Raw genomic sequence first — 143,547 nt, forward strand, 5'->3', positions numbered from 1 at the left:
ATTATTATTAATGAAAGTTTCCTTTGTCAATATGTTCTTTTATTGTATAAAGGCATTGTACTTCCCATTAGTTATCTTTATAAGTGATTAAATAGAACCTTAGTCATGCCTGGGTCCTCGGACCAGGTGCTTTGGGGAAATTAACACTCTATAACATCTTTATAAGTGTTTAAACAGAACTTTAGTCATGCCTGGGTCCTTGGACCAGATGTTTTGGAAAAATTAACACTCTATAACATCTTTATAAGTGTTTAAACAGAACCTTAGTCATGCTTGGGTCCTCGGACCGGATGTTTTGGGAAAATTAACACTCTATGACATCTTTATAAGTGTTTAAATAGAACCTTAATCATGCCTGGGTCCTCGGGCCAAATGCTTTGGGGAAATTAACTCTCTATGACATCTTTATAAGTATTTAAACAGGACCTTAGTCATGCTTGGATCCTTGGACCAGATACTTTGGGAAAATTAACACTCTATGACATCTTTATAAGAATCTTAGTCATGCCTGGGTTCTCAGACCAGATGCTTTGGAGAAATTAACACTCTATGACATCTTTATAAGTATTTAAATAGAACCTTAGCCATACTTGGGTCCTCGAACCAGATACTTTGGGGAAATTAACACTCTATGACATATTTCTAAGTATTTAAACAGAACCTTAGTCATGTCTGGGTCCTCGAACCAGATGCTTTGGGGAAATTAACACTCTATGACATCTTTATAAGTGTTTAAATAGAATCTTAGTCATGCCTGGGTTCTCGGATTAGATGTTTTGGGAAAATTAACACTTTATGACATCTTTATAAGTGTTTAAACAGAACCTTAGTCATGCCTAGGTCCTCGAACCAGATGCTTTGAGGAAATTAACACTTTATGACATCTTTATAAGTGTTTAAACAGAGTCTTAGTCATGCCTGGGTCTTTGAACTAGATGCTTTGGGGAAATTAACACTTTATGACATCTTTATAAGTGTTTAAACAGAACCTTAGTCATGCCTGAGTCCTCGGACTAGATGCTTTGGGGAAATTAACACTCTGTGACATCTTTCTAAGCGATTAAATAGAACCTTAGACATCTCTTCGGACCACATACTTTGGGGAAGTTAACACTCTGTGACATCTAAGTGTCAAATCTTAAAGAATCAAAACCCCACTTTTCTTTTCGAATGAAAGGGGAAAACCGGAGTTTTAAGGGGCTATTGTAGGGTCAAGGACCCAGCCCACATATTGGGCTTTGGGCTTTAGCCGAGAGCATGGTGATTTGAAGACAAATAAATGGAGGTGGCAGAGTCAAGCTTAGAATCTAATAAGTGAAATACGAATGAGAGGGTAGTCTAAGGAAGAATGTCTCATCGGATAGACTAAGCACAACTCAAATATGTTTCCTAAAAAGTCAAGGTGACCTTAGAGGAAGCTCCAGTGATAGGGACGTGCCTCATGAACGTACAAGTAGGATGAGATTTAGGAAATATCTAAAGGAAAGCTGCTGCCATCGCATTTAATGCCTTGTAACTAACTTTCTGGCTACGTTTATGTGGAGAAGACCCCTGAATAGTGTTGTCTTGCCTACAACAACTAACAGAAGGCCAAACGGGGTGTCAAATAATCAACAGATGTAGGATCGAGATCATCTTGAAGGACCTATATAATGTAAGATGTCCTCCATTGATAGTTGGGGGGGGGGGGGGGGAATAGAGAAAAGGCATTGTAGCAATTTAAATTGCACTTGTACTCTTTTTAATTGATTTATATGAAAACTTACCTCCTTGGATGGTGAATTCATTTAGCTCTATGTTCTTTGTTCTTGCTTAATCATCTTCTACATCTATACTAGCCGTTGTCAAATTCATTAGAGTCTAGTTCTTTAATCCACTCTCTACAAATTCATTAATTTGGGCTTTTTGGGCATAAGTCCATTCATCCTGGACTGAGTCTCGAATCTGGTCTGTACAATACATTAATAAACTAAAAAGTTAAACCAAGCATAATATTAAAAGGGCAAAACTTAAATACAGTACCTTAGGTTTTCTATTTAAAATTTTGACATATATCCAATTTAACAATCCAAACAAACGGCGTTAAAACTATTTTTTTTTCCTTCTTCCTTTTTTTTCCTGTACTGCAACTACAAGGGAACCACGACTTTCAAATATCCAATTGCCTCTAATTGATGAAGCTAAAATGAAGATAATAAAGGGAATTTCGAATTCCAATCCAAAACTCAAAAGCTAAAATGTAGAAGCAAAGCTAAAATGAAGCTAAAATGCAAAACCAAACAGGAAAGATCAAAAAATCAAAAAATAAAAGGTAGATCTACTGGATTTCAAACCAAAAAAGGGACCCTTCTTCCTCATTCTCTTAGTAACCAAACAGGAAAGATCAAAAAAATAAAGCCAAATCTACTGGGTTTCAAACCAAAAAACGGACCTTTTTCAGCTATACCTGAAAGTTCCACACTCTTAACATCAACAAAGCCATTATCACAACCTCTTTCATTATTTTGGAGAGAGAGAGAGAGAGAGAGAGAGAGAATCGTAGATCAAAAAAGAAGAAAGGAAATAGATACACACACCGAGAGAGAAAGAAAGAATCATAGATCAGAAAAGAAGAAAGGAAACAGATTCGAGAGAGAAAGAAGAATCATTGATCAGAAAAGAAGAAAGGAAACATACACACACCGAGAGTGAAAGAGAGGGAGATATGAGATATTCTTTTTATGGGTTTTGGGTTTCGAAGAGAAGGGTCATGGGTGGTTTGGAAGAGAAAGGATTTGGGTTTGGAAGAGAAGTTGTTTGTAGTATAGGAAAAAGAAGGAAGAAGGAAAAAAAAAATAGTTTTAATGCCGTTTGCTTGAGGTGTTAAATTGGACAGATGTCAAAATTTTAAGTAAGGAACTTAAAGTACTGTACCTAAGTTTTGCCCATATTAAAAATATATTGAAATTAAATTAAATAACTACTATCAATTTTCCATGATACACTTCTCTCAAAACAAAAAAAAAAAAAAAAAAAAACTCATGACACACATAAAAAAAGAATTTATTTGAAGTTATTTTTTTTTAACTCTCAAAAAGCTCATTACATTTTCATTTATAAAATTATATGTATTATTTAATATTTAAACAAATTACTTTACAAATATCACATAAAGGGTCGAAGAAAGATAGTTCTAGCTTCCAAATTTGGTTTGAACCCAAACTTTATTAATATATATATATATAATAAAAATTTGGAAAAAGTTAAAGACGTCTTAAAAATATTTGTTTAAAAATTACTTTTAGAAACTAAAAAAAAAAAAAAAAAAAAACAGTTGATGTGTTTCACAGTTTTTTATATTTCCATAAAAATTATGTTAAATTAAAAAAAAAAAAGATTCATTAACAAAAAGTCTTAATGCACTTACTATAATATAAATAAATATATATATTTTTAATGGTAGAGAAGATCATGTCTGGGGTAGGTCAATCTTCACTTACCAGACCTAATATTAAAATCTCAGTCTCACTCTCACCACCTCTAGCGCGTCGCCTAAAACATTGGTGATTGGTTTCCATATTTTCAGGGTAAGTAAAAAAAAAAAAAACTTATATTTAGATTAGATTTCCTACCAAGTACCAACACATTTAAAAAAAAACAAAAAAACAAAAAACCCTGAGATTCGGATCTCTACCAACCAAACCCAAGGTGACACCATATATAAATACCACACCGCATACATCTCTCCCACCACTTCACTTCATATAATACTTCTATAATCACCAACTTCATACATTCATATAATCCGCCGCCACCGTAAAATGGCCACGTCAGCATCGCAAACTCTCCGAACAGCTCCATTTCTCAAAACGCCGTCGTTGTCGCTGTCTTCCAGCCAGTCACTCAGCTCGGCTTTCTCCGTAGCTCTCCGTCCGAGCCGGCGATTCTCGAAGCCCTTGGTGGTGATCGTTAAGGCTTCTGGCTCTTTGGACGCGAAGCCGACGGTTTTGGTGGCGGAGAAGCTCGGCGAGGCTGGGCTGAAGCTTCTCAAAGAGTTTGCTAACGTGGATTGCTCTTACAATCTCAGTCCCGAAGAGCTCTGCACCAAGATCTCGCTCTGCGATGCGATTATCGTTCGGAGCGGAACGAAGGTTAGCCGCGAGGTGTTTGAATCGTCCGCTGGGAGGCTCAAGGTGGTTGGAAGAGCCGGCGTCGGGATTGACAATGTGGATCTGGCGGCGGCCACCGAGCACGGTTGCTTGGTAGTCAACGCGCCCACGGCTAACACCGTCGCCGCCGCCGAGCACGGTATTGCTCTCTTGGCTGCCATGGCTAGGAACGTTGCTCAAGCCGATGCTTCTGTGAAAGCTGGTCAGTGAATAATAATAATGTTTAAGATTGTTTTTCTTTGTGGCATTTCGTCGAATAGTTATTTTGATAGAGTATGGATCCGTGTTTGGTTTAAGTGCTTTTTTGCTTTGAAATGCAGGAAAAAAAGTACTTTTTGAAAATAGTTTCTTATGCAGATCTGCTTTCTTTCCTTTTATTTTAGATTCTGGAATTATTTTTTTATAGGTTTGATTTTATTGATGGTACCAAAAAGTTCAAAGATTTTAGGCGAATTTTCTCTCTCTTAATTGATATGCTTTTAAAAATGTTGATTTTGCATGCTGGTTATCACTCTCTTATTGTTTCTTACATGCATACTCTTTGGATTAAAGATTTCATCTTTGCTGGATTTATTTTTTTTGGTTGAAAATTTTAAATTAAAGGGTTTTTATATATATATATATAAAAGGAATAACCTTTCTTAAGAAAACCGGTTCCGGGTATATACAGGGTATTTACCCCTGACGGGCTAAGCTGTTTATGCACATGCCCATGGGGGAGAATTCCTTATACTTTGTTTTTTGTTCTTGGAAATTATTTTCTTGTTTGGGGTTTAGAGAAATTTCCATCCTATGCTTAGTTCCACATGTGGCTAATGTATCTTGATTCTCTACTCTTGAGCCACCTAGTGGGCAACTTTTAATTTAGTGTTACTTGTGGATGAAATTCCACCCATTTATGAAGAATCTGATTTAAAAAAAAAGTGTGTGATTGTTTCCTAGTTGGTCTCTGGCGTTTTTCTGTATAAGCTATATTTCTATATTAATTTGTCATATCATAGTTTAGTAATTGTGAATATTCTGAAGCTATTAGCTTCAAATAGTAGTGAAGACACATCGAGACTTATTTAACACAATTTGGTTAATCCAGGAAAATGGCAGAGGAATAAATATGTAGGTGTTTCCCTTGTGGGGAAAACACTTGCAGTGATGGGGTTCGGAAAGGTTGGATCAGAAGTTGCCAGGCGTGCCAAGGGGCTTGGAATGCATGTGATTTCACACGATCCATACGCCCCGGCAGATCGTGCCCGTGCAATAGGTGTGGAGCTTGTGAGTTTCGATCAAGCTATAACAACTGCAGATTTCATCTCTCTACACATGCCTCTTACACCTACTACATCAAAGATCCTCAATGACGATACTTTTGCAAAGATGAAGAAAGGAGTTCGAATTGTCAATGTTGCTCGTGGAGGAGTAATCGATGAAGATGCACTAGTGAGGGCACTAGATGCTGGAATTGTTGCTCAGGTTCTTATATTCTCATACTTGATTCACATATATCTTACGGTTGAAGAAAGTCAATGACATGGTCTCTTTGTTTTAGGCTGCACTTGATGTTTTCACAAAGGAGCCACCGCCAGCAGACAATAAGTTGGTTCTGCACGAGAATGTTACTGCAACTCCTCATCTTGGTGCCAGTACAATGGAAGCTCAGGTGTGTCTAATGAACAGGATTTACAGTTTTACTAGCGCTATTTTTTCTCTTACCAAGTAAACTGATAATATTTGGGTTTGATGCTCAGGAAGGGGTGGCCATTGAAATAGCTGAAGCTGTTGTGGGAGCCCTTAGAGGGGAGCTTGCTGCTACTGCAGTCAATGCACCAATGGTTCCTGCAGAGGTATCATTGTATCTTTATTTACTTATCAAAAAAAAAAAAAAAAAATTATTGTATCTTTATTTTGCTTACAGGTCCTCTGGTATTTTATATCAATTGTATTTTAGACTTTTAGTATATAATGTGGTCCCACCATCATTTACCTATTAGTTTATGTAGCACAATCTAAATTCCTTTCTGCTTTTTGTGATAAGTAGTAAATAGCTTTATTAAAGATAGAAGAATCACTGATACAAGTGGAGAAACAAAAGAGTTTTTTGGGGAAAAATAAGAATGCAAAAAATGGATTCTCTCCCCACCAAATAAAGCTTGGACTTTTCAGCTCATTTAATAGTAATTATGATTTTGAAGTAGTTTCTCTCAGCCTATGTTTCCGGTTCAGGGTTAAATGCTGGAAACTGTTCATTTAACTGTCTTCCTTATCTCAAAATATGGTTAGGAATTGATCGCTTTATTTTTTTTTTTCATTAGATTGGAAATTCATGGTAACTAGATTGACAGGCTAATACAGGCAGTATCAGGAACATACCCATTGTGGTGCATGTAAATTATATGCCTAACTTCTAAATTTATTGTTAATGGTAACTACAAGAATAAAAAACTAGCCATATGCCTTGTCTGCCAAATAATGGCTGATGGCTATTAATTATGCATTGTGTTTGTACTATTAAGAAAGCGGCATCTCGGTTGTTTTCTTTCAACTTTGAAGTGAATTTTAGCTATAAGGAGCACAAAAACCTCATGTTTTGTCATTCCTTTTCTATGTTCAGGTGTTATCGGAGCTGAAGCCATATGTTGTACTTGCTGAGAAGCTGGGGAGACTTGCTGTGCAATTAGTAGCAGGAGGAAGTGGTGTGAAAACCGTTAAAGTGACATATGCTTCTGCTAGAGCTCCTGATGATCTTGACACCAGGCTCCTTCGTGCCATGATCACCAAGGGTATCATTGAGCCCATATCTAGTGTGTTTGTGAATTTGGTTAATGCTGATTTTACTGCCAAGCAGAGAGGTCTGAGGATATCAGAGGAGAGAATTGTTCTAGATGGTTCACCGGAGAGCCCACTTGATTTCGTCCAAGTCCAGATTGCAAATGTGGAATCCAAATTCGCCTCCGCAATATCAGATTCTGGGGAGATTAAGGTCGAGGGACGGGTGAAGGATGGGATTCCCCATCTGACAAGGGTAGGATCTTTCGAAGTTGATGTCAGCTTGGAAGGTAATATTTTACTCTGCAGACAGGTCGATCAGCCAGGTATGATTGGAACAGTTGGGAGCATTTTGGGTGAGGAGAATGTGAATGTCAGCTTTATGAGCGTGGGAAGGATTGCCCCTAGAAAGCATGCTGTAATGGCAATTGGTGTTGATGACCAACCAAGCAAGCAAGCTTTGAAGAAGATTGGTGAAGTTTCAGCCATTGAAGAGTTTGTTTTTCTCAAGTTGTAGTGTGGATCACAATTACTACATCTTTCTTTTTCCTTTTTGGATGCGTGGTATTAGTCATAACCACATCCTAGTTCGATTTTGATAGTTTCTTTGAGTGTTGTAGCTTGATGGAAAGGAAGAACAATAAATTAGCTTTGCGATGAAAGGTTTGTACTGCATTGAGTTGCCAAGTTGCCAAATTCAATTTTCTGTTTTAATCTGCCTAGTTGTAAACGTATTGCTTAATGGATGCATGTTTGGTTCTGTCTTGGTGTAGTGTTGCAGTCGTTTTCCAGGAAAATTTTACTTTTGTTTTCGCATGGAGAGATTTTAAGTATTCAACCATGATGGCTGATTGATGAGTGTTTTCTTGGAATTTCCCTACTGATAATACTGATTTCTTTAGGAGTTGTAAAGAATGCAAGGAGGGCTCCCTGAAATGCAAGCTGTCTTAACTATATTTAATTTTCTTTACTGCTTCAAAACTACATCTTAAAAGTAAGTCGAGTTAAACTTCTTGCAAATACATCACTATAGTATATTCAGAGATGTGTACTTTGCAATTGTTTATTGTTATAAAGGAGTGGAAACTACCACCGAGCCTTGTAGTCTGGTGGTATCCGGTACCATGTGTATCTTTGAGCTCGGGTTCTATCCCTCATAATTACCTAGCCAAAAAAAAAAAAAAAAAAAAGAGTGGAAACTGAAACATTGATATTACCCCAATCATTCTAACCTTGAAAGTAAGACTTGTTGGATATAAAGCATATTATTTACATTTCTCACAGAATTCATCATATTGTAAATCTGATTGACATGACGTCAAAATGATCTCAACCTATCTTTTCCACTGGTCTTCCTTTGACTTTCTATATCTCAAAAAACCATGTCCACATTCCGAACAAGAAGGTTGTCACAATCTTCACTACACTCGTGCGAATTGGCACAATTTTTTACTGCCTTGTTTGAAGCCAGGGAAAAAACCAAGCAAAAGTTCTCTATAATTTATGAACCTGAGCTACAGTTGTAGGTAGGGAGATGGGGAGGTTATGTATCGCTAGATAGGCGGCAATACCAGCAGCATAACCAGCAAAAGCAAAACCACTCACCTGCACAAAGAAGAATGACCTCTTTTACTAAAAAGAAAAAGAAAAGTTTAGTCAATAAAATGTCATTACACAGCAGTCCATACCTTCCGTAAGTACCAAAAGAAGTCCACCTTTTCCATTCCCATGAATGCTACTCCAGCTGCTGAGCCAATAACTAACATGGATCCACCGGTGCCAGCACAATATGCAATCAACTGCCAAAACTCAGAATCCTGGGGGAAGGAGGTGAGGTCATACATCCCCATCGTTGCTGCAACCAGTGGAACATTATCTATAATTGCTGATACGACTCCTATTGCACCGGCAATCACTTCACTACTAGGAATGTGAGCGTCAAGGTAATTCGCCAATTCCCGAAGAATCCCCGCAGCCTCAAGGCTGGGGGAAGAAAAAAAAAGTTTGTTATAATGCAAAAATAATAACTTAGCACGTGTATATGTATCCAAGTATGTTTTTTAGGAAATCAGATTAATATATCATAAACATCTTGATGATAATTCTTCCAGAGACACATAAATACAGCTACTATATCTAAAAATATATTATGTAGCATAAGAGTACATGAAACACAGAAGTTCAAAATGTGTTCCGTATTCACCTGCTAACGGACAAAAGTATTCCAAGGAAGAAAAGAACTCCTTGAGTGTCAATCCGTGATAAAGCTTGTGGTACTTTTAACTTCTGCCTTTCAGATTCACCATAGTGGATAGCATCAGTTAGAATCCAAAGAACTCCAAGTCCAAGCAGGATACCCATAAAAGGAGGCAAACCGGTTAGGGCCTTGAACACTGGAACAAAAATCAAAGCTCCAATACCTACAAAAAAAACAAGCTGTCCTCGGGGAGCCATCTGTTCAGATGCCATAACACTGGAAGAATCCTGTCCCTTTCCATTAACTTCACTGGACGGAAGAAGAGAAACTCATATCACATCATCCATAATCCAAAAACTTAAACCTAACCTTTCTAAACTAAAATTCACTGGCTTCGCTTTGACATTACAAGAAGCAAGACTGTTTAAACCTAGATCCTAAGATCACTGAATGGTCTACAAGATCGGATCGTAAAATTGGATTGGGGAATTGTAAAATTTGACACACTATGTTTAATAACTATAAAAAATTATCATCTCATATTAACAAATTTTAGAGTAGAATAGTTTGGAATGTAGCTCAAAAGGTAAAACTTTTTGTTTACAAGTTATAGATAATTTGTTAAGGTTCAAATCCTTGCATCCTTGCAATTAAAATTCGATACAAAGTATATAGAGTAATATGTAAGCATATTCTTATTAACAATATCAATATTTTAGATAAGCACATAAATCACAGCTCACAAGATGATAGAAGTTTTCTATTAAATTGAAAAATACATAAGATCTTAATTAAAAAATAGATTTTTTACAATTTAAATCTAAGATTCTACCATGGTTTGGGACTAAGGCATGGTTATTATTCCACCAGATTCTACAAACATGGTGTTTTTTAAAGTGTTTTGGATTGTCTGATGGAGTTGGGATTATAAAATCATATGGTTTTACAATTTAAATCTAGATTTTAACAACCATAGCAAGAAGAGTACCTAGTCAGGGACATAAGAGCCAGTGGGACAGCTAGAGAAACAGCTGAAGGTACAAATAAGCCCTGTAACAAAAGAAAATGCTATAATGGGAACTCTTTATTTAATTTCAGCACTGTGCTTCTGTAATTAAACATTCCCAGTCACTGCATTTGAACAAGTATATCTCAAGTGATTTAAGGACTTGGCATTGAAAGAGCCCCAGCTGGGGAGTGCTAAACTTTAACCAAATGCTTTATAAGCTTTTCTTATCACTAACTAAAAACAGGTTTCCTTCCCCATATATATATATATATATAAAGGTGTTTAAAATTTCATAATTGCAGTGTAGATTTTATGAGTGAAGTGATTGACACTCAACTTTGCTGTAGTTTAAAATCGTAATCAATAAAATTAACTTTATTAAAAAAGTGAATTCCATAAATTTACAGGAGAAATTTCAACTCCGAGAGTTACAAAAGCTTAACATTCCTGAAGTTTAAAGTTTGAACAAAAATGTGTTTTTCACCACCACAGTTAACTCACATTATACAGCATTTACACCCCCAGTTTTTTTCAACATAGATTCATTTGGAGCGTTTCATGATAGGATCCTGTTTAGCTCTCTTTCTCAGACACTTATGCAGCAGATAAAGAGAGAGCAAGTATGAATTGATTACATTAAACACCAAAATCTTGCAAGCTTCACCTTTTACATGATGTATATTTAGCTACTTGGAACACGCAAGCACACATGCGCATCCAACCACACACATATCCAGTCTGTGAACCAAACTCCTAGTACTGCAGTCAGATCATAAAATTCAAAAGTTTTATATTCTATCACGTTTTAGTGACATTAGGGGAACACAGTCAGCTAATGCAGATGTTTTGGTTGGATCTCATTGGATTAAACATGCAACAGCAGCATGAAATGTATTGTATAAAGACAGTATAATGAATACCTTGGTGAGAATAAATCACATGCATCATGCATAAGTCCCATATATGGACAATGTAACACATAAATGCATGCATATTCTGTACATGTGATGATTTAGTTAGAATGATGTTAAAAGACCTTCATTGTCTGCAAAGTTGATATCTGACCATGTATCCACAGCATAGTAGTGGTAACATCACCTATGGGAGTCCATGCACCACCTGCATTTGCTGCTATCACAACAACAGCTCCCAGAAGCCTGTCAATTAAATCTGAATCAGAAAATGGAGACTTATCAATAAAATCAATAATTGAAAAAGAAAAATTTGATTAGCAAGGACTTGATCTAAATTTTTCGAGAAGAGATAACATAGCAAGCACACAGCCAGTTTCAATGTAGCAGAGATCTCCTTAAAGCCATTAAGGTCAAGCTATTTGGACATGGCAGCAGATAAAAGTGTCTGAGAAACACAATTATCCTGTTATGATATCGTTATCTGCACTTCAACAGCATCCCCTTAAACATTTTTAGTTAAGATAAGGTTCATGACTATGAAGGCATTAAATTCTCTAAATTTTTGCACATTTTATTGTCCTTGATTCTGGAAAGAAATAAAAAGATGATATACATTTCATAAGTATTTACTTTCAAAGAGCCTTCTACCAGTCATGTCTTCTAAGATTGTGGCTCAGATAAGGAAAGTACACGGTTGGAATATGCAGTGACAAATAGAAAACCTATCTATCATATTAGAGAACCCCTAGTAGATAAAGATCGAGAATAGGATCTTTAATTCTTTATCTTCCTTGCTGATGTGACAGCAAACTCCACATTCTTCATGATAACCATCTTGTACTTTGGTAAGTATTAAGAGTGTTGGAGCATATCAATATATAAATCATACCCATGCCCATCATTTTAAGCTTTTAGATTAACTATTTGGTTACTATGGTATCAAAGCTAAATTTCCTGGTTGAAGCCTCCTTGCTTTCTGATAATATAAGTAAGATACACAAACAAAACAACCCCCCTAGGAAATGTGCTGAGTTAAGAGATCCACCATTAACATATATTCCTGAAATGCATTCTCAAGAAAATAATTACAAAAAAGCTACATTTGAGAACCAGAGCTCTAAGTTAAACACCCTAATTTCATATAGTTTTTGAGGATGGTACAGGAGAACTGAAACTTGTAATACTGCAGTGAATATTTTTGTTTGAATGAACTGTTGAAATTCAATACATGACAAGAGACTAATCAAATGCAAAAACTCATGAAGATTTAAATCACATGAGATAAAATAGAGTAATAGTCAGCTCATACTTGCGAAATTCTGATGGAGGTACTAGTTTCCTCAATAAAGAAACCATGACAATGGTAGACGTCAGGTTATCAAGGACTGAACTAAGGAAAAAAGTCACCAAACCAATCTGCAATTTTCATGACTGTGTCAAACTTCATTAACTGATAAGGAAATAAAGTGTAGAAGGAAAAGGCTGATACAGGAAGATTTAGAATCAAATAGACCACTAAGGTCCCTGCAGAGAAATGCATTGGTGGAATAAGACAAGTTATAGCTAATTTCTATAAAAATTAAAATTAGAAAATTCAATATTTAGGAATTTCTTACTGAAAGAGGGACTAAGCATCATAATTACCATAGAAAATTAGCTAATAGTTTCTCTGTATCATTTAACTTAAAGAGAAGAATAGCAATTCCATTTTTTGATGAATCAGCAGGGGAAACAGTTCAGCATCAAGGAACGATGCTGACAAACAATGTTCACTAAGGGACATGGATAACCTACCCCTATATACCAACTAATCCAAGTTATTCGATTGATGTACAATAGATACTGAAGTTTGGACTACAGTGAACAGACAACTTGGTTTGCCCAAGGTTTTTATCAATCTATCCTTTCTTTTTGTAATTTTCCAAGGCTTTTGTTGACCACCAAACCAAATACCAATACCGTGAGTGATCAAAACCTTGGACCATAGGGAAAAAATGTAGTTTAGATGTCAAGATTAAATTTGATATATTAAAACTTCAACATTAGTTAATATGGTTATGTCAGCAAAAATAGAGCACTCACCACCCAGAGGAGAGTCCGCGGCTTTCGGGTGGTTATATTGTCGGTAACCAGCTTAAAACCTTGATGAGCATCAATTATCTCCACAATGGTCATTGCACCAAACAAGAAAAATACTATTTCACTGACTTCTGCAGATGCATTCGTTAGCTCTGAAACAGCTATATCAGTTGAAGGAGCCTACACAAGTCAAACACCCAAACAAAGTAATTAAGATAAAAAAAAAACACCCCACATTGCAACCAATACGTTTTTAACAGATATAGCCACATCACTGTAGTAAGAGGCATCAAGACCTTGAAGTTTGTATAAAAGGATAAAGAAAGTAGATTGCACTAAAAACATTAGCAGTAACATTAAATACATACAATAAGTTTATTTCAGATGACAACTTACGAGAAAAAGCTATTATTTCACAATACCAAACATATAAAAAGTTTAAAAGAATCATCAGACATAAATATCCTCATCTGTCTTGCTCATGGGGGCTGTTGTTTTGGGGGGGGGGGGGGGGGAATTTTTTTCCATATAGATGATTCTATCTAGAGATAAACAATAATACTAAAAATTGTTCCTTATACATATCTATGAATAAAGCATAGACAAGATGGTCCCAATACACACAAAGTAACTACGAAAGAAGAAGAAATAGAACTGGTATAGGGCCTAGCCAATGCATCCAGCTAGCAAGGTTGGTCTGAATGAAAACTATTTATGAATTAGATTTCCCAAACTAGCATCAATGTATAGATATTCTTAAATGATTTGAATTTGACTGGTAAGAGTAGAAATAATACTTGACTTTAAGGAAGCCTTACCCTAATCTCTATTACATTAAAAAAAATAAATAAATAAAAAAGAAGAAGAAGAAGAAGCCCAAAATGCCTTCAGGATTATCGGAGTGTAAACTAGATCAAAAAAAGGAAAAAAACAAAACACTTTGAACTCACAAAGGAGCAACACTTTGAATGTACTGTTTTAGGGAGAGGGGGGGGGGGGGGGGGAATTCAATTCAGCACCTGTCATATCTAAAGCTAAAAATTAACAGAAGCAACTTTGATATCTTAATCTCAACACCGAACGAAGTAACAAACTCATCAATTAAACCGATGTTAATGGTGGTCCTAGTGAAATTGATGTTGCACTAATCACAATTTGTCACCTCCACATGCAGTGAAATTTGTAATATTGTTATGTCTATAGCAATGTTGAATTTGCATTACTATGCCGAGGAATTCGGCATTAGAAAAGGATATATCAACTGAAAACAGCCCATAAATGCCTACTTGGATATATGAAGCCTTCCTTGCCACTAAAACTTATATCATAGAAGGAATCATCAACGGGTCATGGCTAGATAATATGTCATTAATTTCAAGTAGTGAGAAAGAATCTTACCCCAATGCTACGCACTGCCCATAAGCTCACGGCCATCAGTAATCCTACTCCACTTTTATTGAAAGCTAAAGATTCTTCAAAAATGATGCCTGCATATCCTATTCCAAATAGCAATGCCATCGCAACATCCTATATCACAAGACACGATAAAAACAACCAAGGTTATAACTCAAGATCAATTAGTTCACTTATTCCTGAAAGGCAGGTATTTATCACAGGAAACCCACAAAACAAAAGATAGCTCAAAAAAACAAAATGGACCTGATTTGCAGCAACCCATGATTGGTTAATTGCCACTGCCCCTGTTGCAGCTGCTGCAATTACTGCAAGAGCTTTCAGCAAATCAGTCTTGGGCTGGTAAGTGGCTTCAAAATCACTTGAACTTATTTCATCTAGTGAACATAAAGGATCACATGATCCAGATTTTTGCGTCAGCTCCTGATAACATGCTAAAGGGTCAATTTTGAAGTATTGGCAAAAAATATATAAGCTCTATATTAATGATAACAATATTGAAACACATGAAGTTGAAATCTTCACATTATAATTTGAAGATTTTTTCTTTTCTTAGATTTTCATGATTCGCAACAGCAACTCATGTGCTATCTTGGAAAGCAGCACATCTAACTTAAGCAAAACGAAACCCCATTGCCATGAAGACATGACATTAAATTGCCAAAATAACAAATGCATATACTAGTACTACTACTACCAAATATGCAATTTAAATCCCACCATCCAGGGTTTTAACCAAATATTAGTTTAATTAAAAGGGGAAAACTTAGGTACAATTCTTTTAAGTGTTGTACCTTAAGTCATCCATTAAAGTCAAACAGCGCAAACAGTGTTATCTTCTCTACAATTAAATTCAAACATGTGACTTATTAGACTATGCAGCCATGTGGTTAAATTTAATTGAAGAACCTAAGTACCACACCAAAGTAACTGTAACTATGTATATAGGCAAAATCCTAAAAAAACTACAAAACAAAAATAAAATTTTCATCACTTTCCCGAAGCCCATTAATTCAATGCACCAAACTTCACCAAAATAACTCACTCAAACTCATAATCTAGGAAAACCACCAAATGGGTACTCTAAAAAAGTGAAAATTTTGTAGTAAGAATGAACAAGAATAACCTCTAGCTGGTTCTCAGAGTTAGAGTTTGGTCGAGGCTGAGACGAAGAAGAAGAAGAAGACGTAGAGCCTCTGGCCTTATCTTCAGCTCTAGCAAGAACCCCATTGCCAAGCAATCTTGGACCTCTGGTTCTACACAGAGATGAGCCAAAGCAATGATGGGAAGGAACTGAGTTTTGGGTTTGAGGAAGTGAATAGTTCTTGAAATGGCAGGTTGAAGATAAGTGGGTCCCAATTGAGATTGAGAGGGAAGCCATTGGAGCAAAGCTGAGTTTTCAAGGAGAGCTGTTAAGGATTGAAGAAGAAGAGGGGGGGTTTTGGGTCAGTGACTCAGTAGTACTGTTGTTCTTGTCTTGTTATTCCAAGTTGCATGGAATGGGATTCGGTGGAAGGAGTGGAAATGGGAGTGGAAGCAGTGATTTTTTATTGGTCTTGGGTTTGTGGGTCAACTTAGATATGGTCATGGCCTCATGGCCTCATGGGACATGGGATTTGCTATTTTGCTTTGGTTATGTCTCTGGGTGACTGAGAAACTCTTTGCAGAAGGGAACGGTCACTGATTGGGAGTAAGGCTATATCATCCACCCCTAATCAATTTTATAACTAAGCTTTACTCATTGTTCATAATTATAACAGTAAGTAAACAATTTAGTAACTAAAATAATTTAATAATAATTTACACAATTAATTAATGTTTTAATTTGATAATGAAGAACAATCATCAAAAGCAGACATCATAAATTGAAATTATCTTTCAACAAATTGGAAACTATTTCTCAACAAAACATAAACCGTAATGATTCTCATGAAATAATTCTCAAAAACTTACAAACATGTATCGATATTAGAGAGTTATTACACTTGGATAGATGAAAAAACTGAAGCTATTACAAATGAAAAGAGTTACAACTCACAATTGAATGATTTCGGAACATTGTATAGTTTAGTTACAAAAGGATTTTTTTCATATGGAGAATTGGATGCTAGGAAACATCACGTCTTGTATTCTGGGAAAGACTCCTTTAAATAAGCTTAGAAAGAAGCCTCTTGAGTCTTTGAAGAATGAAGTGTCTTCTTCCATTTAGTTATTTTATGATATGAATTATGATGGCACATATTTCGTATTAACTAGTAATATTCCCATGTGATGCACAGCTTGATAAAGATGTTCAAAAATTATAAAATAATTAAAACTAAATTATTAAATAAATAGTGATAATAAATTATAAAATAAGTAAATAATTTTAATAAAAAGTTACTTTTAAGTTTTGATTGTTTAGAGTTTAGATGTTATCTGTGTTTATCTATTTTTATAAACATAGATGATAAGACTTTATTTAAATTAAATTTTATACAATCTTATCATTTAGTCACTAGCTTTGTAGCTTAATATTCTAATAAAATATTAATTTAAAAAGATGCAATGTGAGGAAGAAAAAACAAAAAACAAAAGCGTGGGTTGTATGAGATTTAAGTTTAAATTTTTTTTATTTTTATTTTTATAATAGACATTTAGTTTGAATTGAATTCAAATTTGTTTTAAATCAATATATATATATATATATATATATATAAGTAGAGACCTCATACCGGAGAGCATGAGGTTATGCCATGTGGCACACTCTATGAAAAAAATTGAAATACTCTTAAGCAACATAAATAAATAATTTTAATAAAAAGTTACTTTTAAGTTCTGATTGTTTAGAGTTTAGATGTTATCTGTGTTTATCTATTTTTATAAACATAGATGATAAGACTTTATTTAAATTAAATTTTATACAATCTTATCATTTAGTCACTAGCTTTGTAGCTTAATATTCTAATAAAATATTAATTTAATAAGATGCAACGTGAGGAAGAAAAAACAAAAAACAAAAGCGTGGGTTGTGTGAGATTTAAGTTTAATTTTTTTTTATAATAGACTTTTAGTTTGAATTGAATTCAAATTTGTTTTAAATCAATATATATATATATATATATATATATAAAAGTAGAGACCTCATACCGGAGAGCATGAGGTTATGCCATGTGGCGCACTCTATGAAGAAAATTGAAATACTCTTAAGCAACATAAGAGATAAGAACAAATTAATTATTGACCTTTTGTTTTATTTGGTTTAATGTTTTAAGACTTTTCTAGTTAAAAAATAAATATTTTTTGTACATTTGGTTCAATATTTCAAAACTTTTCATTTCTCACACATAAACACAAAACTCTTTACATTTTAATTCACCATTTTCACCTCTTACACTTCTACCCTTTTATATATACCTACCCATGACCCTTTATGTCATCCCATGTCAAATACACATAGTCAAAAAATGATGTCATTTACCTTCAACCTTTTAGCGACACCTACCTAACTCTAACATTGTTGTTTTATTTAATCCTACTCCGTCTGAGTTTGTTACAACCAAGGAAGGAGGGTTTACATTTTATATTGAGTGACAATGACGATTACGATTTTGATGTCAAGGTCAGACGTTGTAAATTTGTCGGTTTTATAAATGATGTGATTAACTGTGGGTGTTTGGGATATGTATTTTGTTTTAGAATTAAGGAGAAAGAGAAAGATACATTCTATATCAACTTTTATTCTATAATTTTCTCCAATTTTTTTTCTTACTACTTCAATTGAATAATTATAATGGATATGTGTATGCAATTTATAATTGTTTTCTTTTTATTATGAACTCATTACTAATAAAGTTCTATAACAATTATGCTATAATACATATACAATATTCTCCAAAATCATCTTACATAAAACATTACAATATTATTCATGCATTGCATGGGTAACTTACCAGTTATTGTTAAATCTTACCCCTTAGTCAAAACATAGGTTTTTTGTTTTTAAAAAGAAAACGTAGGTTATTGTGTGAAATTTCAGTTTAGAAATTTTTATAATAACTTTTAATTTGAATAGAATTTGAATTCATTGAAATTTAAAGGATAAAGTTTTACATAAATTAAACAATGGACAAAAAGTTTGGCTACAAAATTAGTTATAATTTAGGTTATAATTTTACTCAATATCTTTTTATTAAAGGTGAATTTTGACAAATCCACTATTGGATTACATTTTCTTCTTATATCCTCCATACTTGTAAAATTTCAAAATATCAAAGATCAATAGCTAGTCATCAATTAAATATTTAAATTGCAAGTTTTTGTAGTATAAAATTATGCATACAAAATAAGTTTATAGATTATATAGTAAATAACCTTTGATTGATACAAAATTTGACATACATATTAAAAGCATAAAAAACACACAATTCAACGGTTAGATTTTCCAAATACGTAGCAATATTAAAGTTGTAGCCTTAGGCTACAACCAATTTTGTAGTCAAACTTTTCCTTAAACAATTATTAAATATTATTCCTTAATTAGTGAGAGTAGTCACTTAATGCAACCACACTTCTAAGCCCAACTTGACATTGTAGATTTGTGGATTTTGTAAATGATGTGATTAACTGTGGGTATTTGAGATATGTATTTTGTTTTAGAATTAAGGAAAAAGAGAAAGACACATTCTATATCAACTTTTATTCTAAAATTTTCTCCAAATTTTTTTTTCTCATTACTTCAATTGAATAATTATAATGGATATGTGTATGCAATTTATAATTGTTACTTTTTATGATGAACTCATTACTAATAAAGTTCTATAACAATTATGCTATAATACATATACAACATTCTCCAAAATCATTTTACATAAAACATTAAAATATTATTCGTGCTATGCATGGGTAACTTACTAGTTATTGTTAAATCTTACCCCTTAGTCAAAACATAGGTTTTTTGTTTTTAAAAAGAAAACGTGGGTTGTGGTGGAATTTTTTATAATAACTTTTAATTTGAATAGAATTTAAATTCATTGAAATTTAAAGGAAAACATTTTACATAAATTAAACAATAGATAAAAAGTTTGGCTACAAAATTGGTTATAGCCTAGGTTATAACTTTACTCAGTATCTTTTTATTAAAGGTGAATTTTGACAAATCTACTATTGGATTATATTTTCTTCTTATATCCTCCATACTTGTAAAATTTTTAAAAAATCAAAAATCAATAGCTATCTCATCAATTAAATATTTAAATTACAAGTTTTTGTAGTATAAAATTATGGATACAAAATAAGTTTATAGATCATATAGTAAATAACTTTTGATTGACACAAAATTTGACATGCGTGTTAAGACCATAAAGAACACACCATCCAACGGTTAAATTTTCAAAATACGTAGTAATATTAAAGTTGTAGCGTTAGACTATAACCAATTTTGTAGCCAAACTTTTCCTTAAAAAATTATTAAATATTATTCCTTAATTAGTGAGAGTAGTCACTTGGTGCAACCACAACTTCTAAGTTCAACTTTTATTATATATGATATAATATAATATGATAGTAAATGATAAGTTTTACCTAAATTAAATAGTTGTTATATATTATCCCTTAATTGAGGAAATATATCATAACAAAAAATATATAATTAATTTACTAATTAGTGAGAGTAGCCATTTAGTGCAACAATGACTTTTATGCTGAATTTGTTGAATTTAAATAATAAAGTTTAAATGGAATAGAGGACAAACAAACTGGAACGGAGGGAGTAAATAATAAAGTTTTACCTAAATTAAACAGTTATTACATATTATCCCTTAATTGAGAAAATATATTATAACAAAAAAATATATAATTAATTTACTAATTAGTGAGAGTAGTTATTTAGCGCAACTATGACTTCTATGCTGAATTTGTTGAAATTTAAATAATAAAATTTTAACTAAATTAAAGAATTTTTAAATATTATACTTTAATTGAAGAAATATATCATAACAAAAAACATATAATTAATTTACTAATTAGTGAGAGTAGTTACTTGGTGTAACCTCAGTATAAAATACTTGCTTAGAGGCTTCATTGAAAGCTTCTCCTTCTTCCTTTTTTTTATTTTTTATTTTTTTTTATTTTTTATTTTTTTAATTTATATATATATATATATATATTTATATAAATTTTTTCCTTTTGATATTCATAGATAGATAAATAGTGGGGGGAGAGAGAGGAGGATGTGGAATTTTAATCATAGGCGATAGTTGGTAGGGCACCACCAATATGAGTGAAGTATCACTTGAGCCCACATCTAAACCCAAATTTAAATTGTGTTAAGTGTGCGTTTGTGATTTGTTCCATAAGTTTTGCTTTTTGTCTTTTGTCTCAATTTATTTACAAATAATATAATTTTTATTTTTTTTAACACATTTAACATGAAAGTTACCAAAAATTATATCTTTTGATAAACACTATAAATTACAGAAAATAAACAATTCCTAGATGGACATTAAGCTAACCAAAAATGATATCTTATGACAATCAATTATAAGCTAACTTTTTGCCTAAATTATCCAATGTTTGTAATTCCCACACTATTTTTTATTTTAAAGTTTATTTGAAATAATATAATTGGAGGGTCCTCTCTTCATCCATCATGCCAAGTAAGGGTGAGTTTGGTTCAGCTTTTTGAAAAAGTGCATAATGAAAAAGTGGAGTTTTGTAAAAGTGCATAATGAAAAAGTGGAGTTTCAAAAAGCTGAGTGTTTGGTAAAAGCTGTTAAAAAGTGCATAATGAAAAAGCTGAGTGTTTGGCTAGCACTTATAAAAGTAGTTTTTTGAGGAGTAAATGACCAAAAAGGACAATGTATATATAAGGGAATTTATTTCATACTTTTTTTTTTTTTTTTTTTTTTTTTTTTTTTTATGTGAGTTTGTTTCATACTTAAATCAATTACTTCATCATACTTAAATCAATTTTTCTCTTTCTAAAAAAATTATTTTTTCTTACCAATATTAGCTAATAATAACCTACCACTTAAGATTTATTGTGAAAGTATTGTAAAAATATTGTAATAAAAATTGATAGTAATTTTAATTTTAACATACTATTAAAATTATTTTTTTCTCTTTCTAAAAAAATTATTTTTTTCTCACTAATATTAGCTAATAATAGCCTACCTTAAAATTTATTGTAAAAATATTGTGAAAATATTATGATATAATTTCTTTTTTCTCCCTTTTTTTTTCTCTCCACACACTTGGCTCAACTTCCTTTTTTTTTTTTTTTTTTTTTTTTCTCCTCTTTTTTTCTCATCCACCCACGTAACCACACTCTTTTCACACTCTTTTCTTTTCCTTTTTCCTTCTTTTCTCTATCAGTCCAGAACATTCTTTCCCATCTCTCTTTCTTTTCTTTTTTTTCTTTTGCCTCTTAGCAGTTCGGTCCAGAGCTGCTCTGCTTCTTCTTCTTTTTTTCATTTTTTTTTCCTCTTAGCAGTTCGATCCAGGACACAGCTCTGCTTCTTCTTCTTCTTTTTTTTTTTTTTTTTTTTCCTCTTAGCAGTTCGGTCCAGAACACAGCTCTGCTTCTTCTTCTTTTTTTTTTTTTTTTTTTTTTCCTCTTAGCAGTTCGGTCTAGAACACAGCTTTGCTTCTTCTTCTTTTTTTTTTTTTTTTTTTTTTTTCCTCTTAGCACTTCAAATCGGAACACATTGGAACCATTGCCAGAACTCATCCTTTATTCTTTTTTTTTTCACACTCCAGAGAAGAAGATGATGATGATGATGATGATGAAGATGAAGATGAAGATGATTGAAACATAAGGATTTTGGGATTTTGGGTTTTTTTTTTCTATGGATTTTGGGTTGATTTTGAGTTGGGTTTGGGATGGGTTTTCCGGATTTGAGTTGATTTTCAGTTGTTTTTGTGTTGATTTTGAGTTATTTTTGGTTTGGTTTTGTTCATTCTGTGTTCGGAATATCAAAGGTTGGGTTTGTTCATTTTGAGTTATTATTGTTGATTGCGAAGAGATGGAGGCGTAGGGAGAGCAGAGATCAGAGATGAGGGGCGTCAAACGTGTGGGTATTTCGGTCTTTTAATGGTTTGCAACGGTAATATAACAAAATGCGCATAGCGCGTTTTGATTTATGGACCACTGAAGGTCCATTTTCTATGTGCGTTTTGTCTTCAGTTTTTCTAAAAGTTCAAAACGCAACTTTTATAAAAAAGTTGCGTTTTGAACTTACCAAACGCAGAAACAGACCTGGCTTTTTTGAAAACGCCCGTTTTGGGCTGAAAAAGTGGAACCAAACGGGCACTAATTCATTACTGTAAATTTCAACTTTTAAAAATAAGCTAATTTTTAGCTTTTTTGACTCACATTATACAAATAAACTACTAAAAATATGCAATTTTCAAATGGACACGAATTTATTTTGTTTTAAAAAAATAAGTTGAATCAATTAAAAAAACCAAGGTAGGAAAAAAAGCATGTTTACTATAACAATCAAACCTTATATCATTAATGAGTCATGCTAATGGGTACTCTTAGGGTACTGATTAACAATCCATTTTAGAAAAGTATTGACATCACTTTTATGGAAAATGGAAAAAGCTGTTAAAATATTAATTGTTTTTTTTTATTAATAAAAACTTTCTTTAAATGGATTATTAACCATTACCCTAAGGACATCCGTTAGCATTTCCCACCATTAATTTATTAGGACAAAGTTTACTAGTTTAGTTACAAAATTGGTTGGAGCCTAAGACTACAATCTTACTCTATATTTTTTTATTGGATTTGAATTTTGATAAATCTATGATTGGATTATGTGTTATTCTTATATTCTTCATGCTTGCAAAATTTCTAGAAATTAAAGATCAATAGCTATATTATCAATAAATTGTTTAAATTGCAAGTTTTTGTAGTTTAAAATTATGTATAAAATATAAACTTATAGATCATATAATAAATAATATTTGATAGATACAAAATTTGACATGTATATTAAGAGTGTAAAGAATATGCATTTCAAAAATTAAAATTTCAAAATATGTAGTAATATTTATTTTATTGAGTAAGGTTGTAACCTTAGACTACAATAAATTTTGTAACTAAACTTTGTCCAATTTATTATAGTTCAAAAAGCCACATAGTATATGTAGGGTTTCGATTTACAATCCAAGCCCAAAACGTATGGGGTATTGGCCCAATGAGCCCAATACAATAAATTTGTAGAGAGTGGGTCAAAGAACTAGGCCTTAATGAATTGAACAACGGCTAATACTGAATTAAATGGCAATCAGACACTAAATAAGAGATTCTGATCTTAATGGACTTTAAGTTTGAGGAGGTCACACTTGTATATATTGATTACAATTGAATACAAAAATAATTTAGATTGCTACAGTCTTCTTTCTTTGCTTTTTTTCTCCTCCTCTTTCTTAGTGAGGGTCTCTCACATTATATAGCTCCTTCTGGAACATCTTGATTCTACACTTGTTAATCATCTGAGCTTCCACTTGAGTACCTATCCCATCAGACACTCTCTCTGACTTTCTGTGAATTGTGGTAGCCAAGGTAACACTGTTCAGAAGTCTTCTCCACATAAATGCGGCCAGAAAAGTAGTTGTCATACATTTAATGCGGTGACAACAGCTTTCTCCTAGATATTTTTGGGTTTCCTGCCTTCTCGTTTGTTCATGAAGTATGTTCCTATCATCGTAGCTTCTTGGAGGGTCATTCTACTTGCTGGAATACATATTTAAGTTGCACACGCCACATCTAATTCCTCCTCGGATTACCTTTCATTCGTTCCTAACTCATGAGACTTTAAATTGGGACCTTAAATGACTATTTGCCCCTTCTCGGACTATTCAGCGTCCTCGGACAAAAGCCTAAGGCCCAACATATTATCTTGGGCCTTTATCCCTACATTAGCCCTTCAAAATTCCGGTTTTTCCTTCTCATCTGAGGAGAAAAAGTGAGGTTTTGATTTCTAAAAGATGAAATAAACTGATTCCTTGATTCACACGTGTAGGAATACGGTTTTACGTGCCTTATAATTGTTACTGACACTTTGTAGTCCACGAGGTGTCATTAATTGCTCCAGGCGGCGCCATGTTCCCCGCATTCGACGGTGAGGTACCAATCCAACGATTGATATCTTTCCTAGAATTTTGAACGGGAGTATTCCCACTCATTCCCTCCCTCTATTTAAAGCATCAAGGGAAATCACTTTCTCCTTATTTCATAAGTCTTCAAATTCTCCAAAGATTCCAAGCACTCAAACTCACAGAGCTTTCTAAGTTACTAGATTTCCTATACCTTTTCTTCGAGAAATCCTTGAAAATTTTTCTAAAAGTTTTCAGAGATTTAAGCAAATCTTAGTTCTTGTAAGTTTCTATCTTTTTGAATTTTTCTTTCTCTCCTCGGCCTGTCTTCTCGACTTACCATTTCTTAGTTATCCTTTTAACTTGTCCGGATGGGTAGATTCAAGCATTTAGTAAACTCTCCTACCAAAATAGAGGCCTTTAAGAAAAGATACCCCATCCTACAGGAGGTTGCTCAGCGATACCGTTCTCCAGAACAAATAGTGTCGCACAGAGAAATGGGGGAAGTCATCATCCCTATGATAGCTTTCATAGAAGGGGGGATGACTCTCCTCATGGGTAGGATAACGCGGGATTATCTCCTTAACCATAGGATATGCCCCCATCAATGTGCACCCAACCTCTTTAGGATCCTGGGTAGTGTTGATGCTCTCAACAAGCATATAAATTTAGGGCTCACCTGGCACGATGTGGTCCACATGTACGAGTGTCACTCCCTCAAGAACACGAGATATTATCTAAAGCCCCGATCGGACATTGTTAGATTAGTATAATGTCTACCTAAATCTAATAAGGGTATGAAAGACGACTATCTGATAGCTTCGGGAGCGTGGCATGATGGCCTTCCTTGTCTCATCCGAGAGGGAGAGCTGGGTAGGATACCTTAGAGTTAGGTTATATAGCAAGAAATCTAGATTCTTTGACCCCAACCATGTTGTTACTTCTCTTTCATCTTGCTTTCTTTTGATGATGAATTTTAGCTTTCTAACCATATTTTGTCTCTTGGTTACCTTTGCAGATAAGACGCACGTAGCGCCTAGGCTTAGCTTTACCAACATTGCCGCTCTTAATTATTTGTTGAGATTCGAAATTTTCATAAGTGAAAACAAGCAGCTTCGACTTAATTTTGGACTTCCAGCCGATCTTGGAGATATATAAAGATGTTGGCAACGCTATAAGAGCAGTGATGAGAATGCAAATTGTCATATTTTTCTCCCTTAATGTTTAGTCTTTTATATTTATTTGGTGCCTAAATGTACTCATTATTCTTATATTTTGATTTAGGAAGCAAATGGAGGTGTTAAGTGCAAAACGTAGCTAATTGGATGATTCTAGACAGCTTTGACATCACTTCGTAATCTAGGCATAACTCTCTAATCCAAGTTCCGATTGAGATGATTCAAGGTGCTATGGAACGCCAAGAAAAAGATCTACAAATTTCATATTTTGAGTTTTGAGAGATACGAGTTGCATCAAGGTCAAAATCGGGCTTGAAGTTGCTGCACCTGCACTGCTGACGTTCTGGAATGTTCCTTTGCCTGCAATTCTAATACGCAGATCTGATGGGGTTTATTTTCAGAAGCTTCCAGATTTGGTGCACGAAATTTCCAGTTGAAAAACACCACTTTCCTAGTTATATTAGGACTTTGTTTTATTTTTAATATTTTTCCTTAATTAGTTAGATTTGGATATTATTATTGAGAATATTTTTAGGAGATTTTGTAGGCTTGGGAAATGGGAAATTAACGTGTAAAAGGGGGAGGAGAAATCAGAATTGGACACACACACACACCTCTCTCTCCCCTCTTCTCTGATTTTTTCCTTTGAGTTTTCATCATGGCCCTACTTGGCTAAACTTTTATACTTGGTCGAAGGAAACTGAAGCCTCGGAATCAATAAAACTGTGTGATCTAATTTGTTTTTATTGTTCAATTTATGCTTTGAATATCGAATTTTCTTCTGTGCCTATTTTCATGATTGTCTCGTTTAATTACTAGGAGGCCTACTAGTTTTTATTGTTCGTTGCAATCTATTGCTAGGTTAGATATCAAGTCCATAATTGTTTGATCTCTCTAACTTGTGAAGCAACCAAGATTTAATGATTTGCTATGTTAGAATTATTAGATCTTAGGAAGAATGCTCGACTAAATTAAATGCAACCGCTTGTGTTTGTGTTATTTAGTTTCATCGATCTCTCTAATTCTTAAGACTGCTACTAGATCAAACCTTTGGCCCTTGTCTTGGGTTGTTTAGTAGTTAGGGTTTATTAGATCGCTTGTTTTCTAATTAACTACGACTAAGGAGAGATAGGAAAATTGTTCCGATGGTGAATATTCAAAGTGTGAATTGATATCTACTTGCATCGATGATCAGTTGTGAAATTCTGATGGTGGATGTTGACTTAGACCAAGGTTTGTTATTTTGTTTAATTTCGATACTTTAATTTGAATTGTTCCTTAGTTGTTTTTTTTTTCTTAAAATTGTTTTCATTATAGTCCACCCCCCCTCCTTGTTCACGTAGCATAAAACTGGGCTAGATACTCTCCGTGAGAACGATCCTTACTCGCACTACTACATTTATTTTTAGGAGTATAGGTTTTATTTTTGGTTGTCTGCGACAGCACACCAAGCGGATGATCCAAGGTTGGCTCGAATTGACATTTTACGGCCAAAATTTTTAGCACGAGACGATCTTCCACCAGTTGCACTTACAGATTCTTCCTGAAGCAGCAGCAGTACTCGAGGAAGAGATTTCCTCATCTCGTCTATCACTAGAGGAGGAGATAGATAAATTCCATTTTGTGGAAGAAGAGAATCCAATGGCTCCTTTAGTCACCATCTCGGACGCCGAGGGTGAAGCAGACAGGCATTCTAGTGTTCATACCCCAATTTTAGTGATTGCCCGCCTAGACAGCTCCTTCAAAGAAGAGGAAGATAGTATGGCATTGAACAAGGGCAACAAGAGTTTAAGAGAACTCATGGCTTCTAGGGGCAAAGGGTCAACTTCAAAAGAAGCCACCAAGTCCCAAGTTCCCTCCAATCTTCCCCCTCCTCCTCCTTAGATCCCCACTGACCTTGAATTGAAGCTAAATCTTGACTTGAAGAAGAAGAGGCCACTCGAGGCGCTTGAGGAAGGCGAGGTGGGTCCTTGAAAGGGGACGAAACAATAGAAGGTGGTCCCAGATGCTTAGGACAAGAGATCCCGATCCGTGGACAGTCAGGAAGAACAAAATAAGGCTGACGTGCGCATGACACAACACACATAAAGTCCTCGGTTGGAAGTGGATGGGACTCCCATCCCTTGGAACGCCTCAGTTCGAGAATTTCAAAGGGGTCGAACGAGGTATATAGCTGAAGCCCTGGAGCAGCCTTTACTCCTTCTCAAGGATATGGAAGCTTACAGGTGCTTTACGCAAAATGACCTTTTCTTGTCCCTGAAGAGAGACCTTGCTATGGTAAATAGTTCATCTACTTATGAACTTAGATGTTAAATCATGCTTTCATTTTTAACTCATTATTTTTCTATGGTCTTTGGGCAGATTACTCAACAAGTTTTCGTGGCCGAGGAGTAGTATCATGATGCTCGTAAACAGGCCGATGTTGAGGCCTTCAATCGTGCTGATGTTGAGAAATCATTAGGGGTTGTTAAGCAGGAGCAAATTGAGCTGACCGAGAAGCTTAAAGTGGCAGACCAAGCTCGTTTGAGTGCTGAGGCCAGTTTGAAAACCATTGAAAGGTAGGCTGAGGATCAGCGCCAAAAACTGCACTTGACCGAGATTAATCTAGTCACACAAAGGTAGTTGGTCATAGATCTTAAGGTTGAGTTGCAGAAGGCCAAGGAAGAAGCTCAACTGGCAAGGGAAGTAGCCGAGGCTGAAAAGAAGGCTTCATATCTGCTTGGTGTGGAGGAGATGTAGATAAGGCTCACTGAGGATTACCGTAACGTGACATGAGATAGGGCCTTTAGCGTTGCAGGAGTCCCTGTAGACTTTGTTTGGAGGCAGCCCGGGAATATATACTACCATCCGGATATCCATGAAGTCCTCGTTGCTATCTCTTCTCCTCCTGCCCCTGCTCTAGAATCTTCCGAGCAGCCTTTGGCTATCCCAGATGCCTTCCCTCTTCTTGAAGTTTCGAAGGGATCCAGCCAGGTTGGTGACCAAGGCCAGGGGGCTGAAGGGGAGAAAGACAAAGGCAAGGGCAAAGGGAAAAAGCCCTCCGCCGAGGCCAAGGATGCTGCCAAGGATAGGGAAGTTGCAGCCAAGACGAAGGAAGCAGAGGCCAAGACCTAGGAAGTTGACCCCAAGGCCAAGGATGCTCTTACTTCCCAGCCGAGCCAGAAGGAAAATCCTCCTGCCCCTAATGCCAAAGTTTAGCACTTAGGATTCTCTTTCTAATTCCTTTTGTAGTAGGTTTTTATTTTTATTTTTTTATTTTATATATATATATATATATAAATGACACTATGTTGATGTATACAATGTACTTTCTTTGTCATTCAATGAGAATGTTCTTCATTTCATCTCTTGTTCTTTTGCTTTATGTACTTTGAAGTTTATTATTTTTATACATAGTATTGAACTGTCGTTACTGTGCCTTCAATAAGACCCAACAATAATACGCTGCTTAATAGTCTAAGTAATTTGATTAAGTGCCAGGAGCAAAGTTGTGTATTAAGTGTTTGTATTGTGAATTGAATCTTATGTAATGAAGGTTGATATTGATAAACTTATGTCATGTGAGGGAAAATAAAAGAGGCAGAAAACCTGCATCTTGCTCATCACGTATGTAAATAAATATAAGTTTAAATTTGCTTAAAGATTTCAACTCGAGGATGTAAACATAGCCTTGGATCTGTTTTGACCTTTGGTGAAAAATAAAGGGGTGTTACAAAATGTTGATTTCCCAGAGTGTGTGGTCCGAGGGACTTGACACAACTTAGGTTCTATTTATACGCTAGTATAGATACCTTTGAGTGTTAATTTCACCTAAACATGTGGTCCGAGAGACCTGACATATTTTAGGATCTGTTTAAACACTTATGTAGATGCCTTTGAGTATTGATTTCCCTTTAGCCTGTGGTCTGAGGAGTCATGTAGGACTTAGGTTCTGTTTAATACTTGAACAGATGTTAAAAGTAATTAATTTCCTCTAAGCCTGTGGTCCGAGGAGTCATGCAGGACTTAGGTTCTGTTTAATACTTGAACAGATGTCAAAAGAAATTAATTTCCCCTAAGCCTGTGGTTCAAGGAGTTATGCAGGACTTAGGTTCTGTTTAATACTTGAATAGATGTCAAAAGAAATTAATTTTCCCTAAGCCTGTGGTCCGAGGAGCCATGCAGGACTTAGGCTCTGTTTGATACTTGAACAGATTGGATAACATGAAGCACGATGCCTTTACACAACAAAAGAATTTATTGATAAAGGAAATTTTCATTAATAATAATACATTTTCAGATTTTTCAAATTCCAAGGGCGCAGTATTACATGTTCATCTAAGTCTTCAAGGAAAAATGCCCCCACATCAGCCACAGAGGTGATACGATATGGTCCTTCCCAATTGGGTCCTAACTTTCTCCATGCTAGGTTTTTCGCAATGCCTATAACTTTTCTCAATACCAAGTCACTAGGGACTAGTGGCCTCACCTTTACCTTGGCATCATAACCTTGCTTGAGTTTGTGTTGGTAGTATGCCAATTGGACCATTGCACTTTCCCTTCTTTCTTCAATAAGATCTAAGCTTTTTTCTAGCAATTCATTGTTATTGCTCGGACTGAATGAGCTGGTCTTTAGTGTTGGGAAGCCCGTTTCTATAGGAATAATAGCCTCGACTCCATAAGTCATTGAAAAGGGGATCTCCCCTGTTGATCTGTGAGATGTGGTTCGATACATCTATAGGACATGTGGTAGTTTTTCTACCCATCTTCCCTTCGTATCATCTAACCTTTTCTTGAGTCTGTTTACTATGACTTTGTTAACAACCTCGACTTGTCCATTCCCCTAGGAATAGGCTAGGGTAGAATATCTATTTGTAATTCCCAATTCACAGCAATATCTCCTGAAAGACTTACTGTCAAATTGAAGACCATTGTTCGAGATAAGGGAATGAGGGACTCCGAACCAAGTAACAATGTTTTTCCAGAAAAACTTCTTAGCGTCCACATCTCTGATATTTGCTAAAGGTTCAGCTTCAACCCATTTAGTGAAATAGTCAGTGCAGACCAGCAGATACTTCTTATTCCCTGCTACTTTGGGGAAAGGGTCAATTATATCTAAGCCCCATTGTGCAAATAGCCAGGGACTGGACAGGGGGTTAAGAGCTTCTCTCAGCTGGTGTATGTTTGGTGCAAATCTCTGACATTGATCACACTTCTTCACATACTCTTGTGCTTCTTTCTGCATATTTGGCCACTAGTAGCCCTTAGTGATGGCCCTGTAAGACAAATACCTACCTCCTATATGGCTTCCACAAATCCCTTCATACAGCTCCTCAATGAGTAGTTCTATCGCTTCAGGGTGAACACAGAGTAGATATAGCCTAGAGAAAGAGCGCTTGTACAATTTTTGGTCCTCGGACAGCCAGAAACGAGGTGCCTTTCTCCTTATCTTATCAGCTTCTGATATGTCTTCCGACAAGATGTCCTCTCTCAGATATAGTACTATAGGATCCATCCAACTAGGCCCTACTTTGACTTGGTGAACATGAACTACTTGTCTTTGTACCTCCGTGGGTTTGTACAAGTCTTTTGTAAGGATAACCCGAGGTAGGCTCTGCACCAAGGAGGTCACAAGCGTGGCTAGGGAATCGGCGTGTATTTCCACTCCTGGGGACATGCAATAGGGTGAAGGATTCAAATCCTGATTGCAAATGCCTAACCTGACTTAAATATCTTTGCATTCTCTCATCTCTTGCTTCTAGTTTGCCCTTCACTTGGCCGATGACCAGCCTCAAGTCCGATAACATTTTTACTGCCTTTCCTCCCATTTTTTGAACCATGGACATTCCCTCTAGCAAGGCTTCGTATTCAACTTCATTGTTTGTGGCCGAGAAGTCCAATCTTAATGACTTCTCAATGGTGAGCTTCTCGGGTGAGATTGGAACTAACCCCACTCCAGAGCCCTTTTGATTTGCCGCACCATTGACATATACCTTCCAGAATAAATGTTCTTGTAGGGAGATTATGCCAACCGATTTTCTGTCCATGTTCTGTGTTGTTGATATTTCTTCTAATGGGGGTTTAGTGAACTTGGCCACGAGGCCTGCCAGTACCTGACCCTTGATAGAGGTACGAGGCATGTATTTGATGTCAAAAGCCCTTAGAACTGTGCCCCACTTTGCAATTCTCCCTATATAATCAGCACTTCGAAGTATGACCTTGAGTGGAAGTTGAGTTAGGACGATAACTGTATGTGCTTGGAAGTAATGGGGAAACTTTTGTATACTATGCACTACTGCCAGGATGGCCTTCTCCAGCGGTAGATAGCGAATCTCGGCCTCATGTAGTGATTTGCTCACATAGTAGACTGGTCGTTGTACTCCATTGTCAACTCGTATTAACACCAAACTTACAGCATGAGGGGCCACCACGAGATAAGAAAACAAGACCTCATCCATCCCAGGACTGGACATGATAGGTGGCCGAGATAGGCATTGTTTAAGTTGCTGAAATGCCAAAGCACACTCCTTAGTCCACTCAAATCCCTTCCATTTATTCATCAATAGAGAGAAAGGTCTGCATCTATCTGCAGATCGAGAAATAAACCGGTTTAGAGCAGCAATCATTCTGGTTAACTTTTGAACTTCTTTGGGATTCCGAGGTGGTTGCAAATTGTTTATCGTCTTAACCTGGTCGGGATTAACCTCAATTCCTCGGTGGGTCACCATATAGCCTAGGAATTTTCCTGATCCCACGCCAAAAGAACATTTGGAGGCGTTAAGGTGCAGCTTGTGTTTTCTCAGTATTTCAAAAATATTTCTGAGGTCTTCCACATGCTCGGACACCATCTTGCTCTTCACCACCATGTCATCTATATAGATTTCAATATTCTTGCCCAATTGAGGTTCAAACATCTTAGTCATCATCCTTTGATAGATAGATCCCGCATTTTTCAAGCCGAAGGGCATTACCTTATAGTGGTAGTTTCTTGTGGGAGTAACAAAAGCTGTCTTCTCTTGATCATCTGGAGCTAGTGGTAGTTGATGGTATCCTTGAAAGGCATCTAAAAAGCTCATCTGAGGATGGCCTACGGTAGCATCTACTAGCTGGTTTATCCGAGACATGGGAAAGGGATCTTTTGGGCAAGCCCTGTTTAAATCCGTGAAATTCACACATACTTGCCATTTTCCATTCTTTTTCTTTACCACCACAGTATTAGCTAGCCACTCAGGATAAAAAACTTATTTGATAGCCCCTACTTGCTTAAGCTTCGTCACCTCATCTTTGACAGCATTAAAATGATCTCTAGATGAGCGCCGAAGAGGTTGTTTTTTGGGGGTAACAGATGGATTTACATTCAAATGGTGGCAAATGAAATTTGGGTCCACCCACGCGAATACATCCACGTTTTTTCTCAAGAATTCGATTAGCTCTTCTCTTTCTTGGGGAGGTAGCTGGTAGCCGACCTGAAAGAATTTCTCCGGATCATCGCCAACAGCAACCTTTTCTAGATCTTCACACTTTGCTTCCTCGGTTGATCCATTTTTGGGCAATACCAGAGTTCTTGATTGCTATAAGTTCCTTTCAGTAGAGGACGAGGACTCTGCATTAGGCTTATGCAAGGTGGTAGCCACCATGCACTGCCTAGCCATGGATTGATTCCCTACAATCTCTTTGACTTGGCCGTTAGATGGATACTTCACCTTCTGGTGCAGGGTAGAAGATACAACTTCTAATGCATGAAGCCAAGGTTTAGCCACAATAGTTGTATAAGGTGAATAAGCATCTACCACAATGAAGTTCACTTCCACCACATCCGAACCGGTCTGTATGGGTAGTCTAATCTGACCTCTGGGAGTAACTGTCTTCCCCTCGAAACTTACCAGTGGGGAATCGTACGCTGTTAGGTCCTCGGGTTTCAAATTCAGCCTCTTGTATAGGTCGGGGTACATTATCTCAACAGCACTTCCCTGATCTACTAACACTTTTTTCACATTATACCCCCCTATCCTGAGTGTGACCACTAAAGTATCGTCATGGGGTTGGATAATTCCGATCTTATCGTCGGTCGAGAAGCCCAGAACCAGTGGAGACTCTATTTTGGCTCTTTTTGGCTTTGAATTGCTGTCTTCGATTGATAGCCGAGCCACAGACATCACTCTGAAGGGACAAGAACCTGTCCTACCAGGGGCAGCGAATATGACATTGATCGTTTCCAAAGGAGGTCTTGACGAAGTATCTCTCCGGGGATCCACACCTGTCTACCCCACTTGGCCACTAGAATGGTGCAGCAGCTGCTTCAACTTCCCTTCTCGAACCAACTGGTCCAAATGATTCCACAAGTTCCTGCAATCTTCCGGGACCCTGATTGTCTAGCAAAATCTCTCTGAGGTCGGTTGTTATTGAATCGGTCTGACCTGAAATCCTCAATTTCTTGAGGGATAACCTTAACCTTTCTTTTACCCAGTTGCTGGTCTTTCTCGACCCTTTTATACTTGTCAATTAGGTCCATGAGTTGGCGTAGGCTGGTGACAGATTTTCCCATTAGGGACTTCCTTAAACCATGCTCATTTGGGAGGCCGCTCTTGAAGGTACTGATGGCGACGTCTTCAAAGTTACCATCTATCTCATTGTACATCTTCCAATACCTATTTGAGTATGTTTTTAGGGTCTCCTCTTCTCGCATGGACAAAGACAATAGGGAGTGTAAGGGCCGAGGGACCTTGGTACATGTGATAAAACTGGAGCCAAATGCCCGAGTGAGCTCCTTAAAGGAATTTATAGAATCAGTCCTCAAGCTGTCGAACCATCTCATCGCCACAGGTCCCAAACTGGATGGGAACACCTTGCACATCAAGGTTTCGTCCTTAGAATAGACAACCATTCTATGATTGAAATGACTCACATGCTCCACTGGGTCTGTTCATCTATTGTAGATGGTGAATGTTGGTTGATGGAAACACCGAGGAAGAGCTGCCTTTTCGATCCTATGCGTGAAGGGCAACTTGGAAATTTGGTTCAAGGCTTTGTGCATCGCATCATTTCCCAATCCTCTGTGAGTTGGGCTTTTGCATCTGCATTCGCTATGGTGCTCCTCTTCATATGAGAAGGATTCGCTAGGAGGAGTCCTTGATCTACGTTGATAACCGCTATCCTTCTCATCGTCGGAAGAGGAATCAGATGGGGTGGGAGTTCGTTGTCGTTGTGCATGGCGTAGTTTCTTCTTTAGCTGGTTGATTTCCCTTTGCATGGCTTAATTGATCTACGTCGATAACTGCTATCCTTTTCATCGTCGGAAGAGGAATTAGATGGGGTGGGAGTTCGTTTTCGTTGTGCATGGCGTAGTTTCTTCTTTAACTGGTTGATTTCCCTTTGCATGGCTTAATTGTGTATGCGTAGTGTGCATGTTGCCCTCTTGATTTCTCTTGGTGAAAGGATTTTCACGTTGAGATGCTATGGATTATGTCTAGTGTGGGCCTGAATCTACCATAGTTGACCGTTGTTTTCACTATCACACAAGTTCTTCCCACAGACGGCACCAATTGTAGGGTCTCGATTTACAGTCCAAGCCCAAAACGTATGGGTATTGGCCCAATGAACCCAATACAATAAATTTGTAGAGAGTGAGTTGAAAAACTAGGCCTTAATGAATTGAACAACGGCTAATATTGAATTAAATGGCAATCAGACACTAAATAAGAGATTTTGATCTTAATGGACTTTCAGTCTGAAGAGGTCACACTTGTATATATTGATCACAATTGAATACAAAGACAATTTAGATTGCCACAGTCTTCTTTCTCTGCTTTTTTTCTCCTCCCCTTTCTTAGCGAGGGTTTCTCACATTATACAGCTCATTCTGGAATATCTTGATTCTACATTTGTTAATCATCTGAGTCTCCACTTGAGTACCTGTCCCATCAGACACCCTTTCTGGCTTTCTGTGAATTGTGGTAGCCAAGATAACACTGTTCAGAGGTCTTCTCCACATAAATGCGGCAAGAAAAGTAGCTGCCATTTAATGCGGTGGCAGCAGCTTTCCCCTAGATATTTTTGGGCTTCCTGCCTTCTTGTATGTTCATGAAGTATGTTCCTGTCATCGCTGTTTCTTGGAGGGTCATTCTACTTGCTGGAATACATATTTAAGCTACACACGCCACATCTGAGGAGTAATTCCTTCTTGGATTACCTTTCATTTGTTCCTAACTCATGAGACTTTAAATTGGGACCCTAAATGACTATTTGCCCCTCCTCGAACCATTCAACATCCTCGGACAGAATGCCAAGGCCCAACATATTATCTTGGGTCTTTATCTCTACAATATAAATAAAAGGACAAAATTTAGTTATAAATTGGTTGTAGCTCAAAATTACAACCTTAATTAATATTTTTTTATTGGAGGTAAATTTTGACAAATCTATCATTGGATTATATTTTCTTTTATATCCTCTATGCTTGCAAAATTTCTTGAAAATTAAAAATTAATAGTTATATCATCAATAAATTATTTGAATTACAAGTTTTTTTAAAATTATCATAAAATATAAAATTGTTTAAATTACAAGTTTTGATAGTTTAAAATTATATATAAAATATAAGTTTATAAATCATATAGTAAATAATATTTAATTAATATAAAATTTGACATATATATCAAGAGTGTAAAAAATACACTATTTAAGTAATATTGTTAACATAATACCTCCCTTATTTAATCGAGTAAAGTTGTTGCTTACTTCTTTTTTCATAAATAAAACAATTTTGGTAAACGAGTACACGTGGGCAGATCCCTAACTCCCAAAAATATAAGGTCATCTTCAACATCAACTGTCCCATACCAAAATTCCAGTTATCTACAGACTTTCCAGTACACTCCACACTACACAGCTCCTCTCAGTCTCCATGGCCTTGGCTCAAATTTCCTCGTCTCTCTCCCTTTCGGTCCGCGGTACCCTCTCTCTCTCTCTGTGTCCGTGTCAATGAGTTTTACTTTCATTAACCTCTTACTTTGTTTTTTCATTATAATAATGAAGATGATGACTATGTTGCAGATGTATATGCTTTTAGCTCACCCAAAACCTCTTCTGCAACTCCTCGCCTTCCACTTTCCAAGCTTTCACCATGTGGGTCCGTTTTCGCCACTGGTTCTCCGCTCTGTAAGCATTCTAATTATATTTTCTATGCTTCTTGTTTCTTTCTTGTAGAAACTGCTACACAAATATGCAATTTAAAATGGGGCTGAAAGTGTTTTTTTTTTTTTTTTTTTTTTAAGTAGAATGAATGCTACGATTTCCCATTATTCACGAAGTTGTATGCTACCAAGGCTGTGCTGTGTCTGTGTGTGCGAGTTGTTTTTGTTGGTACAATCTAGGAATCATGGACATTTCATTTGGGATGCCATACCCGTGTCATACTGGTGTCGTTCCCACCTTGTCATGTTATAAATTTTCAGAAATTGCTCATGTTGCTGTGTCATACTCTTATCCGTGTCCGTGGTTCCTAGAGTACAATTAGTTATTTGAAAAGAAGATTTTTTATTGCAATTTTTGTTACTACGAATTATGTAGTGAGCAGGTAACTGATTCCGATGTCTATATTTACCATCTTGAAAAGAAGTTGTAGTTAATGTTGGTGGTCTAGTAAACCATGGGAAGAAAGAATTGTTATAAAAGCATAATCAATAGTTCTCCTTGGATTAGGAGAAGTAATAGGCAACTGGGCTTTATTATAAAAAGCAGAATTTCTTAAATGGTTTGAAGAAGGGTGCCGTCTAGGAAAAAAAAAAATGAAAGAGAAGAGAAGAGTGCTGCAAGCCGGAGAGGAAAAGAAAAAAAGTTGCAGTATGCGTGTGTGTGTGTGAGAGAGAGAGCAAAGAAAAGCAACGTGTTTTTTCTTTAGTCGTTGCGACACATGAAGAAGAAAAATTTGGGGCTTTCTCTATGGCGAGGTTTTGAAATGTGGGGTTTTAGTGCTATGAAGAATTGTTTTATCCAGGGTGAGTGAAGGTCTTAAGGTTCTTATCATATCCTAGAAGAGCCTCTTGCTCTGACACATATGTAATAAGAAACTCCTGATTTTTTGAAGTAATTATAAATCATGTTGGTGCCCAATGTACCTCATTATTAACAAGTCTTGCTTAGCATATCTCCCAGCTTATTATTAGCTATACACCTAAATGCTTGGATGGCCAAACACACCTTCGCTTTGGGATTTTGTTTTTGCCTTGGTCTATTTTTCCTTTTCTCTATCTTTTGCCTGAGGTGGTTCATTCTTGTATACTTATTGTATGCTTGGGTTATGTCCCCTTTCCTTCATTTTCTTTTTCCCTTTTCAGTTAAATTTACTTATAAAAGGTGTCCAGATATCTGTCTCTCTCTTTTTTTTTTTTTTTTTTCTTTTTCTTTTTCTTTTATCATCTTAGCTAGATTGTGGTACTGATTTGTGGCTGTGATGGTACAGAGCATGTGCTCAATGATCAAAATCAAATTCTTTAGTGATTACCCTTATTGCTTTCACAACCATTTTAAAATAACCGTGTTAATGATGGTCTATTTATAGTTCTCACCTACCTATTTAGTATAACATGACTATAGGCATAACCTGTTTATTTAAACAATTTGTCTAAGTCATTTTCTTTCTTAAAGATTTCACTATTGTTAGAAAATTTCTTATAATTTTGGTGATCATCTCACATTTGAACATATAAATGCAACTGTTTTGCCAGTATCCTATCTAAGGTACTTGGGGTGTGATAATGTGTTGCCAATTTCGTTGCTTACTCAGGATATCAATTGCCATGTTTGCTGGCAAAAAATGCTGTGATTCAGATGTGAGCTCATAAGCTTTTAGTCTTGAATGCTTACCTGACATGCCATATACAGATGTTCTTTTTTCTTTTCTTTTCTTCTTCTTTTTATTTTTTAATTTAAAATCATTTTTTCATTGCTCTGAAGTTCAAACTACATATCTATCATCAAAATTCTTGTCTGGTCAATGTTCCCATTTTTCTTTTCTTTTTCTCTGCCTCAAATGGTCTGGCTTTTCTTTTCCTTATTTCTCTCTTATTTCTATTGGTCACTAAGAGAACATACTAAAAGAAAAGAGAATTTGAATTATTTGTAAAATGTAGTTTTAAATTTTCCTCAATATTCTTGGCAACCTAAGGATCATTTAATTGGTGAGAGCTGATGCTTGCTTTCATTTTTAGTGATACGGAGAACTTGTTACCAAAAGCAGCCTGCAGGCAAAGCAATGTCACTTTCCATAAGATGTGAACAAGGCACCCAGGACAACAGTTTGGATGTATGGCTAGGCCGATTTGCAATGATTGGCTTTGCAGTGGCTATTACTGTTGAGATAACAACCGGCAAGGGACTTTTGGAGGTATGTCACATGCTATGGGTTTTTAGATCCAAGCAAAAGCTATCTTTTAGTTTCAAGCATAGTTTTTTGTTTCAGCACTGGTTGCTGGATACAACTTGCAGTTTTTTGCAAACCACAAATAACAAAAAAAAAAAAAAAAGGCATTATATTCATCAGGAAATTAAAACAAGTAAAATGTTCTATGACTATCTTTAATGATATCTGTGTATTATACGTTAAATAAGGTTACTCTATTTGTGTCGCTTATTTCATAAACTCATACAATTTAATGTTGCTTTAAAGTGTCAATAACTAATGTGAGATACTAATGATGATCTTTAGCTCTATTGGAAGCATCATTTGTAAATTACTTGTTCAAATTTAAAGCTAGAGAAAATTATCTTGGTTTAATCAATTGAGTGAGGCCTCCTTAATCAAACAAACCTACCCCCCGGCCCTCTTCCCCTCCCATTCTATATTTATAAACACTCACAAACACCTCATCCCTCAAAAAGGAAGATATGTATGACATCACTGAAGGAAATCATCTCATTAATGAGGATTGCCTTGGACATTAGATGATGTCTGAGCCAACTGTCCTATAGTACAGTTTTCTACAGTCTTGGGAACATTCAAGCCAGGGGCTTTGGTGTGGAGATCCTGGAGAATCTTGGCTATTGATGTGTTTTAATACCTGTTGAAACATAAGATACCTTTTGGGTGATTAGTAGTTTATTGTTTCCTGTCGAGCTTTTGATGCCTGTTTCTAATGTTGGAAAGCCAAAAGTTGATGCGCACCAGGGTAATGCCACACACACACATACACATGTATATTCTTGCCAAAAAGGGAATGGTATTTCTAATCCATCATAAGGTTAAAAAATGCAAGCAATTATAAATTCCCTTGCCATTTTTGGTTTCCTCTTAGCTTGGAAGTTGGGGCATGTCAAATCATTTTCGTGGAAGTCAAGTTTATTGGTTTCAATAGTTTTTTCTTGTTGACATGGAAACCCTCTACTCTTCTCTCTCTGCACACACACACAAACAAAAGCGCATACAACCAAATATTGCAAGAGCAACATTGCACTCACGAACAATTATTAAAAAATGTTTGGTCATTTTAATTTTTGCAGAATTTTGGGCTCACAAGTCCCCTGCCTACAGTAGCCTTGGCAGTTACAGCATTGGTGGGCGTTTTAACAGCAATTTTTATCTTCCAGTCTGCTTCAAAAGATTGATCACATTTTAGGTCACTTCATGTTTGTAAAGTTTGTAATTCTGAAAAATCTACTAGATTTCTTTTTGTCCATTTGTTTGTAATTTTGTATCAATGCCAACATTAGCATCAAGATACCAAGAGCCTTGTAACTCAATTCCATTACCTGATTCTCCCATAAAGGAAAACATTGGTTCAAATCCCCCTCCCCCACTAGTTGTAACCAAAAAACATTGACATTAAGATTTGAGAATGTACCAGATATGGAAACTTCAATATATGTAAAGGCTTTTCTCTGTGGTGTTACTTTCACTTATTCTTCAGTGCTACACTGGAGCTTTTCCTTATCCTAATGCTATTTGTAAAAAATATTCTCAAAAAATAGTGCAGTTGTGATTTTTTTTTTTCCAAATGTAATACTGTTGATGTTATAAAAGCCTAGTTTGCGTTTATTATTTTCTTAAGGTTTGAGTGACAACTATAAATATACTATGTTAGGTTTGAAAGGAGGGATGCATTTTTCCTTGGCCATAGGATTGAAGGGTGTTGAGTCTGTTGACACTTGAAAGTTGACATATAGTTTGCATTTAGGAAATGGAAGTGAAAGTGCATCAGCTATTAGTATCTTGGAGTGGGATGGAAATGGAATTGTGTTTGTGGGCTATGGAGCAAAAGGGTATCCCCATATCACTGAAAAGCAGTTGTCGAGGCGACTTGAGCATTTTAAGGCGAGAGATTGTCCCTACATGTCATCTCTGAAAGAAGCTGCAAGGAAAACACTACAAAAATAATTTATCGAGCTGAACTTTATGTTTTAAGAGTGACCTGTGTCTCTTTAACAGCTTTCCAAATTAATAGTTTTCTTGCTTTTCACAAGTTGATTTTTGACAATTTTTATATGTCGGTGGTAATTTAGGCAATTCTAGGTTGTGACAGTCGAGGGGATGGACATCTCCGTTAGAAACACCAATTAAATTACAAAGCTCTTGATGCCTTCATAATTATATATATATTTTGAAATATATTGTTACGGAATCTATATGCTTGGCAGAACATAGCCATTTTAATCCTGACTCATTTAAATTTTGAGATGTACATGATATCAAATTGACCAAATGTGATTTATCTACTTTATCAACATCTTATTGGAAAGTATATTTCATATAAACATAATATTCAAACGTTTGCCTTAACCGAAAGCATTACAATGATACTTGAATTTAGTATATTTCAACAAAATAAAATAAAATATGGCACTATCTTAAGAAATATTTTTCCAAATAGTAGTATTATTTTAAGGACAATAAATGCATAAGAGTTTATTTAGCTCAATGATGATACTGGGAATATTTGCTTCAACGCTTTTGGACAGGCTTGCATGAAAAAAAAAAGAAGCTTATGATAAGCAGTGTGAAGAAAAAGATTGTATTATTAAGAGTTATGATTATTTGAAATAGATTGGATTCCAGGAAAGAACAATAACCTGGACCATCTGGAATCAATTAACTCTTATTGGGGCATCATTCTAAGTGCTTATTGAGAAGGACCTATTGTTTCAGCTTTGTTAGGCACAAAGACGTGTGTGTAGACTTTATAAAAAGTCCAATACACATTACACACTACTGTTTAACTTCAAAGCGACCAAAAGAATTTTGGCTATCTAGTACAACAACATTTTTTGTGAGGGTTCCCATATGATGGCAAGTACTAATGAAGTTGAACACTACAATTTAAGTATATAATTTGTGCCTCTCATCTAAAATCGAATTTATTCTTCTTTTACTTTCCACCCAACAATGTCCCATTTGGTGCTTGCTTTAAATACAAGAGATATCCTTTTTCCTATGTTTCTCCTTAAGTTTGTCTCTTACATAAGTTCTCATATTGATGAAACAATCCATTTTCTTTCTCTTCTAATATTTCTCTGTTGCTGAGGTTTTGTTTGAAAATTTTAATCCTAGTTGATCTGTTTTTGTTGGTAAAGTGGCATGGGTGCTATCATATGTAGACTAGCGAAGAGGTTTCTTACAAAATGTGAGATGAGGATTCTGATGGTGGGTCTTGATGCCTCTGGGAAGACCACCATCTTGTACAAGCTCAAACTGGGAGAGATTGTTACATCCATACCCACAATTGGTAACTACTACATTAGAAACTCTTACAATTTAAATAAGATTGGAACTACCTCCTTTTCTGTTGCTTAAGCACGAGATATTTCAAAGTTTAGGTAGAATTTATTTCATTTTATAGTTTTTTCATTGTATATATGTGATGGTTTTATAGATTGAGCTAGAAACTTTTTCAGATCTTTTATCTGTGATAATTCCTTGTTGTTTGATTTACTGGTTCATACATAATGATCTATTGCCTTCATTTTTAATGGAACAGGTTTTAATGTGGAGACTGTAGAGTACAAGAATATTAGCTTCACTGTCTGGGATGTAGGAGGACAAGATAAGGTACCAGCTTGATATCATTCTATGGCATAACTCTTTTGTTAGCGATTTGCACATAAATTTCTGCCTCCTCTCTTCTGGCCTCAAAAATGAAAAATGGATTTCTGCATGATGAGAAAGTGAAAATAACAAATATTTATCCATAATAAAATCAAGTGGTTGCAGTAACTCAACTGAGTTATGTAAGGGTTAAGTTTGATTATGAAGAAAGATGAATTAGTTAATCTAGCTCATCTTTCAACAAAGATCAAAGTATCCCAATCCATTAACCTAATCATAAGTACCTTATAATTTTCCAAGGTTATTTCTCTCAAATATTTCATACATTGATGAGACACATTTCATAGAATTAATCTCATGTACCTTCCATTGTCTCTAATACTGCTATATAATTAGTAATTGCCATTTCAATTTTGAACCATGGAAATTTTTGTTTTTGTTTTTGTTTTTGCTTACAACAAGGATTCAAACTCTGGCTCTACCGGTTATAATATAGTGAAAGACATTTTATTTTCTTTAAAGTAGAAAAGAAAGGTTGAAGGGTACCCCATTTGTAATTAATAAAAGAATTCATCTTTATTCTTGAAAAATATTAAAATAATAACGGTTTTGTCATTATGTTCTATGAAATTTAATAATGCTGCATATGCTTTGAATTTCATTATTAAACAGATTCGACCTTTATGGAGACATTACTTTCAAAATACTCAAGGACTAATCTTTGTCGTGGACAGCAATGATAGAGAAAGAGTTGCAGAAGCCAGGAATGAGCTACATCGTATTATTGTTGAGGTTAGTGAGGACAACGTGTTAGAACTTAGGAACTTGGAATTAGATTTTACCTTCTTAGCTTAGAATTTCATTGTTAAACAGATTCCAAATCAATGTTTCAGTATTGAAAATCTCCATTATGATTATATCTTGAATTTCTTTTAGTGCAATTAAACCTATGCTTAGAGAATTCTTCATCCCAATATAGAAAAACAAAAAAAATCTGTGCTTATAGAAGTATTGCATTGATGAGTAACTATAATCATATAAATAAAGATTCACTTTTTATCATTTTTTTTTGTGCGCAGTCTGAACTACGCAATGCCGTGCTTCTTGTCTTTGCCAATAAGCAAGACCTTCCAAATTCTATGAATGCTTCTGAGGTTGCTGATAAACTTGGCCTATACTCACTCAATCAGCGTCCCTGGTAAGCATTTGCTTTCCCTATACCCCATCAAAAAGAAAAAGAATGTCTTATCAGTCATGTTCTTCCCGTTTATTTGTTTGGCTGATTTATCAGTCATGTTTTCATTCAATGATCTGTACTATTTTATTTGTTTCTTCCCTTTAGCTCTCCTTTCTATAGTGTACATTTTCACTCTACAAGGCACCCCCTTTAGTTGACAGAAATACAAACAGAAGAAGAAACCACTCTTGATATAGTTTTCTCTTGAAAAAAAATTATCTAAATATAAATTAAGTAATGTTTTTTTATCACTTTTTTGCATAACTGCTAACATGGTCTATTGTGATTTATGCATATGATCTAAATTAAGTCTTATTATCTCAAATCAGTGTGCATTTGGTTTAGCCTTCTAAGCTTATTTGCTTATGTACAGTTTTTTAAAATCCCACTTTTCCTATGTATAAAGGTACTTTTTATCCACGTTCAAGATATAAGCAAATCAACTAATAAGACAATCCAAACACACAAATGGGATTGCCCAAAATACATGTAGTCTGAATCGTGGTATTGGTTGATTGACTTAATTCATTGTGCAGGTACGTCCAGAGTGCTTCTGCCACCTCTGGCCAAGGACTATATGAAGGTCTTGATTGGTTATCGAACAACATTTCTAACAAAACTACATGATGTGATCTCTTCCCCAATGTGATAAGTACTAAAGAGAGGAGTTTTTGTGAAAACCCAATCTAATTGGAGCATTAGTGGAGAATTCTCCTACGCCGGCCGGCAAACATGTATTTCAAATTTAAATTCTGATATCTCAAGCAGCAGTGGTACTTGGTAGTGAAACAACTCTTATATGCAAATATTATATGATAAATTATAACCACTGGTTGGATCATTATCCAATTGAGAATGTTTATTACAATCCTTTTTTTTTTTTTTTGCCTGATCGAGATAGTTGCTGTAATCAGTTGGGAATTGATCTATCTTAAGGAGTATTTATTAAGATCAGCTGCATGCACATTATTCCAATGTTAAAGTTATGAATGAACTGCTAGTATTGGTGTACAAGAAGATAACATCCATTCCAAACCATTTTCCGGCTTAGGAGGCGTTTAGCTTTAGCTGGTTGTTTCACACTTGAAAAGCAGATGGTTGCGCTCATAAAAAGAACATGCGCATGCAGATTCTTTTTCTTGAAAGGACTGACAAAATATCACAAGTATATCATTGATTATTAATCCAAATACCAATATATAGAATAACAGATGGGAAGAGAACTGAACTTCAAGACATGTATGAAATGAACCTTTCTTCACCTAAAAGGTTACATGGTAAAAGAACTAAATATGTGTGCTTAAAACCGTAATTCTGAACTCCAAGCAAGTCAGCTTCATTTTAGCTTGTAGGACTCAAATATAGATTGAGTTAAGTGAATATACAGCTTTATACTTCATCCTTCCAAAAAATGAATAATCACGGAAATCTATAATTGAAAGAAAATCCTTTTTTAGATCAAGTTCTAGAAAATAGAAAAGAAACAAATCCACATGGACTTGTTAACCAGGTGAACATATTTCGTATTCAAGACGTAAGCATAGGAATGTTTCAGGATCAGATACGAACAAATATGGATTATAGAAGCAGATTGATAAAGCTAATTATCAAAGGGAGAAAAAATTACATTGATCGGACTAAGAGCATCTCTCGGAAATTGAAACAAAATAAACCCAGATAGGGTTGTTAACCAGGTGAACATATTTCGTATTCAAAATGTAAGTATTGGAATGATTCAGGATCAGATCTGAACAAATATGGCTTATAGAAGTAGATTGACAAAAGTTTATTTCACATAACCATAGATTGAGGTCCATCTGAAGCCTTAGATTTCTTAGCTTTTTTCTTCCTCCCTCCATTTTTATTCTTCTTTTTCTTTGGTTTCTCATCTATAACAGGTTGTGTGCTCTGCAGGTGTTGATGAATGGCAGCCAAAGGATCCAACTGGAAAGCAGGATGATTAAGAACTATACTCAGCTGTTTTCCTTCCTTCAAGCTGATGAAAATGAACCCGATATTACATTGAGACAGATATCACAAGGAAAGAGCTTGCAACAGGAAGTAAATCATGGAATTCATATGCTCACATTAACTTTTTCATAGATTTACAATTTGGCTTCAACTCATCTCTAGGAGGAGTTGGTTGCCGTGGGGTCTTCAAATCAGGAAGGAAATCTGAGAGGGTCGAGAGATCATATACTTTCAATTTCTTCTGTCGGCTTCTAAGTTTCTTCTTCTGGCAGAACATAAATAGATATTTAACATAATAAAGATTATGAATATTACTCAAAAATAAGTTTTACAAGTGTTATCAAACATTTGCCACAACATATTAGTTCAAAAGGTTTAAACGGAACAAAAGAAAGGCATCACCTTAGATTCAGATATCAAATAAAGGTATACATTTTTTTTCTTCATATATTGGTAAATAGAGGTATACAGTTTTAATACACATTTGTAACAAACGATCTGGTACTTGTGGAACACAATAGAGTCCTAACATCATCATTAAAACAATTGGTCCGTATTGAATAATAGTTCTTTTTAAGGCTTAAACATTCCTTGTTTTGGAGATTAGAATTTAGAACCATGTCCCCATGCAAAGTCCTTAGGATGGACAACAAACTCAAGAAGAATGGAATGAGAAAATACTGAGGTTTACAAGGCTTTGGTAAGATTTATGGACTCCAATGGGTCCTTTTTAATTAAAAAAGAATCATGAGAATTTGGGCGAATTAACAATTTATCATATCTGAAATCCCCCAGTCATAATTTTGCTGCAATACAGTTTTCACTCCAAAAATCTTTGATCCAGGCTCATATTAACTTATCTTTTTGACATTTAAGAGATGAAGGTTCAAGATTCTGTTCAATTGTCCACCTTTCACATTTCTCACTTAATTCTAGCTAGGTTAAAAAGGGAAGGATTGACTGCTCTATGGAAGACCCTACATGAGCCTGACCATAGTAGCACCTATCTACAGAGGAACCAATGCTTTAAGGGCCTAAACAATAAAGGGGCCGTAGACACACCCTCATAAAGGTCAAAGCCTGACCTCAACTCATGGGGTTCAAGTAGCATCATCCAGTGGTTATCCTGCTTGAACCTACATCACTCCCTCAAACTCAAAATGTTGATCCCAATCGAACCACATTCTGTAAACCTTTGTCACTAACCCAAATTAAGTAGTGAATAAAATACTCAATTTTGTATCTTGCATCCTAGAGGTTGATTGAAGGTACTCACCTTTACATGTAAGTTGAACAATCTGGCTCTATCTATACATGGCATCATGTGTCATTTTTCAATGCTACTCCCTTAACTTGCCATACCATTATAGAACAGAGTTGCACGACACTAGCAGCCACAAAATGTATTTGTGGATCCTGCATACCACTTGATTAAAATTTGTCTACATCCTTGCAGTTTGGAAAAGGTTGCATTTTGCTAAATATTGTAAAATTTATTTTACAAGTACCACAAATTTATGCCAATTCATTTTCTAAATCACTTAAAAAAGTATGGAAACTCCAACACTCTTTTAACTTTTATGTACAAAATTCCCTTTTGGAGGTAATGTCTCAACTCTAAAAGATTAACCCAAAATCAATGCTATATTTTCTTGCAAGTGCAAGATTTACTTAAATTAAATCTATCTTGAAATAGATAGGCAAACAACATGTGTAAAGGAGCTGAAATTCAGTCCATCAAAAGGAAGACAAACTTTACAACTTGGCAATGCAAGTCCTGACTGGAACTTTCTTGCTGGTGACCAAAAAAAAAAAAATGATATAATCTTAACAACATACTAACCAATGCAATAACCAAACTGCCAATAAGCAAGTAAACACAGTTCAAACTACCCACCAACAGCACCAAAAATTAACTCTGGCAAGTGTATAACAATAAACAACGCGAATGTTAATTTAACAATCTCACCTTGCCAATAGCCTTCTGGGCACTCAGGGCAGCAACAGTATCTTTAACCTCTGCATATTATTAAAGCACGAATGAAAATCAATAATGATGATTTCTTTTTATCCTTAATAAAAAAAAAAAAAAAAAAAAAAAAAAACTATTTACAATCAATCCTTATGGGACCAAAAATTATCAAACTATAGAGGATAAAAAAGATTCCACATGACCAAAAGATGTAACAAATGAACACTAAACAGGAACTAACAATGTGGGAAAACATCAAATGTTCTAGAAATACTATTACTCCATGCTGGTGATGCATATCTAAAAGAGCATTAAAACCCCATAAATTTCCAAATACTGAAATGGGTATTCAGAATTTGCATAAATAATCTAAATGCGTCTGAATCTTTTGTAGGAGCAACTGTAAAAATTGTCATACTTGGACCAATTCATTAAAAACAAAAAAAGAAAGAAACTTACTTGTATAAAACTGGCGTTTCTTCTCGAATTTAAGGTCTGCTTTAGACGTCGATTCCTGTCTGCATAATTATTCATAAGTAGAAAATCAAATATTATATATATATTTTTTGGTTCTGATGATGAACCAGGCATGAATTGAATAAAAAAAAAAAGTTTGCCAATATGATAATGATAGTCTTGCCGTGAGCGTGACTTGCCCATCACTAAAGGTTTGGAGCTTCCAGCGAATCAAAAGTTGAAACCCGCAGATTAGAGGTTTTGGGCTTGGCTGATGAAACTGAGTGAGTAGGAGAGGAAAGAGAGGCGGAGCAAAGAAAACAGAGGATTTGGGTTTTATAGCTACTAGCAGTAGACCCGTGCGGTGCGTGGGAATATATAAAAACATGTTAAGGGTTGTAATATATAAAAAATAACAAATACTTTTAAGTATGGTATATTTAATTTTTTTTTTTTACTACAATATAGACACTATCTTAACCCATATCATAGATGTGGGAAAAATCTTGATTGAATTACTCCTAACAAAAAGATAATAAACTTGCTCTCTTTTTTTTTTTTTTTTTGCTAGGTAATTTGTTATTGCGGGGGATCGAACCCCCGAGTTAGCGGACACAAGGTATTGGGTACCACTCAAGCAACTAGGCCTGGTGGTGCTCTCTCAAACAAACAGAAAGTTGCTCGTATATGTGGACCAAATTGCCAGAATTTTTTTTTTCATATTATAGTAATTCTACATATATATGTCATATGCATAATGGTTTACTTGTATCATTCTGGGGAAGAGAAAACAAAGTTGTAGCAACATACAGAAAAGAAAAAAGAAAAAAGAAAAAAAAAAAACCTTTACATTTTTGTTTCTCGGTCTATTCATCAATAGTTTAAAATATTTGGTTTATTTGTTACATTATTTTCTAGGTTTTAAAGGGTTTTAAGTTAATGCCAGCTTCAGCTCGTCAATAAATCTTATAACCAAAAATTTATTCACAAGTCTTGCTTGATAATAAATCTTATGTCATTCTTCAATCAAAGTTAGAATTTGTTACTGTTCACTTTGGAAGGGATATGGATGGAGCAAGAGTGTACCAGTGCTCGAAGATTGGATATAGACCAACCTCGGTTTTTTATTTATTTATTTATTTTTATTTCCCTCTGTTTTTGCTATTTATAATTGATCACGTGGTTCTAAAGCATTTGGATTTATTTTTTGTATAAGATTTCCCCATTTTTTCATCTTGAAGGCTTGAATGGATTGTTCTTCACGTAGAGTTTAAATTTTGAGAAACTTGTTTGGGTTCTATATTCTTTCATACTGTGGGGATGTAATTCAGTAAAATTTCATATTGAAAAATAGACACTCTACATCCAAAATGGCCAGAACGTGTTCGTTCTCCTTGAACAAATCCAAGATGAAGAAAAAAAATAATATGATACTTCTTGTTGAACTTAGTCAAGGTAGCTAGGATAGGGATAAGTTTGTTTTCTTTATAACAGAATCCTTGACCTGCAAAATTTTAAGCAAATTTTGGAAGCCTAGATATCACTGCACCTTTTTAATCTTCACACTCTGATATTTGTAATTTATTAATGGTTATATCATTTCATCATTAAACAATATCTTCAAATTTATAATCGACAGGCAGCACTTGGCCATTCTTTGGAAGTCAAAACTGTTAAGAGTATGCTCCAGCAAAAATTTATAATCAACAGAGTTTATAGCATAATTTTAACAATTATGGCAGAAATATCAGCTACAGATCAAAACGTCAATCAAGAATATATATGTACATCTCAAAGTGGGTAGGATCAAAACATCAGCATATCTCTAATTTTAACAATGATTATATGGATTAAACAAACATAGTGAGGATAAAATATATATACACAAACACACTCACACTGAATCATTAAAATCACTATTATTTCCATGGACGTAATGCACTCGGCCATTAAACTCAAACCCAAAGGATGTTTAATGGGCCTTATGGACTTATGGTTATCTATAGGAATTGGTAACCATCACTGTGGAAAAAAAAAATCCAGAGTCTTCCAAACTTAAGAGAAAAAGGAAAAGAAAGGCATGATTGTATTTCTTTATCTCTATTTTAAAAACCTCATTGACAAATACCCAAGCTGGCAAGCTACATGATTGCATGTGAATCAATTAAGGGGCTTGGAATGCATGTGATTGCACACGATCCATATGCCCCGGCAGATCGTGCTCGTGCAATAGGTGTGGAGCTTGTGAGTTTCGATCGTGCTCTACACATGCCTCTTACACCTACTACATCAAAAATTCTCAATGATGATACTTTTGCAAAGATGAAGAAAGGAGTTCGAATTGTCAGTGTTGCTCGTGGAGGAGTAATTGATGAAGATGCACTAGATGCTGGAATTGTTGCTCAGGTTCTTACATTCTCATACTTGATTCACATATATCTTACGGTTGAAGAAAGTCAATGACATGGTCTCTTTGTTTTAGGGGCTGCACTTGATGTTTTCACAAAGGAGCCACCAGCAGCAGACAATAAGTTGATGTCATTCCATTTCTATGTTCAGGTGTTATCGGAGCTGAAGCCATATGTTGTACTTGCTGAGAAGCTGGGGAGACTTGCTGTGCAATTAGTAGCAGGAGGAAGTGGTGTGAAAACTGTTAAAGTGACGTATGCTTCTGCTAGAGCTCCTGATGATCTTGACACCAGGCTTCTTCGTGCCATGATCACCAAGGGTATCATTGAGCCCATTTCCAGTGTGTTTGTGAATTTGGTTAATGCTGATTTTACTGCTAAGCTGAGAGGTCTGAGGATATCGGAGGAGAGAATTGTTCTAGATGGTTCACCTGAGAGCCCATTTGATTTGCCTCTGCAATATCAGAGTCTGGGGAGATTAAGGTCGAGGGACGGGTGAAGGATGGGATTCCCCATCTGACAAGGATAGGATCTTTTGAAGTTGATGTCAGATTGGAAGGTAGTATTATACTCTGCAGACAGGTCGATCAGCCAGGTACGATTGGAACAACTGGGAGCATTTTGGGTGAGGAGAATGTGAATGTCAGCTTTATGAGTGTGGGAAGGATTGCCCCCAGAAAGCAAGCTGTAACGGCAATTGGTGTGGATGACCAACCAAGCAAGGAAGCTTTGAAGAAGATTGGTGAAGTTTCGGCCATTGAAGAGTTTGTTTTTCTCAAGTTGTAGTGTGGATCACAATTACAACATCTTTCTTTTTCCTTTTTGGATGGTTGGTATTAGTCATAACCGCATCCTAGTGCCAATTTTGATAGTTTCTATGAGTGTTGTTGTATCTTGATGGAAAGGAAGAATAATAAATTAGCTTTGCGATGAAAAGTTTGTACTGCATTGAGTTGCCATGTTCCCAAATTCAATTTTCTATTTTAATCTGCCCAGTTGTAATTGTATTACTTAATGTTTGGTTCTGTCTTGGTGTAGTGCTGCAGTCGTTTTCCATGAAAAATTTACATTTGTTGCAGTCATTTTCCAGGAAAATTTTACATTTGTTTTCGCATTGAGAGATTTAAGTATTCAACCATGATGACTGATTGATGAGTTTTTTCTTTTTAATAGGCGAGGCCCAACATGTGAGATTTTAAATAAGAGGTAGAGTAGAAGAAATAAGGATCAAACTCAGGATCTCATGCTCTGATATTATGTTAAATTACCGATTGTTTCAAAAGTTTAAGCTATTGGAATATGATAAATTTAATCATTTGAAATGCAAGCTATCTAACTATATTTAATTTTCTCTACTTCTTCAAAAATACATCTTAAAAGAAAGTCAAGTTAAACTCCTTGCAAATACATCACTATATTCAAAGATGTGTACTTCGCAATTGTCTATTGTTATAAAGGAGTGGAAACTGAAACATTGATATTACCCCAATCATTCTAACCTTGAAAGTAAGACTCGTTGGATATAAAGCATATTATTACATTTCGCACTGAATTCATCATATTGTGAATCTGACTGACCTGTGGTCAAAATAATCTCAACCTATCTTTTCCTCTGGTCTTCCTTTGACTTTCTATATCTCAAAAAACCATGTCCACATTCCGAACAACCAGGTGCTCTCAATCTTCACTAGACTAATGTGAATTGCAACATTTCTTCACTGCCTTGTTTGAAGCCTGGGAAACATCCAAGAAAAAGCTCTCTATAGTTTATGAACCAGAAAGGAAAGGAACCTGAGCTACAGTTGTAGATAGGGAGATGGGGAGATTATGTATCGCTAGATAGGCAGCAATACCAGCAACATAACCTGCAAAAGCAAAACCACTCACCTGCACAAAGAAGAATGACTTCTTTTACTAAAAAGAAAAATAAAAGTTTAGTCAATAAAAATGTCACTACACAGCAGTCCATACCTTCCGTAAGTACCAAAAGAAGTCCACCTTTTCCATTCCCATGAATGCTACTCCAGCTGCCGAGCCAATAACTAACATGGATCCACCAGTGCTAGCACAATATGCAATCAACTGCCAAAACTGAGAATCCTGGGGGAAGGAGGTGAGGTCATACATCCCCATCGTTGCTGCAACCAGTGGAACATTATCTATAATTGCTGATACGACTCCTATTACACAGGCAATCATTTCATTACTAGGAATGTGAGCGTCAAGGAAATTCGCCAATTCCCGAAGAATCCCTGCAGCCTCAAGGCTAGGGGAAGAAAAAAAAAACAAGTTTGTTATAATGCAGAAGTAATAACTTAGCATATCTCACGTGTATATGTATCCAAGTATGTTTTTTAGGAAATCAGATTAATATATCATAAATATCTTGATTATAATTCTTCCAGAGACACATAAATACAGCTACCATATCTAAAAATATATTATGTAGCATAAGAGTACATGAAACACAGAAGTTCAAAATGTGTTCTGTATTCACCTGCTAACGGACAAAAGTATTCCAAGGAAGAAAAGAACTGCTTGAGTGTCAATCCGTGATAAAGCTTGTGGCACTTTTAACTTCTGTTTTTCAGATTCACCATAGTGGATAGCATCAGTTAGAATCCAAAGAACGCCAAGTCCAAGCAGGATACCCATAAAAGGAGGCAAACCGGTTAGGGCCTTGAACACTGGAACAAAAATCAAAGCTCCAATACCTACAAAAAAAACAAGCAGTCCTTGGGGAGCCATCTGTTCGGATGCCATAACATTGGAAGAGTCCTGTCCCTTTCCATTAACTTCACTGGACGGAAGAAGAGAAACTCATATCGCATCATCCTTAAACCAAAAACTTAAACCTAGCCTTTCTAAACTAAAATTCACTGGCTTTGCTTTGACAATACAAGAAGCAAGACTGTTTAAACCTAGATCCTAAGATCACTGAATGGTCTACAAGATTGGATTGGGGAATTGTAAGATTTGACACACTATGTTTAATAACTATAAAAAATTATCGTCTTATATTAACAAATTCAAGAAGTAGAATAGTTTGGAATGTAGCTCAAAAGGTAAAACTTTTTGTTTACAAGTTATAGATAATTTGTTAAGGTTCAAATCCTTGCATCCTTGCAATTAAAATTTGATACAATGTATATAGAGTAATATGTAAGCATATTCTTATTAACAATATCAATATTTTAGATAAGCACATAAATCACAGTTCACAAGATGATGTTTTCTATTAAATTGAAAAATACATAAGATCTTAATTAAAATATAGATTTTTTACAATTTAAATCTAGATTCCACCATGGTTTGGGACTAAGGCATGGTTATTATTCCACCAGATACTACAACATGGTGTTTTTTAAAGCGTTTCGGATTGTTTGATGGAGTTGGGATTATAAAATCATAAGGTTTTACAATTTAAATCTAGATTTTAACAACCATAGCAAGAAGAGTACCTAGTCAGGGACATAAGAGCCAGTGGGACAGCTAGAGAAACAGCTGAAGGTACAAATAAGTCCTGTAACAAAAGAAAATGCTATAATGGGAACTCTTTATTTAATTTCAGCACTGTGCTTCTGTAATTAAACATTCCCAGTCACTGCAATTGAACAAGTATATCTCAAGTGATTTAAGGATCTGGCATTGAAAGAGCCACAGCCGGGGAGTGCCAAATTTTAACCAAATGCTTTATAAGCTTTTCTTATCACTAATTATAAACAGGTTTCCTTCCCCATATATATACAAAGGTGTTTAAAATTTCATCATTGCAGAGTAGATTTTATGAGTGAAGTGATTGACACGTTTTATATTCTATTCCGTTTTAGTGACATTAGGGGAAGACAGTCAGCTAATGCAGATGTTTTGGTTGGATCTCATTGGATTAAATATGCAACAGCATCATGAAATGTATTGTATCAAGACAGTATAATGAAAAAGACCTTCATTGTCTGCAAAGTTGATATCTGACCGTGTATCCACAGCATAGTAGTGGTAACATCACCTATGGGAGTCCATGCACCACCTGCATTTGCTGCTATCACAACAACAGCTCCCAGAAGCCTGTCAATTAAATCTGAATCAGAAAATGGAGATTTTTCAATAAAATCAATAATTGAAAAAGAAAAATATGATTAGCAAAGACTTGATCTAAAGTTTTCGAGAAGAGATAAGATAGCAAGCACACAGCCAGTTTCAATGTAGCAGAGATCTCCTTAAAGCTATTATAGTCAAGCTATTTGGACATGGCAGCAGATAAGAGTGTCTGAGAAACCCAATTATCCTGTTATGATATCGTTATCTGCACTTCAACAGCATCCCCTTTAACATTTTTAGTTAAGATAAGGTTCATGACTATGAAGGCATTAAATTCTCTGAAGTTTTGCACATTTTATTGTGCTTGATTCTGGAAAGAAATAAAAAGATGATATACATTTCATAAGTATTTACTTTCAAAAAGCCTTCTACCAGTCATGTCTTCTAAGATTGTGGCTCAGATAAGGTAAGTACATGGTCGGAATATGCAGTGACAAATAGAAAACCTATCTATCATATTAGAGAACCCCTAGTAGACAAAGATCGAGAATAGGATCTTTAATTCTTTGTCTTCGTTGCTGATGTGACAGCTAACTCCACAATCTTCATGATAACCATCTTGTACTTTAGTAAGTATTAAGAGTGTTGGAGCATAACCATATATAAATCATGCCCATGCCCATCATTTTATGCTTTTAGAGTAACTATTTGGTTAATATGGTATCAAAGCTAAATTTCCTGGTTTAAGCCTCCACGCTTTCTGATACTATAAGTAAAATACACAAACAAAACAGCCCCCCCCCCTTGGAAATGCACTGAATTAAGAGATCCACCATTAACATATATTCCTGAAATGCATTCTCAAGAAAATAATTATGAAAAAGCTACATTTGAGAACCAGAGCTCTAAGTTAAATACCCTCATTTCATATAGTTTTGAGGATTGTACAGCAGAACTCAAACTTGTAATACTGTAGTTAATATTTTTATTTGAATGAACTGTTGAAATTCAATACATGATAAGAGACTAATGAAATGCAAAACTCATGAAGATTTAAATCACATGAGATAAAATAGAGTAATAGTCAGCTCGTACTTGCGAAATTCTGATGGAGGTACTAGTTTCCTCAATAAAGAAACCATGGCAATGGTACACGTCAGGTTATCAAGGACCGAACTAAGGAAAAAAGTCACCAAACCAATCTGCAATTTTCATGACTGTGTCAAACTTCATTAACTGATAAGGAAATAAAGTGTAGAAGGAAAAGGCTGATACAGGAAGATTTAGAATCAAATAGACCACTAAGGTCCCTGCAGAGAAATGCATTGGTGGAATAAGACAAGTTATAGCTAATTTCTATAAAAATTAAAATTAGAAAATTCAATATTTTGGAATTTCTTACTGAAAGAGGGACTAAGCATCATAATTATGATAGAAAATTAGCTAATAATTTCTGTGTATCATTTAACTTAAAGAGAAGAATAGCAATTCCATTTTTTGATGAATCAGCAGGGGAAACACTTCAGCATCAAGGAATGATGCTGACAAGCAATGTTCGCTAAGGGACGTGGATGATGCTGACAAGCAATGTTCGCTAAGGGACGTGGATAACCTACCCCTATATACCAACTAATCCAAGTTATTCGATTGATGTACAATAGAAACTGAAGTTTGGACTAAAGTGAACAGACAGCTTGGTTTGCCCAAGGTTTTTATCAATCTATCCTTTCTTTTTGTAATTTTCCAAGGCTTTTGTTGACCACCAAACCAAATACCAATACTATGAGTGATCAAAACCTTGGACCATAGGGAAAAAAATGTAGTTTAGATGTCAAGATTAAATTTGATATATTAAAACTTCAACATTAGTTAAGATGGTTATGTCAGCAAAAATAGAGCACTCACTGCCCAGAGGAGTGTCCGCGGCTTTCGGGTGGTTATATTGTTGGTAACCAGATTAAAACCTTGATGAGCATCAATTATCTCCACAATGGTCATTGCACCAAGCAAGAAAAATACTATTTCACCGACTTCTGCAGATGCATTCGTTAGCTCTGAAACAGCTATATCAGTTGAAGGAGCCTACACAAGTCAAACACCCACACAAAGTAATTAAGATTAGAAAAAAAAAAAAAAACCCCCACATTGCAACCAATACGTTTTTAACAGATATAGCCACATCATTGTAGTAAGAGGCATCAAGACCTTGAAGTTTGTATAAAAGGATAAAGAAAGTAGATTGCACTAAAAACATACAATAAGTTTATTTCAGATGAAACTTACGAGAAAAAACTATTATTTCACAATACCAAACATATAAAAAGTTTATAAGAATCGTCAGACATAAATATCCTCATCTCTCTTGCTCATGGGGGGCTGTTGTTTTTTTGGGGGGGTGGGGATTCCATTTTTCCATATAATTATTCTATCTAGAGATAAACAATAATACTAAAAATTGTTTTTTATACATGTCTATGAATGGAACATAGACGAGATGGTCCCGATACACACAAAGTAACTAAGAAAGAAGAAGAAATAGAACTGGTATAGGGCCTAGCCAATGCATCCAGCTAGCAAGGTTGGTCTGAATGAAAAATACTTATGAATTAGATTTCCCAAAGTAGCATCAATGTATAGATATTCTTAAATGATTTGAATTTGACTGGTAAGGGTAGAAATAATACTTGACTTTAAGGAAGCGTTACCCTAATCTCTATTACATTTAAAAATAAATAAATAAATAAAAGGTCCAAAATGCCTTCAGGGTCATCTGAGTGTAAACTAGATTAAAAAAAGAAAAAAACCACTATAAACTCACAAAAGAGCAACACTTTGAATTTACTGTTTTAGGGAAGGGGGGGGGGGGGGGGGAATTCAATTCAGCACCTGTCATATCTAAAGCTAAAAATTAACAGAAGTGTTCAAAAGTTTGATCTCATTTCATATCATAAGTAATCATATATTATCAACATCTGGCAGAAGAATTAGTCAGTCCCATAAGCAACTTTGATGTCTTAATCTCAACGCCAAACAAAGTAACAAACTCATCAATTAAACCGATGTTAATGGTGGTCCCAGTGAAAGTAATGTTGCACTAATTACAATCTGTCACCTTCACAAGTAGTGAAATTTGTAATATTGTTATGTCTATAGCATTGTTGAATTTACATTACTATGCCGAGGAACTCAACATTAGAAAAGGATATATCAACAGAAAACAGCCCATAAATGCCTACTTGGATATATGAAGCCTTCCTTGCCAGCAAAACTCATATCATAGAAGGAATCATCAACGGGTCTTGGCTAGATAATATGTCATTAATTTCAAGTAGTGAGAAAGAATCTTACCCCAATGCTGCGCACTGCCCATAAGCTCACGGCCATCAGTAATCCTACTCCACTTTTATTGAAAGCTAAAGATTCTTCAAAAATGATGCCTGCATATCCTATTCCAAATATCAATGCCATCGCAACATCCTATATCACAAGGCACGATCAAAACAACCAACGTTATAATAGTTTCTCAAAAAAAAAAAAAAAAAACAATTTAGTAACTAAAGTAATTTAATAATAATTTAGCACAAGAAATTTAGTGTTGAATTTCCACCTCCACCAAAAGTCAATTAATGTTTTAATTTGTTAATGAAAAATAATCATCAAAAGCAAACAACATAAATTGAAACTATCTTTCAATAAATTAGAAACGGCTTGTTTGGTACATGTGTTTAAACACATGTTTTCAGTTTTTAAACAATAATACACATATTTCCACACACATTTTCACCCATACGTATTTTTAAAAAAACTGAAAATTATTGTTTAAACATAAATACCAAATGTGTCTCAACAAATCGTAAATTGTGATGATTCTCATGAAATAATTCTCAAAAACTTACAAACATGTATCGATATTAGAGAGTTATTACACTTGGATAGATGAAAAAAAGTGGCATATGGAGCTATTACAAATGAAAAGAGTTACTACTTACAATTGAAAAAATTCGGAACATTGGATAGTTTAGTTACAAAAGGATTTTTTTCATATAGAGAATTTTTTTTTTTTTTTTTGATGGGTTCATATAGAGAATTGGATGCTAGGAAACACCACATCTTGTATTATGGGAAAGACTCCTTTAAATAAGCTTAGAAAGAAGCCTCTTGAGTCTTGAAGGATGAAGTTTCTTCTTTGCGTTTGGATCACGTTTCAGCCCAATTATTGAATGCTTGATCAAAAAGATGAATGTGGAAAGACAACGATGAGAGGAAATGGAAAAAGAGAATGTGGGGGGTTAAAGAGTGAAAAAGGAAGCTATAATTCGTATATAAGTCATATATATACGAATTATACGAAATTTCTGGCTTGATTGTTTCTTTGTTTAAGTCATGTATTTTATCTTTGGCCTTTTGCTCCATATCTTGTATTTTGTTTTATCTTTGTACGTTATTACGTGCGTTTCACATTTTATTGTTGAGTCAATTGAAAACACTCTACCCCACTCTACATGTCTGCCACGCAAAAGACAATAGAAGTTTTCGTTTAACCCCACATCGTTATTTGGACTTATATGTGTGAAAAATTGTAACAAGAAAAATATCCAAGTGCGACGGCACAACCGTTGTATAATTATGATTACTTTTTGGCATGCACTTGATATGGATATTTTTACATTTACAATATCCTGATTCCTAAATCATCCACCTACCTGTAAAAATCTTAAAAAATCACCTATTACTCATTTGGACTAAGAAATTTAGAGAGAATAATTTAAATTTCAATCTTTAATTTAAATTTACTTGAATAGAGATATAAAATGACATGTCTTTTCTATTGATGAAATTTATGAAATGATATTAATAAACTAAAAATAAGGTGTCATTTCAAATCTACTGTAATATCTCAATATTTTTGTTTGAGCAAACTCCCTAAGGCCCACAAATTTATACTAGTAATTATTTTTCAAGTCCCTTAATTTTAAATTCTCAAATCCTAACTCAACCCAAAATTTATTTAAACCGACAATTTTTTGCCACCTCTGGCCAAGGACTATATGAAGGTCTTGATTGGTTATCCAACAACATTTCTAACAAAACTACATGATATGATCTCTTCCCTAATGCCTCTTACAACAACTAAGACGTGGAAAATTATACCAATTAAGTTTGACCTGGGTTTAATCACTAGAACCAAATGTGATAAGTACTAAAAATATAAGAGTTTTTGTGAAAACCCAACCTAATTGGAGCATTAGTGGAGAATTCTCCTAAGCAGGCCGGCAAACATGTATTTCAAATTTAAATTCTGATATCTCAAGCAGCAGTGGTACTTTGTAGTGAAACAACTCTTATATGCAAATATTATATGATAAATTATAACCACTGGTTGGATCATTATCCAATTGAGAATGTTTAGTACAATCTTTTTTTTTGCCTGATCGAGATAGTTGCTGTAATCAGTTGGGAATTGATCTATCTTAAGGAGTATTTATTAAGATCAGCTGCATGCACATTATTCCAATGTTAAAGTTATGAATGAACTGCTAGTATTGGTGTACAAGAAGATAACATCCATTGCAAAACATTTTCCAGCTTAGGAGGCGTTTAGCTTTACCTGGTTAATTCACACTTGAAAAGCAGATGGTTGCGCTCATAAAAAGAACATGCGCATGCAGATTCCTTTTCTTGAAAGGACTGACAAAATATCACAAGTATATCATTGATTATTAATCCAAATACCAATATATAGAATAACAGATGGGAAGAGAACTGAACTTAAAGACATGTATAAAATGAACCTTTCTTCAACTAGAAGATTACATGGTAAAAGAACTAAATATGCCTGCTTAAATAACCGTAATTATGCACTCCAGGCAAGTCAGCTTCATTTATAGCTTGTAGGACTCAAATATAGATTGAGTTAAGTGAATATACAGCTTTATACTTCATCCTTCCAAAAAATAAATAATCACGGAAATCTATAATTGAAAGAAAATCCTTTTTGAGACCAAGTTCTAGAAAATCCACATAGACTTGTTAACCAGGTGAACATATTTCGAATTCAAAATGTAAGCATAGGAATGTTTCAGGATCAGATACGAACATATATGGATTATAGAAGCAGATTGATAAAGCTAATTATCAAAGGGGGAAAAAATTACATTGATCGGACTATATTTCGTATTCAAAATGTAAGTATTGGAATGATTCAGGATCGGATCTGAACAAATATGGCTTATAGAAGTAGATTGACAAAAGTTTATTTCACATAACCATAGATTGAGGTCCATCTGAAGCCTTAGATTTCTTAGCTTTTTTCTTCCTCCCTCCATTTTTATTCTTCTTTTTCTTCGGTTTCTCATCTATAACAGTTTGTGTGCTCTGCAGGTGTTGATGAATGGCAGCCAAAGGATCCAACTGGAAAGCAGGATGATTAAGAACTGTACTCAGCTGTTTTCCTTCCTTCAAGCTGATGAAAATGAACCCGATATTACATTAAGACAGATATCACAATGAAAAAGCTTGCAACAGGAAGTAAATCATGGAACTCATATGCTCACTTTAACTTTTTCATAGATTTACAATTTGGCTTCAACTCATCTGTAGGAGGAGTTGGTTGCCGCGGGGTCTTCAAATCAGGAAGGAAATCTGAGTGTCGAGAGATCATATACTTTCAATTTCTTCTGTTGGCTTCTAAGTTTCTTCTTCTGGCAGAACATAAATAGATATTTAACATAATAAAGATTATGAATATTACTCAAAAATAAGTTTTATAAGTGTTATCAAACATTTGCCACAACATATTAGTTCAAAAGGTTTAAACGAAACAAAAGAAAGGCATCACCTTAGATTCAGATATCAAATAAAGGTATACAATTTTTTTCTTCATATATTGGTAAATAGAGGTATACAATTTTAATACACAATTGTAACAAACAATCTGGTACTTGTGGAATACAATAGAGTCCTAACATCATCCTTACTGAGGTTTACAAGGCTTTGGTAAGATTTATGGACTCCAATGGGTCCTTTTTAATTAAAAAAGAATCATGAGAATTTGGGCAAATTAGCAATTTATCATATCTGAAATCCCCAGGTCATAATTTTGCTGCAATACAGTTTTCACTCCAAAAATTTTTGATCCAGGTTCATATTAACTTATCTTTTTGACATTTAAGAGATGAAGGTTCAAGATTCTGTTCAATTGTCCACCTTTCACATTTCTCACTTAATTTTAACTAGGTTAAAAAGGGAAGGATTGACTGCTCTATGGAAGACCCTACATAAGCCTGATCCTATAGCACCTATCTACAGAGGAACCAATGCTTTAAGGGCCTAAACAATAAAGGGGCCGTAGACACACCCTCATAAAGGTCAAAGCCTGACCTCAACTCATGGGGTTCAAGTAGCATCATCCAGTGGGTATCCTGCTTGAACATACATCACTCCCTCAAACCCAAAACGTTGATCCCAACCGAACCACATTCTGTAAACCTTTGTCACTAACCCAAATTAAGTAGTGAATAAACTACTCAATTTTGTATCTTGCATCCTAGAGGTTGATTGAAGGTACTCACCTTTACATGTAAGTTGAACAATCTGGCTCTATCTATACATGGCATCATGTGTCATTTTTCAATGCTACTCCCTTAACTTGCCATACCATTATAGAACAGAGTTGCACCACACTAACAGCCACAAAATGTATTTGTGGATCCTGCATACCACTTGATTAAAATTTGTCTACATCCTTGCGGTTTTGGAAAAGGTTGCATTTTGCTAAATATTGTATAATTTATTTTACAAGTACTAAAAATTTATGCCAATTCATTTTCTAAATCACTTAAAAAAAGTATGGAAACTCCGACACTCTTTTAACTTTTATGTACAAAATTCCCTTTTGGAGGTAATGTCTCAACTCTAAAAGATTGACCAAAAATCAATGCTATATGTTCTTGCAAGTGCAAGATTTACTTAAATTAAATCTATCTTGAAATAGATAGGCAAACAACATGTGTAAAGGAGCTGAAATTCAGTCCATCAAAAGGAAGACAAACTTTACAACTTGGCAATGCAAGTCCTGACTGGAACTTTCTTGCTGGTGACAAAAAAAAAAAAATGATATAAATCTTAACAACATACTAACCAATGCAATAACCAAACTGCCTATAAGCAAGTAAACACAGTTCAAACTCCACCAACAGCACCAAAAATTAACTCTGGCAAGTGTATAACAATAAACAACGCGAATGTTAATTTAACAATCTCACCTTGCCAATAGCCTTCTGGGCACTCAGGGCAGCCACAGTATCCTTAACCTCTGCATATTATTAAAGCACGAATGAAAATCTATAATGATGATTTCTTTTTATCCTTCATAAAATAAAATAAAATAAAAAACTATTTACAATCAATCCTTATGGGACCAAAAATTATCAAACTATAGAGGATAAAAAAGATTCCACATGACCAAAAGATGTAACAAATGAACACTAAACAGGAACTAAAAATGTGGGAAAACATCAAATGTTCTAGAAATACTGTTACTCCATGCTGGTGATGCATATCTAAAAGAGCATTAAAACCCCATAAATTTCCAAATACTGAAATGGGTATACAGACTTTGCATAAATAATCTAAATGCGTCTGATTCTTTTGTAGAAGCAACTGTAAAAATTGTCATACTTGGACCAATTCATAAAATAAAATAAAAAAATTAAAAAACATAGAAACTTACTTGTATAAAACTGGCGTTTCTTCTTGAATTTAAGGTCTGCTTTAGATGTTGATTCCGGTTTGCATAATTAGTCATAAGTAGAAAATCATTTTTTTTTTCCTAATGATGAACCAGGCATGAATTGAATTTAAAAAAAAAAAAGTTTGCCAATATGATAATTGATGATGCCGAAAAATCAACAGTAAATCACATGGTTTTCATGTGCTCGAAATAGCACCTGCACAATAAAAAGAGAAGACCTTATAGAGAGCACCGGTGTGGTGCCGGCCAAGTGCCCTCCGAAGGTCAAATTAGAACTTCTCACAACTCTAGAGCGCCAGAGCGGTGTAAATTATGCGTACCTTGGTTAGTGAGGGTATTTGAGCTTTTATAGTAGAAAAATGTTGACATCTCTTTCCTTGGCTTAGAAGTCTTTTCCTTATAGGAATCCTCATGAACGTATTTTTAGCAATCCTTTCCTTGTAGGAGTCTTTTTGATCAACATTAGGCGTGGGGCACAAGAAATTTCCTTACATGTATGCGTGGAGACCAAATTAGGGTTATATCAGAATCGTCAGCCTAGTTCCTCCCTTCATCATGGTAGTGTTAGCTTTCAATTCCCATCCTAAGTTAATCCCGTCAGCTTTGTAGACTTACTATTTGTCATGTGTTGATAGACGCAAGGCTGACGGGTTGGTTTGGGGTGTCACTCTACGCCTTGCCATGGGTAAGTCTCAATATTACAAAATTATCCTTATTAGCGGCTCCCTACTCCATAACCTCGTCAACCAAAGTTGACGGGTTGTGGAGTTCAGTTTTTTGTGACTTCCATTTACTTAATTTCATTTATTCAGAAACAAGTAGAAAGAGGCATTTATGGGCGTTTCCTCGAGCATCCTGCATTAATTGCTTGAACATGTGTCGCATTCTAACTGGATCCGTTTCTTGATAAGGGTGTCGCTTCGTCTTCCGTGCACCCTTTGATTCTATATATACCTCAGTTTTGTTTTTTGTTTTTTTGTTTTTTTTTTTCATTCTCCCCATTTTATTGTTGATCCAGAGAGAGCTTACTGTTTGGAGAACCTTGCTCCCGTCGTCTTTTTATACTCTTCATCCGTTTGTTGAGACCGTCACTTCTTCCAGAGACCGTTTACTTGGTAAGTCTTCTCTTCTTTTCTCCTATCTATCATTTTATTGCGTTTTAGTTGATAGTGTAGCTTTTTAGTGAGGCCGTCAACTTAGTTACTTTGAATAACTCCGTCGCTTGTAGGTAAAAAATGTCTAGGGAAGCGATTAGTGAGTAGTCGTCAATCCGTGAAGGAGCGAGCTACGACGAAGTCTACCAAACAAGACAGGAGCCCGAGGAGGGCCATTCCTAGTCATCAGAAAGAGAGACGTCAGCTCATTCTCCTGACGAGGATGGGGAAAATTATATAGGAGAGGAAGATGAGGAAGAGATAAATGGGGGAGAAGTTGATGGTGAGGGAGAAATTGAAGATGACGGGGTAATGGAGGGTGACGAGGATGAAAATGATGCAAATGATAGAGCCCTCGAGGTTGGGAGTTCAGGAAACCTTGGAAGTGGGCACGCTTGTCCATTCATTCTTCCTCAAATGTGGACCGTCAATGACTTCCTACCAAAGATGACGTCCAAAATTTTCAAGAACTTAAGGGACCGTTTCCAAATCCTCGATCACATACCAATCCGTCTTCCTGGGAAGTTCGAGAAGTGCTACTCTAGAGAGATGGAGGACACTGGTATGTATTGAAAGTTCAATTAGTGTATAAAACACTATGAACGTTTAGATCCCCAATTTACAAATTACCAATTCAAACTTAATGTCAAACAATTAATGTGCGGAATATGAACATAAGCTTAATACATAATAGATAAACAATCTAAACCAAATAAAATCACATCCACAGCAGAAATTAAATGGAAAAGATTAAGGGAAGAGAGATATAAACATAAGGACAACACACGATGTGTTATCGAAGAGGAAACCAAAGCCCTCAGCGTAAAACCTCTCCACCGCCCTCCAAGCGGTAAATAATCCACTAAAGAATGTAGTTGGGATACATGAACAACAAAAGACCCTCCAAGCCTAATCTATTCAATGTACCTAAGCCCTCCAAGCTCCTACTCCAACGAGGTTACGCCAAACCTATTTCTTCTTTAACTTACCGGATTCCGTTACTTAACCATAGCATCAACCAATATGAAATTGGTCCCTTCTTAACTGCTTCCCAAATACCAAATGGCCTTCTCATAGATATGGGTATGGTGAGAAAAGGTTTTGGTAATGTACCTCTCAAGGATTTGACAATGGAGAGGAAGAGAGTAGAGGAATTTGAAGAGTCTATGTGAAGATTGGGGATGAATCAATCTTGTTTTTCTCTAGGGTTTTTCTCTCAAAATTCTCTCTGGAAACTCTCTATATATCATGGGTATAAGGGTCTATATATAGTGGGGTGAGAAAAGAATGCGAAGAGTCAGTTTTTCCCAAACAGGGTAATCTGGCGACTTGGCCTCGCGATTGGACTAAGTCGCAAGTTCAAGTCGTGAGTTAACGGCCTAGCCAGCTTGGGACTTTTGTCCTGTAGTACAACAGTTGGCATGAATCTTCAGCTCCCCTGCATGCTTCACACGTGTTCCAGCTTTGGCGGCTTGCCAGTTGCGAGTCCCAGCCGCGAGTCTTTGCATCTTTGCACAATCTTGAGCATTTCTTCACACTCTCTCACTCATTACCCTTACATGATTCCCACCTAAATACAAGGTTACTAATTGCTAAAATACAAGTAAATTTGGCACGGAATAAAGCCAACAAGATAGTTGATAAAATTCAACCTTACATATATGACACCACGCTAGTAGCAGGGTTAAGATTGCCATTGACGGCGTTACACCGTTAGCTAGCTAACTTCCTTGGTCTATCTGTCAGCCAGATCACTCCTAATGCCTGGAGGATCTTCATAGGGGCGAAGATCTTGTGGGGTCATCTAAGCGGAGGGAATCGTCAACTTACGCTAGACGAGTTCTGCTGGTGCTACCGACCCCAACACATCGTTTGTTCACAAGGAATTTATCATTTTGATGCTCGGAAGAAAGTACTGAGGCTTGTATCAAACATGCCCGACTCCAATAAGAATTGGAATGGCAGATACTTTTTTGTTAAAGAGACGGATTGGTTATGTCATCCGGAGGAGTGGGACACAATGCCCCACGACTTTGATAACACTTGGGGCATAGTTAAGGATTCAGGTTTAATGCCGTCATCTTTTCTTTTTAACCTTTTAGTTTTCTCGCAAGTGTTCTAATGTCATCATCATTTTTCTATTTCAGCTAGTGTCCGCCCATCCATTACCGGTGTGTAGGAGGCCTTCATCCAATGGGTTCTTGAAATTCCATTCGAAAAGTGCAAGTGCAGGGATTTGATTACCCTTGACACACTACACGCGTACTGTAGTGGTCCAGAGCCAACCCCGGCAGCTCGCAGGCTAAACTCTTATTCTCGTCGTCGTGAGTGTCTCTTATTTTCCTTCGTCGCTTTATTCTCCTTCTTCTTACTTCTTAGGCGTCACTTAATTTATGTCCATCACTTAATTTATGCAGAAATGGAGGATGCTAGGTTGAGGGCACAGGTGCGTGCATCCGTTGCTCAATAGAAAAAGAAAGAAGAAAATAAGTTGAAAGGGGATGGAGCGTCCTCGTCAGCTCCAAAAGCCGTCGGGAAGGGTGCGCACAAGAGAAAAGCCGACGGGAAGGATGATTGTCCACCTAAGAAACCTTTTGTTACCGTTGGGGATAAATCCTTAAAAAAAGCCGACGCCCCCCAAGACTGGCCATAGCGTAAGTAAGGGTCTAATGACGTCATCGGGCCCTATTGCTTAGGGATCGGACCATTGCCTTCTCACCCACAAAGACTATGCCATTAAGACGGTGGGATCCATCATCAGAGATAAGGATGTTGACCCTTGTGCTGAGCAGGGGACTGACAAGTTAGGGGCGTCAGGCCTCTTTGATCTTGCTCGGGTACGTTTTCCTTTGTGTTTAACTTTCTTACTCACTTGTCTAGTAGCTGACAGCTATTGTGCCTTGTAGGCGTTGGTGCGTATGAAAGCTTTGCAAGATAGGGACGTCGCTAAAGAAGGAGTGATTGCTCACTTGCATAAGCGCATAGAGCTTCTGACAGACGAGGAAGAACAATACAAGGGTGTCATTCACTCTCTTAAGGAGGTAAAAAATCTGAAGGGTAAGCTAGAGGAGGAGGGTCGTTAGAGAAAGAGTGAGCAAGAAGCGAAGGAGAAAGTAGAGAAAGAGCTGACGACCCTTCTTAAGCAGGTGGAGACGGCTAGAGCTGACGCCATAAATGAATACAAGACCTTTCAGCCGTTCATAGATTTTTGTGGTGGATATTATGGTGAAGGGTTTAAGGACTGCCTTAAGCAGGTTAAGTCCCTCTACCCTCACCTGGATTTTTCCAAGGTTACTATGGACAAGCCCCTGCCGTCAACTCCTGCTAACGACACTGTCCATGAGGAAACTGGCGACTCGACTGAGTCTAACCCAAAAGATGGTGATGTCGTCCTTGCCTAGCCAGCCACAGATGCCCCCGTCACCTCTTTGGTCCCGTCCACTAAGCCCATGAACGTTGAGGACCCTGTTGCCGAGGAGAAGATTGACGGGAACTCTCCAATCCCTCCAGCCTCATAGCTTTATGCATTTTTCTTTTTGATTTGCTCTGTTTTTAAGACACTGTAAAATGCCTTGCTGTTTTTTGGGCTTGATTTGTAAAGACTAAACCTTATGTTGATTTATATCCGTCGCTTTGGTCGTTTGTTTATTGGGGCATGTATGTACCATGGACCTATCTATTTTAAATTTTGATTCATCCGTCTTGAACTAATGCTTGAGAGTTAGTGGACCTTACAATGGACTCGTCCACTTCACGGACCTGTCTATAGGTTTATTCTATTGGTCTCGTCAACTTTATAATCTCGTCCACTTTATGGACTTGACCACCTTGCATACTTTATGGTTTTAAGCTCGTCTTTTTACGAACTATATTTTTCATCCTCTTGGGATAAATTCATTTGTCTTGTGGACTGAGCAATGAAGTCGTCCACTCTGTGGATTCGTCTACTTCATGGACTTGTCCACTTTATGTTTACTCCTTCGGAGATGAGGTCGTCCATTTTATGGACTAAACAATAAAGCCATCCATTTTATGGACCCGTCCACTCTTTGGATTTGATAGTTGTCCATTTTAGAGACTTTAACAAATGTTCATCCTTTTGGGATGAGGTTGCCCATTGTATGGGTTTGAATAATAAAGTCGTCCACTTATGGACTTAACAATGTCGTCCACTTTATGGACATTAATAAGCTTGTCCAATTTATAAACTTGGTAATTTTTCATCTTCTTAAGATGAGGTCGTCCATTTGATATACTGCATATTCAGGTCGTCTACTCGTCTACATCGTGGACTATTTTCCATAGATAAACACTTTAGCCATATCTGAATAAACTCCTCTTATTATAATGAACCATGCATTCATAGAAAAAGTAGTTCTTAAAAAAAAGAAAACCTGCCCTTTGAGCTTAAAAAGAGTTATTGTTGCAAAATCTAAAGTAAAATAGAAAAATTGAGGAGTGTAGCTAAATTTGACTAAGGTATATCAAAAATAAAGGGGTGCTGCTCTTCACACCATCCTCTTTACTGGTAGTACTTCTGTAGGTGCTTGGCGTTGCATGGGTGGTGTAGCTTCCATCCATCCATCGTCTCTAGGTGGTAGGTGCCATTCCTCTGCCATGACGTGACTTGGTAGGGTCCTTCCCAATTGGGGCCGAGCTTTCTTTGGGTAGGGTCTCTAGCAGCGCCTATGACATTTCTTAAAATGAGATCTCCGACCTGAAAGTCTCTGTGTCAAACTCGGGAGTTATAATGCCTAGCCATGCGGTTCTGGTACCGTGCGAGCCTTTATTCTGCTGTCGCCCTGACTTTGTCAACTAGATCAAGCTGTAGACGCATAGCCTTGTCGTTTTTTCTTTCATCATAGTTGTCCACCCTGTAGCTTGTGAGTCTGACCTCGACTGGAATGACTGCTTTGCTTCCATACGTTAGCCGAAATGGTGTTTCTCCTTTGGGCGTCCTTGCTGTTGTCCTATACGCCCATAGTATGCTTGCCAACTCTTCAGGCCATATACCCTTTACCCCCTCGAGCCGAGTCTTGAGAATTTTGAGCAAGGATCGGTTTGTGATTTCAACTTGTCCGTTTGCTTGAGGGTGGGCGAGGGAGGAGTAGTGATTTCTGATCCCTAACTACGAGCAAAAATCCCGAAAAAAGTCGTTGTCGAATTGTTTCCCGTTGTCTGAGACTAGGACTCTAGGGATCCCAAACCTGCATATGATGGACCTCCAGACGAAGCTTCTTATATTCTTCTCCATAATGGTGGCTAAGGCTTCAGCTTCCACCCATTTCGTGAAGTAGTCTATGCCCACTATCAGGAACTTCAGTTGCCGCAACGCTATCGGGAACGGCCCCATGATGTTTAACCCCCATTGAGCGAACGGCTATGGGGCTGTCATAGAGGTCAACTCTTCAGATGGCTGTTTGATGATATTGTTGAATCTTTAGCATTTGTCGTAGGTTTTGACATAAGTTTAAGTGTCTTTTTGCATGGTGGGCCAGTAGTACCTCGCTCAAATCAGTTTGTGTGCCAACGATTATGATCCTGAGTGGTTTCCGCAAATCCCTTCGTAGACTTCTCTCATGACATAGTCCACTTCCTCGGGACCTAAACACTTAGGTATGGGCGGGAGAAGCCTCTCTTAAACAAGATGTCCTTCATTAAGATAAACCGCGTTGCTTGGACCTTCAGCTTTCTTGCGACCTTCCTTCCATCTAGTAAGATGCAATTTTTCAAGTAAGAGATTAACGACGTGGTCCAATTGCTTTCGGAACCTATCTCCTGCACATCAACGGAATCTATTAGTGGAGAAAGTTGAATAAAAGAGAGTACGTTATCAAGGGTAGTCATATGTTCGGCTAAAGCGGCTTTGGCAAGGCGGTCGGCTTGCTCGTTCTCTCTTTTGGGGATTTGGATAATTTTGGCCTTCAGCTCGTCTACCTTTCTCCTTACTTGGTCCAGATATTTCTTCATCCTTTTGCCTTTACACTCATAATCCCCGTTTACTTGGTTAGAGACGACCTGAGAATCACAGTAAAGAACCACTCTTGCAGCTTTTGCTGCTTTGGCGAGATTAAGCCCTACCACTAAAGCTTCGTACTCCGTTTCATTGTTGGTGGTAGGGAAGTCGAGGCGAACCATACATTCGATCTGGTCTTCTTCAGTAGAGAGAAGCACGACACCTGCACCCTCGGCCTTCTTGTTGGACGACTCGTCTGTATGTATACTTCACTGTGGACATTCATCTGCCCCCTTGTCTTCCTCGTTGGTGAACTTTGCTATGAAGTCAACAATGACCTGCCCTTTGATGGTGGTGTGGGGACGGAACTGAATGTCAAACTCACTCAATTCTATTGCCCATAGTGCCAACCGGCCAGCAGCTTCGGGGTTGCTCATCGCCTGCCGTAAGGGCTTGTCGGTTAGAACGATAACCGTGTGGGCTTGGAAGTACAGCTTGAGCTTACGAGCTGCCGTAACTAAAGCGAAGGCGAGCTTTTCCATGGGTGGATACCTTTCCTCTACACCATGAAATGCTCGGTTGGCATAGTATACGGGCTTTTGAGCCTTATCTTCTTCTCTGACCAAGGCCGCACTGACGGCTGCCGGGGAGACAGCCAAATACAGGAAGAGCTCTTCCCCTAGTTGTGAAGGACTTAGCAGTGGTGGGGAAGAGAGGTAGGCCTTTAGCTCCTTGAATGCTTGCTGACACTCGGCAGTCCATTCAAAATATTTCTTCTATGTGTGAAAGAAGGGTAAACATTTATCCGTCGCTCTTGATACGAACCTGTTCAGGGCGGCTACTTTACTGTTTAAACTCTGCACTTCTTTCACGTTCTTCGGGGGGGGGGGGGGGCATCTTTACTATGGCTCTGATCTTGTTTGGGTTGGCCTCGATACTTCTTTGAGACACCATAAAGCCTAGGAATTTTCCTGCTGTCACTCCGAATAGGTTAAGCTTCATGTTGTAGGAGCGAAGGGTGCCGAATGTTTCCTCGAGATCCTTCAAATGGTCTTCTTCTCTTTGGCATTTTACTAACATGTCGTCGACGTAGACCTAAATGTTCCTTTCGATTTGGTTTGCAAACATCTTATTCATGAGCCTTTGATACGTCACACCCATGTTCTTATGGCCGAATGACATTACTTTGTAACAAAATAGACCTTGGCTAGTGACAAATGAAGTCTTCTCTTGATCTGCTTCATCCATCCAGATCTGATTGTACCCTGAAAAGGTGTCCATGAAGCTCAATAGCTGGTGCTGAGCTGTAGAGTCTACCAATACATCGACTCGAGGGAAAGGGTAGCTATCCTTGGGGCGTGCTTTGTTCAGATCCGTAAAGTCTATGCACATCCTCCATTTCCCATTGGCTTTCTTGACTATCACCACATTTGCTAGCCAATCGGGAGTATACTTCCCTGATAAAGCCTGCCTCTTGTAGCTTGCCGACTTCTTCTGCTATTGCTTGGCCTCGTTCTTACGTGAACACTCGCTTCTTCTATCAGACGAGTGGAAAGGAAAGCGACACATTCAGCCTGTGTACCATGACTGACGGGTCGATTCCTTGCATGTCTTTATGACTCAAAGCAAACACGTCCTGATTCTCCTTGAGGAAGGCTACGAGCGCTAGGTGAACTGTTGGGTTGGCGAGAGTGCCGATCCTCGTGGTATCTCCTCGAGCCTCTCTATGGGTTCCGCCTCCGTCTGCTGTTCCTCTACGCTCATGGTCTGTAGATGGTCGTCCATCTCTAGCATTGCAATATAGCATTCACGCGCAGCTACTTGATCTCCTCATGATTTCCCTACTCTATACTCCGTACTTCGTGGGGAATTTAATCATCAGATGGTAGGTTGAGGTTAAGGCCTTCCATGAGTTAAGGGTTGGTCGTCCTATGATGGCATTGTAGGCGGAGGAGCAATTGACAACAAGGAATGTAACATTCCTAGTGATTTGCTGAGGATAGTCCCCAATTGTTACAGGCAATGTGACCGTGCCAAGGTGGTATACTTTTGTTCCTCCAAACCCAACGAGTGGAGCGTTAGTTGGAACTAGACGTTCTGTGTCGATCCGCATCTGTCGAAACGCCGGGTAGTAGAGAATGTCTGCGGAACTTCCGTTGTCAACCAAGACTCGGTATGTGTTATAGTCTCCTACTCGGATACTAACGACGAGCGCGTCGTCATGCGGATGGTGAAGACATCAAGCATCTTCTTTCGAGAAACCAATAATTGGGTTATTGACCCGTGGCATTTTCGGGATAACGCCCATTAGCTGAACGTTCTGAACCATTCTGAAGTAAGTCTTTCGGGCCTTTTTGGATGAGCCGGTGGTTGTCATGCCTCCCACAATCATCCTTATGTCTCTTAGGGGTGGTTTGGGACGCTCATTGTCCTGTCGAGGGGCTTGCTCTTAAAGAGGCGAATCTGTTCTCTCCCTGCTGATGAACTTCTGTAACTTCCCTTGCCTGATAAGGGCTTCGATTTGCTGTTTTAAGTCGTAGCAGTCGGTCGTGTCATGACCGTGATCACGGTGGAAACAGCAGTATCTATCTCTAGGCCGTTTGTTGGGATCCCCCTTCAGCTTTCCGGGGAAGGTTAAGGCTCATTCGTCCTTGATTTGCATTAGGACTTGGTCGATTGGGGCGGTCAGCAGGGTGAAGCTCGTGAACCTCCTCGCAGGGGGCTTAGAGAGCCTGTCATCCCTTCGCTCTCCAGTTCTTGCCATCTTTCACCCTTTGTCCTGTCTCGTGTCTTCCTGGCTCTCTCTTCTTAGGCTTTTCCTCTTGAGCTAGCAGTGTGTCTTCAGCATTTATGTACTTGATGGCCCTGTAAAGCATATCCGACATGGTTTTCGGGTCGTTTTTGTATAAAGAAAACAGAAACTTACCTTTTCGCAACCCATTTGTGAAGGCTGCTACAAGTATTTTGTCGTTAGCTTCATCGATCAAGAGTGCTTCCTTGTTAAAGCGAGCTATGTAAGATCTCAACGTCTCGTCCTCTCGCTACTTGTTACTCATCAAGCACGCAGTAGACTTCTTATACCTATGCCCCCCAATAAAGTGCGAAGTGAACTGGGCACTTAGTTCCTTGAAAGTGCTGATGGAGTTAGGCGTCAGCTGGCTGAACCAAATTCTCACAGGACCCTTCAACGTTGTAAGGAAGGCCCTATACAAGATCTCGTCTGCTACTCCTTGAAGGTGCATCAAGGTCTTGAAAGTCTCTAAGTGATCAAGAGGGTCCTTGGCTCTATCGTAGCTTTCAATATGTAGCATGTGAAACTTTTGCGATAGAGGGAAGGAGTTGACGGATGTGGTGATAGGCGAATCGGTTCGGTGGACCAGATCATCGAGGTCGTTGGACACCCATCCTTAAGGGTGCTCATCATAAGATCCATCCATTCCTTTATCATCTGCATCTCTACGACAATGTGAGGGGGAGCCATGTTTGTGATGGAAGGACGGCTTATGTATTATCGCTCCGATTTGCTTGGGGCGTTACTACCTTCCGGCCCCTCTCGGTCTCTTCTCTCAGCATTGGTACCTTCTTGGTCTTCCTCTTTGGTACCCATAGCGGCATTCTTTTGTCGTAGCTGTTCTTTAAGGTCCACATTTTGTTTGGTGAGACGTTCCACTGCTGTTGTAAGGGTTTGGACCTGCCTCTCTAGGGCAGTGGGTCGCGGCTCGTCTCCCTGAACGTTATTGGTGGTTGCCATCGAGCGAGTAAATACCATGCAACTCTTTGTTTGGGAAGCGATAGTATGGCTTATAAGTTGCTAAAGTGCGTTTCCCACATATAGTGCCAACTGATGATGTCGAAAAATCAACAGTAAATCACACAGTCCTCACGTGCTCGAAACAGCACCTATATAACAAAAAGAGAAGACCTTATAGAGAGCACCAGTATGGTGTCGGTCAAGTACCCTTCGAAGGTCAAGTTAGAACTTTTCACAACTCTAGAGCGCCAGAGTGGGGTAAATTATGCGTACCTTGGTTAGTGAGGGTATTGGGGCTTTTATAGTAGAAAAAGGTTGACATCTCTTTCCTTGGCTTAGAAGTCTTTTCCTTATAGGAATCCTCATGAGTGTATTTTTTGGAATCCTTTCCTTGTAGGAGTCTTTTCGATCAACATTGGGTGTGAGGCACAAGAAATTTCCTTACATGTATGCGTGGAGACCAAGTTAGGGTTACGTTAGAACCGTCAGCCTAGTTCCTCCCTTCATCATGGCGGTGTTAGCTTTCAATCCCCATCCTAAGTTAATCCCGTCAGCTTTGTAGACTTATTGTTTGTCATGTGTTGATAGACGCAAGGCTGACGGGTTGGTTTGGGGCGTCACTCTACGCCTTACCATGGGTAAGTCCCAATATTACAAAATTATCCTTATCAATAATGATAGTCTTACCATGAGCGTGACTTGCCCATCACTGAAGGTTTGGAGCTTCCAGCGAATCAAAAGTTGAAACCCACAGATTAGAGGTTTTGGGTTTGGCTGATGAAACTGAGTGAGTAGGAGAGGAAAGAGTTATGCGAGAGACAAGGCAATTAGTATTTTAATTTGGAAGCAACTTTTTTTTTTTTTTTTTTAAACAAGGCAATTAGGGTTTTCTAGCTGATTAGAATTAGGGTTTAACAATCCTTTATAAGCAACCTATTGTACTCCTTGAGGAGATAGTTGATATTTTGACGAATGAAAAAAATGGTCTTTTGGTCTAGTACTGACTCCAGGTCCACCCTAGGTGTTGACTCCTAGTGGTTTCCCCGCTTGGTGCTGACTCCAAGCAAGGCCTAGGTATTAACTCCTAGTTCATATCCATTTATTTTATTATTGTTTCAATTTTGTTATGGTTGTCATGCGTCAGTTTTGGTATCATAGCAAACACCGATCTGTTTGAAGCCTCACCGCAGAACTAGAAAAGTATTTTTTAAAAAAAAATCATTGCCGTGTTTTTCATCCCATCAAATCACAATTTAGATCCACAAGAAGTTAGCACTGCCACTAGCCTCCATCACCAGCAGCATCCCCATCACACCGGCGACTTCCAATTTCATTGTCCAGCGCCACCACGACGACTATCCAGCCTTCAGACCGCCATCTACTCACCTACTCCAATTGACGCCATACCATCTCCGTCGACTTGCAAGCTCAATCCTGATCCTTGTCAGTTTTGCACCGCTAGAAGCCCTGCATCTCGTGTGCCACTACAAGACCAAACTTCAAAACAGATTTGACTAAAGCTTACCGTTGTTCTCACGCGAACCTCACCTGGGTCTACACAACCTATATTGCGTTTTGAAGTTTTGTTGTTTGTGTTTATTAGTCACCTCAGGACAAGTAGACACATGAGTTCACTTACAAAGCCAGCCCATCAGCCCTAAGTGGGCCACGCCACTTTGGGTTTGAAGTTTCTTTCTTTTGGTTTAATTTGCTAGTTTGAAATATTGTCAATATATTCTTTATGTGTATACAAAAAAAAAAAAAAAAAAAAAAAAAAAAAAAAAAAAAAAAGACTTCCTTTCATAGTGAACTTGAGAAGTAGCTTAAGGAGGCTGGGAATAGACTCCTTAACTCTCCTTCCTCCATTGATGACCTCCTTACTCTTCTTGATGAAGTTGAAAATTTGTTAGCATGCGTGGAGCAAGTACCATCGAAATCAGTGCGAGGTGCACTTTTTCCCTCAGTAAAGGCTCTGATCAATAATAAACTTTTGAGACATGCTAAAATGGATGTGAAGTTTTCAGTTGTATCTTGTATTATTGAGATTACAAGAATAACAGCACCAGATGCCCCATATAAGGATGAGCAAATGAAGGAAATATTTTACTTGATTGTGGCAGCATTTGAAAATATGTCTCATGTGTCTACTCACTCTTATAAGAAGGTGACTTCAATTCTTGATATCATTGCAAAGGTCAGGTTATGCTTGGTGATGTTGGATCTTGAGTGTGATGCATTGGTTGTAATCTCAATAATACAAGATACAGTGAAGAAGAGTGCTACAAGCTGGAAAGGAAAGGAAAAAAAGTTGCAATGCGTGTGTGTGTGAGAGAGAGAGCAGAGAAAAGCAATGTGTTTTTTCTTTAGTCGTTGAGACACATGAAGAAGAAAAATTTGGGGCTTTCTCTATGGCGAGATTTTGAAATATGGGGTTTTAGTGCTATGAAGAGTTGTTTTATCAAGGGTGAGTGAAGGTCTTAAGGTTCTTATCATATCCTAGAGAGTGATATTATTGTATTTGATGCGAAAGCAGCAAGCAACTCCATTGCAAAAAAAGCGTTGAAGTGTGTTTCATGTTACCGTTGAAAGTTGCGCAAATTTCTCAAATTGCCCACTAGTTATTCTTAAAAAGCCAATTTTATCCCTTTACTTATAACACAATTTTACACGGAGAGAGTGAGGACCACAAATCAAAGATTGCAGCAGCAGCCCCAGAGAACCAGAGCAGATCACAAATTCACAAACAAGCTTGATCAACGATGCAGCCCCAGGTTCCTTTTCTCTGTGAAAATTGATAAACTGAGGAGGTGAATGAAACAAACGATGAAGAAGATCTGAAGATGACAAGGGAGAAACAAGAACTTGAGAGCTCTAGCGCACAGCAAGGGAAAAGATTAAAAAAAAAGAAGAGGCAGATGAAGATGAAGAGAAAAGACAACGATGAGAGGAAATGAAGAAAAGAGAATGTGGTCAGATATATGTGGTGGGGGGTTAAAGAGTGAAAAAGGAAGCTTCCTTGCAAAATAATTTTTTTTTTTTTTTTGGCATCCAAAATAATACTATTAAAATAATATCAATAATATATATTTTTTATTTTTTTTTTATTATAGTTATTATTAATTTATTATTAAGTATTTTTTTTTGAGTAAGTATTATGAAGTAGTTGATTTAAGTATGAAATAAATTCATTTATATATACATTGTCATTTTTGATAATTTACCACTCAAACCACCACTTTCATAAATGCTAGTCAAACATTCAGCTTTTTTTAAAAACATTTTTTAATAGCTTTCATCAAACACTCAGCTTCTTTAAAAAGCCTAGTTTCATATCGCACTTTTTAAAACCCTCACTTTTTCAAAAAGCACAATATCAAAAAGCTGAACCAAACTCACCCAAAGCCTACAGCAGTAGTGGGTTTATGTTGGGATTGAAGAAGAAGCTGTAGCAGTAGAAGAAGAATCACGGTATTTTTTTTTTTTTTTTTAGAGATCTTGGTAAAATTGGGATTTCAAAATAAAAATAAGGGTAGTTTAGGGATAATGCTAAAAATGACCAACGGTAACATTTCAAACTTATTTGCATTTTCGATAAAGCAGCTCCAAGGTTCGTTTTCAAAACGCGATACTCCTTCATATTTGGAAAAGTAGCTTTTTGATAACGCGTGGTGGCAATAATTTACCAAACACGCATTTTAGATTTTGGGCTTAGAAACGCGTGTTTTGGGCTAAGGGTTTGTTTGGATACTGCTTATTTAGATACCGCTTAATTACTGAAAATTGAAAACTTATTGTTGAAAACAATGTAGTAAAATAAATTTTAAAGGTATGAATAGTGCCGTGAAACCCAAGAAATGCATTAATATGCACGTTTTTACATTTTTGGCTGGGTCATGAACAGTGCCGTGGGACCCAGCCAAAAACGCAAATGCTGAAACGTGATCCAAACGCAAAGAAGAAACTTCATCCTTCAAGACTCAAGAGGCTTCTTTCTAAGCTTATTTAGAGGAGTCTTTCCCATAATACAAGATGTGGTGTTTATCTACATGAAAAAAATCCTTTTGTAACTAAACTATCCAATGTTCCGAATTCCTTCAATTGTAAGTTGTAAGTCTTTTCATTTGTAATGGCTTCATATGCCACTTTTTTTCATCTATCCAAAAAGTGTAATAACTCTCTAATATCGATACATGTTTGTAAATTTTTGAGAATTATTTCATGAGAATCATTACAATTTACGATTTGTTGAGACATAGTTTCAAATTTGTTGAGAGATAGTTTCAATTTATACCATCTGCTTTTGATGATTGTTCTTCATTATCAAATTAAAACATTAATTGATTTTTAGTGTTGGTGGAGATTGAACACTAAATTTCTTGTGCTAAATTATTATTAAATTACTTTTGTAGGGATAAGAGCCCAGAATTATATATTGGGCCTTGGGCTTGGCTGATGACGTTGGTTGATCCGAGGAAGAATAACCAATTGTGAGGGTATTAAGTTCAGAGTCCCATAAGTAAAATGCAAGCGAAAAGGTTGGGAAATGTGATCCGAGGAGAAGTATCTCCTCGGATAGACAAAGCACAGATTAAATGTATACCCTATCGTTCAAGGTGACCTTCCAGGAAACTCCACTAATAAGAATGTGCACTATGAATGTACCAGAGGGATGGAAGTTTAGAAATATCTAAGGAAAGGCGGCTGTCGCTACATTAAATGCTCTGCAGCTAACTTTCTAGTTGCATTAATGTGGAGAAGACCCCTAAACAGTGCTGCTTTGGCTACCCCAACTCACAGAGGGTCTGGGAGGATGTCCGATGGGACAAGCACTCAAGTAGCGGCTTAGATGATCAACAAGTGTAGGGCCAAGATTGTTCAAAGGGAACTATATAATGTAAGAGACCCTTTATGAGAAAAGGGGGGAGAAAGGGAGAGAGAAACACTGTAGCTACTTAGAACTGACTTTGTAATCACACTTGAAAGTAATATATATATATATATATATATATATATATAAAGATTGATCTCCTTGGATTGTGCCGAGGATGATTTTCTTTAGCTTGGGCCAGTTTATTTTCCTTTTCTTGTCTTTTGAATCCACTATACTGGTTGTCCAAGTCGTTGAAGCCCAGTTTTTCAACTCACTCTCTACAAATTCATTATTTTGGGCTTTTTAGGTTTGAGTCCATCCACTTTTTGGGCTTAGGCGCATAATCTGGTCCTTACAACTTTAGTTACTAAATTGTTAACTTACTATTATAATTAGGCATAAATGCACTTTTAATTCCTACATTTTGCATTTTTTCCATTTTGGTCCTTACATTTTCATTTCACTACATTGTCTTCTAAATCCACTATATTGATTATCCAACTCATTAAAGCCTAGTTTTCCAACCCACTCTCTACAAATTCATTGTTTTGGACTTTTTGGGTTTGAGTCCATCCACTTTTTGGGCTTAGGCGCAAAATCTGGTCCTTACAACTTTAGTAACTAAATTGTTAACTTACTATTATAATTAGGCGTAAATGCACTTTTAGTTCCTACATTTTGCATTTTTTCCATTTTGGTTCTTACATTTTCATTTCACTACATTGTCTTCTGAATCCACTATACTGGTTGTCTAACTTGTTAAAGCCCAGTTTTCCAACTCACTCTCTAAAATTCATTATTTTGGGCTTTTTAGGTTTGAGTCCATCCCCTTTTTGGGCTTAGACACAAAATCTAGTCCTTACAACTTTAGTTACTAAATTGTTAACTTACTATTATAACTAGTCGCAAACCTGCGCATTGTGCAAGATAAATTTTTTTTTTTCTTTTTTTAAGGTTAATCTTATTAAATATATTTGGGGTAATAAGTAATAACACTCTCCCATTTTGTTTATATTAATAACAGAATATTATAAATTTATTTAAGAATCTGTTTATAAATGTTTAACCATGGTTAGTAAAGACATTACTCATAATTTTAGAATTAAAATACAAATTTATAAAATACCAAAACATTTGAAATGACAAATCTCTCCATAACTCATTGGGAAAAGAAAAGGGGAAAAAAAAAGCAAAAGACATTACTTAATATTTTGAAATACACTTTAATTTAAAATTTTAAAATAAGAGAATTTAATTTTAAAATTAAGGATAATTTTGGAACCTACCTTAAGCACAGGCAAGTTAGTCCACAATATTTTAATATTAATTTAACTAAGTTTGGTCAAACAAATGTAAAGGGTGAAATATTTTTTCCTTTCAAGTTTGGGGTAGTGTGTCATTTTTTCAAACATTAAGGAAGGAGAATGTAATTACCCTTATATTATTATTATTATTATTATTATTATTATTCTTGTTGTTGTTATTGTTGTTGTTAATAATTGATTTTTCATTTTCTTTTAAGTTAATAAAAACCTTACATATACCTTTTTATTTATTTATAAAATATACATTTTTTTGACCTTTACATATCTTTTTTTTAATGTGAATCTTTACATATACCTTAAGTAAACTCTATATATTCCACTTCTTTAGATGTGTAAAATCATAGACTACTACTTCATAATGATAGTAGCTAATTAGTTTTATTACTTTTTTTCATAATTTCATTTATAACGTTTTTTACTATTATTATATATTTACTGGCTAATGATTTTCATAACAGAGGTGTTAAATGAGATGTAGCATTGTTTATTAGATTTTTAAATGTAATTGTGTATGAAGATTACACACACACACACACACACACACACACACACACACACACACACATATATATATATATATATATATAAAGTTAAATGAAATGTCAAAAAAGGGATTTTAAAATTTTCTAACTTTATTTCTTATGTAATTTCTATTATTACATGAGGACATCTCCTTTTAGTTATGAATTAGAGTTTGATTAGTTTTAAGTTTAAATATATTGCTATGATTTGTCTATAATTATTGATTCAATTTTTTATGTGAATGTAACAGTTGATTTTATTGCACTGTAAAGAATTTGATTGTTGAAGCTCCATATGGATCATATTTATTTTTTATTTTTTCTTCTCCTTACAACCTTTTTGTTTTCAAATTAATAGTTACTAATTGACATTTGATTTTTTTTTCTTTACCATCTCTCTCTCTCTCTCTCCATAGGCAAGCTACTATTTTCCAAAATTTAATGATGATTTTATTGCATTAAATATGCATTGTAGTTTTTTTTTTTTTTTTTTTTTTTTTTTTTAATTTTGCTACCCTTAAGTTAGTATATCTATAACTTAGGTATAGGTTTGTACAGAATTCAATTGTTTTCAATTTTTTCTTTTCTCTGTAAGAATACACCGTCAACCTTAACTAACCAAAAAAAAAGAAAAAAAGAACCATCAACATTAATTAGAGTTATAAGAAAGAACAAAAAAAGGGTAACATTTAACAATTAAAGAGAAAAAAAAAATTAAAAACAAATCTAAATGGCATTAACCAATGTGGAAGTTTAAAGAACTCTTGGTTTACCTAGAATATAATAGAGAAAATAAAAATGAGACTACTACTAATTCTAGGAAACATATATAGAGAAATAGAAATAAGGATGCTAATTAAAGAACATTGGAAATACCATCAATCCCATTTGAAGCTTAATCATAGCTCCACTAATTTGCTGACTTTCAACTTTTGGCTGGTATATATTGTATAGGCATTCTCCAATGCCGTAAAATTCCTTATTGTCTAGTTTTACTTGAATTCTCACAAACTACCCGATTAAATTAAGTGAGAAAATGAGCATAATGATTCTAGTGTAGAAAAAAAAAATTCCCAAAGATTAGTAATTTGGCATAAATAGAAGAATGTATAAAAAATTCATCGAAAAATTGAGAGAGAAAGAGAGAGAGAACCTTTTTTTGATTTCCGGCAAACTACCCGATTAAATTAAGTGAGAAAATGAGCATAATGATTCTAGAGTAGAAAAAAAAAAAAAAAAAAAAAAAGAAGAAGAAGAAGAAGAAAGGATTCCCAAAGATTAGTAATTTGGCATAAATAGAAGAATGTATAAAAAAATTCATCGAAAAATTGAGAGAGAGAAAGAGAGAGAGAACCTTTTTTTGTGAAAGAAAACCATGCATAGAATGGAATAGATAGTTACAAATTTATAGTAAGAGAGTGTGAATGAGAAGAGACAAACTAAAGGAAGATGAAGAGAAAGAAGAAGAATAATATTTATGTAGAGGGTAGTGGGAAGTTGAAAAGGTAAGGGTGGAGAAAGGTTGGAAAAAGTGTAAATATTAAAATAAAATAAAAAGTAAATGTTAAAAACAATTATAGGAAAATTGGAAAAAAAATGATAATGAGGTGGACGTTGATGTGGTTTAACTGGAGCGTAGCAACAATAAATGCTACGCTTCAGCTTTTAGATATATATAGATATAGATTAGGCATAAATGCATTTTTAGTTCCTACATTTTGCATTTTTTCCATTTTGGTTCCTACATTTTAATTTCACTACTTTTAGTCCCTAAATCAATTAATGTGTTTCATTTTGGTCTCTACTATTACTTACTTAACAGGAAATTGCTTATGTGGCAAACGGAATACACAGTTAGCACTCATTATGCTTACATGGCTATTAAAATAATAAAAAAATTTAATTTTGCATTTAAATAATGCCACATCAACATTTTAATATTTAAAAAAGCCATATCATTAAAAAAAATTATTTATTAATTTTAACTAAATAAAAAAATTAAAAACAGATTATTTAAAAAGAAAAACAAAAAAAAATCCAGATCTTTCTCTCTTAGCTTCTCAAAAAAGCCTAGATAAAATCTAAAATATGAATTTTGAAAATAAAAATTTTAATATCAAGATCACAATTTCTTTACTTTTCTACGAACCAAACACATCAACAATGTTTACGGAGAAATCTATAACAATCTGTAAGCAACCAAAGTACCATACACATCTCCAGAAGCAATTTGCCCGCCCTCTACACAGAATAAATCACGTTTTCAAGCCAAATCTCTCGGTTTCTCGTAAAAACCACAACAAGAACACTGCTTCAACCATACCAACAAGAACACCAAAATACACCCACTCCAACAACAAACCCACCCTTCAACCCACCGCCGGATCCAACAGACTGCTATTTCAAAACCACCGATCGGACCCAACAGACCAAGGCAGAACCACCAATCTGAATTTTGTTAAGCTAGATTGGACCCACCAAGGGAGCGTTGATTTGAGCTAGAGAGAAAGAAAAGCACCGTATTGAGCCAAAGAGAGAAACCCATTGATTTGAGAGAGGAGCTTGAGGCATATGGGTTTAGGTTTGAGCAAAATCAAGAGATAAAGAGAGTTCAAGAAGGCTAAGCACCAAGATAGAGGGAGAAAGAAGAAAAAAAGAAGAAAAGGAAAGAATGGAGGTAGCGAAACTAAGAGATCGATCTGGGGAAGAAAAAGAAAATGAAAGAAGAAAATAAAAAAGAAAAAGAAACAAGTACAAACAAAATCACACACAAATCTTTTTTTTTTTTTTTTTTTTGGGTCTAAATCACAAATCTAAATTTCACTATTTTTTTTAATTATGTTTTTTTAATAATAATTTTGTAATTTTTAAAATTGATAAAATTTATTTTTTAAAGTTAGAGGTTGACATGAATTCTAATGTGGGTTTTTTTAATATTATTTTAATGGATACATCAGCATTTACTGTGTCAACAGTGTATTTTGTTTGCCACATAGGATATTTTCGTTAAGTAAGTGACGGTAAGGACTAAAATGAAACGCGTTTTTTATTTTAGGGACTAAAAGTGGTAAATAAAAATGTAAGAACTAAAATATAAATGACCCCAAAATATAGGAACTAAAATGCCTTTACGTCTTATAATTATGGACAAAATTTAGTTAAACATATCATAAAATAACTAAAAGGAAGAAGAAACTTCATCCTTCAAGACTCAAGAGGCTTCTTTCTAAGCTTATTTAAAGGAGTCTTTCCCAGAATATAGGACGTGGTGTTTCCTAGCATCCAATTCTCTATATGAAAAAAATCCTTTTGTAACTAAACTATCCAATGTTCCGAATTCCTTCAATTGTAAGTTGTAACTCTTTTCATTTATAATAGCTTCATATGCCACTTTTTTTCATCTATCCAAGTGTCATAACTCTCTAATATCGATACATGTTTGTAAGTTTTTGGGAATTATTTCATGAGAATCATTACAATTTACAATTTGTTGAGACACGTTTAGTACATGTATTTAAATAACAGTTTTCAATTTTTTTTAGAAATACGTGTGGATGTAAAAGTATATGGAAATATATGTAATGTTGTTTAAATACTAAAAACATGCGTTTAAACACATGTACCAAACGGGCCGTTCTAATTTGTTGAGAGATAGTTTCAATTTATGCTGTATGCTTTCGATGATTATTCTTCATTATCAAATTAAAATATTAATTGTTTTTTGGTGTAGGTGGAAATTCAACTCTAAATTTCTTGTGCTAAATTATTATTAAATTACTTTAGTTACTAAATTGTTTTTTTTTTTTTTTTTTTTTTTGAGATACGTTGGTTGTTTTGATCGTGCCTTGTGATATAGGATGTTGCGATGGCATTGATATTTGGAATAGGATATGCAGGCATCATTTTTGAAGAATCTTTTGCTTTCAATAAAAGTGGAGTAGGATTACTGATGGCCGTGAGCTTATGGGCAGTGCGCAGCATTGGGGTAAGATTCTTTCTCACTAATTGAAATTAATGACATATTATCTAGCCAAGACCCGTTGACGATTCCTTCTATGATATGAGTTTTGCTGGCAAGGAAGGCTTCATATATCCAAGTAGGCATTTATGGGCTGTTTTCAGTTCATATATTCTTTTCTAATGCTGAGTTCCTCGGCATAGTAATGTAAATTCAACAATGCTATAGACATAACAATATTACAAATTTCACTACTTGTGGAGGTGACAGATTGTAATTAGTGCAACATCACTTTCACTGGGACCACCATTAACATCGGTTTAATTGATGAGTTTGTTACTTTGTTTGGCGTTGAGATTAAGACATCAAAGTTGCTTATGGGACTGACTAATTCTTCTGCCAGATGTTGATAATATATTGTTACTTATGATATGAAATGAGATCAAACTTTTGAACACTTCTGTTAATTTTTAGCTTTAGATGACAGGTGCTGCATTGAATCCCCCCCCCCCCCCCTCTTCCCAAAACAGTATATTCAAAGCGTTGCTCTATTGTGAGTTTACACTCAGATGACCCTGAAGGCATTTTGGACCTTTTATTTATTTATTTATTTTTAAATGTAATAGAGATTAGGGTAACGCTTCCTTAAAGTCAAGTATTATTTCTACCCTTACCAGTCAAATTCAAATCATTTAAGAATATCTATACATTGATGCTACTTTGGGAAATCTAATTCATAAGTATTTTTCATTCAGACCAACCTTGCTAGCTGGATGCATTGGCTAGGCCCTATACCAGTTCTATTTCTTCTTCTTTCTTAGTTACTTTGTGTGTATCGGGACCATCTCGTCTATGTTCCATTCATAGACATGTATAAAAAACAGTTTATAATATTATTGTTTATCTCTAGATAGAATCATTTATATGGAAAAAAGGAATCCCCCCCCCCCCCCCCCAAAACAACAGCCCCCATGAGCAAGAGAGATGAGGATATTTATGTTTGACGATTCTTATAAACTTTTTATATGTTTGGTATTGTGAAATAATAGCTCTCTCGTAAGTTTCATCTGAAATAAACTTATTGTATGTTTTTAGTGCAATCTACTTTCTTTATCCTTCTATACAAACTTCAAGGTCTTAATGCCTGTGTATACAAACTTATTGTATGTTAAAAACGTATTGATTGCAATGCGGGGTTTTTTTTTTTTTTTTTCAATCTTAATTACTTTGTGTGGGTGTTTGACTTGTGTAGGCTCCTTCAACTGATATAGCTGTTTCAGAGCTAACGAATGCATCTGCAGAAGTCAGTGAAATAGTATTTTTCTTGTTTGGTGCAATGACCATTGTGGAGATAGTTGATGCTCATCAAGGTTTTAAGCTGGTTACTGACAATATAACCACCCGAAAGCCGAGAACTCTCCTCTGGGTGGTGAGTGCTCTATTTTTGCTGACATAACCATATTAACTAAGGTGGAAGTTTTAATATATCAAATTTAATCTTGACATCTAAACTAACATTTTTTCCCTATGGTCCAAGGTTTTGATCACTCATGGTATTGGTATTCGGTTTGGTGGTCAACAAAAGCCTTGGAAAATTACAAAAAGAAAGGATATATTGATAAAAACCTTGGGCAAACCAAGTTGTCTGTTCACTGTAGTCCGAACTTCAGTTTCTCTTGTACATCAATCAAATAACTTGGATTAGTTGGTATATAGGGATAGCTTATCCATGTCCCTTAGCGAACATTGCTTGTCAGCATCATTCCTTGATGCTGAAGTGTTTCCCCTGCTGATTCATCAAAAATGGAATTGCTATTCTTCTCTTTAGGTTAAATGCTATACAGAAATTATTAGCTAATTTTCTATCATAACTATGATGTCTAGTCCCTCTTTCAGTAAGAAATTCCAAAATATTGAATTTTTTAATTTTTATTTTTATATAAATTAGCTATAACTTGTCTTATTTCACCAATGCATTTCTCTGCAGGGACCTTAGTGGTCTATTTGATTCTAAATCTTCCTGTATCAGCCTTTTCCTTCTACACTACATTTCCTTAACAGTTAATGAAGTTTGACACAGCCATGAAAATTGCAGATTGGTTTGGTGACTTTTTTCCTTAGTTCGGTCTTTGATAACCTGGCGTCTACCATTGTCATGGTTTCTTTATTGAGGAAACTAGTACCTCCATCAGAATTTCGCAAGTATGAGCTGACTATTACTCTATTTTATCTCATGTGATTTAAATCTTCATGAGTTTTGCATTTCATTAGTCTCTTATCATGTATTGAATTTCAACAGTTCATTCAAATAAAAATATTTACTACAGTATTACAAGTTTGAGTTCTGCTGTACAATCCTCAAAAACTATATGAAATTAGGGTGTTTAACTTAGAGCTGGGGTTCTTAAATGTAGCTTTTTCATAATTATTTTCTTGAGAATGCATTTCAGGAATATATGTTAATGGTGGATCTCTTAATTCAGTGCATTTCCAAGGGGGGTTGTTTAGTTTGTGTATTTTACTTATAGTATCAGAAAGCGTGGAGGCTTGAACTAGGAAATTTAGCTTTGATACCAGATTAACCAAATAGTTTCTCTAAAAGCTTAAAATGATGGGCATGGGTATGATTTATATATTGATATGCTCCAACACTCTTAATACTTACTAAAGTACAAGATGGTTATCATTAAGAATGTGGAGTTAGCTGTCACATCAGCAAGGAAGATAAAGAATTAAAGATCCTATTCTCGATCTTTATCTACTAGGGGTTCTCTAATATGATAGATAGGTTTTCTATTTGTCACTGCATATTCTGACCATGTACTTACCTTATCTGAGCCACAATCTTAGAAGACATGACTGGTATGTCATCTTTTTATTTCTTTCCAGAATCAAGGACAATAAAATGTGCAAAACTTCAGAAAATTTAATGCCTTCATAGTCATGAACCTTATCTTAACTAAAAATGTTTAAGGGGATGCTGTTGAAGTGCAGATAACGATATCATAACAGGATAATTGTGTTTCTCAGACACTTTTATCTGCTGCCATGTCCAAATGGCTTGACTTTAATGGCTTTAAGGAGATCTCTGCTACATTGAAACTCGCTGTGTGCTTGCTATCTTATCTCTTCTCGAAAAATTTAGATCAAGTCCTTGCTAATCGTATTTTTCTTTTTCAATTATTGATTTTATTGATAAATCTCCATTTTCTGATTCAGATTTAATTGACAGGCTTCTGGGAGCTGTTGTTGTGATAGCCGCAAATGCAGGTGGTGCATGGACTCCCATAGGTGATGTTACCACTACTATGCTGTGGATACATGGTCAGATATCAACTTTGCAGACAATGAAGGTCTTTTAACATCATTCTAACTAAATCATCACATGTACGGAATATGCCTGCATTTATGTGTTACATTGTCCATATATGGGACTTATGCATGATGCGTGTGATTTATTCTCACCAAGGTATTCATTATATTGTCTTGATACAATACATTTCATGCTGCTGTTGCGTATTTAATCCAATGACATCCAACCAAAACATCTGCGTTAGCTGACTGTCTTCCCCTAATGTCACTAAAACGTAATAGAATATAAAACTTTTGAATTTTATGACCCTAGGAGTTCGGTTCACAGACTGGATATGTGTGTGGTTGGATGCGCATGTGTGCTTGCGTGTTCCAAGTAGCTAAATATACATTATGTAAAAGGTGAAGCTTGCAAGATTTTAGTGTTTAATGTAATCAACTCATACTTGCTCTCTCTTTATCTGCTGCATATGTGTCTGAGAAAGACAGTTAAGCAGGATCCTATTGTGAGCTGGTCCAAATGAATCTATGTTGAAAAAAACTGGGGGTGTAAATGCTGTATAATGTGAGTTAACTGTAGTGGTGAAAAACACTTTTCTGTTCAAACTTTAGACTTCAGGTATGTTAAACTTTTGTAACTCTCGGAGTTGAAATTTCTCCTGTAAATTTATGGAATTCACTTTTTTAATAAAAATTAATTTTATTGATGATGATTTTAACTGCAGCAAAGTTGAGTGTCAACCACTTCACTCATAAAATCTACTCTGCAATGATGAAATTTTAAACCCCTTTATATATATATTTTTTGATAATGTTTAAACACCTTTATATATATATTTTTTGATAATGTTTAAACACCTTTATATATATATGGGGAAGGAAACCTGTTTATAATTAGTGATAAGAAAAGCTTATAAAGCATTTGGTTAAAGTTTAGCACTCCCCAGCTGTGGCTCTTTCAATGCCAGGTCCTTAAATCACTTGAGATATACTTGTTCAATTGCAGGGACTGGGAATGTTTAATTACAGAAGCACAGTGCTGAAATTAATAAAGAGTTCCCATTATAGCATTTTCTTTTGTTACAGGACTTATTTGTACCTTCAGCTGTTTCTCTAGCTGTCCCACTGGCTCTTATGTCCCTGACTAGGTACTCTTCTTGCTATGGTTGTTAAAATATAGATTTAAATTGTAAAACCTTATGATTTTATAATCCCAACTCCATCAAACAATCCGAAATGCTTTAAAAAACACCATGTTGTAGAATCTGGTGGAATAATAACCATGCCTTAGTCTCAAACCATGGTGGAATCTAGATTTAAATTGTAAAAAATCTATATTTTAAGTAAGATCTTATTTACTTTTCAATTTAATAGAAAACTTTTATCATCTTGTGAGCTGTGATTTTATGTGTTTATCTAAAATATTGATATTATTAATAAGAACATGCTTACATATTACTCTATATACATTGTATCAAATTTTAATTGCAAGGATGCAGGATTTGAACCTTAACAAATTATCTATAACTTGTAAACAAAAAGTTTTACCTTTTGAGCTACATTCCAAACTATTCTACTTCTTGAATTTGTTAATATAAGATGATAATTTTTTATAGTTATTAAACATAGTGTGTCAAATCTTACAATTCCCCAATCCGATTTTACAATCCAATCTTGTAGACCATTCAGTGATCCTAGGATCTAGGTTTAAACAGTCTTGCTCCTTGTATTGTCAAAGCAAAGCCAGTGAATTTTAGTTTAGAAAGGCTAGGTTTAAGTTTTTGGATTATGGATGATGTGATATGAGTTTCTCTTCTTCCGTCCAGTGAAGTTAATGGATACAGACAGGACTCTTCCAATGTTATGGCATCCGAACAGATGGCTCCCCGAGGACAGCTTGTTTTTTTTGTAGGTATTGGAGCTTTGATTTTTGTTCCAGTGTTCAAGGCCCTAACCGGTTTGCCTCCTTTTATGGGTATCCTGCTTGGACTTGGAGTTCTTTGGATTCTAACTGATGCTATACACTATGGTGAATCTGAAAGGCAGAAGTTAAAAGTGCCACAAGCTTTATCACGGATTGACACTCAAGGAGTTCTTTTCTTCCTTGGAATACTTTTGTCCGTTAGCAGGTGAATACAGAACACATTTTGAACTTCTGTGTTTCATGTACTCTTATGCTACATAATATATTGTTAGATATAGTAGTTGTATTTATGTGTCTCTGGAAGAATTATAATCAAGATATTTGTGATATATTAATCTGATTTCCTAAAAAACATACTTGGATACATATACACGTGAGATATGCTAAGTTATTACTTCTGCAATATAACAAACTTGTTTTTTTTTTCTTCCCCTAGCCTTGAGGCTGCAGGGATTCTTCGGGAATTGGCGAATTACCTTGACGCTCACATTCCTAGTAGTGAAGTGATTGCCAGTGCAATAGGAGTCATATCAGCAATTGTAGATAATGTTCCACTGGTTGCAGCAACGATGGGGATGTATGACCTCACCTCCTTCCCCCAGGATTCTCAGTTTTGGCAGTTGATTGCATATTGTGCTGGCACTGGTGGATCCATGTTAGTTATTGGCTCGGCAGCTGGAGTAGCATTCATGGGAATGGAAAAGGTGGACTTCTTTTGGTACTTACGGAAGGTATGGACTGCTGTGTAGTGACATTTTATTGACTAAACTTTTATTTTTCTTTTTAGTAAAAGAAGTCATTCTTCTTTGTGCAGGTGAGTGGTTATGCTTTTGCAGGTTATGTTGCTGGTATTGCCGCCTATCTAGCGATACATAATCTCCCCATCTCCCTATCTACAACTGTAGCTCAGGGTCCTTTCCTTTCTGGTTCATAAACTATAGAGAGCTTTTGCTTGGATGTTTCCCTGGCTTCAAACAAGGCAGTAAAGAAATGTTGCAATTCACATTAGTCTAGTGAAGATTGAGAGCACCTGGTTATTCGGAATGCGGACATGGTTTTTTGAGATATAGAAAGTCAAAGGAAGACCAGTGGAAAAGATAGGTTGAGATTATTCTGACCACAGGTCAGTCAGATTCACAATATGATGAATTCAGTGAGAAATGTAATGATATGCTTTATATCCAACGAGTCTTACTTTCAAGGTTAGAATGATTGGGGTAATATCAATTGCGAAGTACACATCTTTGAACCCTAAGTGAAGAATAGTCCATTCAAGCCTTCAAGATGAAAAAATGGGGAAATTTTATATAAAAAATAAATCCAAATGCTTTAGAACCACATGATCAATTGTAAATAGCAAAAACAGAGGGAGATAAAAAATAAAAATAAAAATAAAAAACCGAGGTTGGTCTATATCCAATCTTCTAGCAATGGTACACTCTTGCTCCACCCATATCCCTCAATCTTCTAGCAATGGTACACTCTTGCTCCACCCATATCCCTTCCAAAGTGAACAGTAACAAATTCTAACTTTGATTGTAGAATGACATAAGATTTATTATTAGGCAAGACTTGTGAATAAATTTTTGGTCATAAGATTTATTGATGGCATTAAGTTAAAACCCTTCAAAACCTAGAAAATAATGTAACAAATTAACCAAATATTTACCCCAATCATTGGTTCAAATCCCCCTCCCCCACTTGTTGTAACCAAAAAACATTGACATTAAGATTTGAGAATGTGCCAGATATGGAAACTTCAATATATGTAAAGGCTTTTCTCTGTGGTGTTACTTTCACTTATTCTTTAGTGCTACACTGGAGCTTTTCCTTATCCTAATGCTATTTGTAAAAAATATTCTCAAAAAATAATGCAGTTGTGATTTTTTTTTTCTAAATATAATACTGTTGACGTTATAAAAGCCTAGTTTGCATTTATTATTTTCTTAAGGTTTGAGTGACAACCACAAATATACTTTGTTAGGTTTGAAAGGAGGGATGCATTTTTCCTTGGCCATAGGTTTGAAGGGTGTTGAGTCTGTTGACACTTGAAAGTTGACATATAGTTTGCATTTAGGAAATGGAAGTGAAAGTGCATCAGCCATTAGTGTCTTGGAGTGGGATGGAAATGGAATTGTGGTTGTGGGTTATGGCACAAAAGGGTTTCCCCATATCACTGAAAAGCAGTTGTGGTGGATACTTTAGCATTTTAAGGCGAGAGATTGTCCCTACATTTCAACTCTGAAAGAAGCTGCAAGGAAAACACTACAAAAATAATTTATCGAGCTGAACTTTATGTTTTAAGAGCGACCTGTGTCTCTTTAACAGCTCTCCAAATTAATAGTTTTCTTGCTTTTCACAAGTTGATTTTTGACAATTTTTATATGTCAGTGGTACTTTAGGCAATTCTAGGTTGTAACAGTCGAGGGGGATGGACATCTCCGTCAGAAACTCCAATTAAACTACAAAGATCTTGATACTTTCATAATTATAATATTTTGAAATATTGTTACAGAATCCATATGCTTGGCCAAACATAGCCGTTTTAACCCCAAATCATTTAAATTTTGAGATGTACATGATATCAAATTGACCAAATGTGATTTATCTACTTTATCAACATCTTATTGGAAAGCATATTTCATATAAACATAATATTTAAACGTTTGCCTTAACTGAAAGCATCACAATGATACTTGAATTTAGTATATTTCAACAAAATAAAATAAAATATGGCACTATCTTAAGAAATATTTTTCCAAATAGTAGTATTATTTTAAGGATAATAAGTGCATAAGAGTTTATTTAGCTCAATGATGATACTGGGAATATTTGCTTCTACACTTTTGGACAGGCTTGCATGAAAAAAAAGCTTATGATAAGCAGTGTGAAGAAAAAGATTGTATTATTAAGAGTTAAGATTATTTAAAATAGATTGGATTCCAGGAAAGAACAATAACCTGGACCATCTGGAATCAATTAGCTCTTGTTGGGGCATCATTCTAAGTGCTTATTGAGAAGGATCTATTGTTTCAGCTTTGTTAGGCACAAAGACGTGTGTAGGCTTTATAAAATGTCCAATACACATTACACACCACTGTTTAACTACAAAGCAACCAAAAGAATTTTGGCTATCTATTACACCAACATTTTTTGTGAGGATTCCCATATGATGGCAAGTACTAATGAAGTTGAACAATACAATATAAGTATATAATTCGTGCCTCTCCTCTAAAATCAGAATTTATTCTCCTTTCCCTTTCCACCCAACAATGTCCCATTTGGTGCTTGCTTTAAATACAAGAGATATCCTTTTTCCCATGTTTCTCCTTAAGTTTGTCTCTTGCATAAGTTCTCATATTGATGAAACAATCCATTTTCTTTCTCTTCCAATATTTCTCTGTTGCTGAGGTTTTGTTTGAAAATTTTAATCCTAGTTGATCTGTTTTTTTTGGTAAAGTGGCATGGGTGCTATCATATCTAGACTAGCAAAGAGGTTTCTTACAAAATGTGAGATGAGGATTCTGATGGTGGGTCTTGATGCTTCTGGGAAGACCACCATCTTGTACAAGCTCAAACTGGGAGAGATTGTTACATCCATACCTACAATTGGTAACTACTACATTAGAAACTCTTACAATTTAAATAAGATGATTATGTTTAATGCATAATGTCACAATGGAACTACCTCCTTTTCTGTTGCTTAAGCACAAGATATTTCAAAGTTTAGGTAGAATTTATTTCTTTTTATAGTTTTTTCGTTGTATATATGTGATGGTTTTATAGATTGAGCTAGAAACTTTTTCAGCTCTTTTATCTGTGATAATTCCTTGTTGTTTGATTTACTGTTCATACATAATGATCTATTGCCTTCATTTTTAATGGAACAGGTTTTAATGTGGAGACTGTAGAGTACAAGAATATTAACTTCACTGTCTGGGATGTAGGAGGACAAGATAAGGTACCAGCTTGATATCATTCTATGGCATAACTCTTTTGTTAGTGATTTGCACATAAATTTCTGCCTCCTCTCTTCTGGCCACAAAAATGAAAAATGGATTTCTGCATAATGAGAAAGTGAAAATAACAAATATTTATCCATAATAAAATCAAGTGGTTGCAGTAACTCAACTGAGTTATGTAAGGGTTAAGTTTGATTATGAAGAAAGATGAATTAGTTAATCTAGCTCATCTTTCAACTTTCAACAAAGATCAAAGTATCCCAATCCATTAACCAAATCATGAGTGCCTTATAATTTTCCAAGGTTATTTCTCTCAAATATTTCATTCATTGATGAGACACATTTCATAGAATTAATCTCATGTACCTTCCATTGTCTCTAATACTGCTATATAATTAGTAATTGCCATTTCAATTTTGAACCATGGAAATTTTTGTTTTTTGTTTTTGTTTTTGCTTACAACAAGGATTCGAACTCTGGCTCTACCAGTTATAATATAGTGAAAGACATTTTATTTTCTTTAAAGTAGAAAAGAAAGGTTGAAGGGTACCCCATTTGTAATTAATAAAAGAATTCATCTTTATTCTTGAAAAATATTAAAATAATAACGGTTTTGTCATTATGTTCTATGAAATTTAATAATGCTGCATATGCTTTGAATTTCATTATTAAACAGATTCGACCTTTATGGAGACATTACTTTCAAAATACTCAAGGACTAATCTTTGTCGTGGACAGCAATGATAGAGAAAGAGTTGCAGAAGCCAGGAATGAGCTACATCGTATTATTGTTGAGGTTAGTGAGGACAACGTGTTAGAACTTAGGAACTTGGAATTAGATTTTACCTTCTTAACTGAGAATTTCATTGTTAAACAGATTCCAAATCAATGTTTCAGTATTGAAAATCTCCATTATGATTATATCTTGAATTTCTTTTAGTGCAATTAAACCTATGCTTAGAGAATTCTTCATCCCAATATAGAAAGAAAAAAAAAAATCTGTGCTTATAGAAGTATTGCATTGATGAGTAACTATAATCATATAAATAAATATTCACTTTTTATCATTTTTTTTTTGTGCGCAGTTTGAATTAGGCAATGCCGTCCTTCTTGTCTTTGCCAATAAGCAGGACCTTCCAAATTCTATGAGTGCTTCTGAGGTTGCTGATAAACTTGGCCTATACTCACTCAATCAGCGTCCCTGGTAAGCATTTGCTTTCCCTATACCCCATCAAAAAGAAAAAGAATGTCTTATCAGTCATGTTCTTCCCGTTTATTTGTTTGGCTGATTTATCAGTCATGTTTTCATTCAATGATCTGTACTATTTTATTTGTTTCTTCCCTTTAGCTCTCCTTTCTATAGTGTGCATTTTCACTCTACCAGGCAAACCCTTTAGTTGAAAGAAATACAAACAGAAGAAGAAACCACTCTTAATATAGTTTTCTCTTGAAAAAAAATATCTAAATATAAATTAAGTTATGTTTTTTTATCACTTTTTTGCATAACTGCTAACATGGTCTATTGTGATTTATGCATATGATCTAAATTAAAAGTCTTATTATCTCAAATCAGTGTGCTTTTGGTTTAGCCTTCTAAGCTTGTTTGCTTATGTACAACTTTTTAAAATCCCACTTTCCCTATGTATAAAGGTACTTTTTATCCATGTTCAAGATATAAGCAAATCAACTAATAAGACAATCCAAACACACAAATGAGATTGCGCAAAATACATGTAGCCTGAATCGTGGTATTGGTTGATTGACTTAATTCATTGTGCAGGTACGTCCAGAGTGCTTCTACCACCTCTGGCCAAGGACTATATGAAGGTATTGACTGGTTATAGAACAACATTTCTAACAAAACTACATGATATGATCTCTTCCCAATGCCTCTTACAACAACTAAGATGTGGAAAATTATACCAATTAAGTTTGACCTGGGTTTAATCACTAGAACCAAATGTGATAAGTACTAAAAAGAGGAGTTTTTGTGAAAACCCAACCTAATTGGAGCATTAGTGGAGAACTCTCCTAAGCAGGCCGGCAAACATGTATTTCAAATTTAAATTGTGATATCTCAAGCAGCAGTTGGTACTTGGTAGTGAAACAACTCTTATCTGCAAATATTATATGATAAATTATAACCACTGGTTGGATCATTATCGAATTGAGAATGTTCAGTACAATCTTTTTTTTCGCCTGATCGAGATAGTTGCTGTAATCAGTTGGGAATTGATCTATCTTAAGAGTATTTATTAAGATCAGCTGCATGCAGATTATTCCAATGTTAATGTTATGAATGAACTGCTAGTATTGGTGTACAAGAAGATAACATCCATTGCAAAACATTTTCCGGCTTAGGAGGCGTTTAGCTTTAGTTGGTTGTTTCACACTTGAAAAGCAGATGGTTGCGCTCATAAAAATAACATGCGCATGCAGATTCCTTTTCTTGAGAGGACTGACAAAATATCACAAGTATATCATTGATTATTAATCCAAATACCAATATATAGAATAACAGATGGGAAGAGAACTGAACTTAAAGACATGTATAAAATGAACCTTTCTTCACCTAGAAGGTTACATGGTAAAAGAACTAGATATGTGTGCTGAAATAACCGTAATTCTGCACTCCAAGCAAGTCAGCTTCATTTATAGCTTGTAGGACTCAAATATAGATTGGGTTAAGTGAATATACAGCTTTATACTTCATCCTTCCAAAAAAATGAATAATCACGGAAATCTATAATTGAAAGAAAATCGTTTTTGAGACCAAGTTCTAGAAAATAGAAAAGAAACAAATCCACATAGACTTGTTAACAAGGTGAACATATTTCGAATTCAAAATGTAAGCATAGGAATGTTTCAGGATCAGATACGCACAAATATGGATTATAGAAGCAGATTGATAAAGCTAATTATCTAAGGGGAAAAAAATTACATTGATCAGACTATATTTCTTATTCAAAATGTAAGTATTGGAATGATTCAGGATCGGATCTGAACAAATATGGCTTATAGAAGTAGATTGACAAAACTTTATTTCACATAACCATAGATTGAGGTCCATCTGAAGCCTTAGATTTCTTAGCTTTTTTCTTCCTCCCTCCATTTTTATTCTTCTTTTTCTTTGGTTTCTCATCTATAACAGGTTGTGTGCTCTGCAGGTGTTGATGAATGGCAGCCAAAGGATCCAACTGGAAAGCAGGATGATTAAGAACTGTACTCAGCTGTTTTCCTTCCTTCAAGCTGATGAAAATGAACCCGATATTACATTAAGACAGATATCACAATGAAAAAGCTTGCAACAGAAAGTAAATCATGGAATTCATATGCTCACATTAACTTTTTCATAGATTTACAATTTGGCTTCAACTCATCTGTAGGAGGAGTTGGTTGCCCCGGGGTCTTCAAATCAGGAAGGAAATCTGAGAGGGTCGAGAGATCATATACTTTCAATTTCTTCTGTCGGCTTCTAAGTTTCTTCTTCTGGCAGAACATAAATACATATTTAACATAATAAAGATTATGAATATTACTCAAAATAAGTTTTACAAGTGTTATCAAACATTTGCCACAACATATTAGTTCAAAAGTTTTAAACGAAACAAAAGAAAGGCATCACCTTAGATTCAGATATCAAATAAAGGCATACATTTTTTTTCTTCATATATTGGTAAATAGAGGTATACAATTTTAATACACAATTGTAACAAACAATCTGGTACCTGTGGAACACAATAGAGTCCTAACCATAGTAGCACCTATCTACAGAGGAACCAATGCTTTAAGGGCCTAAACAATAAAGGGGCTGTAGAGACACACCCTCATAAAGGTCAAAGCCTGACCTCAACTCATGGGGTTCAAGTAGCATCATCCAGTGGGTACCCTGCTTGAACCTACATCACTCCCTCAAACTCAAAACGTTGATCCCAATCAAACCACATTCCGTAAACCTTTGTCACTAACCCAAATTAAGTAGTGAATAAACTACTCAATTTTGTATCTTGCATCCTAGAGGTTGATTGAAGGTACTCACCTTTACATGTAAGTTGAACAATCTGGCTCTATCTATACCTGGCACCATGTGTCATTTTTCAATGCTACTCCCTTAACTTGCCATACCATTATAGAACAGAGTTGCACCACACTAGCAGCCACAAAATGTATTTGTGGATCCTGCATACCACTTGATTAAAATTTGTCTACATCCTTGCGGTTTTGGAAAAGGTTGCATTTTGCTAAATATTGTATAATTTATTTTACAAGTACCAAAAATTTATGCCAATTCATTTTCTAAATCACTTAAAAAAGTATGGAAACTCCGACACTCTTTTAACTTTTATGTACAAAATTCCCTTTTGGAGGTAATGTCTCGACTCTAAAAGATTGACCCAAAATCAATGCTATATTTTATTGCAAGTGCAAGATTTACTTAAATTAAATCTATCTTGAAATAGATAGGCAAACAACATGTGTAATGGAGCTGAAATTCAGTCCATCAAAAGGAAGACAAACTTTACAATTTGGCAATGCAAGTCCTGACTGGAACTTTCTTGCTAGTGACAAAAACAAAACAAAAAATTATATAAATCTTAACAACATACTAACCAATGCAATAACCAAACTGCCAATAAGCAAGTAAACACAGTTCAAACTACCCAACAACAGCACCAAAAATTAACTCTGGCAAATGTATAACAATAAACAACGCGAATGTTAATTTATGAATCTCACCTTGCCAATAGCCTTCTGGGCACTCAGGGCAGCAACAGTATCTTTAACCTCTGCATATTATTAAAGCACAAATGAAGATCTATAATGATGATTTCTTTTTATCCTTTATAAAATAAAAAAGAAAACTATTTACAATCAATCCTTATGGGACCAAAAATTATCAAACTATAGAGGATAAAAAAGATTCCACATGACCAAAAGATGTAACAAATGAACACTAAACAGGAACAAACAATGTGGGAAAACATCAAATGTTCTAGAAATACTATTACTCCATGCTGGTGATGCATATCTAAAAGAGCATTAAAACCCCATAAATTTCCAAATACTGAAATGGGTATTCAGAATTTACATAAATAAATTAAATGCATCTGATTCTTTTGTAGGAGCAACTTTAAAAATTGTTATACTTGGACCAATTCATTAAAAAAAAAAAGAAAAAAAAAAAGAAAGAAACTTACTTGTATAAAACTGGCGTTTCTTCTCAAATTTAAGGTCTGCTTTAGACGTCAATTCCAGCCTGCATAATTATTCATAAGTAGAATTTTTTTTTTTTTTGGTTCTAATGATGAACCAGGCATGAATTGAATAAAAAAAAAGTTTGCCAATATGATAATGATAGTCTTACAGTGAGCGTGACTTGCCCATCACTGAAGATTTGGAGCTTCCAGAGAATCAAAAGTTGAAACCCACAGATTAGAGGTTTTGGGTTTGGCTGATGAAACTGAGTAAGTAGGAGAGGAAAGAGAGGCGGAGCAAAGAAAACAGAGGATTTGGGTTTTATAGCTACTAGCTGTAGACCCATGCGATGCGTGGGAATATATCAATAATATGTAATGAGGTGTAATATATAAAAAGTAACAAATACTTTAAGTATTGTCCATTTAATTAAAAAAAAAAAAAAAAAAAAAGAAAAGAAAAGAAAAAAATTTCTACAATATAGACACTATCTTATCCCATATCATAGATGTGAGAAAAAGCTTGATTGAATTACTCCTAACAAAAAGATAATAAACTTGGTCTCTCAAATAAACAGAAAGTTGCTCATATATGTGGACCGAACTGCCAGAATTTTTTTCATATTATAGTAATTCTACCTATATATGTCATATGCATAACGGTTTACTCGAATCATTCTTGGGAAGAGAAAACAAAGTTGTAGCAACATACAGGGGAAAAAAAAAAAAAAAAACCTTTACATTTTTGTTTCCCAGTCAGTTCATCAATAGAGTTTAAAATATTTAGTTTATTTGTTACGTTATTTTCTAGGTTTTGAAGGGTTTTAACTTAATGCCAACTTCAGCTCGTCAATAAATCTTATGACCAAAAATTTATTCACAAGTCTTGCTTAATGATAAATCTTATGTCATTCTACAATCAAAGTTAGAATTTGTTACTGTTCACTTTGGAGGGGATATGGATGGAGGAAGGGTGTACCAGTGCTAGAAGATTAGATATAGACCAACCTCAGTTTTTTATTTTATTTTATTTTTTTTATCTCCCTCTGTTTTTGCCATTTACAATTGATCATGTGGTCCTAAAGCATTTGGATTTATTTTTTGTACAATATTTCCCCAATTTTTCATCTTGAAGGCTTGAATGGCCTGTTCTTCACTTAGGGTTCAAATTTTGAGAAACTTGTCTGGGTTCTATATTCTTTCATGCTGTGGGGATGTAATTCAGTAAAATTTCATATTGAAAAATAGACAATCTACATCCAAAATGGCCAGAACGTGTTTGTTCTCCTTGAACAAATCCAAGACGAAGAAAAAAAATAATATGATACTTCTTGCTGAACTTAGTCAAGGTAGCTAGGATAGGGAAAAGTTTGTTTTCTTTATAACAGAATCCTTGACCTGCAAAATTTTAAGCAAATTTTGGAAGCCTAGATATCACTGCACCTTTTTAATCTTCACACTCTGATATATGTAATTTATAAATGGTTATATCATTTCATCATTAAACAATATCTTCAAATTTATAATCGACAGGTAGCACTTGGCCATTCTTTGGAAGTCAAAACTGTTAAGAGTATGCTCAAGCAGAAATTTATAATTGACAGAGTTTACAGCATAATTTTTACAATTAAGGCAGAAATATCACCTACAGATCAAAACGTCAATCAAGAATATACATGTACATCTCAAAGTGGGTAGGATCAAAACATCAGCATATCTCTAATTTTAACAATGATTACATGGATTAAACAAACACAGTGAGGATAAAATATATATATATATATATACACACACAAACACACTCACACTGAATCATTAAAATCACTATTATTTCCATGGACGTAATGCACTCTGCCATTAAACTCAAACCCAGAGGATGTTTAATGGGCCTTATGGTTATCTATAGGAATTGGTAACCATCACTGTGGAAAAAAAGAATCCAGAGTCTTCCAAACATAAGAGAAAAAGGAAAAGAAAGGCATGATTATGATTGTGTTTCTTTTTCTCTATTTTAAAAACCTCATTGACAAATACCCAAAACCAATTAAACCCAAATACCCAAGTAGAAAGAAAAATCAACGTAACAACCCCCACACCACACAACACCACACCACAGCATGAAAGAGGTACTAGCAAAATTGAAAAAGGATTAAAAAAAAAAACATCAATCAAAAGAAACTTAAATTAAATTATTATATATGCGGGGCAGACAGAAGAATAAAGCTCAAGAGAAACTGGGATTTAGAGATAACTGACCTGAATTATCTAGCTTCTGTCAGTCTTAATATACAGTGAGCCAGTGAGGAGAGGAAAAGACAAAGGAGGGAAGAGAAAGCCGAAATATGAAGATTTGAAACTGTCAAATCTTTGGAAGGAAGAGAGGCCGGCATTAGCAAGCTGAAGGGTTTCCGAAACCGTGAAACATATATATAGTAAACCAAAAGGTTGGGAGACAGATACACAGGGTTGGGGTTGGGGTTGGGGTTTACTGTGCAATTAAAGCAATAAAGATAGGGGTTTACGGTGGAGACAGGGTTAGGAATTATTTTCTTTTTATTAGAATTTTAAAATTTAGGAAAAGTATTTTAAAATTATAGGAAAAATTTAGAAAAATTGGTGGTAATGACATAGTTACTAATGTGACTCAACATAAATGTAGTAATATTAAATACTATACTTCAGCTTTTAAATTAAATATAGATATAGATATGGCGGGTCGGGTCACGGGTGTGTTTGGAAGAAAAAAAAATGTGAGTTGAAAGTTGAAGATTGAAAATCGGATTTTGGGCCTTATTTTTTAGGTCTAAGGATCCGTTTGGATATAACTTATTTTGCTGAAAACTAAAAATTAAAAATACTATATCAAAATAATTTTTAAATGTGTAAATAGTACCGTGAGTTCCATTTTTAATGAAAAAGTTATTGAAAAGTGAAGTTTGTAGGTCTCATGAATAATGCACGGGATCCACTTATGTTGCTGAAATGTGCACTGTACACCGAAAAAAAGTCAACAACTGCAACTAAAAAAAAAAAAAAAGGAAAAAGCAATACATGAACGCGCAAAAGGTGAATCCAAACCAGCTAACCGAGCTGAAAAAGCTAGTCCAATTTCACATGTTGGATTTGTTTATGGTGGCTTCGTTTAACGCAGCACAGATTGAGGCTTTTAATGGGCCAAACCATGAAATTATTTTGTTTTTATCTTCATTTCAAAAAAAAATATTTATGAAATTATTTTGTTGAGTTGTCATTTCGTTTGTGGGGATGAATATGATCATGTTGCCATGACTAAAATATTATTTTTGAATTTTTTTTTTAACTTTTAAAAGTGATAAGAGTATTCGCATCAAGTCATGCAACAATTTATATTATTTTAGCATAAGAATCTATCTTTTATTTATTTATTTTAAATATTCACTTTTCAAAACATTCTACATTAGATTATTTATTTTACACTATATTTAAAATAAAAAAATTTCTTGATTTTTTTAATTGTTTTTATTTTTTCACACACAACAACCACCATTTACTCTCTTTCTTTATACTCGACATATGTAAAGAAAGAATAAATTAAAAAAAAAAAAAAAAAAAAAAACTAAATGCAAAATGAATAACGTCAGTGTAAATTTATATGGTTAACATAACAACTATATATTTTTACATAATTTTAAATGGTCTGATATGAGTGAATTTTGAACTTAGTTGGCTAAAATGCGATAACTATTTACGATGTTTTTGGCAGTCTGTTTGAGTACTTTTTGTTTTAGACTAATTTTTCAAGACTTGAATGATGAAGAATATGGTTTGTCCCACTATCAACCTCATATTAGAATATGCTAAGATAATGCATAAAATAACATCTAAAGTTTTTGTAAGGACTGAAATAGGATTAGGCCCAAAATAGGATTGGGTTCTAGCCCAAGCGGTCCAAACAATAAATTTGTAAAGTGTAGATGAAAGAACTAGATCTACTTTAGAAGAAAAACGATTAAATTTGGTAATTTAAGATTGTTAGACACACGTAAGATGAGAAAATCTGTCATCGAAGTGACTCGATGGGTTTATATTATATTGTACTTGTTAAACAAATAAGATCATACAAGAGTTCGCAGTCTTCTTCTCAAATTACTTGATTTTCTCTCCTGCTTTTTTGGTACATCTTCCTATGTTATATACTACAATCTTAGTATCATCCCTACCACACATGTGTAGGTTAGATTCGAGAAATTCCTTTCTGTCCCATCCAGCACCTCTCAGAACCATCAACTAGTAGCTGTAAGGCTACTTAATCACTGTTCAGACATCACTTTCACATTAATGCGGCCAGAGAGTTGGTTGGGAGGTATTTAATGTGGAGGTAGCAGCCTTTGAAGATATTTGCTTGCCCTTTTCCTTTTTCTACCTCTTGTCCAACGTCCAACTCTTATTTGTGATGTAACTCTGAAGAAGGTCCATGATGATATGGCACTCTTACTGACCTCGGACACTAGATACCGAGATGGCTTTTCTTCTCGGACATTCGTTGGACTTATCTCTTATTATCTCTACTCTTCTCTTTATTCTGTTCCCTTTATAATTTCATCTGAATATCCTTTGGATGGTCCAATGTCCTGGGATTGGGTCATAGGCTCAATTAGTACAGCCTTAACAGTACCTCATAATTAAATGGCCCCCACAGTTTTATTTTAAAATAAATTATATACTGATATGAATTGACATGTTGAATAAGATGCAAAATACAAAGGTTAAATAGTTAAATTGGTTGTAAAACTTATCCACCCTAGCATTAGAAAGCCGACAACAGCTATCAATCTTGAACAGGGATTTATATTGGTCCAGTCCACTGTAAATTGTTGAAAACTAGTTAAAATCAATCTACCATTGGTTGAACTACTAGGATCAAGAATTGGACAGTTTTTCATTCTCAAAAAAGAATTGGACAGTTTTTACTTAAAAAAAGATTCACATGGAAATTTTGTGATATATATTCAAAAACAATACCAAAAAAGGTTAAGTATTACACTCAAAATTTTAGGAAAGTTCAATATTTTACAGAGAAATCACATGAAATTTGTATAGTTTTTCCAACAAAATTTGACTTATCCAATAAAAAGTAAGTTACATATGATGATGCCAAAAATTGTTAGTAAGTTACACGGTCCTCACGTACTCGAGACAACACCTGCAAAAACAAAGAAGACTTTACGAAGAGTACCAATGTGATACAGGTTAAATACCCTCCGAAGGTCAAGTTAGAGAACTCTTCACAACTCTAAAGTGTCAGAGTTAGGGTAAATTATGTGTATCTTGGTTTGTGAGGGTCTTAGGGTTTTTATAGTAATATGGGGTTGACATCCATTCCTTGGCTTAGAAGATCTTTCCTTGTGGGAGAGATCTTCTTTAATTCGCGTATCTTACGAGATCCTTTCCTTATAGGACTCCCTTAATTAGAGTTAAAGGTGGGGCACAAAATATTTCCTTATATACTCATGCGCGGAGGCCAAGTAAGGCCATGTCAGACTCGTCCAAGGTTCACTTTTCCTCTTCAGCTTCCTTCCGTTAACTTATTATCCCGTCTATATATTCTAGTTGTCTCATTCAGGTGTTTGTTGACCTCAAGGTGCAGCTGTCAGTTTTGAGGTTGAACCATCGACCTTATCCTATCGTTATTAGGCTATGAAGGCGCAAGTGAGGCCAACAAGTTCATTCGGACCGTCGCATTTGCTGAATATGGACAAGTTTATCAATACCATAAAATTACCCTTATCAACTGCCCTCTACTCCATAGCCTCGTTGGCTTCAGCCCACGGGTTATGGAGTTCAATTTGTAGCTCTTTTATTATTATTATTATTATTATTATTATTATTATTATTATTATTATTATTATTATTATTATTATTCGTTTATTCAAAAAAAAGAGGGCATTTATGGGTGATTCCTTGAGCAGCCTTTATTAAATGCTTGAACACGTGGCATAAGCGGGTTGGCCCTATTTCTAGACAAGGGTGTCGCTTCGTCTTCCGTGCATTTTTCACCCTATATATATCGCACTTCCTTCCTCATTTCTCCTATTTCATCATTGTTGGTCTTCAGAGAGAGAGAGCTCATCACTTCGAGAACTTCACTCTCGTCATCTTGCTAACCTCATTGCCTTTGTTGTCATTCTTTTGCTGAGGCCGTCACCTCTCAAGGAACTGTCTACTAACTTGGTAAGTCACCTTTTCTTTTATTTCATTTTTTCTTTTATCTTTGTTTTACTAGTTGATCATTTAACTCTTTTAGAGAGGTCGTCAACTTAGGTTCTTAGAATACCTCCATTGCTTATAAGTAAATAGACGTCTAGAGAAGCGACAAGTGAGCAGTCATCAGTCCGTGAGAGAGCGGGCTACGACGAGGTCTTCTAGACAAGTCATGAGCCCAAGGAGGGCCTTTCCTGGTCGTCAGAGAGGGAAACGTCAACCCATTCTCCTAATGAGAAAGTGGAAAGTTGTGATGGAGAGGAAGGTGAGGAAGAGGAGGTAGATAAGGGTGAGGATGAAGGTGATGAGGGAGGAGAGGAGGGGAGGATGACGGGGACAAGGGTGAAGTTGACGAGAGAACCCTCGAAGGTGGAAGTTCAGGAAGCCCTAGGGATGGGCATACCTGTCCATTTATCCTCCCCAAAATATGGACCGTCAATGACTTCAAGCGAACGATGACGGCTAACATTTTTAAGAATCTGAGGGATCATTACCAAATTCTTGATCATATCCCAATCCGTCTCCCTGGGAAATTTAAGAAGTGCTACTCGAGGAAGACAGCAGATGTCGGCATGTATGATGCCATGTTCGCAGCAAGACGGAGATTGCGACTGATGGCATTGCATTGTCAGTTGGCCAATTTTCTTGAATTGTCCATCAGCCAAATTGCTCCAAATGCTTGAAGGATTTTTATTAGAGTTGAGATTTTGTGGGGTCGTTTTAGTGGTGGGAACTGTCAGCTGTTGTTGGACAAGTTCTTCTGGTGCTATAGACCCTAGCACATCATCTCGTCCCAAGGGATATATCACTTTGCGGTCAAGAAGAAGGGGCTTAAGCTGGTGTCAGACATGCCTAATTCCAAGAGGAATTGGAAGGGCATATATTTTTTTGTCCAAGGGACGAATTAGGTGTGTCGTCCAGAAGAATGGGCGACGATGCCTCATGGTTTTTACAACACTTGGGGCATCATCAAGGATTCAAGTTTAGTATCGTCTGCCTCTTCCCTTTTCTTCACTTATTTGTTTCAAGTTTTTAACATCGTCTACTTTTCTCATTTTCAGCTAGCGTTCGTCCATGTATTACAGACGAGCAAAAAGCTTTCATCCGTTGGGTCATAGAGATCCCTTTGGACGAGTGGAAGTACCGGGACCTAATTACCCTCGACACTATACACGCTTATTGTGGGGGTCCGGAGCCAATGCCTGCAGCATGTAGATTAAACACTTACTCTCGTCACCACAATTTATTATCTATTTGTTTCCCTCGTCTTCTTTTTGTCGTCTCTATGTCTAACACTCGTCACTTGTCCTTTGTAGAAATGGAGGTAGCCAGACAAAGGGCATTGGTGAGGGCAGATGCGGCGCACAGGAAGAAGGAAGAAAAGAAAGGGAAAGGGAAGGAAGGGGTGTCCTTGTCAGCCCTAAAGGTTGTCGGAAAGGGGGCACCAAAAAGGAAGGCTGACGGGAAGGACGACCGCCATTCCAAGAAAGTATTAGTCACCCCTAAGGAGAAGCATCCCAAGAAGCCGTTGCCTCTTAAGCCAAGCCATAGGGCAGGCAAAGGCTTGATGACAGTTGCATTCCTTTTTCAGGCACTGGTGCTCATGAAAGCACTCCAAGACAGGTGTGTCGCTAAGGAGGGGGTTATCAGCAGTCTGGGCAAGCGCAACAAGACCCTAACCAACGAGCAGGCGCAGTACAAGGACGCTGTCCATGCCCTAAATAAGGAGGTGATGGAGTTGAAAAGAAAGTTGAAGGAGGAGGCCAGTCAGAGGTAAAAAGAGCAGGAAGCAAAGGCAATGGTGGAGGAGCTATCAGTCCTTCTTGGGCAGATGGAGACAGCTAGGGCTGACGCCGTGAAAGAATTTAAGACTTCACAGCCTTTTATTGATTCTTGCGCCATCTACTATGGTGACGGGTTTGAGGATTGTCTTAAATAGGTCAAGTCCGTCTACCCACATTTGGACTTATCCAAGGTCACCATGGACGACCCCTTGCCGTCAACTCCTACCGGCAACACTATCTTTGTGGAAACCGACGACTCCACAGAGTCGGAACCTAATCCAAAAGATGATGGTGTCGTCCTTGCTTAACCTGCTGTGAATCCTTCTGTCACCCCTTTGGTCCTGTCCACTGAGCCTCTGAATGTTAAAGGCCCCCTGCCCAGGATGTTCAAGATCTTCCTCTTAGAGGCGACGAGAACCCTCAGGACACCCGGCCCCCCTTAACTTAGCTTTTTATTTTTAATGATTATTCTATTGTATATTTAGTCTAATTTCCAAACAATGTTAAATGCCCCTTTGTTCTTTTAGGCCTCATTGTAAAGACCTTACTTTATGTATGGTATACTTTTTACATCCGTCGCTCTTTATCATGTGTTGATCTTTATGTATTGATATATGTTTGCCCATCCATTCTTTGTGCCTATATGTAAAAGGACTTAGGATGAATCTGTCTGCTTTGTTGGACTCGTCCATCTTTAGTCATGACAAAGAACTCGTCCTGTTTGAGGACCAAATAAAAAACTAGTCCTCTTGGACTTCAATAAATTGAGGCATCAGACTTAATAATCTTAACAATGAACTCGTCCACTTTTGGACTTAATAATGAACTTGTCTATTTGTGGACATGTTAGTTTTAAGGCATCCTCATGGGATGAATTCGTCCACTTGTAGACCTAATAATGAACTTGTCCACTTGTGGACTTAATAATTTTGGGGCATCCTTATAGGATGAACTCGTCCACTTGTAGACCTAATAATGAACTCGTCCACTTGTGGACTTAATAATTTTGGGGCATCCTTATAAGATGAACTCGTCCACTGTGGACTTAATCATGAACTCGTCCACTTGTAGACCTAATAATGAAATCGTCTACTTGTGGACTTAATAATTTTAGGGCATCCTTATAAGATGAACTCGTCTACTTGTGGACTTAATCATGAACTCATCCAATTGTGAACTTAATCATAAATTTTTCCACTTGTGGACTTGATATTTTTAAGATATCCTCATAGAATGAACTCATCCACTTGTTGACTTAATAATGAACTCGTCCACTTGTGGACTTAATAACTTTAAAGCATCCTTATAGGATGAACTCGTCCACTTGTGGACTTAATAATGAACTTATCCACTTATGGATTAAATGATTCAAAAGCATCCTCATAGGATGAACTCATTCACTTGTGGGCTTAATAATGAACTTGTCCACTTGTGGACTTGATCAAAAAAGCAGTTTAGTAGAGATGAGTACACAGGTCATATCTGAATAACTCCTCTTATTATGATAAATGCGTGCATAAGTAAAAAATTGTTCTAAAATAGGATAAAAAATCTGCGTTTTAGGCTTAAAAAGTATTGTAAGCAAAATTTAACCAAAAAAAATAAATTGGAAATGAGGAGTGTTGCTTCTCTTGCTGTCCTTTACTAGTAATATCTCCTGAGATGCTCGGTGTTCCATGGATGGTGCAATTTCTGTCTGTCTAGTGTCTCTAGGTGATAGGTGTCTTTCCTCTGCCATGACGTGATTCTGTAGGGTCCCTCCCAATTAGGGCCGAGCTTTCCTTGGGTGGGGTCTCTAGTGGCACCCATTACCTTCCTTAAGATGAGATCTCCAACCTTGAAGTCTCTGTGCTTGACTTTGGAATTACAATGTTTGGCCATGAGGTCCTGGTATCGTGCGATTCTTTGTTCAGCTGCCGCCCTAACTTCGTCCACTAGATCGAGCTATAGACGCATGGCCTCGTTGTTCCTCCCTGCATTATAATTGTCCACCCTGTAGCTTACAAGTTCGACCTTCGCCGGGGTAACTGCCTCGCTCTCGTAAGCTAGCCAAAACGATGTCTCTTTTGTGGGTGTTCTAGTTGTTGTTCTATACTCCTATAGTACGCTTGGCAGCTCTTCGGGCCATATACCCTTTGCTCGCTTAAGCCAAGTCTTGATGATTTTAAGTAAGGATCAGTTCGTGACCTCAACCTGCCCATTGGCTTGAGGGTGGATGGGGGAGAAGTAGTGGTTCTTGATTCCTAACTATGAGCAAAAATCCCTGAAGGAGTCGTTGTTGAATTATTTCCCGTTATCTGAGACCAAGACTCTAGGGATCCCATACCTGCAGACAAAACTTCTCATGTTCTTTTCTACTATGGTGGCCAAGGCTTTAGCTTTTACCCATTTAGTGAAATAATCTATGCTGATTATGAGGAACTTTAGTTGTCGCATTGCTATTGAGAATGGGCCTATGATGTCTAGTCCCTATTGAGCAAATGGCCATGGAGCTGTCATGGGGGTGAGTTCTTCCGTCGGTTGTCTGATGACGTTGCTGAACCTTTAGCATTTGTCGCAGGCTTTGACGTAAGTCTAGGCATCTTTCTGCATGGTAGGCCAGTAGTATCTAGCTTTAATCAGTTTGTGCACCAACGACTGCGACCTTGAGTGGTTTCCACAGATCCTTTCATGGACTTCTTTCATGACATAGTCTGCTTCTTCGGGGATCAAGCACCTCAGGTACGGGCGGGAGAAGCCTCTTTTGTACAAGACGTCCTTTATCAAGACGAATCGTGCTACTTAGATCTTCAACTTCCTTGCGGCTCCCTTTCCATTACGTAATGCATCCCTTTTCAGGCAGGAGACTAATGGTGTGGTCCAATTGTTTTCAGAACCTATCTCCTGCACATCGATGGGATCTATTAACAGTGAACACTGAATAAAGGAAAGTATCTTGTCGGGGATGATCATGTGTTCTGTTGATGTGCTTGGCAAGACGGTCAGCTTGCTTATTCTTTCCTCTAGGGATTTGAACAATCTTGGCCAATAGGTCTTCCACTTTTCTCTTTACTAGCTCTAGGTACTTCTTCATCCTCTCGCCCTTACATTCGTAATTACCGTTTACTTGGTTTGTGACGACCTGGGAGTTGCAATGAATAACCACTCTTGCGGCCCCTGCTGCTTTAGCGAGATCTAGTCACACTATGAGAGCTTTGTACTCTGCTTCATTGTTGGTCATTGGGAAGTCGAGACGAACCATGCATTTGATCTCGTCCCCTTCTAGAGAACGAATTACAATGCCCACTCCACCAGCCTGTCTGTTGGACGACCCGTCTGTGTGTATACTCCACTGAGGATATTCTTCTGCCCCCTGGCCTTCCACGTTAATGAACTCTGCAAAAAAGTCAGCAACCACCTGCCCTTTAATGGTAGTACGCAAGTGGTACTGTATGTCGAACTCGCTCAACTCTATTGCCCATAGCGCCATTCGTCTGGCAGCTTTAGGATTGCATATTGCTCACCCTAAGGGCTTGTCAATCAGGACAATCACCGTGTGGGCTTGGAAGCATGGCTTGAGCTTATGGGCTGCTGTAACGAAAGTGAAGGTGAGCTTCTCCATTGGTGGGTACCTCTCTTCTGCACCACGAAGTGCTTGGCTAGCGTAGTACACAGGTTTTTACACCTAGTCTTCTTCTCTGATCAAGGCTGCATTAACGGCGATCGGGGATACAACCAAGTAGAGGAACAATTCTTCCCCTGGTTTTAAGGGACTCAGCAATGGTAGGGAAGAGAGGTAGGCCTTCAGATCCTTGAATGCCTGCTGACACTCGGCCATCCACTCAAAAGATTTCTTCAGCGTGCGGAAGAAAGGTAGACACTTATCCGTCGCCCTTGACATGAACCTGTTTAGCGCAGCTACCTTGCTGTTGAGGCTTTGTACTCCTTTCACGTTCTTTAGGGGTGCCATCTCTATTATAGCTTGGATCTTGTCTGGGTTAGCCTTGATACCTCTCTAAGACACCATGAATCCTAGGAACTTTACTACCATCACCCCGAATACACACTTGCCTAGATTGAGCTTCATGTTGTAAGAGCGAAGGATGTCGAAGGCTTCCCTGAGATCATCCAAATGATCGTCCTCCCTTCGGTTTTTTACTAGCATGTTCTCAACGTAGACTTGGACATATCTTTCAATCTGTTGTGTGAACATCTTGTTCATAAACCTCTGATATGTCACACCCGTGTTTTGAGGTTGAACGACATTACTTTATAGCAAAAAAGGCCCTGACTGGTAACGAACGAAGTCTTCTCTTGATCCGCTTAGTCCATTTTGATCTGGTTATAACTTGAAAAAGCGTCCATGAAGCTCAGTAACTAGTGTTGAGCCGCGGAAGGGGGTAACTATCTTTGGGGCATGCTTTGTTTAGGTCTGTGAAGTCTATGCACATTCTCCATTTCCCATTGGCTTTCTTGACCATTACGATATTTGCCAGCCAGTCGGGGTAGTAAACTTCCCTAATGAGCCTTCCTCTTGTAACTTGCGGACTTCTTCTGTTATAGCTTGGTCTCGTTCTTGGGCGAACACCCATTTTTTCTAACGGATGGGTGGAGAAGAGGATGACACATTCAACCTATGTACCATGACCGAAGGGTTGATTCCTGGCATATCTTCATGGCTCCAAGCAAATACATCCTGGTTTTCTTTGAGAAAAGTCACGAGTGCTTGGCGGACCATCGGGCTGGTGAGGGTGCTAATCCTTATTGTTTGATCTAGCCTGGAGTTTTCGAGAAGTATCTCTTTAAGTCTTTCAACTGACTCTACCACCGTCCGCGGCTTTTCTATGTTCATTGTTTGCACATGATCGTCCATTTCCAACATTGATATGTAACATTCTCGTGCAGTGACCTGATCTCCGCATACTTCTCCTACTCCGTAATCAGTGAGGAACTTGATCATCAGGTGGTAGGTTAAAGTTACGACCTTCCACGAGTTGAGGGTAGGTTGTTCGAGGATGGCATTATAGGCAGATGAGCAGTCGACAATAAGGAATGTAACATCTTTAGTGATTTGCTGAGGATAATCACCAATTGCAATGGGCAGCGTGACTGCGCCGAGGGGGTATACTTTAGTCCCTCCGAACCCAACGAGTGGGGCGTTGGTTGGGATCAGCCGTTCTCTATCAATCCTCATTTGCTAGAATGCCGCGTAGTAGAGGATGTCAATAGAGCTTCCGTTGTTGACCAGGACCCAGTGTGTGTTGTAGTCTCCTACCCATATGCTAATGACGAGTGCATCGTCATTGCAGGTGGTGGATACATCGAGCAACTTATTCTGAGAATTCGATGATGGGGTTGTGGATCCATGCCATCTTTGGGACGAAGCCCGTTAGTTGGACGTTCTGAACCATCTTGAGGTAAGTCTTTTGAACCTTTTTGGACGAACCAGAGGCCGCAGTGCCTCCCACAATCATTTTTATATCTCCTATGGGCGGCCTTGGATGCTCGTTCTCCCGTCGAGGAACCTGTTCTTGTTGCGGGTCCACTTTTTCTTTGCTGATGAATCTTTGCAACTTTCTTGTCTAATAAGAGCTTCTATTTGCTGTTTCAGGTCATAGCAGTCGGTTGTGTCATGACCGTGGTCACAGTGGAAGTGGCAGTACTTGTCTCTGGACCTTTTATTGGCATTTCCCTTCAACTTGCCGGGAAATTTCAGGGCTCCTTTGTTTTTGATTTGCATCAAGACTTGGTTGATCGGGGCAGTCAGCAGGGTGAAGCTTGTGAGCCTCTCTGTGGGGGGCTTGGAGTGCTTGTCATTTCGTCGTTCTCCGGTCCTAGCCATCTTCCACCCCTTATCCTGCCGTATGTCTTCTTGTCTTTCCCTCTTCTTGGACTTCTCTTCTCGGGCCAGTCGTGCGTCTTTCGCGTTCATGTACTTATTCACCCTGTAAAGCATATCCGACATAGTCTTTGGGTCATTCTTACATAGAGAAAATAGGAACTTACCCTTCCGTAGCCCATTTGTGAATGCAGTCACAAGTATCTTGTCGTTAGCTTCATTGATTGAGAGGGCCTCTTTGTTAAAACAGGTTATGTAAGATCTCAACATCTCATCCTCCCGTTGCTTAATGTTTATTAGGCATGCAGTGGACTTCTTATACCTATGTCCCTCGATAAAGTGTGAGACAAATTAGGTGCTTAACTCCTTAAAGATACTAATGGAGTTGGGTGTCAACCTGCTAAACCAAACCCTTGTGGGTCCCTTCAGCGTAGTGGGGAAGGCCCTGCACATGATCTCGTTCGCCATTCCTTGCAGGTGCATCAGGGTGTTGAAAGTCTTTAGGTGGTCTAGGAGATCCTTAGATTCGTCATAGGTCTCCAACTGGGGCATACGAAACTTTGGTGGAAGGAGGAATGAAGTGACGGACGCCGTGTATGGCGAGTCAGTTCAATGGACAAAGTCATCGAGGTCGTTAAACACCCGTCCTCTGAGGGCATTCATCATGAAGTCCATCATTTTCTTCATCATCTACATCTCCGCGACTATGTGAGGTGGAGCCGTATCTGTGATGGATGGACAACTTGTGTCCAGTCGCTCTAGTCTGCTTGGGGCGTTGCTACCTTTCGGCCCTTTTTGTTCCCTTCTCTCAACGCTAGTGCCTTCTTGGTCCTCCTCCTGATTGTTAAGCCCTGCATTCTTTTGGCGCAACTGCTCTTCCAAATCATGGTTTTGCTTGGTGAGACGTTCCATGGTAGCGACGAAAGTTTGAACCTGTCTCTCGAGGGCATTTATGCGTGGTTTGTCTCCTTAAACATTATTGGTGGTCGCCATCGAATGAGTAAGTACCATGCAACTCTTTGTTTGGGAAGCGATAGTATGGTTTACAAGTCGCAATTTTTCCCACAGACAGCACCAACTGATGATGCCGAAAATCATCAGTAAGTTACACGGTTCTCACGTGCTCGAGACAACACCTGCAAAAACAAAGAAGACCTTGTGAAGAGTACCGGTGTGGTACCGGCCAAATATCCTCCGAAGGTCAAGTTAGAGAACTCTTCACAACTCTAGAGTGCTAGAACAGGGGTAAATTATGCGTATCTTGATTTGTGAGGGTCTTGGGGTTTTTATAATAGCATGGGGTTGACATCCATTCCTTGGCTTAAAAGGTCTTTCCTTGTGGGAGAGATCTTCTTTAATTCGCGTATCTTACGAGATCCTTTCCTTATAGGACTCCCTTGATTAGAGTTAAATGTGGGGCATAAAATATTTCCTTATATACCCAAGTAAGGCCATGTCAGACTCGTCAAAAGTTCGCTTATTCTCTTTAGCTTCCTTCCGTCAACTTCTTATCCCGTTTATATATTCTAATCGTCTCGTTTAGGTGTTTGTTAACCCTAATGTGCAGCCGTCAGCTTTGAGGTGGAACCGTCGACCTTATCCTATCGTTGTTGGGCTATGAGCGCGCAAGTGAGGCTGACGAGTCCATTAGGACCGTCGCCTTTGCCTAATATGGACGAGTTTATCAATACCACAAAATTACCCTTATCAACATACATTATTATTTTTAACTAGTATGTAGCCCCATGCTACCGCACAGGAATGAATATATTATTAATCATGAGTTTATTCATGTTTAAAAGACTTAGTTAAGTCTAAATTCATATTATTAACCAGAAAATTTCATTAACAAAACTTAGCAGTATATAGATTTTACACAAAAAGATGAACCTTGGTGACAATGTTTATCCAAAAGATCCATTCACGCTTTTGAATCTTCAATCTCTATTGGTGATTGAAATTTTCGCAGCTTAAAAAATTTAAAAATATATATATATATATATATATATCCTCAGAGTTGTACTCATTTTGTAGTTTTATGATGAGTCATTTTGTAACATGATGGGCGTTTGTGTGAAAAAAAAAACCTCTGAAGTTCCATGGCTGATAAAAGAAATTCTCTCCAATCTCTTTTTATAGAGAGATGGGTGTGTGCGTGTTTTTATACATCCTTCATAGTTGTATTATCACGAAGCAGGTCCAATGGATTTAGATTGGTACTACCGATTCCCAAAGCATGAGTGTTTAATGTGTTATTAATTTCATCTCATTGGCTTCTGCACATGATAGCAAAATTAAAAATAATTAGATTGTACACGTGTATAGTAAAATTGGAATGAAAAATTGGAATGATAATATATGATAGTAACAACAATAGGAAAATTCAAATAAAATTTCGAATTAAATTGCAACATTCTAAATAAAAAATTCCAGTAGAAAGACAGGGTGGAGTGATCCACTCCAAGAAGGCGACCAAACTTGCGTAAATATAGAATAATAAATCTCTCTCTGGAAAATTTACATTGTTCATAATCTTTACCTTCATTGAACATTTTAAAAACATAGTGACTCACATCTGCCATCCAGACATCTACAGTCGGGTCCTCTCCAATTCACGTGAGATTCCATTGATCACTAAGTTCCTTTGCAGCCTACAAAAAGTATCATCCATCGGTCCACAGCAGTGCTTTCTTCATTGTTATAGGTGCCCAACCTGAACAAAAAGCCAAATATAAGGATAGTGAATTTTAGGCATAATGTGCATCTAATCACATATTAGCAATTTATAACAATGTAAAGATGCAAACTTTGTAAGTAAATAGTAAACAAAACTCAGTGTCAGAACCAAGAAGAAAGCACTTTAATCCGAAACTCAGTGCAAATGTAAAGATGCAAACTTTGTAAGCAATTTATAACAAAGATGCAAACTCTGGCTTTGCTATCTTTTTGGAAATTATGCAATGTACCCAAACCAAGTTCTTATCACCGATATTAATTTCTTTGGTTTTCATGTTTGACTACAAAATCAAGAAAAATCTTAATTAGCACAGTAATCCACTTGACCCGATACATAGAAGTGGTTTTAATGAGAATGAGCCCACATACATTTAGCCACATGATGCAAAATTCAACTTCAATTTCAGATTCTAGACACATGACACAAAATTAGAGTTCTAATTTGGAATTCAATTTCACACTCTCTCTGCTTCACCTATTATTTTATATATAGATTAGGGGAGTAAATGAATCTCATAGCAAACCAATTTTTATTGAACTAAAGAATATAAGCGCCACATAAAAGTCAGATCATACATTCCATTTCATGTTTAAAATATTTGATGAAGCTCTTATAAAATTAAAATTAAAAAAAAAAAATTGATGAAGCGTGTGTAATATTTACATAAATGAATCTTTTTTTTTAGAAGATAAATAAATGAATCTCATAACAAACAAAAACAAAAACAAAAAAAGAACTTTAAACCTTACCATTTATTGTATGCATGTTTCAAAGAGTAAGAACGTAATTAAACCGATTTAATGTTATACTTCTAAAAAAAAAATGTTATTTTTGGATATTTTTTGTAACTATTATTAATTATTATAAATTTATTATATTTATTTATATTTTTAAATCATTATTAATCAAATTTTTCATGACATCACTTGTTCAACCAACGGTATAGTCGTCCAATCTTGATCGAACCAGAAACTAGAAAAGATACATAAATGAATCTCATAACAAACAAACAAAAAAAAAACAAAAAAGAACTTTAAACCTTACCATTTATTGTATGCATGTTTCAAAGAGTAAGAACGTAAACCAATTTAATGTTATACTTCTCAAAAAAAAAATGTTATTTTTGGATATTTTTTGTTCTATTATTAATTATTATAAATTTATTGTATTTATTTATATTTTTAAATCATTATTAATCAAATTTTCCATGACATCACTTGTTCAACCAATTAATATTAATGGTCCAATCTTGATCGAACCAAAAAATAGAAACCACAATTTTTTTCCAGTCCACAATTTATTGTATTTACTTTCATTTCTCTTACTAAGGTATCACCTCTGTGGCATACTCTTAAAAGATGGGTCATCGTGTGGCTAATTTTGTGTTAATTACTTCTTTTGTAGGTAGTTTCCTGAGGTATCAGTGTTTACTTTAACGAAATTGGATGAATCTGACAAGTACTAAAACCATTTACTTAAAAAAAGAATAAAAATATTGAGCAAGCCATTAGCGAAATTTTGAATGTATGTACATTTATTTATTTATTATTTATTTTTTATTATGAGAGAGAGAGTTTGAAAAACCAAATCCCCTTTCTCCTGGTGAAAATAATTTTCTTATGCCTCCCTCTCATATTGTGTGGGCGGCGCCGCACAATATAAAATGAAGAATGCATATATTTGATGCATAAGATATATACCTTATTCTCCGCCCGCACAATATAAAATGAAGAATGCATATATTTAATGCATAAGATATATACCTTATTCTTCTTGTGAACCCTCTATCACAAATTCACAATTTGAAACCAATCAGCAATGGCTAAGTTGACAGAACCATGTGCCATGTTATGCGGCACAATTGTGATATATCATGTATTTTTTTTAAATAAAAAATTTAAACTTTGATTATTTCATAAGAAAAGTAAAAAGAATATATGACAGGTTGTGATTGACAAAATATAGAGTAAAAAAGAAAAAGAAAAAAGAAGAAGAGGGTCTTCTCTTGGTATTTCAATTTTCAAGTTCCTCACCAAACAAACTAATGATTTGGTGCTCATCCTTCCAATTATTTGGTACTTATCTAACCAAATGGAAAACATCATTGTCAAACATCAATTAATCTGTTAGCAACAGCATATTTGAAACTTTTTCTTTGGGCATAATTAGTTATTTATGTTTGCATTTTTTAATTCGTTAAACAATGTCTCTTGCATGACTTTAAAGAGAGAGGAGGAATTGACAAGCTGGATAAATTTAACTACTATTTAGCAACCAATACTTAAGACTTTGATACTAATTTGAGGTGGGTTGCAATAATACTTTAAAAAACCTAATCCACACCTAACCTATCCTTCAACGAATACTTTAGAAGAAATAATGGAATTACCTAACTGGTTGCTTTTGTGGTCTAAGGTCTTATATAGACCTGAACATAGCAATACCTATCCTTTGAAGACTCATTGCCTTAAAACCCTATATATATGGAGATGAGGGGCTTTAAGCATTTTTTTTCTCATCTAAGTTCAACCATAGCTTAACATTAGTCCCATATTGAGGTCCTAGTAACAATTGATGGGTGTCCTGAGTAAACCAGCACCACCCCTTTGAGATGGTATACCATTAGGCCCATTTGTTGTTAGCCAACAAATCACAATTCAAAATCAATTTGCAAGTTTATAAATTTAAAACCAAGTTCCTATGCAATATATAAGCATGTGTCATGAGAATTGTGAACATGATAGGTGTCAATTAGGTTACAAGTCTGCGAAAATTTCATTAGTTTGGAGCATTGACAAGTGCCTCTCTATGGTTGATATATTTTTATATTTTATTTTTACTTACATGATGTGGGTGATTGATATATTATTAGTTGTTATCCTCGTAATACCTCTAAGCACAAGACAAATCTCTCGGCCCCTTTGTTGATATTTTTCTATATCCATATTAGAAATTAGAGTAGATTAATTATTGGGGAATGTTAAAGACAAAGCATCTTGCCAACTGGTATTTTTCATATAAAGAATTGGTTGAACGACGTGTGCTATACTTTGAAGTATATATAAAACAAACCCTTTATGGATATCTTTGCCTCCTGTTCTTAACATAAAATAAGTTCTAGCCGCTGCAACTACATTAACGATTCCTGTGTTTACTGTAAAGAATTGGAAAGCAGTTGATTCTTAGAGAAATTAATCATTATAATAATACGAGTCAAAAATAAATTGTCAAAGTATTTTAAAATAGCCAAACTGTGATTCTGCAGTCCCTTTTTTGGTTTTTTTTTTCAAGAATCTAAGTTATATAATTGTAGTAGAAAATTTTGCCAGCTTGCTCTATGATAATTAAGAAATGAAACTTTACAGTAGTAGCTCGAGCTGAATCCGGGATTCAAAGTATTATTTTATTTTTTTGACGGTTCTTTGAAATAAAACAGAGTGGGAAAGTCGAAGCTATGAAAATACTATTATTTTCACAACAAAAATTCATTTATACACTTATCTTTCTTCTTGGAACATCCTGTGCTTCACTGGTGGTAGAGACTGTCATGATTTTATTCGCAAAAATGACACATACATGCACACATGTGCATACGGGTATTTAAGACCAGTTAATTTGAATAATAGGTAGAATATTGTTTTCGTTTTAAAATTTTGCATGAATTTAGTTTTGGTCTCTAAACATTAAAAACTTTTTTTTTTTTCGTTCCTATACTTTTTAAAGAGTTTTTTTTTTTTTTTTTTTAAATATTTTAGGGATGGTTTAAAAAAAATTAAAAATTTTAGGAACAAAAAGTGTAGCATTTTCAATAGTTTTGGAACACAAAACCGACTTTTTTAATTTTAGAGATAAAAAATGAAATTCATCCAAACTTTAGGGATGAAAAAAATGTTTTAGCTTTGGATGATAAGAGCCCATTCATTTGTATACTTAATGATATTTTAATAGTCTATTAGTTATTATATAAATGAAAAAAAAAATGAAACACATAAAACAAATCCATGAATATAAAAAGAGAAAATAATTTTAAAATTTTAAATGGAACAATGGGAGTGGCAAAATTGATTAAGAAACCAATGACCTTAATATTTTTGGGTGGGCTAAGGATTAAAAAATCATAAATTTTTTAAAATTTATATATAATAATTTTTTTTTCAGGTTAGGGTGGTCTGTGATCATCCTGGCTTTAATATGGAGCTGCCCTTGCCTTTGACCAACAATCTTTTCATAAGTATCTCTAGGGCATATTGATGACATTAATTTCCTTATTCAAGAAAAATTTCTATAACCCACTAATTAATTAAAATAGTCATTTACATGTATTTTTTTTTTAATTATATGACCTATTTGATAGGCATATGACTTATTAGATGATTTAATAAATCATGTGATTGCAAAATATATATAAAAGTAGTTATTTAAATCATTATGTAATAAATTGATGGAGGAAATCCCCCAAAACTAGTTAGTAAAAAACTTTATTCAACTTATTTAAGTTCATAAATATGTTTAAATTCGTTTTGAACTAATCAATCTTGAACATTATGTAAAGCTTAATCTTAAGTTCAACTTTGGCCTAAACTCTCCAATAATCCAAATGAATAAAACTTGAACATCTTACTGTTTGATTAAGTTTTGTAGGGTTATAAATTGACCCCAATTAAATTAACCAATTATCCAAGTTGATTAATTAGTCCAACTATATACAAGATTCAATTAAGATACAACCAAATCGCCAATCTAGAGTTAAGTGCAACAAAAAATAAATTTTGACATGGTGATATAGTTATGATGGAAAAAAAAATTTGTAGGGAAAACTCCAACGGGTAATTATTTAGGTCACCACTCCAAAAAATTTACTAACAAGAATTGAGGCTGCAAATTTAAGAATCTTACCCTGCACCTAGCTACCGTAGAAGTTATTGATTAATAAGACAACTCATCTCCAATCCAATTGGACTCCTTGTAGAAGATTTCTTTTGTGCAGAAATCTCCTATCTATGTCTAACCCCACAACAATTAGTGATTGTTGTAGTTTGAGTGCAAAGTTCTTCTATGAACCAGTAGCAACTCAGTATGGAACACTAGATGCACAAATGTCGCAACAACTCTAGTGCACAAATCCAAATACAAGTCATGTCATCTTGGGCTAGAATGGAATTTATTGTTCTAAATTTCTATAGCTTGATAAATCGAGAGGTATTGAACCAGATATCAAGCTTTAGTAAATCTCGATAGAGTCACGGGTATTTAGGGACATGTACAACAATTTTTCTTGAGCAGTTTCTTAAATTGATTTATTGTGTCTTCATTGAATCCATACCACTTAAATACAATTACAAAAACTCAACCTAAGACTCAAGTATACAAAAAGTACATTTTAACTTTGGATATGCTAATCTAAAAATATCACCCTAACAAGTAACAATTTTTTTAAATAATGATGAGTAGCATTTGATAACCCCAAAATATTTCTTTGGCTTCTGGTCCATCACTATATACCTAAGAAAAATTTAACAGTTGACATCACTTAGGTTAGGTATATGGTGGTGGATTGAGCTTTTGCTTGGTCCCCCACGGCCATATCATGGGTCCTTGTGCTTTTTGTCATGACACACAGCTGGTTGAAAGAAAATAACCATCCTCACCTATCTTGTACACATCAATCATTTGATTCATTTCTCTAAGAATAAGGAAAACTTATACGGGATATCAAAAAAAAAAAAAAAAAAAAAAAAAAAAAAAAAAGAGGAAAACTTATACGGATACCCTGTTACGTGAAAGAGAAAAAAGATCATAAAAGAAAAAGAAGACTTGAAAGATGTTCAATTTGGCATAAAGGAAAATGTAATTATTGTGGGGGAACAGGGAACCATGTAAAGCTGAAAGTAGTATCCAATCTACTTTTGCATACTAGTGGGTAATTATGAACCTTAAAATATAAGTGAAATCCTACGGAGCTAGTTAGTCAATTTTTTTGAAGCTTGAGTATTCAAAATTGAGCAAATATATTGTGGCAATCATTTTTATAATTTTGGCCACAACTTACCTAATGGTAAGTTATAAGTGGTAAAAAAATGATAAATTTACAATTTTACGGACAAATTGTAGCAAAATAATAAAAATGATTGTTGTATGGGACTTACTTATTTAGAACTATATAACAGGATAAGGCAAGTGGCAAGCACAAATGTAGGTCCCCATACTTATTCTTTGTAATTAATATCCTACATCATGCCAGCACTTTTGACATTTAAGCCTTTCGCAAGCAAATTTTAATTCATGTACAAAATAAACTGTGTTACTACAAAAGGGTCAGGAAACCAGGTAGACTTTAGAACTTAGGTCATGAAAGCTAGTATTCATAGTTGCCTCGGACTCATTATAGAAGGGCTACAGTATTTGGTCTTAACTTTTGGCAATCAAAATTGAAAATTCTCCTTTTCCTTTTCTGTTTTGACTCCAATTTAACTGTCAAACACTTTCCTTCATTGCAAGGTAATTAAGGGAAAAGCAAACTTTAGAATAAGTAGTAATTAATAACTTAAAACATAACTAGAAACACGGGAGTAACTTTGCTATAATAATTGATGATCTTTAATGGTAGCTTTGTTTTGAAGGTTCAATTTAAGATTGGACATTATGTACAAAGTAATGTAATTTTTTATCGACTTTCGCTCTGTTTGTTTCAACATTCACATTTTCTGGAAAATAGTTCATTTTCCAAAGAGTATTTTCTAGAAAACTATCTCATTTTCCGATGTTTGGTAATGACCTTGAGAATGTTTTCTAGTGTTTGGTATACAATTTTTTTATATATTTATTATATAATTTAAAACATGTGTATTATGTAAATCAACTAATGTAATCAATATAAATAAATAAAAAACCAAGAATGAATTTGGTTTTCATACTAAAATTTTGACAACAGATACAATCAAAATTAGTTGTCAAATTTTCATGATCTCTACCACTCATCTTACTCATATATATGGACAATAACGTACGTACGTACATACATACATACACACACACACACGCATATATATATATATATATATCAACCATTTGTCTCTCTCTCTCTCTATATATATATATATATATAATTGATAGGGAAATACATCTTTAATAAGTACAAATAATAATAAATTTTAATTGTCTACTCTTTTTGCTAGTACACTAATTGTCTACTATGGTCAACCACAAGTCTTCAATATTACTTTAAATTATGTATTTACATAATGTATCTGCATAATATATCATCACTACATAGTATCTGTATAATGTATCTGCCAACAAATGCAATTTTCCTAAACAATTATCATTCATTATATAAAAATATTATTAATTTACAGTAAAGATTGTCCTATGTAAAAGCAATTTAGAGCCATATAGGCACCATGTTTAAAATTTTCGTATTTTACTTCATTCATTCTTTCTTCTTCTTATTTTTTTTTATATTATTATTATTATTTTTTCTTTTGCACTTTTATGTGCGAAAAAGAAGCAACTTCTACCTGGAATCCATCAAACCGAAAATTTCTTAGAGAAAAAAGAAAATCAAGCTTGAAATTCAAAGCAAAGAATTGGGATTTTGGTAGAGAGGAATGAAATAATTACCACTACAAATTTGTTCTCTTTTGCAAGTTAGAGCTATTGACAGATCAGTGAGTGGAAAAAAAAAATCAAAGAACTGTGTTATAAAGGGGAAGAGAGAGAGAGAGAGAGAGAGAGAGATCTATGGAAGAGGAGAGACCAGAATTAATTACAGGGAAGATGTGAGGAGAGAAAAAGTAAAGGGGAGAGATAAAAAGCGAGAGAGCTTACCGTGAGAGAGAGCTTGTTTTCCAAAAAAAATATTTGGAAAACAACCTATAGAAAATAAGTCTTATTTTTATTAAGATTTTCCATTGACTAAAAATAGTTTTCCGTTGACCAGTTTTTTGTGTGCTACCAAACACTGAAAAATGTGGAAAACTATTTTTACAGAAAGTTTTCCAGTGAAACAAACAGAGCGTTTATAAGATGTGGAGTCATTAGCGCTAATTTTTTAAAACTTTGCTTATCATTTCAACCGTATTTTCAGTCTCTCTCTCTAAAATTTAGTTAGATCCTTTCAATAATTCATCTTAAATTGACACCATACACTGCTCATTAATATTTTCCATTAATAACTTAGCATAACTAGAAACACGGGTGTAATTTTGGTATAATAATTGACGGTCTTTAATGGTAGCTTTGTTTCGAAGGTTCAATTCAAGATTGGACGTTTATGCACAAAGCAATGTCATAAAAATTAGTGAAAAATATGACATTTTTGATAGATAGTCGTCGGTAGCACCGACACGGTACAGCCACAGCATACGTCAAATAATAAGAAAGTGCATCATCATCAACGATACATGTCAAAATCAACTGCATTTAACGACTTTGCTTTATGAGTTTATTGTGGTTTTCCATACAAAGACACACACAGTCAGTACTCAGTAGCAGTAAAAATAAAAAACAAAAGGCGAATTTTACATTCAGGTTATCCACATTTATGCAGAGAGAGAGAGATGCTTTCACTATAAAAGTTAACACGTGGAAATTTCTCCGAACTCAAAGTGAAAAAAATGCCAAACATTTCTGTCACGGTCAGTTTACATTTCTGCCAAATTGTAACGAAAGATCCAAGACACATTTTTTTTTGTACTGGACAGCCTGCTCACACTTTTTTCACAATTTCTCTTACAATATATATATATTTTTTTAAAAGAAATCATTAGTGAGATGTTTCTAGAAATTTAATGGTTAAAATTGTTTATGAATTAAAATTCAAGGACTAATAGAATGTTTAAGGTTTTTTTTTTTTTTTAACCCATTCATGAATTGCAAATCAAGGCTAGAGGTAAAGTAAAGCTAACCAAAGATACAAACTTGATCAGAAAATATATGTAAAAAACTACCATATTCTATGTACAAGCATCCCTATGATTTTAATAATATGTGTACCTGCCTATATCAATATTTATCTTATTCAATTTTTTGGTACAGCTTGCTTCTATGTTAAGCATTTCAAATCGATACATTTTCTTATTCATTCTCTAAGAAGGAACAAAAATAAAAATAAAAATATATGACTGACAATTATCTGACCATTTAGGACCTTGGTTTTTCATCACCATGATGACCATAGGCATGTTTGCACATAGCATTGGGTTTCTGAGAAGGCACACACAGTTGTGAAGAAGCAGGGCAGCCCTGTAGACAATTGTACCCCAAGCTACCGGAAACTGACGTGCCGCCGGCGAAGAACTCCGCCGGAGGCTTTCCGATCAAGAAATTTCCGTCCAAATACAACCTCCTTAAAAACTTGTTCTTGCTGTACTCCAATGGGATTTTGCCACGTATTCGGTTGTAACGAAGTGTTAGAGACGCTAACACAGGATAACTAGCGAAATTCACAGGCAAGTACCCATTAATGCCGTTGAATCCCAAATCAACGGCCACGAGGTTGCTGTTGCCACCGGCGGGCTTCCAAACCTCGACACGTGTGAAGCTGTTATTGGCTAAGTCAACCTGTTGAAGTGAGGGCAAGAGAAAAAACCAAGGTTGTAGTGTGCCCGTGAAAGAGTTTTCACTGAGTTCCACCACTTCCAGCTGAGTCAGCCCGTCAAAAGACGAGTTTGAGAGATACCCAGATAAAGAATTGTGCTTTAGAGCGAGTTCAAGCAAGTTTGGTGGGAGTTTAGGGAGCGACCCAGTGAGTTTGTTGTAACTCAGATCGAGTCTTCTCAAGTTTGAGAGCGAGTTGAATGAATTTGGAAGAAACCCAGTTAGAGAATTGTGAGAAAGGTCCAACGAGTCAAGAGATTTAAGGCTGGCAAAGGATACAGGGACTGAGCCAGAGAATGAGTTGGATCGGAGACTAAGGGTTTGGAGGTTTGAAAGAGAGGAAATGGAAGAAGGTATAGGGCCAAAGAAAGAGTTATCAGAGAGGTCAAGGTAAGTGAGTTGGGAGAGTTGAGAAATGAGTGGGGTGAGTGTACCTGAGTAACCTGCTGGGTCGAGAACGAGCTGGATGACTCGGGTCGAGTCAGGGTTGCAGGTGAGGCCGCAAGTGAAGGAGGTGCGGTGAGGGACGGTACATGGGTCGGTGGTGAAGTTCCAAGAGGCTAAGCAAGACGAAGGTGGAATAGAGGAGGGTTTGATTGAGGCTTTGAAGGATTTGAGGGCTGAGATATCTGTGGGTGAAGTGAGGGCTTGGACTCGGAGAGTTTTGGTGTGGAAGAGACAGAGGTGGAGAAGGAGGAAGAGTAGGAAGTCGGGGATAGTTGGTGCTGACATTTTTGGAAGTTTGGGTTTTTCCTTGGGGTTGCAGAGACTTTTGAGAGAGAGAGAGAGAGAGAGAGAGTTTCATATACAGAGATTGTGAAAATTGAGAGGGTAAATGTAGCGTAAGCTTATGTTATGTACTGTGTATAGGTGTGAAACTGTATAATGGAAGTGGGGTAATGTGTATACTGTCACACACTAATGTTTTGTTTGTGGAATTCGAAGGGTTATCTGATTCTCTGTCTAGTTGGAAAGCACTCATTTGAGGTAATGATACTTCACGCACGTTGATGCTTAACTAAGTTTTTTTTTGGGAAGAAGAAGAAGAAAACTAAGAGTGAGTTTGGTAAGAGTATTTAAACATAATTTTTTGTTTTTGTAAGATATCCATAAAATGATAGGTTCCACACTTGAATTTATTGTTTAGCTAATATTTCTAAATACAGTTTTCAAAAAACTATATCCTATTTTTCTGATTTAAAATAAAATTTTGAAAATAGCTAAAGAGGTGTTTTTAGAATTCAGAAATTGTTTTTAATGACATAGTTGTAATAACTTGAAAATGGTGGACCCCACATATTTGTCTAAACTATTTTATCTTTTAAATTAAGGAGATTATCTTTATCACAAAAAAATTCTCACACTTCAAATTTGAAACTTATCATTTAAAAAAAAAAATTTGATAAGCTCTATTCCCTTATCTATATTACTATTTAATAGGCTTTCCCTGTTTTGACCGGATTTTTTTGTTCTAAAATACCCCTACAGCCTACATTTAAGTATGACCAAAACTTGAGGATAATACTGAAAAAATATATCTCTAACTCTCGCTTAAAACATTTCCTACAAAATAGGATCACTTTCCCATTAACCCGCTTCTTCTATTCCCTATTTATATTACTATTTAAGAGGCTTCCCCTGTTTGAACTGGATTTTTTTGTTCTAAAATACCCCTACAGCCTACGTTTAAGTATGGCCAAAACTTGATGATAACACTAAAAAAATATATCTCTAACTCTCACCTAAAACATTTCCTACAAAATAGAATCACTCTTCCTCTAACCCACTTCTTCTATTCCCTTATCTATACTACTATTTAAAGGGCTTCCACTGTTTGAACCAGATTTTTTTGTTCTAAAATAACAGCCTATGTTTAAGTATGGCCAAAACTTGAGGATAACACTGAAAAAATATATCTCTAACTCTCACCTAAAATATTTCCTACAAAATAGGATCACTCTCCCACTAACCCACTTCTTCTATTCCCTTATCTATACTACTATTTAAGGGGCTTCTCCTGTTTGGACTAGATTTTTTTTGTTCTAAAATACTACTACAGCCTACGTTTAAGTATGGCCAAAACTTGAGGATAACACTGAAAAACATATCTCTAAATCTCACCTAAAACATTTCCTACAAAATAGGATCACTCTCTCACTAACCCACTTCTTCTATTCTCTTATCTATACTACTATTTAAGGGGCTTCTCCTGTTGGGCTCAGATTTTTTTGTTCTAAAATACCTCTACAACCTACGTTTAAGTATGGCCAAAACTTGAGGATAACACTGAAAAAATATATCTTTAACTCTCACCTAAAACATTTCCTACAAAATAGGATCATTCTCCCACTAACCCACTTCTTCAATGCAACTATACATTTGTTGTTGTTGCCTTTTTTTTTTCCCCTTAAAAAAAAAAAAAAAAAAATCAACCCCACGTTTATCTTCAAAGAAAAAAAAAATTTAAACATCCTCAAGTTTATCCAAAAAAAAATAATAATAATAAATAGATATATACAAGTTTAATTACAATTTAAACTGCTTTTAACTTCATTTTAAAAATTAAAAATAAGAAGCCATCTCATTGAAAAAAAAAAAAGAAAAAGAAAAAGAAACCTAATGAAAAAAAAAATCCCCACGTTCTATCAAATAAGTTATCCACCCCATTACAACCAAAAAAAAAAAAAAAAAAAAAAAATTTATCTACCCACGTTCTTAACTTAAAAAAAAAAAAAAAAAAAATTCTATCCAAAAAAGCCTACCTAGCCACTTTTTTTTTTTTTAATTTTTTTTTAATTTGTGGATAACTACATGTTTAAAAAATATTCAATCCAAAAAAAAAAAAAAAAAATACTTAAGTAAATATATTAATGTTCAAATGCTAAAATTTCAAATAAAACTACCACTCTCCCACAATCACAGATTATCTGTATATATTAAGAGGATTCCCTAAAAATAGTCAATAGCTTAAAAAACACCCCACATATTTACCTTCCCCACGTTTTCTGAATAAAACTTCTCACAAACAAAAGCACTTCCCATTACTCTATTATGAATATAACTTCTCACAAACAAAAACTCTTCCTATTCCTATTATTTCTAATAATAATAATAATAATAATAATAATAATAATAATAATAGGCAAAACTAAGAGAAAATCCAATTAGATTTCAAATTGAAATTCAATTAGAGTCTAATTTTGTGCCACGTGTCCCAACTAATCTAAATTTTTTAATTTTTGTGCCAAGTGAGTTAATTTAATGTAAAAATTAGATTTCAATTTGAGTTTAATTTAGCGACATGTGTCCCATCTAATCTAAGTTTTTTTAATTTTTGTGCTAAATGAGTTAATTTAGTGTAAAAAAACGAGAAGTCCAATATAAGTAAACCATAAAAAACATAATTTTTGAATGATTTTATATTTATGAGCCTTTTTTTTGGTAGAACTAAAAACAATTCAAGTTTATAAGTCATATATATATATATATTAATAGGTAAAACTAAGAAAAAATTCAATTAGGTTTCAAATTGGATTTCAATTAAAACTTAATTTTACGTCACGTGTCCCATCTAATTGAAATTTTTAAATTTTTGTGTCAAATGAGTTAATTTAGTGTAGAGAACGAGGAATTCAATATAAATAAATCATAAAAAATATAATCATATATTTAACACTATATATAAAATTAGAGGAAGAGAGAGTTTGAATGATTTTATATTTATGAGCCTTTTTTTTTTTTGTATAACTAAAAACAATTCAAATTTTATAAGTCATTATATACATATATATATATATATATATATATTAATAGGTAAAAATTAGAGAAAATCTAATTAAATTCTACAATTGAAGTCTAATTTTGCACCATGTGTCTTAAATATTTATATTTAGAGAGAGTCTTATTTCTTAATTTTGGAATCAAATGGAACCATATTATAAATATCTATTCAAGTGAATTATTTTGTATAAAAATCAAAAACTCTAGAATTATTGAACATAAAAATATTTTTTTAAAAAATAAACAATTTACATTTTTTGCGTTATAACATTCTTACAAGACTTTTTAAAGAGTTAAAAAAAAACTATAAGAATGACTATAATAATATTTAAATTATATATGTAATAATTATACTATGTACCTTTTAAGTATATCCGTGCATATGCATGTGATTATAAGCTAGTTTAAATAAAATTTTTGTCAATTGCACATCTACAAAAACTCTTCTCAATCGTTTATCAAAGATTAATATTCCTATTCCTAATTGAAATACAATTTCTATGAAACGGCTAATTATTCTTTGTATAAAAGTAGCGTACGTGTGGTTTAATTGAATAGAAGAGAGAAACACGCCAAAAACTAGAAGAGAAAAACACGTTCTTTGAGTGCTACATCCGTTGAAGTGTGCTACAACTGAAGTGAAAAAAATTGTCCTACAAACTTTGCTTTATTTCATTAAAAGGTATGTAACTTTTCTTCAAGGTATCGTTATTTATTTATTTATTTTTTTGGAATATTGCAAATGGGACTACAGCTTGTAATTCAAGCTGTACTCTTAGAAATCTCTCTTAATCGGTTACTCCTTAACTAAACTTAATAAATCTTAAAAATTTTAAGTTTTAACTTATCTAAAATTTCTTTCTCCCAAAAAAAAAAAAAAAACACTTATCTGAAATTTAAGACTTTTAACTATTCATAAACACCAACACTTAAAAGTACAAACTTAAGTCTTAATAAAAATTGAATAGGATAATCAATTATCACTTTAAAAAATAAATAAATAAATAAAATTCTCTCCTAATTTTTTCCTACTCTCTCCCCTTCTTTCTCCTAAATAAGGTTATTTTATATTTTTCAGGATAAAATTTTGCTATCAATGGGTAGGGGACATGACACCAAAGAAATCATATATTTGGGTGTGAATTTGTTTTGGTCGTATTAGTGGTTCTAAAAATAGGGATTTTTATCCCACATTGATTGTGTGTCCAGTGTCTGCTGTTTATAACTCTAGTTTACAACTACAAATGTTAGGCCCTTTTGTAGTTGTACTCTGGTTAGTAATGTATTATAAACCCGGTTTAAAACACTAATATTACTATTTTCGTGTGTGTTCTAATAAGTATTACTATTTACTAAAAAAAAATGTGCAGTTTTTTTTTTTTTTTAATGGAATAAATGTGCAATTATTGATCTATCAAAAAGTGTAAACCTCACATTGAAAAAAGTGAAAAATTATAACACTAATCCCAAAAAATAAGCTAATTAAAGAATGTAAGTGTTACACATATCAATAAACTTAGACATAATAAAGCAATTATTTATTTTACAAAACAAAGAATTACTAAGGAGTTGTGCATGATTGAATGCAAGTTTTAACTTCTTCTCTCTTCCAAACTCAACTAACACCAAACTGCGATGCTTTGGCCTTTATGCAATCCACTAAAAAAGTCATCCCGCGTTAAAAAAAAAAAAACAAAACAAAACAAATACATGGTTGTTGTGTTTTTTATTTTTATTTTTTTGATCATGTTAGAAATTATTGTAGAGAAAAGTCTATAATAAAAAGGAAAAAAAAAATACAATGTAGAGAGATGTGAGGTAAAAAAAAGGTTCAAACACCAAAATAACACAATAAATAAAAATATTGAAAGTAAAAATGATGCACCGATTCTTAAATATAGCATGTGTAAATTTGTAATGGTTAGTGGATTTAGCAACCATAAACAAATTCTCCAAAAAAAAAAAATAATAATAATAACGATACCTTGAAGAAAAGTTACATACCTTTTAATGAAATAAAGCAAAGGATGTAGAACAATTTTTTTCACTTCAGCTGTAGCACACTTCAACGGATGTAGCACTCAAATAATGTGTTTTTCTCTTCTAGTTTCTGGCATGTTTCTCTCTTTTATTCAATTAAATCACACGCATGCTACTTTTATACAAAGAATTAGCCGCCAGACAAAAATTGTATTTCAATTAGGAATAGGAATAGTAATCTTTGATAAACGATTGAGAAGAGTTTTTGTAGATGTGTAACTGACAAAAATTCTATTTCAATTAGGAATAATAGGAATAGGAAGAGTTTTTGTTTGTGAGAAGTTATATTGAGAACTTTTATTGTACACGTAACAGAGTAATGGGAAAAGTTCTACTGAGAACTTTTATTGTACACATAAAAGAGTAATGGGAAGTTTTTTTTTTTTTTTTTTTTTTGTGAGAAGTTCAATTTAGAAAACGTGGGGAAGGTAAATACGTGGGGTGTTTTTTAAGCTATCGAGTATTTTTAGGAAATCCTCTTAATATATACAGATAATCTGTGATTGTGGGGGAGTGGTAGTTTTATTCGAAATTAATGTTAGCATTTGAACATTAGAATTTTACTTGAGTTTTTTTTTTTTTTTTTTTTTTGATTGAAGAGTTTTTAAACGTGTAGTTATCCACAAATTTGGGGAAAAAAAAAAAAAGTGGCTAGGGTAGGCTTTTTTGGATAGAACGTGGGATAGTTTGTTTTGTTTTGTTTTTTTTTTTTTTTTTTTTTTTTTTTGTTTTTTTGTTTTTTTGTTTTTTTTTTGTAATTTTTGTAATAGGGTAGATAACTTATTTGATAAAATGTGGGGATTTTTTTTTTTTCAATTAGGTTTCTTGGTTTTTTTTTTTTTTTTTTTTTTTTTTATGAGATGGTTTCTTGTTTTTAATTTTTAGAAAGAAGTTAAAAGCAGTTTAAATTGTAATCAAAATTGTATATATCTGTTCAGTTTTTTTTTTTTGGATAAACTTGAGGATGTTTTAATTTTTTTTTCTTTGAAGATAAACCGGTGTCAATTCGGGTTAGTATGTCGGGTTCATGTCATGTCGAAGTAGGAGTATTCGACTAAATGGCTCAACCCTAATCCAACCCATTTAATAATCGTGTCATGATCCTTTAACCCTAACCCGACTTGTTAATAAGGCGGGTTGACCTGACCCAACCCATTTAGCATACTTAATAAACGAGTCATGTTGAGTTGACACGAATATAACACAACCCATTTCAACCTACATAATATTAAATATAACTTCCATGTAGAAATAAAATTTTTTTACATCCCAAAAACAATGCATACACTTCAAATCTTCAACTCACACTCAAAGTAATATAGTTCAATAAAAATATAACATTCATCTAGAAATAAGTTCTTTACACACTAAAAGAAGTGCATACACTTCAACCCAAATTCAAAATAACATAGTTCAACAAAAATGAAACAACAAAGTTTAACAAAAATATAATATCCTTGGAACTCGCCAAATGCTAAGTATCGATATTGAAAGAATTGGAGTAAACAATAGACTAATCTTGACTATGACTACGATTATCATCCATAGACTCTTTGTTAATGGCCAAATTCATAACATCTTCTACAAGCTCATCCAATTTCATTTGTGCAAGTTCTATGCCAAATATATATATATATATATATATAAAGTATTTGTAGTTACAAAATGTGATCATGCCTCAATGGTTTTAAAAGCAATACCCATCAAATCTAGTTTATAAACTATCTCAATAAACCCACTTGCAAGATATGCTGACGGTGTCCAACACTAATACACACACCAAAAAAAAAAAAAAAACACATGGCATAAGATAAAAGCTACAACTATGGCCTTAACCAACAATTAATATATCTCATATATTAATAACGGCACATGGGTTCAAAGTTTATAGAACAAAAACATTATGCAAAAAAAATTACTACAAAATTTTGAAACACCAAAAAAAACGATTTCTTTAATTCTAAAAGTCACTAAACACATTAGAGAAAGAAAGAGAGAGCAATAACCAGTTTGAGACTTTTAGTTTGAGAATTCGGCGTGAGTCTATAAGATAGTAGAGTGAGTAGTATAGCTAAAATATATATATATATATATATATATTTATTTATAAGAAAGTTTAGAGATTTAGGGTTTGTAGGGTTTAGAGATCTAGGATTTGTAAAGTTTCAATTTTCATTTATATCCCTCATAAGTTTTTGTAATTACTCATTTTTCTTTTAAAAAAATATATGTTGGATATAAAAGGTATTTAACAAATCTAAAATAAAATGAATATTTATTTGTTATACGAATTAAGTGGGTTGTGTTATGTAGGTCATTTCGGGTTGACACAAATAAATTGGCGTGTCAAACATGTCTATTGCGGATTACGCAGGTTGACTCACTTATGACACGTTTCTTATCGTGCCGCTTTCAGGTCGACCCGTTTATGACCAAAACTCATTAAAACCCAACCCTAACCCACAAAAACCCGTGTTGGGTTTGTGTCGTGTTCATGGGTTGGGTCGAACATTGACACCCCTAAATAAACGTGGGGTTGACTTTTTTTTTTTTTTTAAGGAAAAAAAAAAAAACAACAACAACAACAACAAATGTATAGTTGCATTGAAGAAGTGGGTTAGTGGGAGAGTGATCCTATTTTGTAGGAAATGTTTTAGGTGAGAGTTATAGATATATTTTTTCAATGTTGCTTATCCTCAAGTTTTGGCCATACTTAAACATAGGCTGTAAGGGTATTTTAGAACAAAATAATCCGGTCCAAACAGGGGAGGCCCATTAAATAGTAGTATAGATAATAGTTAAGCTCCTTTGTGTTTTATTAATTATTATCAATAAAGTCCCACATTACTTAAGAGAGTGTGTTGTGTGTAGTATAACTTGCCTCATCCTTTCTTAAAAGTTACCATAGCTTTTGAGTGGAGTTGTGGTGTGCTTTTGTGTTATAACCCTTTTCCCTCTCCCTTGTGTGTGTGTGTGTGTTTGTTTCTCAAAAAAAAATTATTATCAATAAATCATAATAATCATTCAAATAATAGTTACATTTTTTCTCACCTCTCTCTCTCTCTCTCTCTCTCTCTCTCTCTCTCTCTCTCTCTCTCTCTCTCTCTCTCTCTCTCTCTCTCTCTCTCTCTCTCTCTCTCTATATATATATATATATATATATATGAACAAACCATAACATGAAGTCCACAAGTATAAGAGTAATATTCAACTACACAAAAATTTATAGCTGTGCACCGATTACAAAGTTTAGCCAACCGAGAGCTTGAATTTGCTTAAAGAAAGTGAGTGTTGCACCTTAGTCCAAATAGTGTTGTATAATCTCTTCCAAATAAATAATATTTACAAATATATATATATATATATATATATAAATATAATTTTTTTTTAATTATATTTCTCTTGTGCTATATCTATTATTATTATGTTTGCACTAACAGAAAATAAACAAATTAAACATAGGCTTGTAAACAAACAACATCACATGATTCATATGGATCATATTAAGCAAAGTAGTAGATCATGGGATGGATGCCATACATTGCTTAAGGATCGTAGATTTGAGGTTATTTAACAAACTCCCTTAGTGCCTACAACATAGATTTGGATTAAGAGAACAAAAGAAATTAAAGAACCCAACAATACTAAAATAATTACAACTCAAGAACAAAATATTTTGAAAAAAAAGTTTCGAGAACAAAGTTAAAAACTAGTTTCTACCTTAGTCACTGTTAGAGAAAGAAGTTTTGAAGACTTAGAAAACGTGAAAAGTTGCTATGTGTGAGATTAGAAAATAGAAAATTGGGTTTTAGAACATATGGAGGCAAAAATTAACTCTCTCTAGATAGGTTTTTGGATGGAGGCATAAGGTGAGTATATATCTAAGTAAACTAGAGTTTTCTGGGTCTTTTAGAGGCTTTTGGATGTTCCCAAGGGTCTGGAGGGTTGTCCAACCCGAAAAGTCAAACTTTGGGGCCCTAAATTTGAAAACATGGTGTTCTAGAAATGAGGCTGTGTTCATAGCCTCGTGACGGTGAATAATTAGAACCCTAATCCGATTGCACTGATGACCCAAAATTCAAATGGCTATAATTCAATCATTTTAAATCTGAATCAGGAAATTTATTTTGTCCAAGTTGAAGCTTAAGATGTCCAATTTCCAACTAAAAAAGCCACATTTACAAATTATTTATGATTAAAAAGTTTTAGTCAAAATAGTGAGAAAATGTCATTTTTCAGCATCGTTTTCAAAAGAATTTGAACACTTTTGAGTTATAATTACATTTGAACCATTGAGAACACTTTAATTAACCTTAGTTGAAATATGCCAAGCTCATCATTGGGACCAGGGACTAAAGGTTATTAATGGTTATAAAATAAGGTGTCTACAAAATGTATTTATATCTTGTATTGTATAATTATTTAATTTTTGAATTTACATATTGTATAATATTAAAAGGTAACTTTTTAAGAGTGTTTTTTTTTTTTTTTTTTTTGAGAAACAAGAGCAAATATTAAAAGGTAGATTGGAGTCATTAAACTAAACGTAAATTAAAAAAAAAAATGTAAGTCCATCATTTAAAAAAAAACAAAAAACAAAAAATGTAAGTTTAAAAGACGTTTAACTCCACTAGAATTTCAGATGGGGATGTCAAAAATTGAAACTTTATAAAAAAAAAAATTAAAAAAAAAAAACTCTACTAAAATTCATCATATAGAGAACTTCATGAGGGGGAACAAATAACAAAACACAAAAAAGTGAAAAAAAATTCCTTAGAAGGCTAGAAGTGCACGGCTTCCTCTAGACTGCAGAAAATGCTTTAAAAAAAAAAAAAAAAAACAACAACAACAACAAATCTTGGCTCTGCATGAAGTTGTGATCAATTGTCTAATTATATTATGTGAGAGAGAGAGAGAGAGAAAATACCAATGAGTGAAGCTCTGAAGGGCAATCCAAAGTTGGGGTTTTGTTTTCAGTTTTATTTTTATATTTTTGTGCTTCTCTTTTAGTTCTTCAGAAATCAGACACTCCCTCTTTCTCTTTCTCTCTCATCTCAAATTACGTTTTTAGTTTTTCTTTTTTAAGAATTAAAATCTGATTGGTTTGGCTAATAATAGGCTTTTTATTTTATTTTGTTAACTTTTTGGGTTGTGTAGTGTTGATCTTTAGGTTTTCTTCTTGCACCATATTTTAATTTAAGGGCCAGGGGCTAAGATTTGGGAGGGAGGGGGCAAAGTTAATTAAGTGGGGGACTAAATCCTAATTTAACCTTAGTGTAAAGGAAATTTTTCTTGAAAAAAATATCAGAGGAGGCTGCAGCACCCCAAGGCCAAAATATGACTTTGTTCATGGGTCCACATGACTCTTTTACGCATATTACCTTACAGTTATATCAATTTAGTAAAGTTGTCGGCAATGAATTGATTTTTCTTTTTATATTCTTCGTACTGTTAAGAAAATGTTTTATGCTTTTGTGGTATGTACAAACTTGAGTAGTCTTAGGACTACTTTTATTCTTCAAAGGAAGTCTAAATGCAAACTTACACTCTTAATCAAAATTTGATTTGATGTGACCAATGATACCATAATGGTGACACTTGTATACAAAATCAGTTTTTTCTTGTAGCCTACGATCTATGACTTGTACAGCTGTCATGTTGTAATTAACATGAAGATTAAGTTAGTATGTTAGTTGTAGTCGTTGGCACTGCAGGTCTGCAGCAACTTTCTGCTCTCTTACTTTGTTCGTATTATATACAAACAGAATGGTAATTAGTTTGATTAATTAATAAGAATTAGATATTTTCTCTTAATTTTTGATAAAGGGTGTTGACCATGTATTAGTCGAAACGTAAAGCTATTATTTACTATTGAAATTGATCATCATCATACAAATATGGCCTGCAACACAGCCGCCACAAGGCTTGTCTCTTTTGAGGTGTGGTAGTAGTAAGATTATGCATGTTATGAATTATTGTGTTATTAATCAAAGTAACTAAAAAAATCAAGCTGGCCATTTCTATTAGTTTGAGTTATTTTTTTTTTTCAAAATGAAAAAGGGATGGAAAATTGATTAGAATAAGAAAATGAACTAAAACAATTTTCTGTTGATATGTACAAAACGACATTTTTTTTTTTTTTAACTACATTAAAAAATAGGGTGTGTGGTTTTCCTCAAAAACTGCATGACATTTTTTTTTACAATTTTTCATTTTCACTCGATTCATAAACTTCTCTTCACCCAATTCGATTCTTTGTTCAACCCAACCTCGGGGATGAGGGGTTATATGCGACAACTATCTACAAGGCCTACACTTTATTATAGGGAAATGTTCCAATTTTTGAATTATGGGTGTAAGCGTCCACGACGAGTGGTTTTCTTGTGGGAAGTACACTTGGTCGAGTGGATCGAGTAAAGGGTAAAAATGGAATCGCTACATAGATTAGGTCTGGAAATCATATGTATAACACCCTTATGTGAAAGACTGATTACCAGAGCATGTATTCAGAGTTTAGGTAAAGGATGGGAAGGTGTTAAGCACCCAACTTCACCTGACCCATAGATCGGCCTTCATTTATTGTGTTCCAAATCCTAACCCCATCAAAGGGTCCTCTAATAGATTATTCTACACACTCTAGGCATATCCTAACATGCATCTAACACACAAAATTGAATATCCCTATCATTCATCTAATCTATCGATACCGTATTTTGTCCGGCCCCAATTCACACATCAAATCAAAGACCAAAAAATAAAAATAAAAAATTGGAAAAATATGCAAAATTATTAATTTCAAAGCCAAAAAGGGTAAAAATAAGTATGACGTGTTTGAACGGTGAATAAAAAAAGTCATGATGATTGAAAAATCCATTTTACAACAATTAATACCTCAAAAGGTTGACTTTTTACTCTGACCGTTGGATCGTGTTGAATTTTGGACTATCTTGCAGGGCATATGTTTCCCTTCAAAACGATAGTTTACGGGTGAAAATTGGAGTTAAAACAGATGAGATATCAATAAAATACTAAAAACCCTAATAAAATTTTCACTATTTTTTTAGAAAAATTGGCAGTTTTTTACCTGATTTCGTGCAATAAACTGTACCGATTGGGCAAGAATTGGAACGAGCAGTCTGGACCATCTTGAAGAACCAGGTCTTTGCTATCTACAACAATTCAAAGCATGATGGTTGAGAAGTAAGATCTAGCTTTGAGTCTAACCTTAAAAGCTCCCCTCAGCACAACCATTCTCTACACATGAGAAGTAGGATTTGATTTTTCTCATAAACCTTTTAAGGGAGAAGATCGTGTGGGACTCATATACCTGTGAGACAATGATCCCATAAAACCAGCGCAGAAGATATCATCTCTTTTTACGAAGGGCATTTATCCTTTTTTTTTTTTTTAAGGAACTCGTATATAAATACAATTGATTTTGTTTTTCTTGCTTTTCATGTTTGATTTCTTTTACAATTAACATATATCCATTATCTTCATTCAATTTTTTCATATGAATTCATTCTCAAAGTTTGTCAAAGCCTCTACGTTTTCACAAGTCATGAGTCCTAAGTCCTAACATCTAGATGTCTCTCAAAATTCAATCGTTTTCACTAATCCTCGCTTACAATCCCACATGCAAACCAAAACTCCGAAGCATGCCTGGTGGCAAAACGGATTCTTGTTCAAGCCTTTCTCGGTTGGTTGCTGAGATGGGTTGCTGTGGGGTGTAAATATTTTCGTTTAGGCATATCGGTTTGCCATCAAGTCTCACTCTATTTTTCTTTTTTACCCTAAAATAATATTGATCTCTGACTTCTCATCATTTTTGAAGATTTAATTTGAGTGTTTGGTACTACTACATTGTTTTGGTTTTGGAATCTTGTGCTCTCTTCGGTTCTCAAGAAATCATAAAAAGGATTTTGTGGATTTCAGTTTTTTAGGATTTTATATTTGATATGAGTTTTTCCTTATATGAGTATTGTAGTTTCTAAATAAAATAAAGAGAAAAATGAAAATTTGATGGAAAAATGGATTAAAATTGAAAATAAAATAAATTTCTTTAACTGACATGTACAAAATGATGTCGTTTAATCGAATTAAAACTATGTCATTTATATTACTACAAACACTTAGTGCGATAGTCACTTTACAAGTGGGGTGTGAGAGGGGGAGCAGGAGGGGAGAAGGGCCGGGGTTCAAGTATTCAAAAAGGAGTTTCGCATATATATACACTTAGATTAGATTATAATAGAATTTCTATTTTGTATTAATAAAATAAAATAAAAATAAAAAAACCTATGTCATTTATGAGTTGAAGTGGCACTCAATGAACAACTAGGTACGACAAATTGGCAGGCATAAGGAAATCTAAACAATACTTAACGTGAGGGGAGTGAATCAAAATTTTGAATATTTATGGGTCAAATTTAAAATTATCACAAACTCTAAGAATGTAACTTGCAATTTAGTCTTAATTAAACATTTAGGATTTTATAGCTAAAGCAGTAGCAGAATTTCTAAATAATGTATTTTCATATATATTAATAGAAGTGTAATTTGTAATTTACCCAAATCATATACTATATAATAAAAGTTGAGCTTAGACGCCGTAGTTGCACCAAGTGGCTTCACCATATTGTAGAAATTTTTTAAAATTTTTAGATTTAATTAAAAAAATATATATATTTATATATAATTTCTCTTCTCCTATAATTTCTAAGTTGATAAAAATCTTTATTTGATTACAATCCAAATTCTTCATCTTATCCATATAATCATTATTTTTTACGTGTAGTGTATTATATATAAAAAAAAAAGTCTAATGCATCTTAAATTGCAGCAACATATGCTACACTAAAAAAAAAGAGGTCTAATTCATCTTAAATTGCAGCGATGCAGACATAGTGTAATCTAATTCTTCACATTTTTTAAATACTACACTAAAAAACAAGGTCTAATCCATATTGCAAAAAAAAAAAAAAAAAAAGATTTAAAATGATAAGACACGTAAAAATTTTAAAAATTAAAAAAAAAAACCTTAGAAACATGGATAAAATAACTAATTTACTTAGATTAAGATCATGTAACCATTAGTATTTTATTTAAAATTTAAAATTATAGATAAAAAATAATTTTTTTAAAAAATATACGCTATTTTTTTTTTTGGACAGAAACATATTTTAACAATATATATATATATATATATATGTGGGGTCAGAGAATTTGTGACTCTGGCTCACTTTACATTAGGGCCCAAGACCCAAGCCGAGGAGGGATATAGTCGAGGACATACAATGAAAGTCCAAATAGCCTTGAGACATAGCCGAGGATGATTCTGTCCTCGGCATCCCCAAGGCACTCCTAAAAGAAAAGGCAAGAACGGTATAGGAACATTTTTGGGAAAAACCGAACACATCCACGTTGATGAAGAAAGGACTCCTGGACAATATGGCGACAAAGGACAAAGGAAAGGCTGCCATTACTGCAATTAATTACTCCACACCAGACAGAGTAATGCTTTTTAGCTTTTACAACCACCCCCAACCACTTTGGGTATGGGCTAATGGGACAAGTATCAGCCCTGGAAAACTGAACCTACACGTGGACGTTGGAGGAAGAGTAAAGGCTAATATAAAAAGAGAAGTAAGCAATCCAAAAAAGGGGGCTGGGAAAAAAGACCAAGAACCAGAGCCTCCCAGGCCATGCCGAGGAGAAAGACTTCTCGAGCGAACATGGTTTATTTCTGTATGAATACCATGACTAACCACCGTTAGGTGACCAAGGCCTAACTTTTCAAGCCCACGCTTTACAAATTATATTGTTTGGGCCCTTAACGTGCGAACCCAACATCATTTGGGGTTGTTACAAATTGAGTCCTTACAATTGGCGCCGTCTGTGGGGAGGGCTTGTGTGTTGGCACAGGCGGTGGATCGAGAAAGTCTCTCTATCACTTTCAGCAGCCCGTTGTTGTGCCCTAACATAAAGTTCTAGAAGGGGCTACGCTTCGAAGCGTCAGTAGCGCGGACGGTTCTAGGGGCTTCCAACGTCAGATCGATGTCCCACACCTTGGCCGAGGGGCTAGTCCCCCCAAACTACTTAAAGAAAATTCTAGGTTTTGGACAAAACCAAGATATTGCATGGTCTTCAGACTCAAACCTATGGGGAAACCAACTACTTAAAGAAAATTCTAGGTTTTGGACAGAACCAAGGTATTACATGGTCCTCGGACTCAAACTTATGGGGAAACCAACTACTTAAAGAAAATTCTAAGTTTTGGACAGAACCAAGGTATTGCATGGTCCTCGGACTCAAACCTATGGGGAAACCAACTACTTAAAGAAAATTCTAGATTTTGGACAGAACCAAGGTATTACATGGTCCTCGAACTCAAACCTATGGGGAAACCAACTACTTAAAGAAAATTCTAAGTTTTGGACAGAACCAAGGTATTGCATGGTCCTCGGACTCAAACATATGGGGAAACCAACTACTTAAAGAAAATTCTAGATTTTGGATAGAACCAAGGTATTGCATGGTCCTCGGACTCAAACCTATGGGGAAACCAACTACTTAAAGAAAATTCTAAGTTTTGGACAGAACCAAGGTAGTGCATGGTCCTCGGACTCAAACCTATGGGGAAACCAACTACTTAAAGAAAATTCTAAGTTTTGGACAGAACCAAGGTATTGCATGGTCCTCGGACTCAAACCTACAGGGAAACCAATTACTTAAAGAAAATTCTAGGTTTTGGACAGAACCAAGGTATTGCATGGTCCTCGGACTCAAACCTATGGGGAAACCAACTACTTAAAGAAAATTCTATGTTTTGGACAGAACCAAGGTATTGCATGGTCCTCGGACTCAAACCTATGGGGAAACCAACTACTTAAAGAAAATTCTAAGTTTTGGACAGAACCAAGATATTGCATGGTCCTCGGACTCAAACCTATGGGGAAACCAACTACTTAAAGAAAATTCTAGGTTCTGGACAGAACCAAGTTATTGCATGGTCCTCGGACTCAAACCTATGGGGAGATTAGTCATTAGGAAATGGATCAAGTCTTAGACAGAATGGAAATCCCATCCTGTCCTCGGATCCCCAGCTCTAAGGAAACTAATGTAAACGAGTATTTAGGCCTAGTACAGTCATACCTCAGTCCTTGGACTGGATGCCAAAAATGGTTAAGGCTATGAATGTTGTCAGGAATGTGGTAAAGCATCCTAGTACACAGCGACCATCTCGGATAGTTCATTTTTGGTTACCCATTCTCGAATGATCGCCTCACACGCAATACATAATGTTCAGCTGTTATCTCGGTTAGTCTTATATGTATAACCTTTTTCAGGTCGGTATTATTGTGCTTGTTAGTCTCAATAAGTTCAAAATAATAACTTTTTGTTATCAAGGAGTTCGGCCCTAAATATCGTTTAGAAAAAATATATATATAGCATATCCATTCACAATATAACTATTGCAAAAAAGAATAAATACTTAAAATAAGATAAAGTCATCTTTTATTAATACCAAGAAATAGTACAGCGTACAATGAGGGGCTTAAGCAAGCCTATACCAGAAGCTAACTACAAAGGCAAAAAGAAAAAGCAAAAAAGGAAAAAGATACAAGGGAACGATAAATCCTTCAAAATTCTGCTCTTGTGGCGACTAGGCATGTCAGGATGGCCCTTTTGATGGAAGGGGAGAATAGGTAGAAGAAGAAGCAGAAATACCAGGATGTCCTTAGTGATGGAAGAGAAGAAGAAGCGGAGGGAAAAGGAGGCACCAAAGAAGGAGGAGAGGAGGAAGCGAGGATGCCCAATCCCCACATCAGCTCTGACTCCTAACACGCGGGTGCCATATTAGCAGCGCTTGAGAGAGAGCGGATGGTACCGACGATGAGAAACCCCATTGCTGTCGCACCAAAAATCTGACGCGACCAGCACCTGCTTCAGATTTTGGCTGAATGAGGAGAAGGCTTCTCCCCCGCCTTG

General features: G+C 35.3%; 10 protein-coding genes, 1 long non-coding RNA gene and 1 pseudogene across 23 annotated transcripts; 5 read left to right on the forward strand and 7 right to left on the reverse strand.

Moving 5' to 3' along the window:
* The first annotated feature begins 3,724 nt into the window (after positions 1–3,724).
* LOC126706793 (D-3-phosphoglycerate dehydrogenase 1, chloroplastic-like) lies at positions 3,725–7,668 on the forward strand. The gene is made up of 5 exons (XM_050406340.1): positions 3,725–4,350; positions 5,239–5,615; positions 5,692–5,802; positions 5,891–5,986; positions 6,754–7,668. Exons 1-5 carry the CDS (start codon positions 3,801–3,803, stop codon positions 7,423–7,425), a joined length of 1,806 nt encoding a protein of 601 aa, XP_050262297.1. The 5' UTR covers positions 3,725–3,800; the 3' UTR covers positions 7,426–7,668.
* A 152-nt stretch (positions 7,669–7,820) lies between these two features.
* LOC126706794 (sodium/proton antiporter 1) lies at positions 7,821–16,713 on the reverse strand. 3 transcript variants are annotated; one of them, XR_007648710.1, is made up of 11 exons: positions 15,647–16,221; positions 14,767–14,943; positions 14,506–14,634; positions 13,111–13,287; positions 12,338–12,444; positions 11,151–11,271; positions 10,094–10,155; positions 9,112–9,414; positions 8,597–8,891; positions 8,182–8,513; positions 7,821–8,072 (listed from the first exon to the last, which is right to left on the reverse strand). XR_007648710.1 is itself a non-coding variant. In XM_050406342.1 (10 exons), exons 1-10 carry the CDS (start codon positions 16,577–16,579, stop codon positions 8,403–8,405), a joined length of 1,503 nt encoding a protein of 500 aa, XP_050262299.1. In that variant the 5' UTR covers positions 16,580–16,713; the 3' UTR covers positions 8,102–8,402. The 3 variants fall into 3 exon arrangements, 2 of the variants coding, with proteins under 2 accessions (XP_050262299.1, XP_050262298.1); XM_050406342.1 differs by lacking the exons at positions 7,821–8,072; positions 15,647–16,221 and adding an exon at positions 16,559–16,713 and having other exon boundaries at positions 8,102–8,513; XM_050406341.1 differs by lacking the exon at positions 7,821–8,072 and having other exon boundaries at positions 8,102–8,513.
* Positions 16,714–33,334: 16,621 nt separating this feature from the next.
* LOC126704990 (uncharacterized) lies at positions 33,335–33,919 on the reverse strand. Its single transcript, XM_050403963.1, has one exon. The coding sequence runs from the start codon at positions 33,917–33,919 to the stop codon at positions 33,335–33,337; it is 585 nt and encodes a 194-aa protein (XP_050259920.1).
* Positions 33,920–34,062: 143 nt separating this feature from the next.
* Positions 34,063–34,647, reverse strand: LOC126704991 (uncharacterized). Its single transcript, XM_050403964.1, has one exon. The coding sequence runs from the start codon at positions 34,645–34,647 to the stop codon at positions 34,063–34,065; it is 585 nt and encodes a 194-aa protein (XP_050259921.1).
* A 1,896-nt stretch (positions 34,648–36,543) lies between these two features.
* Positions 36,544–44,884, forward strand: LOC126706799 (ADP-ribosylation factor 2-like). 2 transcript variants are annotated; one of them, XM_050406346.1, is made up of 6 exons: positions 38,980–39,147; positions 40,934–42,478; positions 42,731–42,801; positions 43,471–43,590; positions 43,878–43,996; positions 44,572–44,884. In XM_050406346.1, exons 2-6 carry the CDS (start codon positions 42,331–42,333, stop codon positions 44,660–44,662), a joined length of 549 nt encoding a protein of 182 aa, XP_050262303.1. In that variant the 5' UTR covers positions 38,980–39,147; positions 40,934–42,330; the 3' UTR covers positions 44,663–44,884. The 2 variants fall into 2 exon arrangements, with proteins under 2 accessions (XP_050262304.1, XP_050262303.1); XM_050406347.1 differs by lacking the exons at positions 42,731–42,801; positions 43,471–43,590; positions 43,878–43,996; positions 44,572–44,884 and adding exons at positions 36,544–36,712; positions 36,816–36,920 and having other exon boundaries at positions 38,972–39,147; positions 40,934–41,395.
* A 755-nt stretch (positions 44,885–45,639) lies between these two features.
* On the reverse strand, positions 45,640–102,052 carry LOC126706801 (uncharacterized). Of its 9 annotated transcripts, none has more exons than XM_050406354.1 (7): positions 101,817–102,050; positions 99,731–99,895; positions 99,564–99,622; positions 99,103–99,152; positions 97,706–97,854; positions 61,262–61,343; positions 45,640–45,949 (listed from the first exon to the last, which is right to left on the reverse strand). In XM_050406354.1, the coding sequence occupies exons 2-7, from the start codon at positions 99,748–99,750 to the stop codon at positions 45,827–45,829; spliced, it is 483 nt and encodes a 160-aa protein (XP_050262311.1). In that variant the 5' UTR covers positions 99,751–99,895; positions 101,817–102,050; the 3' UTR covers positions 45,640–45,826. The 9 variants fall into 9 exon arrangements, with proteins under 9 accessions (XP_050262311.1, XP_050262316.1, XP_050262315.1 ...); XM_050406350.1 differs by lacking the exons at positions 45,640–45,949; positions 61,262–61,343 and adding exons at positions 60,983–61,158; positions 97,430–97,614 and having other exon boundaries at positions 101,817–102,045; XM_050406359.1 differs by lacking the exons at positions 61,262–61,343; positions 97,706–97,854; positions 99,103–99,152; positions 99,564–99,622; positions 99,731–99,895 and adding exons at positions 46,123–46,271; positions 47,976–48,025; positions 48,438–48,496; positions 48,619–48,705 and having other exon boundaries at positions 45,640–46,031; positions 101,817–102,052.
* On the forward strand, positions 50,579–51,867 carry LOC126706798 (D-3-phosphoglycerate dehydrogenase 1, chloroplastic-like; annotated as a pseudogene).
* Positions 52,158–59,120, reverse strand: LOC126706795 (sodium/proton antiporter 1-like). Of its 2 annotated transcripts, XM_050406343.1 has the most exons (9): positions 58,870–59,120; positions 58,229–58,357; positions 56,786–56,962; positions 55,976–56,082; positions 54,787–54,907; positions 54,304–54,365; positions 53,340–53,642; positions 52,814–53,108; positions 52,158–52,729 (listed from the first exon to the last, which is right to left on the reverse strand). In XM_050406343.1, the coding sequence occupies exons 1-9, from the start codon at positions 58,888–58,890 to the stop codon at positions 52,610–52,612; spliced, it is 1,335 nt and encodes a 444-aa protein (XP_050262300.1). In that variant the 5' UTR covers positions 58,891–59,120; the 3' UTR covers positions 52,158–52,609. The 2 variants fall into 2 exon arrangements, with proteins under 2 accessions (XP_050262300.1, XP_050262301.1); XM_050406344.1 differs by lacking the exons at positions 58,229–58,357; positions 58,870–59,120 and adding an exon at positions 57,164–57,260.
* On the forward strand, positions 85,072–91,624 carry LOC126706797 (sodium/proton antiporter 1). Its single transcript, XM_050406345.1, has 8 exons — positions 85,072–85,194; positions 86,420–86,596; positions 87,263–87,369; positions 88,400–88,520; positions 89,566–89,627; positions 90,306–90,608; positions 90,840–91,134; positions 91,218–91,624. The coding sequence occupies exons 1-8, from the start codon at positions 85,075–85,077 to the stop codon at positions 91,335–91,337; spliced, it is 1,305 nt and encodes a 434-aa protein (XP_050262302.1). The 5' UTR covers positions 85,072–85,074; the 3' UTR covers positions 91,338–91,624.
* On the reverse strand, positions 93,353–94,734 carry LOC126706803 (uncharacterized). Its single transcript, XR_007648712.1, has 2 exons — positions 94,369–94,734; positions 93,353–94,006 (listed from the first exon to the last, which is right to left on the reverse strand). It is a non-coding gene; the product is annotated as an uncharacterized LOC126706803 (long non-coding RNA).
* Positions 93,868–96,505, forward strand: LOC126706800 (ADP-ribosylation factor 1-like). Its single transcript, XM_050406348.1, has 5 exons — positions 93,868–94,015; positions 94,294–94,364; positions 95,042–95,161; positions 95,451–95,569; positions 96,146–96,505. Exons 1-5 carry the CDS (start codon positions 93,868–93,870, stop codon positions 96,207–96,209), a joined length of 522 nt encoding a protein of 173 aa, XP_050262305.1. The 3' UTR covers positions 96,210–96,505.
* Positions 102,053–125,110: 23,058 nt separating the features above from the next.
* Positions 125,111–126,577, reverse strand: LOC126705952 (leucine-rich repeat receptor-like serine/threonine-protein kinase BAM2). Its single transcript, XM_050405193.1, has one exon. It carries the CDS (start codon positions 126,466–126,468, stop codon positions 125,281–125,283), a length of 1,188 nt encoding a protein of 395 aa, XP_050261150.1. The 5' UTR covers positions 126,469–126,577; the 3' UTR covers positions 125,111–125,280.
* Positions 126,578–143,547: the final 16,970 nt, after the last annotated feature.

The sequence above is a fragment of the Quercus robur genome, chromosome 11 (assembly GCF_932294415.1).
Source record: "Quercus robur chromosome 11, dhQueRobu3.1, whole genome shotgun sequence".
In the NCBI taxonomy this organism is placed as follows: domain Eukaryota; kingdom Viridiplantae; phylum Streptophyta; class Magnoliopsida; order Fagales; family Fagaceae; genus Quercus; species Quercus robur.

What these genes read in the sequence shown, in the direction of transcription:
- LOC126706795 (XM_050406343.1), bottom strand. Translation starts at nt 58,890, where the DNA reads ATGTTCCGAATTTTTTCAATT. An exon ending in TGTTCCGAATTTTTTCAATT is followed by an intron (nt 58,358 to 58,869) that starts GTAAGTAGTAAC and finishes CTTGTGATATAG; the next exon opens with GATGTTGCGATGGCATTGAT. An exon ending in ATACTTTTGTCCGTTAGCAG is followed by an intron (nt 53,109 to 53,339) that starts GTGAATACAGAA and finishes TTCTTCCCCTAG; the next exon opens with CCTTGAGGCTGCAGGGATTC.
- LOC126706793 (XM_050406340.1), top strand. Translation starts at nt 3,801, where the DNA reads ATGGCCACGTCAGCATCGCAAACTCTCCGAACAGCTCCATTTCTCAAA. An exon ending in CGATGCTTCTGTGAAAGCTG is followed by an intron (nt 4,351 to 5,238) that starts GTCAGTGAATAA and finishes TGGTTAATCCAG; the next exon opens with GAAAATGGCAGAGGAATAAA. An exon ending in ATGCTGGAATTGTTGCTCAG is followed by an intron (nt 5,616 to 5,691) that starts GTTCTTATATTC and finishes TCTTTGTTTTAG; the next exon opens with GCTGCACTTGATGTTTTCAC.
- LOC126706794 (XM_050406341.1), bottom strand. Translation starts at nt 15,901, where the DNA reads ATGGCTTCCCTCTCAATCTCAATTGGGACCCACTTATCTTCAACCTGC. An exon ending in CATGGGTTGCTGCAAATCAG is followed by an intron (nt 14,635 to 14,766) that starts GTCCATTTTGTT and finishes CTTGTGATATAG; the next exon opens with GATGTTGCGATGGCATTGCT. An exon ending in ATACTTTTGTCCGTTAGCAG is followed by an intron (nt 8,892 to 9,111) that starts GTGAATACGGAA and finishes TTCTTCCCCCAG; the next exon opens with CCTTGAGGCTGCGGGGATTC.
- LOC126706797 (XM_050406345.1), top strand. Translation starts at nt 85,075, where the DNA reads ATGGCATTGATATTTGGAATAGGATATGCAGGCATCATTTTTGAAGAA. An exon ending in CGAGAACTCTCCTCTGGGTG is followed by an intron (nt 86,597 to 87,262) that starts GTGAGTGCTCTA and finishes TGAAAATTGCAG; the next exon opens with ATTGGTTTGGTGACTTTTTT. An exon ending in ATACTTTTGTCCGTTAGCAG is followed by an intron (nt 90,609 to 90,839) that starts GTGAATACAGAA and finishes TTCTTCCCCTAG; the next exon opens with CCTTGAGGCTGCAGGGATTC.
- LOC126704991 (XM_050403964.1), bottom strand. Translation starts at nt 34,647, where the DNA reads ATGGTTGTCTATTCTAAGGACGAAACCTTGATGTGCAAGGTGTTCCCA.
- LOC126706800 (XM_050406348.1), top strand. Translation starts at nt 93,868, where the DNA reads ATGGGTGCTATCATATCTAGACTAGCAAAGAGGTTTCTTACAAAATGT. An exon ending in TACATCCATACCTACAATTG is followed by an intron (nt 94,016 to 94,293) that starts GTAACTACTACA and finishes TTAATGGAACAG; the next exon opens with GTTTTAATGTGGAGACTGTA. An exon ending in TACATCGTATTATTGTTGAG is followed by an intron (nt 95,162 to 95,450) that starts GTTAGTGAGGAC and finishes TTTTGTGCGCAG; the next exon opens with TTTGAATTAGGCAATGCCGT.
- LOC126706801 (XM_050406359.1), bottom strand. Translation starts at nt 48,638, where the DNA reads ATGGGCAAGTCACGCTCACG. An exon ending in ATGGGCAAGTCACGCTCACG is followed by an intron (nt 48,497 to 48,618) that starts GCAAGACTATCA and finishes ATAATTATGCAG; the next exon opens with ACAGGAATCGACGTCTAAAG. An exon ending in AAATCTATGAAAAAGTTAAT is followed by an intron (nt 46,032 to 46,122) that starts GTGAGCATATGA and finishes CATTTTCATCAG; the next exon opens with CTTGAAGGAAGGAAAACAGC.
- LOC126705952 (XM_050405193.1), bottom strand. Translation starts at nt 126,468, where the DNA reads ATGTCAGCACCAACTATCCCCGACTTCCTACTCTTCCTCCTTCTCCAC.
- LOC126704990 (XM_050403963.1), bottom strand. Translation starts at nt 33,919, where the DNA reads ATGTCTGTGGCTCGGCTATCAATCGAAGACAGCAATTCAAAGCCAAAA.
- LOC126706799 (XM_050406346.1), top strand. Translation starts at nt 42,331, where the DNA reads ATGGGTGCTATCATATGTAGACTAGCGAAGAGGTTTCTTACAAAATGT. An exon ending in ATGTAGGAGGACAAGATAAG is followed by an intron (nt 42,802 to 43,470) that starts GTACCAGCTTGA and finishes ATTATTAAACAG; the next exon opens with ATTCGACCTTTATGGAGACA. An exon ending in TCACTCAATCAGCGTCCCTG is followed by an intron (nt 43,997 to 44,571) that starts GTAAGCATTTGC and finishes TTCATTGTGCAG; the next exon opens with GTACGTCCAGAGTGCTTCTG.